The 144,179-nt window shown below is 44.7% G+C and overlaps 1 long non-coding RNA gene across 1 annotated transcript; it reads right to left on the bottom strand.

Moving 5' to 3' along the window:
* Window positions 1–36,368: 36,368 nt before the first annotated feature.
* On the bottom strand, window positions 36,369–95,468 carry LOC141110145 (uncharacterized). The gene is made up of 3 exons (XR_012236248.1): window positions 95,356–95,468; window positions 68,381–68,567; window positions 36,369–36,935 (listed from the first exon to the last, which is right to left on the bottom strand). It is a non-coding gene; the product is annotated as an uncharacterized lncRNA (long non-coding RNA).
* Between the last annotated feature and the right edge of the window lie 48,711 nt (window positions 95,469–144,179).

Raw genomic sequence — 144,179 nt, 5'->3', positions numbered from 1 at the left:
CCGACCCTACTGCCTGACCTCGGTTCTCCGTTGTCTGACCTCCGTCCCTTCAGCTCCCTTGGGAGATATTTTCCGACTGCCCCTGCTGGGGGTCAGCCCCTGGAGTCAACTGCCTGACAAGTAAGTATGGGATCATGAGCTCTGGCTTCGCATTTTTTGTCCAATCATAACCCATACTTGAATATATTTTTTACCCTGTTGTTACAGACATCAGATATATACATCAGCCCCTGATGATGCGAGGAAAGCTCGCGAAACGCGTCGGGTTAGAGATGTGACATGTATATCTGTACTTATTATACTTTGACCAATGTATTTGGCTATGTTTTTAGGACCATTATGTGATGTTGCTGTTCTTTTGAATTGCCATATATATGTATGAGCTCTATTGTATGATAATGACTTTAATAAAGTTGATATATTTTTTACTTAATTCTACTTATTTACTTGTGATCAGCATGGACACCTCATTTAAAGTCCCATGGGCTAACCTTTTTCTGTTTAGCTGTAAAGGGTGGGCCAACTCAATATTGAACCCTACGAACTAAGACTGGGGTGTCATTAAAGTTAATGTGCGTGTAAAGGCAGGTGTCTCAATACTTTTGGTAATATAGTGTATATACCAGGCACGTCCAAGGTCCAGCCCACCGGCCAATCTTGGCTCACGTTCCAGTTTCGGACGGCCCGCCTGGTAATTTTGACATGTATACCTTTTGTGGCCCACAACGAATCCCCAAGCTCCGGGGGCCACAAAAGATATATATATATATATAAGCTGGCTGCCTTGGAGGGGACGGGGAGGGGGCGGGATGAGTGCAGTACATACAGGAGAATTTCCTGTTTACATGGCGGCCTCTGTAATAGGAAGTCATGTCTCCTGCACTGCCATTGGACTACTGTTCTGTCCATCATAGAAGGTGGAACTTTCTATTGAAGAGGCCACCGAGAAGACAGGAGTTTCTCCTGTATGTCTGTTGGCGCTCGTCCCGCCCCCCTCCCTGTCCCCTCCAAGGCTGCAGATGGGCATGAATCAGGCTGCACTGATGGCAATGGTGAGTCTGCGTTTATGACAATGGCGAGTCTGCATTCATGGCAAAGGTGGGGCTGCAGATGGGCACTGATTAGGCTCCATGGATGGGCACTGACCCTTATTTTGCTTAACAGTTCTTTATTTAAAATTTAAGATTTTTTCCTGAGACTTCCTTTTTAAAGTGAAGGTGCGTGTTATACGCCGATAAATACAGTATATCCAAATAACACACCTGAGCTCATCTATTCACCACACACAGCCACAAAGGCAGGAGAATTCTTGTTGGGCAGTGTATTAGTTCTCGGATGAACACACTTAGACAGAATTTTAATGGTTTAAAGAAGCCCTTACACATGTTCACTTCATCAAATCTGGCCCTCTTTGAAAAAAGTTTGGACACCCCTGGTATATACAGTATATGTATATACAGTATCTTGAAAAAGTGAGTACACATTTTTGTAAATATTTTATTATATCTTTTCATGTGACAACACTGAAGAAATGACACTTTGCTACAATGTAAAGTAGTGAGTGTACAGCTTGTATAACAGTGTAAATTTGCTGTCCCCTCAAAATAACTCAACACACAGCCATTAATGTCTAAACAGCTGGCAACAAAAGTGAGTACACCCCTAAGTGAAAATGTCCAAATTGGGCCCAATTAGCCATTTTTCCTCCTCGGTGTCTCGTTAGTGTTAAAAGGTCTCAGGTGTGAATGGGGAGCAGGTGTGTTAAATTTGCTGTTATCGCTCTCACCCTCTCATACTGGTCACTGGAAGTTCAACATGGTACCTCATGGCAAAGAACTCTCTGAGGATCTGAAATAAAGAATTGTTGCTCTACATAAAGATGGCCTAGGCTATAAGAAGATTGCCAAGACCCTGAAACTGAGCTGCAGTACGGTGGCCAAGACCATACAGTGAATTATTTAGTGCTACGGATAGTAAAACTATGATAATGTACCGTCCTATAAGGAGGGTCTAAGGCAACTGTGGACTCTCATGGTACGGTATGGACTTACATAGACATATAAAAATATATACATTAAGAGCCCTTTCACACTGGGGCGGTTTACAGGCGCTATTGCGCTAATAATAGCGCCTGCAAACCGACCCGAAAGTGCCGCTGCTTTCATTCCAGTGTGAAAGCCCCGAGGGCTTTCACACTGGAGCGATGCACTGGCAGGACGGGAAAAAAAATCCTGCTAGCAGCATCTTCGGAGCGGTGAAGGAGCGAAGTGTATACCGCTCCTTCACCACTCCTGCCCATTGAAATCAATGGGACGGCGCGGCTATACCGCTGGCAAAGCGCCTCTGCAGAGGCGCTTTGCGGTGGTATTTAACCCTTTCTCGGCCGCTAGCGGGGAGTAAAACCGCCCACTAGCGGCCGCATACCGACGGTAAAACGCCGCTAATAATAGCGGCGTTTTACCGCCGCCGCCGCCCCAGTGTGAAAGGGCTCTTATTGAAAGAAAGACATGCTTAAAAGGTCCTAAAAAGAAGGAGTATACAATACATATAAATCCATTCTCTGAACAAGAACTGAGCTATTGGACGTGCATCCATTCAGGGAAAGGAATCGGAATGTCGTCCTAGAGCAGTTCAGACTCGACATGTTTCGCGGCGTGGCCGCTTCTTCAGGAGTATGTTTCCAGAGACATTATATGCAGTTATCTCTATAAAGGACAGACATATAAATAATCAAGTTTATAAACAGATCAATCAAAAATATATGCAATAATGATTGTAAGGATTGGAACATATATGGACACTCCTCAAATCTGCCATATAGGTGAGCACGTTCAACAAACCAAACAATACTAGGAATAATATGTCGTATACACAGTTCCAACCCATAACTGCATCCCCATAAGGAAAGGACATAGAAGCTTACCACGGCTGGACCGACTAAATCAGGGGACATCTATAGGCCCCTAAGGGCAAATTGTTTTCCTAAAGACCATACAGCAGTTTAACAGGACAGGTTCCACTCAGAACAGGCCTTGCATTTTTCTCGACCAAAGAAGTTGAGTGCACGTACTCAGCGTCATATCCAGAGGTTGTCTTTGGGAAATAGACGTATGAGTGCTGCCAGCATTGCTGCACAGTTTGAAGGGGTGGGGGGTCAGCCTGTCAGTGCTCAGATCATACACTGCACACTGCATCAAATTGGTCTGCATGGCTGTTGTCCCAGAAGGAAGCCTCTTCTAAAGATGATGCATGTGAAAGCCCGCAAACAGTTTGCTGAAGACAAGCAGACTAAGGACATGGATTAATGGAACCATGTCCTGCGGTCTGATGAGACCAAGATAAACTTATTTGGTTCAGATGGTGTCAAGCGTGTGTGGTGGCAACCAGGTTTGGAGTACAAAGACAAGTGTGTAGTCACACAAAAACAAGTACAAAGTCAAGCATGGTGGTGGGAGTGTCATGATCTGGGGCTGCATGAGTGCTGCTGGCACTGGGGAGCTACAGTTCATTGAGGGAACCATGAATGCCAACATGTACTGTGACATACTGAAGCAGAGCATGATCCCCCCCTTCGGAGACTGGGCCGGAGGGCAGTATTCCAACATGATAACGACCCCAAACACACCTCCAAGACTACCACTGCTATGCTAAAGAAGCTGAGGGTAAAGGTGATGGATCTAAACCCTTTTGAACATCTGTGGGGCATCCTCAAACGGAAGGTGGAGTAGCGCAAGGTTTCTAACATCCACCAGCTCCGTGATGTCCTCATGGAGGAGTGGGAGAGGACTTCAGTGGCAACCTGTGAAGCTCTGGTGAACTCCATGCCCAAGAGCGTTAAGGCAGTGCTGGAAAATAATGGTGGCCACACAAAATATTGACACTTTGGGCCCAATTTGGACATTTTCACTTAGGGGTGTACTCACTTTTATTGCCAGCGGTTTAGACATTAATGGCTGTGTTGAGTTATTTTGAGGGAACAGCAAATTTACACTGTTATACAAGCTGTACACTCACTACTTTACATTGTAGCAAAGTGTCATTTCTTCAGTGTTGTCACTTGAAAAGATAGAATAAAATATTTACAAAAATGTGAGGGGTGTGCTCACTTTTGTGAGATACTGTATATATATATATATATATATATATATATATATATATATATATATATTCACGCAATGCTGTGAAAAAGTATTTGCCCCCTTTCTGATTTTTTAATTTATTTTGCATATTTGTCACACTTAAATGACTCAGATCATCAAACACATTTTATTATTACACAAAGACAACCCGAGTAAATACAAAAATGCAGTTTTTAAATGATGGTTTCATTTATTAAGGCAAAAAAGCTGTCCAAACCTGCCTGGCTTTATGTGAAAAAGTAATTGCCCCCTAAACCTAATAACTGGTTGTGCCACCCTTGGCGGCAACAACTGCAATCAAGTTTTTGTGATAACTGGCAATGAGTCTTTCACAATGCTGTGGAGCAATTTTGGCCCACTCTTCTTTGCAGAATTGTTTTAATTCAGCCACATTGGAGGGTTTTCCAGCATGAATGGCCTGTGTAAGGTCATGATGCAGCATCTCAATTGTATTTGAGTCCGGGCTTTGACTAGGCCACTCCAAAACCTAAATTTTGCTTTGTTTGAACTATTTGGAGGTGGACTTGCTGTTGTGTTTCGGATTGTTGTCCTGCTGCATAACCCAAGTGCATTTGAGCTTGAGGTCACAAACTGATGGCCGGACATTCTCCTTTAGGATTTTCTGGTAGAGCTCAGAATTCATGGTACCATCAATTATGGTAAGTCGTCCAGGTCCTGAAGCTGCAAAGCAGCCCCAGACCACCACGCTACCACCACCATGTCTGACTGTTGGTATGATGTTCTTGTTATGAAATGCTGTATTAGTTTTATGCCATATGTAACGGGACACACACCTTCCAAAAAGTTAAATTTTTGTCTCATCAGTCCACAGAATAGTTGCCTAAAAGTTTTGGAGATAATCAAGATGTTAAGATAAGCCTTTGCGTTCTTTTTGGTCAGCAGTGGCTTTGGCCTTGGAACTCTCCTATGGAAGCCATTTTTGCCTCTTTCTTATTGTTGAATCATGAACACTGATCTCACCTGAGGGAAGTGAGGCCTGCAGTTCTTTAGATGTTTTTCTGGGTTCTTTTATGACCTCCTGGATGAGTCGTTGTCAGGCTCTTGGAGTCATTTTTGTAGGCCAGCCACTCCTGGGAAGTTTCACCACTATTGCCAGTTATCTCCATTTGTGGATAATGGCTCTCCCCGTGGTGCACTGGAGTTCCAAAGCCTTAGAAATGGCTTTGAAACCCTTCCTAGACCAATACATGTTTGCTTCTAATCTGTTTTTAAGTTTTTTAGATTGTGGCATGATGTGTGGCTTTTTGTGATCTGTTAGCGTGCTTCACTTTGTCAGACAGCTCCTATTCATGTGATTTCTTGATTCAACAGGCCTGGCAGTAATCAGGCCTGGGTGTGGCAAGTGAAATTCAACTCAGCTTTCCAAAAAATTGTGGTTCTGGTTGTGGTTGAGGGCGGTACAGTGGTGTAGTGGGTAGCACTCTCGCCTAGCAGTAAAAAGGGTCGCTGGTTCGAATCCCAACCACGACACTACCTGCCTGGAGTTTGCATGTTCTCCCTGTGCCTGTGTGGGTTTCCTCCGGGTGCTCCGGTTTCCTCCCACACTCCAAAGACATGCTGGTAGGTTAATTGGCTTCTGTCCAAAAATTGGCCCTAGTATATGAATAGGGACCTTGGATTGAGGGTAGGGACTGATGGGAGTGTGCGATGTACAGGGTTAGGGACAAGGGTCAGGGTTGTAGACACACACTCACTCAGGTAGAACTGGATGGACTGGTGTCTTTATTCAACCTTACTAACTATGTAATCACAGTTCATTCATGATTCAGCATGGGAGGGAGCAATTACTTTTTCACATAGGGCCAGGCAGGTTTGAACAGTTTTTTTCCCTTAATGAATTAAATAATAATTTAAAAACTGCATCTTGGATTTACTCGGGTTATCTTTGTGTAATATTAAAATTTGTTTGATGACCTAAATCATTTAAGTGTAAAATATATACAAAAAAAATAAACACTTTTTCACAGCACTTATATACAATATATATATATATATATATATATATATATATATATATATATATATATATATATATATATATATATATATATATATATATATATATAGGCCCTTCCATGGTCCCTCTGGCCATCTGTTGTGCAAAATCTCCATACACCTCACAGTGTGGATTCCCCTCCATGTTCCACATTGAACCCATTCTGCCATCACGCCGATATTTAATGCCATTGCAGCTCTATAAACACAGCGGGGCGGCAGAGAAGGATCAGTGATCGGCAGCCGTAACGTATACACAGCCGCTATCCTTTCATCTCATCACGCCCAACGCAGGAGGGAAAATTATTCCAATAACCTGGAATCAAACAAACCACCCAAAGTGCACCAGAAAGAAAGGTTCCAATGTAAATATTTGTTGGCATCAGGCTTCACATTCCATATGTGAGAAGGCATGGAATTGGGGAATATTGGATAAAGTCTCACTATGGTTTATTTGTAGATTTGACGTGACGGATATTTTCACTTCACAACATATTGTTATCGCAGAAAAAATTTACTGCGGAATTCCCCGAGCTGGAGACAAACCCGACCCGAAAAATCCCACCTGTCCAGGAGAGTCAGAGGAGGAGGAAGCATAAGAAACTCTATTAACATATCGACAATCTCTGCACCAGAAGAGCTTACACTCTAATGTCCCCCACAGTCACACACACACTAATATTAATATTATTCATTTATTTACTGTAACTCTGACATATTCCGTGATGCTGTACAGAAAACACTGAGCCAGTCACATCAGTCTCTGCACCAGAGGAGCTTACAATCAAATGTCCCACCATAGTCACACACTTTTATTGTTATTATACATTTATATAGCTCTGACACATACCATAGTGCTGTACAAAGAACACAGCCAGTCGCATCAGTCTCTGCACCGGAAGAGCTTACAATCTAATGTCCCACAACAGTCACATTAATATTATTATTATTATTATTATTATTATTATACATTTATATAGCTCTAACATATTTCATGGTGTTTTACAGAGAACACTGTAGCAGTCTCATCAGTCTCTGCACCAGAGGAGCTTACAATCCTATGTCACATCACAGTCACATTATTATTACTATTATTATTGTTATTATACATTTATATAGCTCTGACATATTCCGTGGTGCTGTACAGAGAACACTGAGCCAGTCACATCAGTCTCTGCACCAGAAGAGCTTACAATCGTATGTCCCACCACATTCACATTATTATTATTATGATATAGCTCTGACATATTCCATTGTGCTGTACAGAGAACACTGTAGCAGTCTCATCAGTCTCTGCACCAGAAGAGCTTACAATCTTATGTCCCACCACAGTAACATTATTATTATTATATATATATATATATCTCTGACATATTCCGTTGTGCTGTACAGAGAACATTGTAGCAGTCTCATCAGTCTCTTCCCATGTAATTCTCTTTCCATATGAAGAGATGTGAGATTCTGGCGGTGACATATTTCATCCTCAGAAGTTGCAGATCATCATTCATTGAGGGGCACATACATGATCAGCCTACATGGGGCTGTAGATGAGTCCAGTGTTGTTAGCTCACAATGTGGCTCGTTGTGTCGCTGTTGGCGTTTGCGTGGGATCGCAGCGCTAATTGCTGTCATTACCCAGTCACTGACTCTTTTATGATACGCTGCCACTGGTGACCCCAACTACAATTCTTCCATGTCTGCTGAGGCTGGAGGTCCAGGCAGAAGTGTGCAGCGCTGACTGTCCTCCCACCTCTGACCTTTCCTAGAGAGTGGAGGGTGCTCGCTCTACCCATTACACAATGCCTCTGCCATCCTATTCGCTCCTATTGCAGAATTTATAGACATGGGGGAATATTTATAGTCACACAGGGGGAAGGATAGACCACTATTGTGCATGGGGCACCTTTTATATCCAAGGAGCTTTGATCAACATTGCCCATCCATATCAGAGGGCAGCCAGGTGTGGAGATTTCATACAACCAATCTAAGTACTGATTGATAAAACATGGCAGCTCGTCCTGGGTTGGGGGGAGAAGAGACCCGGTAGGAAAGCTAGCAATCAAGATGGGTTTATAACCTGCCTGAATAATTGTTTCGGTTTGGTCGCAGTGCAGGTATACCCACGTTTTTTGTGCAGTTTCTCATAGACTTGCTATCAGATTGTGCATTTTTGGTATGTTTTTCTGAAAACACACCAGAAGATGCTGCATTTTTTGGTGTGCTTTCAGAAAACTCACCAAAAATTCACAATCTGATAGCAAGTCTATGGGAGATCACATGTTAACTGCACTAGAACCGTGAGTACATCTATGCTGCGGCCAGCATTGTCAAACGGGCCTTACTCTATAGAGTGGTTGGCCAACAGACATCTGACCATTGGGATGGGATGGCCCTTTATCAGCTGTTGGCAAATTAAATACTTCCTTAAAGAATAACTAAAGGCAATTTTTTTAGTTTTGAATGGTGTGGAGAGGGATTAGAACCCCTATCAAGTTTTTTTTGTTGCTGTCTGTGCCCCTAGATTCGCCCTCTCTATTTCTTATGGTGACTGTTATCACTGAGAGTGAAAGTGAAAGAAATACCTGAATTTTGCGTTGTCACCAGAACAGAATAGAGGGGGAATCCTCCAATGTTCTGGTGACAAACAGGGTTTCCCTCACTTCCTATTTTGGCTATAAGACAGGAAGTGAAGAGAAAGCTCTACAATGGAACAAAGAAGGGCAAAAAAAAAAAAAACTAAGAAGGGTTATAACTATTTCTTATCTTATCGTACACACGAGCGGACTTTTCGACTGGACTGGTCCGACGGACCGAGTCCGGAGGACAATTCGACCGTGTGTGGGCTTCATCGGATCTTCAGCTGACTTTTTCGGTTGAAAATCTGACGGACTTTAGATTTGGAACATGTTTCAAATCTTTACGTTGGAACTCTGCCGGACCCAGTTCCTATAGAGAAATCCGCTCGTCTGTATGCTAGTCCGACGGTCGAAAACCGACGCTGGGGCAGCTATTGGCTACTGGCTATCAACTTCCTCATTTTAGTCCGGTCGTACGTCATCACGTAAGAATCCTTCAGACTTTTTTGTGATCGTGTGTAGGCAAGTCTGTTTGTTCAGAAAGTCCGTCGGAAGTCCGCCGAAAGTCTGTCAGAAAGACCGTCGGACCAGTCCGGTCGAAAAGTCCGCTCGTGTGTATGCGGCATTACTCGATTCAAAATGAAAAAAAAAAAATCCTTTAGTTCTACTTTTCTCTGCAGAAGAGTTTAAAGTGGAGTTCCACCCAAAAATGGAACGTCCACTTTTTGGATTCCTCCCCCCCTCCGGTGTCACATTTGGCACCTTTCAGGGGGAGGGGGGAGCAGATACCTGTATACTCAAAGTATTTGCTCCCACTTCCAGGCATAGATCGCCGCAGTATTTCCTTTTTTTTTTAAATTTAAGTTTATTGCTATAAAAAGTGGGTTAACAAATGTGATAGCACTGGATAGGTGACAGGTAGTGTTTGTGGAGACATGGGGGGACTAATGGATATACATCAGTACCTGTAGTGTATATGAGGCTGTATGCCAGTACCAGCATATACCTGTATAGAGCCATTTATGTCAATGGACGGCTGTACGCAGCACCTGGGCTACCTGAGTTTGTCATATGTGGCCCCATGAGACCTTCAAGCCTTAAAATTCTTTAAGAAAACCAAATGGCCCCAGGCTGCCTGTATGTTGTCTTTAGTAACTGGAAAATGAATTGTGTTGGTTTTTGACCCCTCACATACATTAGATATGATAAGAGAAGAAAACAAGGAGCAGTCTAAAGATGCTGTCCTAGGTACATGCCCAAGTGGCCTGACCACTGATCCGGGCCTCACCATCTATCATGGTCGGCAGGTCCCTCTGGGGAATCCACACTGTTAATTATTTTAGGAATGCAGAAAACAAGAAATACTCATGCCAGAACTGGGTTTACATTCATTCCTTTACATCTCACATTCCCAAAACATTTATGCTGCACAAAATACATAAAACATTTGGAGGAAAATTACTGTCAGGAAGTTTGTATGTATCTGCTGAGCCCCCAATGACCCAGTCCCGACTAACAGCTGTGCAGCAGATTGTGGGATTCACACTGGAAGGACGTATGTATATCGTATGAGGCCGTGTGTTGTGTCTTCTTGTGTAGAGGCAATGCGGTATATAAAGAGGACTGGTCTTCACACAAAACCATCTATTTAGAGGCTGAACCAATACTTATAGCAATATTTTTCAACCCAGGCTCTGTTTGGGTTTCCCTTGGGGGGGCTGCTAGAACAATACCCAGTTTGCCCTGGATCAGCCTCATGAGTTGCCATGGTGCAGGTGGGCCGTTCGCCAGCACCATAACAACCATAAAAGCTGTAGGGCCAGGGTGTCATTCATTGCTATGGTGATAACTCACCTACATCATGGCAGCTCATGAATCTGATCCAAGGCACTCAGCATGCAAGAGAAAAGGGGACTATGTGATTGGGGGGGCACTGTGATGGGGGAACTCTGATGTGATGAGAGGACTAACTCTTGTATAGGTAACCTTTTACGTATAGGGGTGACTCAGATGTGATGAGGTCCGTCATGTATAGGAGGGCCTCCAATGTGATTTGGGGCTCTGATGTGATGGAGTAACAGATGTGAAGGGTGGCCTTTGATATGAAAGGGGCCTCTGAAATGAAGGGGTGACTCTGATGTGAAGGAGGGCCTCTGATATGCAGGAATAGCTCTCAAATGTCCCTGATTTGGAGGGACTGTCCCTCATTCAGAACAAATTCCCTCTGTCCCACTTTCCTCCTCATTTGTCCCTCATTTTGGTCTGATATATATAGTTGTAAATAAAATGCACTACTTATCTATCAAAAAGTGTTTCCCAGTGCTAAACCTTTCGTCCAATTTCGAAATTTTTGCATTTGTAAATTCCAAAAGCCAGTATAATGGAATAGCAGTGGTAAAAAAAAAACACTTGTGGGTTTAACCAATATCTTTTTGTACAATTCTCCATTAAGGTGTCCTATACCTACATACTTTTGCTTATAGGTGTCCCTCATTCCCATTTCAGAAAGTTGGGAGGTATGTGAAGGGGTGACTCACATTAGGGGTGACTCTGAGGTGATGGTGGGCTCTGAAATGAAGGGGTGACTCTGATGTGATGGGGAACCTGTGACATGAAGGATGACTCTGATATGATGGGAAACCTCTGACATAAAGGGGTGACTCTAATGTGATGGGGAACCTCTGACATGAAGGGGTGACTCTGATGTAATGGCGGGCTCTGACATGAAGGGGTGACTTTGAAGTTATGGGGGTCTACTGACATAATGAGGTGACTCTGATGTGGTGGGGAACCTCTGAAATGAATAGGTGACTCTGATGTGATGGGGTGCCTCTGAAATGAAGGGGCGACACTGATGTGATGGGGAGCCTCTCACATGAAGGGGTGTCTCTGAAGTGATGGGGGGCACCAATATAAAGAGGGGACTCTGAGGAGAAGGGTGGTCTCTGACATAAAGGGGTGACTCTGATGTGATGGGCAATCTCTGACATGAAGGGGTGGCTCTAATGTGATGGGGAACCTCTGAAATGAATAGGTGACTCTGAGGTGAAGGGTGGTCTCTGACATGAAGAGGTAACTCTGAAGTTATGGGGGTCTACCCACATAATGAGGTGACCCTGATGTGGTGGAGAACCTCTGAAATGAATAGGTGACTATGATGTGATGGGGTGCCTCTGAAATGAAGGGGTGAAACTGATGTGATGGGGAGCCTCTAACATGAAGGGGTGACTCTGAAGTTATGGAGGGCCACCGACCTGAAGAGGGAACTCTAAAGTGAAGGGTGGTCTCCATCATAAAGGAGTGACCCTGATGTTATGGGGAGCCTCTGACATGAAGGGGTGACTCTGATTTAATAGGGAACCTCTGAAATAAATAGGTGACTCTGATGTGAAAGGTGGTCTCTGACATGAAGAGGTGACTCTGATGTGATGAAGGAGGGAGGGGGGGGGGGCTCCTGACCTAAAGGGGTGACTCTGATGTGATGGGGAACCGCTGACATGAAGGGGTGACTCTTATGTGATGGGGCCCCTGACATGAAGGGGTTACTCTGATGTGAGGGGGGCCTCTGGAATAAAGGGATTACTCTTATGTGAGGGGGGCCCCTGACATGAACGGGTGACTTGGATGTGATGGGAGTCTTTGACATGAAGGGATGACTCTGATGTGATGGGGAGCCTTCGACATGAAGGGTTGACTTTGATGTGATGGGGTCCTCTGAGATGATGTGGGTGAGTCTGATATGAAGGGGGTCCTCTAATGTGAAGAAGGGGCTTTCTAATGGGGGATTCCTACCTGAAGGGATGCTCTGCCATGAAATGAGGACCCTGACATGAAGGGGGCTCCTGATGTGAAGTTGTATTAATCTAGGTGGTGCGTTCTCCCAGGCACAGGTTTTCCATTGATGAGTAACATTTAGGCTGGGGTGCTTCAAGGTTTTGCATACTATAAAGGGTTGAGAAACACCACTTTATTGGCATATTTCCAGTTGGTGCACATAATACTGGCGACATCACTTTAATTCGGAATGAGTCTGTAGAGTAGACTGAGGGATGATTTATAATGGAGCAAAATTGTAATTTTGTTGCTTTTCTCTCATCCATGGATCCAGGAAAACCTGTAGACAAACTGTCAAAAAAAAACAAAAAACTTTCTGCCATTTTCTTGTTGAGAATTTTGCCCCCTGATATCACAGCGGGGCAGAGATGTGTGATCTTGGGGGAGCAAGGCCACTACTTTCAGCTGGGAGTCAGACAAGGTGATCCTACATAGCAAATCTGTACAGCAGGCTCATCACATACTCTGTGATATGGCTTTGTTTATAAACAAAGGGTTTACATAGTTACATACTTGGGTTGAAAAAAAAAAACACAAGTCCATCAAGTTCAACCAATAGAAAAAAAATAAGCAAAGTTTAGATTACCGATTTTTGTCCTAAATGGTAAATTTTGCCAAGTTTCCCAATGTTTGCCTAAATTTCAGCAAAACAAAGTCTCTCGCTTTCACTCATCTCTACCCACAAGATTCTCTCATTAGGGACTTGTTATGAACAGCCGAGCAGTGATCTTTTATCATTACTACTGGCACTTCCACCACTCCCAGACAGACCAGAGGCATCAAGTGCAGTGCACATAATGGAGATCCCCTTTAAGTAGAGCGGACTTCTATCTGCGTTGTGCTGGAAGCTGTTATAGAATTTAAATGCTGACATCATCTGCTGTGAGATGGAGGAGAGACACAGTTATCTCTCCTATGATCCCTCATAGGGAAAGAACGAGACCCTCACAATCCCAGGGCTGAATAATCTCTGGTATTATGGAATTAGTGAAATGTTATTTCAGCTTTACAGAATAATATGAATTCCTCCTCCCGGGACACAACTACACCGAGAGAAAATGAGAAACATTTCTTTATCTGAATTGTGAGAGGCTACACGGCATACGGCACTCATTGTATTATTGTAATGTAGTAATGTGTACATTCCTCATTATACTTTACACCAGTCTTGGTACCAGAAGAGCTTACACTTTAATGTCCCCCTATAGTCCCACGCTATTATTATACATTTATATAGTTCTGACTTACTCTGCAGTGCTGTAAAGATAATGCTGTGAGCTATTCACATCAGTCTCTGTACCAAAGGAGCTTACACTCTATGTCCCCACCCCAGTCACACACTATTATTAATATTATACATTTATAAAGCTCTAACAGTGCAGTACAGAGAACACTGAGCCAGTCTCTGCACCAGGGAAGCTTACACTCTAATGCCCTACCCCAGTCACACACTATTATTAATATTATACATTATTATACAATATTATACATTATACATGCTCAAGCTGCAATGGATCCTGGGCTTGTTTCTATGCAAGGGGAGTCCTTACCAGTTTTTTAGGATAGAGTGGTGAACAGACTTCACCGTATTTTTAAGGAGGAACAGAAACTTGCTGTCATGAAAGAAGATTTCAGGAAAAAGAAATCCCTGCACAATAAGGGCTCTTTCTCACGGGGCGGATCAGTGATGATCCGCCCCGTGAATATCCGCTTGCTCAGCGGGGATCACTCCGCCGATCCCCGCTGAGCAGGAAGATGACAGGTGCATCGCTGCACGCTGTGCAGCGACGGACCTGTCAGAGCGCCGCTCTCCCCTATGGGGGGATCGGATGATGACGGACCGTAGTGTCCGTCGTCACCCGATCCGATCCGAAAACAGATGGAAAAGTAGGTTTTTCCTCTGTTACACTTTTCGGATCGGAGCGGGTCGGATGTCAGCGGACATGTCACCGCTGACATCCGACGCTCCATAGAGATTCATGTATGTCCGTTTTTCATCCGAAAACGGAAGGATGAAAAACGGACATTTGGATCGTTAGTGTGAAAGATTCCTAAGTCTGGAAGCTGTAAGAGGGAAGTTTCCAAGCTGAAATCTCTGGAGGAGGAATTGAAAAAGCAGGAGAAGTTGGTCACTTTTCTGAAGCAAAGCAGTGGTGTGTTCAAGGAGAAGTATGAGAATGAGGAGAGATTCCAACAGATGGAGAGTGCCTGTGCCAGTACCAGCCAGAGGGTGGATACCACAGCAACGGTGACAGTATGGATGGGGGGTAAGGAAGTGGCTTCACATGGTGGCCCCAGTACTACCCCTGTCTCAGGATCTGTTGCACCTGAGTCAATATCTGCCCCCCTCCCTCCCCAGCAGCCTGGGTCATCTCAGGAGGTTGTTGAGGAAAATGGTGGATTGCTGCAGGCCATAACAGAAATGCAATCTCCCTTGAGTGGCACCGACTCATCAGATGAAGATCTTGGTAAAGGTGGGCTTGCTAAAAAATATCTCTCAGTGTGTGGAGGACTTTCCTGAGATTGCTGCTACAAAGAAAGAGATTGCACCTGCCAACAGATCCTTGCAATCGCAGGGAATGCAGGAGGAGATCCAGACAGAGAAGTTTCTGCTGTCTGTGAGAAGGAGCCCACATGGACACTAAGACTGCAAAGCAGGAATGTCGCATGAACATTGAAACTGCAGAGCAGGAGGGCCGTATGAACGCTGAAACAGCTGGTGTTTTTTCTAAACGGAAGACTTTACTTGATGATGGGACTGCTGGTAACTGGTGATTTTGGTGAGCGGGACTGTTGTGCTGAAGGGGAGGAGGGAGGAGGGAGGATCAAGTGGTGGGAAATTTACCAAACCAGATTTCAGAGGTTCCTATGCAGCCAGTTAATATTCCTATTCAGCCAGTTAATGTGTCATCTGTCCCAGTTAGGAACTAACTGTGCTAAGGCTGTGTCGGGACAAAGTAATGCTGCTGGTGGTACAGCTCAGGTGGGAAGGAGGAGGTATTCCACCTATCAGGAGGGTGGTTGTGGATAGGATCCTAGCCATGGTATTTAAGGCGGAGGATATTTATGCTCTTATCAGTCCGGCTGGTTCCTATGAATGTGATTTGTCATTTGTGCATCCAGAGTCACTGGATCTGTTTTGGGAGCATTTTAAGCGTGAATATAGGGGCCAGCCGGACTGGAAGGGGCTTGTCCCCAAAGTTGTCTCACGACAGGCCTTGATAAAGAATGTGACTAACTTAACAAGGATTGAGTCTATATCCCCTGAGGATTAATGGGTCTGGTTGAGGAGTTTTGGTGAAACTTTGTGCCCCTAAAAAAGATTATGGATGATAGAGGAATCTGGACGGGTGGGTGGTCAGTGTCAATGAGGCTGAATGTGTGTGAGAATGTGGTCAAGCATTTGCCCTCCTCTGCCTTTATTGGTAGAGATAGAATCACCGTCTTCTACCCTGGTCAACCTAAGCTGTGCCATAAATGTGGAGTCAAGGGACAGTTCTCCTCTTCCTGTCCAGAACAGAAGTGCTCTTTGTCTCAGGAACTGGGGTATCTGGCGAGGGACTGTAACATCATTAAATGTAACTTATGATAAGGTTGGTCATCCTTAGAGCCAGTGCCCTGAGGCTTTGCACAATAAGCCTGAGTTAGTGGAGGAATTCTTCCGTCTGGATAGAGAAGTGTCTGGGTTGTCTGAGGTTGTACCAGTGGATCCTAGTGTCTCTGTCCCGTCACAACCTGTCTCTGTTAGGCCGGCTGTGGTGTCAGTGTCCCCCCAGTCTGTGGTTCCCCAGTCAGTGTCAAAAAGTGTGGTTGTCAAATCTAGTGGAGGGTGCTGGACCAGCGTGTATGGTGATGCCAATACCTCCTCCTCAGCATAGCAGAAGTTCGGCTGGAGGTCAGCGGACACTGAGGGGTGGAGTGAGTGATGGATTGGATGATGGTGGGGGGAGGTGGGAAGATAATGAGTGGCTGGTGCAGAATACAAGGTGAATGATGTGAAAGTCGGGGTGAATGATGTGGAAGTTGGGGTGAATGATGTGGGGGGAGGGGTTAATGGGTGGGCTTTGGAATCGGTGAGGGTAGAGGTATCAAATACATTTGAGGTGTTTTCTGAGGTGCAGGGTGAGGGTTCATCTGCTGAGAAGTCGGTGACTTCTATGGAGGAAGAATAGCAGAGAATATTAAAACGTGTAGGGTCTCCGAGTAGGGTGGTGGGTGAGCAATCTAAGAAGCATTTATCTTAGGCTTCATTCCCACGAGTCCGCCTCTGTCCGCCAGCTCAGCGGAAGATCAGTCCGTTGATCTCCGCTGAGCCGGCGGATGACAGGTCCCTCTCTGCTCACTGAGATGGGAGGGGCTTGTCGAGCGCCGCTGGTTGCTATGGAGAGGTTGGACGAAAACAGACAGCATATCCGTTTTCATCAGATCTCACCCGATTGGAACCCCCAGGGACGGATGCGAACATAGGGCCATCTGTCTGATTTTAGCAGATCGGACCGGGTCGAATGTCAGCGGACATGTCACCGCTGACATCCGTCGCTCCATAGACTAACATGGAGCACCCATTCAGGTCCGACAAAACTGACAGGCGGACCTGAACGGTCCGACAGTGTGAAAGGGGCCTAAAGCATCCTGATGGCATTTAAATCTTAAAATATTTCTTAGCCTGGATTGTGTTTGAGTTGAAGTTCGGGGTTTGTAGTCTCTTTTTTGTTGTCATTAAAATATGTTTCTTTCTATGTTATTTTGGCAGAAATCTGCTGTAGTAAGCACGCTTGTTTTTGTTTAGTTGTTATTTATTTTTATGTAAATATGTTTTTATTAACCACTTGCTTACTGGGCACTTAAACAACCCTCATGCCCAGACCAATTTTCAGCTTTCAGCGCTGATGCACTTTGAATGACAATTGCGCGGTCATACAACACTGTACCCAAATGAAATTTTTATAATTTTTTTCCCACAAATAGAGCTTTCTTTTGGTGGTAATTTATCACAGCTGGGGTTTTTATTTTTTGCTAAACAAACAAAAAAAGATGGACATTTTTGAAAAAAAAAATCATGTTTAATAGATTGTTATAAAATTTTGCAAACAGGTAATTTTTCTCCTTCATTAATATGCGCTGATGAGGCGGCACTGGTGGGCACTGATAGGCTGCACTGATGGGCACTGATAGGCACAGTTAAGGCGGCACTGATAGGCACAGTTAAGGCAGCACTGATGGGGACAGATAAGGTGGTACTGATGGGCACAGATAAGGCGGCACTGATGGCCACTGATGGGCGCTGATGGGTGGCACGGATGGGTGGCACGGATGGGTGGCACGGATAGTTGGCACTGATGGGCACTGATAGGTACCACTGATGGGGGGCACTGATGGGCGGCACTGATGGGGGGCGCTGATGGGTGGCATTGATGGGCAGTGATGGGCGGCACTGATGGGCACTGGTAGGTGACACTGATGGGCACTGATAGGTGGCACTGATGTGCAGCACTGTTGTTGCACTGATGTGGGCGCTGATGGGTGGCACTGTTGGGTGGCACTGTGGGCACTGATGGGTGGCACTGTGGGCACTGATGGGTGGCACTGATTGATGGCACTCTGGGCACTGATGGGTGACGATGGTGGGCACTGGTAGGCAGCACTGCTGCCTATTGCTGTGTCACAGAAGATCGCCGTGATCGGGACTGATGTCCCGATCACGGCCGCCGGTGATCAGGTTTTTTTTTCCTCCTCACGCTGTCAGCGCGAGGAGGAAAAATAACCGATTACCGGCTCTGTTTACATCACATGATCAGCTGTCATTGGCTGACAGCTGATCATGTGGTAAGGGGTCGGGACCGACCCCTTACTCTGATCTGTGATCAGGCGAGTCTCATAGACTCGCTGATCACCGAGCGCGCCCTGCAGGGGGCGTGCAGGCCGCTCGTGCACGGGACGACGTCAATAGACGTAGTCCCGGCAATGTAGATCCGCGCTGTTACCGTCATTTGGCAATGGCCCGGATCTGAAGTGGTTAATAAGCTGTATGTTTGTATGACTTTTTTTTTAATAAACAAAATTTACACTAATGCTCTACCACAGTCACACACTATTAGCTCTGACATATTCCGCAGTGCTGTACAGAGATTACAGAGCCAATGACATTTATATAGCTCTGACATATTCCATATTGTTGTACAGAGATCACTGAGCCAGTTGCTGCACCAGAGGAGCTTACACCAGGGGCGGCCCTCCCCTATCCATGCCGCCGCCACCCCCTATCCATGCGTGCGGCCCCTTTCAGGATGCCAGGTGCATGTATTACAATGGCGGGGGTGTTTTTTTGAAGCACCGATTAGAGCCAGAGGCCCTAATACTCTTCAAAATATGGTGGACTCCGGGTGCAGAGCATTGCGCTCGGAGCCCACCCAGGTGTGTCAGAATAGCGAATATATATTCACTGTTCGACCACTGAATTGCCTCTCCACCAATCAGAAATCGCGGGTCTGAAACACGTTTCCCGATAAGGAGAAGTGTTCTGATTGGCCGCCGAGCAGGGAAAGGAGAAGCTGCTCGTGATGCCCCCGGAGGAGAGCTGCCGTGATTGCCCACCATGGATGAGGTAAGTGCACCGACCGACCCGACCAAAAAAATTACCACCAGCCACAACTGGCTTACACTCTAATGTCTCCTGACAGTCACTAATTATTATTATACATTTATATAGCTCTGAGATATTTTGCTTTGGTGTACAGAGAACTCTTAGCCAGTCACATCGGTCTCTGCATTACAGTTGTTCACTATTATTATGATCATTTTTAAGCCCTATAAATAGCAAACATCACAACACTACACAAAAATAAATAAAAATCCTTTGCTTTGAAAGGACAGTTTGTTTTGCAGCTATATGTAAAAAAAGATAAAACACAGATCTTGCCCCCTAAATTGTTCTTTCCCTATGCTGATGCCTTCCCATGGACTGTCAGTACAGAAGGGGAGCACAGCGCGGTACATCTGGTCTGAAGCTCACAGAAGGTTTTCGTGTCTTTGGCGGCAATCTGTGAAGAATCAGCCACTTTCTCCTGATTTGTATTGATGTCTCTTATTTCTTTTAGCCTAAATGTTCCCCTTTCTCACCCAGCCTTACTTCTTCATCAGAGGGAATTGATGGGTCAGAGCTGAATTATCTGTGTGATTACTCTGGATTATATCTATGGATAATATATCACACATTCCTGTATGGGGCTCAGAATGGATGAGGAGCTCAGTCCCGCCAGCTTGGATTTTGTGATATTTTCTGCGTATTTTCACCACACACACGTTCACGTCACATTTTTTACATTGGATGTTTTCTACATTCTATATGATGTGTTATAACCTCTTAAAGACTGTAATTTATTATGTAGAGGACGCATGCTTTAAAAATTTGTACCTCCCCGCACTGCAGGCAAAGATAGATTAACATTTAAAAACTTCACTTGAAAAATATCCAAAGTGCCACTCGATGCAATTCCCAACTTTCTTTTCTTCCTTGAGACTAGTGATGGGCTGAACAAACATACATAGGTTTATAAAATCAAGCATAGCCAATTTATTGGCTATTAAAGGATAAGGAATAAATGAATAAAAAAATCTATCTTGCTGGACTAGAATTCCACTTCCAAAGAAACATTTATAGTGCATGAAAAGTGATCTAGGAAGCCGCCACCGATAACACTGAGGCTTACCAGAATGAGCGGAGTCAATAAGGCATATGCCCCATGAGTCGTTCAGACTTTGCGGTGATCGTACACCAATGATTGGAAGATATCAGCCAATACAGACGTTGGAACACAAAGATGTATTGTAAGTACACTGTTCTCCAGGGGACCCAGGTCAGAAAGAAAGAGGCTCCAGAGGTATAAACCGTGGTATGGATTCACACATAAATGATCGAAGGAAATAAAAACTCACATAGCGTGAATCCGCTTAACAGGAAATTTCATGTAAAAATGAATGGTTACACTCACATTTGGGTAGAACAACAAGCGCTTTAAAAATCCAGAATGGTAACGCAATGAGGACAGTAGGCACAACCCAACGCGTTTCATCTACAAAGCTATCATCTGGGATATCGTCCCCAGGCGATCTCTTTGTAGATGAAATGCGTTGGGTCGTGCCTACTGTCCTCATTGCATTACCATTCTGGATTTTTAAAGCGCTTGTTGTTCTACCCAAATCTGAGTGTAACCATTCATTTTTACATTAAATTTCCTGTTAAGCGGATTCACGCTATGTGAATTTTTATTTCCTTTGATCATTTATGTGTGAATCCATACCACTGTTTTTACCTCTGGAGCCTCTTTCTTTCTGACCTGGGTCCCCTGGAGGACAGTGTACTTACAATACGTCTTTATGTTCCAAAGTCTATATTGGCTGATATCTTCCAATCATTGGTGTATGATCATCGCAAAGTCTGAACGACTCATGGGGCATATGCCTTATTGACTCCACTCATTCTGGTAAGCCTCAGTGTTATCGGTGGCGGCTTCCTATATCACTTTTCATGCACTATAAATGTTTGTTTGGAAGTGGAATTCTAGTCCAGCAAAATAGATTTATTTATTCATCTATCAACACTTTTTTCACAGATTGGACTTTAAGGCTCTGTTTCCACTAGTGCGACTTTTCATGCGACTTGGGACTGAAAAGTCGCATGACAAATTGTTTCCCATGATTTCCAATGAGTACCGTTCATATCTGTGCGACTTCAAGTCGCAGCGACTTCAAAGTAGTCCCTGCACTACTTTGGTCCCACTTTGATGCGACTTGAGGTCCATAGATACAGGCATTGCTTCAAGTCGCGGTAAAAAGTCGCGGTAAAATCGCGGTAAAAAATCGCGTCAAAATCGCGCGACTTTGGGGACGCAATAGTGGAAACCTAGCCTTAGAGTTTCATTGTATTGCTACTAATTTTTTCACATTCTGTTATTTATGTGTTAATTTTTGCACTTTATATCTGATGTATTTGCTATATATGTCAATTATTGCACTTTATATTTGATGGTTCACCCATAATGTTTATTTATATGGTGTTAATGTTTAAACGCTAAGCATCCCCATTTGCTTTTGTTTCTATTGTTCATTAGCGCTGCACCTTTATTCCTAATCCACATTACTTGCAATTGTCACTTGCGGTGCTGGCAGCTGTTTTGACAGCGCGGTATTCACCACACTTTTACTTTATTAAAGGATAAGTTCACCTTTTATGAAAAATAAATAAATGCACGTCTTTTTACAGGTAAAAAAATGTGCATTTATTATTTGTTTCATTGGAGTTTGTAAAGCATTGCATCAGCGATCAGCAGTACCTCTGATACATTCAGGTAGTTACTAAATTGCCGGAAGAATCAATGAGCTATGAGAATGCTCACCAGCATACCTCCCAACTGTCCCTGATTTCGAGGGACTGTCCCTCATTCAGAACAAGGTCCCTCTGTCCCTCATTTTGGTCTGATCTATATAATTGTATTTAAAAATGGACTACTTTTCTATCAAAAAGTGTTTCCCAGTGCTAAACCTTTTATCCAATTTCTAAATTGCTGCATTTCTAAATTTCAAAAGCCTTCTGTTTTCCAGAAGACATGATGATTAATTCATCAATTTCCAGCAAGAAGAAAATTAAATGATGAACAAGCAGCAACTATGAGCGATCCAGATCCAGGAGATGATTAGAAGATAGGGCCCTCGGTATTCTCCGCTGGGAGATCATCTTTATACAAATGTGGACTTTTGTAGTATTACGTGTATTAGAGTCCTGGTAATTTCGTATATCTGTCCAGGATGTATATACTGTTGTCATGTGTTCTAGCTGCTTGCCCTTGGTGTGAGTTGCTATCCATGACACCCCATAGGCTGGCTCCAGGGTTGAACAGGAAGTCGGCTGTGTACAGTAAAATGTTGTTGGACCCCCCAGGAGTGGAGCTTTATCTTAATTAGCTTAACTTCTGATGAGCTCCTGGAACTTCTTCCTATTTATCTTATGGGGGCAGTTGAGGTCCACCTTATGATGTGCCAAGGTGCACCCATGTGGGTTATTCCACTCACACAGGAGAATCTCTGCCCTCTGATTGGACATCTGGTTTGGCCCTATTGGAGTTATTACACCATAGGCCCTGTACAGTCTAGTCCAGTACACAGTGTGTAGTTGGGTGCTGGTAGGTTCAGAATGACGACCCTTCAAGCTGCAGGCTAATTCAGCAAGTGTTATGCTGCAGATGACTATGTTCCCCTGAGAGGTGTCAGACCTCCCGCAATGCCATCAGAGTGGTATTTGACTGTCACCTGTACAGAACAGTATTATTTATTTAATGCAGATAATTATAGAGCGCCAACAATTTACATATCACCTTTTATATATGTGTTATATACATTCACATCAGTCCCTGCCCTCAAGGAGCTTACAATCTAAGGTCCCTAATTCACATTCCTACATACACATACTAGGGCCAATTTTAGACAGGAGCAGTGTTGCCAACCTATCAGATTGAAATTTACTGACACAACACCCAAAATTTACTGGCACAGCCACATTTTTACTGGCATTTCCAAAAGTTTAAAAATTACTGTTTTAAATGCAAATTTAAGTATTTAGGCTACAAACAAGTACAATATGCAATTCCAAGGACAGGAGGGCAAGAAATTAGAATGGGTCAGGCGCACACATGAAGTTTTACTCTCAAAGTGACACTGACAGCGGTGTGCAGCAGCACATTGATGACACATCACTGACACAACACTTTCCCTCCTGAGTCACAGTGACAGTCTCTCTCCAAGCCTGGTGGTCCCTTCAGTCCACCCCAATCTAAACAGGCCTGCCTTGCTCCCGTCCCGCTGACACGAGGCTCTGGCTGCTCTGCTTGGCTCCCTTGCACTATGACATCACACGACATGCTCATGCACCGCCTCCGCCAGAGCCACCTGAACACACTGTAGCAGGCACTCGGATGGTCTCGGCTGGCTCTGGACCGAGCCGAGTGTCACAGTTATATTTTTTACTGGCAACTTTTTCCTTTTACTGGCAGGAGAAATTTGCCTCTTTTTTACTGGCTGTCATTAAATATACTGATGGTTGGCAACACTGGACAGGAGCCAATAGACCTACCAGCATGTCTTTGGAGTGTGGGAGGAAACTGGAGTACCCGGAGGAAACCCATGCTAGAACATGCAAACTCCAGGCAGGTAGTGTCATGTTTGACATTCAAACCGATGACCCTAGTGCTGCCAGGTAGAAGTGCTAACCACTTAGCCACTGTGCTGCCCTATTATAGGTCCTCTCATCTCTGAGGTGTACAGAGCAGTGTATGGACTATCATCGCTGAGAAGATGTACAGAGTAGTGTATGGACTATCATCTCTGAGAAGGTGTACAGACCAGTGTATGGACTACAATCTCTGAGAAGGTGTACAGACCAGTGTATGGACTAACATCTCTGAGAAGGTGTACAGATCAGTGTATGGACTATCATCTCTGAGAAGGTGTACAGAACTGTGTATCGACTATCATCTCTGAGAAGGTGTACAGATCAGTGTATGGACTATCATCTCTGAGAAGGTGTACAGAGCAGTGTATGGACTATCATCTCTGAGAAGGTGTACAGATCAGTGTATGGACTATCATCTCTGAGAAGGTGTACAGAACTGTGTATGGACTATCATCTCTGAGAAGGTGTACAGAACTGTGTAAGGACTATCATCTCTGAGAAGGTGTACAGAGCAGTGTATAGACTACCATCTCTGAGAAGGTGTACAGAGCAGTGTAGGGACTATCATCTCTGAGAAGGTGTACACAGCAGTGTAGGGACTATCATCTCTGAGAAGGTGTACAGAGCAGTGTATGGACTACAATCTCTGAGAAGGTGTACAGAGCAGTGTATGGACTATCATCTCTGAGAAGGTGTACAGATCAGTGTATGGACTATTATCTCTGAGAAGGTGTACAGAGCAGTGTAGGGACTATCATCTTTGAGAAGGTGTACAGAGCAGTGTAGGGACTATCATCTCTGAGAAGGTGTACAGAGCAGTGTATGGACTACAATCTATGAGAAGGTGTACAGAGCAGTGTATGGACTATCATCTCTGAGAAGGTGTACAGAGCAGTGTAGGGACTATCATCTCTGAGAAGGTGTACAGAGCAGTGTAGGGACTATCATCTCTGAGAAGGTGTACAGAGCAGTGTATGGACTACAATCTCTGAGAAGGTGTACAGAGCAGTGTAGGGACTATCATCTCTGAGAAGATGTACAGAGCAGTGTATGGACTATCATCTCCGAGAAGGTGTACAGAACTGTGTATGAACTATCATCTCTGAGAAGGTGTACAGAGCAGTGTGGGGACTATCATCTCTGAGAAGGTGTACAGATCAGCGTATGGACTATCATCTCTGAGAAGGTGTACATAACGGTGTATGAACTATCATCCCCAAATTCTAACTGAAATGGACGATGATGTGAGAGTGATCCTTCAAGAGCCAAAGACCTGACAGATGAAGGACAAATGGATACATCTCTGGGACCAGACTTCAGCCAGCACAGTGTCTGATATTCTCATTGAAGTGTGAGGGATGATGACAATTTTTATGTCACCAACATGTATTCTGGTCTTTAATCAGACAGGTTCTCTTTAGCTGTCCCTATAATGTACATTTACAGAAGTGAAGTTTGATAGTCTCACGCTTGGAACAAGCCAATAGTTTTCTGTCCAAGTTGTATCTACATCCATTCCACTGATGGAAACGTCATATGTTGCCTTTCATCGGTGTGGTGAACATGCAGCTCTGTATGTTATTTCTGCACGGATCTACAAGCGTCCAATAAGTGAGTCGTGTTTGGGAGTCATCAGACTGGAACTGTGTCCTACAAGAATCACATTCCCGCTTCTGACCGGCCTTCATTACATCATAAATGTAACTGCCAATTCACAGGTCATCATCAGAGCGACGGCCCAATTACTGTGCAGCCAAGCGAGACGCGGTTCTGGAACTGACAGTTTATGATTCTTTTCATCGCTGCTATTAGAATGACTATCAGCAGATCATCCGTGTAACCGCTATTCCAAATACTTCATTCATAGCTCTACCAATCAGATTCTTCTAAAAGGAAGTGTAATGACACCAAACTAGTCAAGATTCCTTTTTTTTTTCCTCTATAGTTATGTAATAAAGTTATCTCTTCCGAGGAACAACACTACAAATATACACTGATCAGTCGTATAACATTATGACCAAAGACAGGTAAAGTGAATAACATTGATTATCTCGTGACAATGGCATCTAAAAGCAAGTGGGATATATTGGGCAGCAAGTGAACATGTTGTCCCTGAAGTTGAAGTGTAGAAGCAGAAAAAATGGGAAGGCGTAAGGATTTGAACGACTTTGACAAGGGACAAATTGTATTGGCTAGACGACTGGGTCAGAGTATCTCCAAAACTGCAGCTCTTGTGAGATGTTCCTGGCCCGCAGTGGTCAAGATCAACCAAAAGTGGACCAAGGAAAAAAAAAAAAGGTGAACCAACAACAGGGACATGGGAGGCCAAGGCTCATTAATGCACATGGGGATTAGAACTTGACCATGGAGCAATGGAAGAAGGTGGCCTGCTCTGATGAGTTCAAGAATGGAACACGACAATGCAGTGCCAGGAGAAGGCTAGAGCCCAGGATGAACATGCCAAATTGTGCCCCCCCCCCCCCACCAAGATGTATGAGCATTATGTGCCAGCAAAAATCCCCTCCCCGCAAAATTTAGCACTGATCTGCATGCTTACCCCCTAAGCATAAATTCCCCCTCATCCCAGTACAAATCCACCCTCCTGCTGAAATCCCAGCTCAAATCCTCTCATTCCTTAATTCCTTATATGCTCCCAGCACAATCCCCCCCCAAAAAAAATTTCCACTTCCTAGCACAAATCCTCTACCCCTCAACTTTCCCCTCAGAGCGCAAATCCACCCCCCCCCCCACTCCAACCCCCTTCCTGCACAAACGCCCCTCCCTAGTTCTCCATCCTAGCATAAATCCCCCCCCCCCTCAAATCTTCCCTCCTAGCACAAATAATGCCCCCCCCCCCCCCAAACATCCCTATTAGCACAAATCCCCCTCTCCATAAAAATGGCCCCTCCTAGCACAAATCCCCCCCCCCACTTCCCCTACCATATTTCTAGCACAAACTCCCAAATCCCACCTTCTAGCATAAATCCTCTTCACCCCCCCCTCTCCCCACAAATCAGCACTAATACCACACCTCCCCAAATATCCCCTCCTAGATCAATTCCTACCTCCTGCCGCCCCCTCAAATTCCCCCTCTTAACACAAATCCCCTCCCCTCAATCACCTTATTGTGCCCCCGTACCTCACATGATACCACAGTGCCCAGGGCAGCCGCCGCTCCTTCCCACCCTTGTCCCAGCCCTGCCACAATTAGTTTGAGGTGTTGACTGGGCCTTCAAATTCTCCAGTTCTCAATCCAACTGACCATCTGTGGGATGTGCCCAGAAAAAACAAGTCCAGTCCATGGAGGCCCAATCTTGCAGCTTATGGTACAGGATCTGCTACTAACAGCTTGGTGCCAGATATCACAGCCTATCTTCAGAGGTCTAGAGGAATCCATGGCTCGACGGGTTATGGTGGGTGATCATACTGGTATGGCTGATCGGAGTAAATCCATTACGGCCCACTCTGCAAGTGCGAGTGGATACTCTGAACTGCTGGTTGGATCACTTTGGCCATAGCGGCCGCCATTTTCTTGCTTCGGCGCATTCACGATTGGCGGGTAAAAAACAAATCTGCTGAGCATTAGATTTCAATGTGATTCTCAACTATGTTGTTGATTAGAAAACAGACACCAAACTCAAAAACAATTTATTACATCATCTCCGCTGCTGGATATCAAACTGACCGCAACAGATTTCATCATACAGTTCTGGGAAATAAACAGAAAAAATTAAAACCTCAAAAATAAGGAGAGAATAAAATTACTAACAGGTGAAAAGGATAGAAACTGAAAAAAAAAGCAAAAAGAAAATTGTGTCCTTTTTAGAACAAGACACCTCCTGAAATCTCATGTGAAATCCTGACAACAGCAATCATTATAACAGTGGGGGGCTGGCTGATGATTAGTACTTTCATTATTCGTTCACACTCGTGCACTTTGTCATGTGATTTGACAGTTCAAAATTGCATGACGAGTCGCACCCTATTGTCATGGAACCGTTTAAATCGCTGCGACTCAAGTTGCAGTGACTAAAAAACGTTCCTGCACTACTTTTTAGGATTTCATCACGACTTGCATAGGCTTCTGTTAAATAAAGTCGTAAACCGCAATGAAATTGAAGGTGCAAATTGCACTGCTCTGCAGCTTTGAAATCGCTCTGAAGTAGCACAATTTCAAAGCCGCACTGTGTGAACCAGGGCTTAGGGTGGTTCTGAAGGCAGAAGGTTTTTTTTTATCTTAATGCATTGTATGCATTAAGATAAAAAAACCTTCTCTGTGCAGCATCCCCCTAATACCTACCTGAGCCCCATCTCGATCCAGTGATGATGCTGTTGGACTCTCCCTCCTCATTGGCTGAGACATACAGTGGGTGCCATTGGCTCCCGCTGCTGTCAATCAAAGTCAGTGAGCTAATGAGGAGAGAGAGGGGGCGGGGCCAAACCACAGCTCCGTGTCTAAATGGACACAGGGAGCTGCAACTCGGCTCGGGTGCCCCCATAGCAAGCTGCTTGCTGGAGGGCACTCAACAGGAGGGAGGGGCCAGGAGAGCCGAAGAGGGACCTGAGAAGAGGAGGATCTGGGCTGCTCTGTGAAAAACCAACTGTGTGAAAAACCAACTGCACAGAGCAGGTAAGTATAATATGTTTGTTATTTTGAAATAAAAAAAAAAGGACAATCACTTTAAGGTCTGCTTTATTGTGTATTTATAGGCTAAAAAACCCCATATATATTTATAAATATATATGCCCTAAATCTACATTATGATTGGCTGTCACAGTGGTCACATGATTGGAAGCCAGTGGAACGGATTATTACTAGAAATTACTACTATGCTGGGAGTGTGCAGTGAGTGCGCTTTCAGCACAGGAACCTTGGCCCCATATGGGCACATACTGCATGTACAGTGTGTGGGCATTAAAGCCCATCCTTATTACTGTCACACATATACATTACCTGAGTGGCAAAAGGTTAACCACTTCCCACCCGGCCTATAACAGGATGACGGCCAGGCGGTGGTTCTGTTATCCTGACTGGGCATCATATGACGTCCAGCAGGATAACATGCCGGCGCGCGCCCGTGGGGGGCGTGCAACGCGGCGATCGGTGGTGCTGTGTGTCACTCTGACACACTGCATCTCAAATCGTGGTAAGGAGTCTCTGACGAAAGCTCCTTACCACGTGATCAGCTGTGACCAATCACAGCTGATCATAGTGTGAACCAGGAAGTGACGGTAAACAGTCTGAGCCCCATCAGTAACGCCTATCAGTGCCCTTGAATATGACAATCAGTGCCCCATCAGTAATGCCTGTCAGTGCCCTTCAGATGCCAATCAGTAATGCCTGTCAGTAGCTCCTCATCAGTGCTGCCTATCCAGTGCCATCTATCAGTACCCATCAGTGCCACCTATCAGTGCCCGTCAGTGCCGCCTATCAGTGCTCATCAGTGCACATTAGTGCTGCCTTTCAGTGCCGCATATCAGTGTAGCCTATCGGTGCCCATCAGTGCTGCATATCAGTGCCACCTATAAGTGCTCATCAGTGCACATTAGTGCTGCCTTTCAGTGCCGCATATCAGTGTAGCCTATCGGTGCCCATCAGTGCTGCATATCAGTGCCGCCTATCAGTGCCCATCAATTCTATATATCAGTGCCCATCAGTGCCGCCTCATCAGTGCCCCTTAGTGCAGCCTCATCAGTGGCCGTCAGTGAAGGAGAAAACAAAATTTTACAACAAAGAAAAACTTTTTTTTTTTTCAAAAATTTCTGTCTTTTTTAGTTTGTTAGGCAAAAAAAAACAAAAACGCAGAGGTGATCAAATACCAGCAAAAGAAAGCTCTATCTGTGGGAAGAAAATGGTAAAAAAAGTAGTTTGGGTACAGTGATGGATGACTGCGCAATTGTCATTCAAAGCCCGACAGCGCTGAAAGCTGAAAATTGTCCTGGACAGGAAGGCGGGAAAGTGGCCAGTATTGAAGTAGTTAAAAAATGCTGCTGCTCCGAAATCCCAAGCAGTGTTGTTGACCTTGCCCAGTACTCCCCTGCTGGACTACAGAACATGCCCCCCTCTCCATAACCCCGCCCACTCTTCTCATCTCTATAAGCCTTCCCCCTTTTCTTTTCTCCATAACCCCTCTCCATCTTCATGACATAAGGGGAGATGTTCTGTAGTCCACAGAGGAGAAATGGGTAGAACAGACACCATAGCTAGGGATTGTAGTGCAGCAGAGGCAGCGTTGTCAGCTCACTACAGCACAGAAAGATGGCAGCTCTCTGGATTTCTGGCAGAGCAACAGATATCTTTACTTAAAGTGTTTTTAATGGGATAAATCTTGGGAAATGTTTATGTGTTGCAGAGAATTGACATACTGTAAGATGAGGGCTGTAGAACCAGGGGGCGCTGTCATTTTTTGCAGCGGACAGCAGTCAGCTCTTGCCATGGCGGAGTCGCTGCCCTGGGCACAGACCTGGCGGGCAGAGCTAGGAGTTCCGCCATAGAAATGTTCTTATGTAGAATGATACGGGGGAAGGCGGAGGCCGTATTTGGTAATGTTCTCTAACCTGGTCTGCTGCCCGAATTCCTCACTAGAATGTTCACGATGGAGACGCAGACCAATTATATGGTGGAGCCCGCTCTGTAAGATGTCACCCCGCACAGCTAACAAGCGAGGAAATTGGATAGACAGAAACAAATCAAGGGAAAAAATGTGCAGCAAATCGGGAAGAAGGACGGTAATTGGAACCTGGGCGACCAGCGCATTGTTTTCTGCTGATATCAACACAGGACTTGGCATCAACAAACCGTTACATGAAATGAATTCCGCAACGCCATTACTACATCCAGAGCGACACAACGAAAGAACTCAGTGTGATAAACCATTCATCAAAGTTCATCAAAAGAGCTGTCTGTAATGCCCCACAACTGCCAATCAGAGACCTGTACTGAAACACTAATAAAGCAGAGAGATCTCTATAGGAAATCCCAGCTACACCCCACTGTGTCCACCATTATTACATCAATACATGGTGTCACCCTCCCTCAGTGCAATGCAGAATAAACAAATATTTGTGGAATCCGCTTTTGAACCCCTCAATATGGCATTGTGGGAGGGGCAGAGACACATGAAATCCCACCCACCATTGTGGGAGGGGCAGAGACACAAAACACTGCAGGGAAATCTCACCATTGTGGGAGGGGCAGAGACACAAAACACTGCAGGGAAATCTCACCATTGTGGGAGGGGCAGAGACACAAACTACTGCAGGGAAATCTCACCACTGTGGGAGGGGCAGAGACACAAAACACTGCAGGGAATCTCATCGTTGTGGGAGGGGCAGAGACACAAACTACTGCAGGGAAATCTCACCATTGTGGGAGGGGCAGAGACACAAACTACTGCAGGGAGATCTCACCATTGTGGGAGGGGCAGAGACATAAACTACTGTGTGGAAATCTCATCATTGTGGGAGGAGCAGAGATGCAAACTAATGGGAAGGCTGGCCGCAGGTTAGCCTGAATTTGTAGGAGGAGTCGGGCTTTACTTAAACCCGCCCTCCTCCTTTCCCTTGTCAGCCTTCCTGCTCGTATCCCACCCACCCGGTCCCCTTTATTCTCATCTTTTTATTTCATTTCATTTCATATTTGAGTATGCCCCCTTTAGGCGTACTGACCACGTGACTTTTGGTACACTCAAGGTCACTTCTCATGTTCTCCTTTATCATGTATCACTCGATCTTTCATAAAGACTCCAAGTACAAATGAGGGAAATTTTACTATTGTGGGAGGGGCAAAGACACAAACTACTGCAGGAAAATCTCCCTATTGTGGGAGGGGCAGAGACACAAACTACTGCAGGAAAATCTCCCTATTGTGGGAGGGGCAGAGACACAAACTACTGCAGGGAAATCTCCCTATTGTGGGAGGGGCAGAGACACAAACTACTGCAGGGAAATCTCCCTATTGTGGGAGGGGCAGAGACACAAACTACTGCAGGGAAATCTCCCTATTGTGGGAGGGGCAGAGACACAAACTACTGCGAGGAAATCTCACCATTGTGGGAGAGGCGGAGGTAAACTAAACTGAAATATCATCTGGCCTTTAATGGCAGTAAGACCACACAAGAGCTGTTCTCTTCTGTATTATTATTTACGGACAATCATAGCATGTAAATTCCTGACATTTCTGCATCATGTCAGTGTGGAGGTGGATGGCGAGCAGAGATAATATTCTCCTGAGTCTCCCGACATTGTTCTGATTTGGGGGATTTATCATGATCTTGTACATGTATTTGTATTTCCCCGACAGGTTTCACTGAAATAATAATCGTGTTCTGCACCTTCCCATCATCAGACCTCATTCTTAGTATCCAGCTCAGTAAATAGCCGTTTACAATCCTCCGGCAGGTTCTACACTCCAAATTTCCTTGCGCAATTCCCAGAATCAATTTCTGTGGAGTTTTCCGACACTTTAAATGATCCGTGATAGCCGTCAGCTATTCCATTCTCTGACCGGCCCCATCCAGAGACATGTGGGTGTTCTGCAGAAACATGAAACACGTGTACACGGTGGATGAGCTCATCCCTCCGCGGTGACACCATGGACTGTCACCGGCCGACACTTCACCATCACTTCTAGTTTTTCTTTTTAAACTGTGAGCTGAACAAGCGCCTGCACTGACATTTACAAATCAGCAGCCAGCTGAAGGTGCGAGTGCTAATTCGTTTTTTTTTAATTTTTTAGCACAATTTTCTGCAGAGAAAACACCAATTATCTATACATCACAGGATAGTCTACATACCCAAACCCACTTTTTGTTTTTTCACGTGGAAGAAAAAATAACGGTCTGCAATCTGTTGGGTGTGGAGCAGAGAATGAAATCATTCTTTAGGAGGAATAAGCAAAATTAGATGTTTTTTTTTAGCAAAAATCTGGACATTTTGGCAAACTACTGGCCAGATGACAACGCAGAGATTTCAGGCCCCTTTCACACCTCAGCGCTTTGTAGCTTGAAGCTCCAAAATGCTGGAGGAGAAAAAATCATTTATGGAGTTTGTTCACATCTCCAATACAAGTCAAGCCAAACACCTTATGCTGCGTACACACGAGCGGAATGTCCGACAGAAAAAGTCAGACGGAAACTTTTCATCGTATATTCCAATCGTGTGTATGCTTCATCTGACTTTTTTTTTCAAATTCTGATGGACCTATAAAGAGAACATGTTCTAAATATTTCCGACGGAACCAATTCCTATCAGGAAAACCGCTCGTCTGTTTGCTGTTCTGACTGACCAAAAACGACGCATGCTCTGAAGCAAGTACAGGAAGGAAGCTATTGGCTACTGGCTATTGAACTTCCTTTTTCTAGTCCCGTCATACGTGTTGTACGTCACCGCGTTCTGGACGGTCGGACTTTGGTCAGACTTTGGTTTGACCGTGTGTAGGCAAGGCCGCTTGAATGGGATTCTGTCGGAGTTCCATCGGAGAAATCTTCCAATGGAGTTTATTCCAATGGCAAAACCGGTCGTGTGTACAGGGCATATAGCTCAAAAAAAAGTTCTACAGATTTTTTTGTAGCTCGAATCGGGCAGATTGATGCATTTTTTAAGTTGTTCCATAGACATGCAAGGAAATGCTTGATTTGGGCGTTTTAGCGCGTTTTTTGAGCGATTTTCTGCTCAAATGCAATAATTAAATAAAGATAAGTAAATAAATACATAAAATACATAAATACATAATAAATTGTACGGAATATCTTCTGTATGATGTTAAACATGTGTACCAATGCTTTTCATATATTATGTACAATCTTGCAAATAAAAAGTTTGTTATAACGTAAAAAAAAATACATAATAAATTAAATAAAATAAAAATTTATAATAAATAAATTTAAAAAACCCTAACACTATAATTAACTCCAAACCCTAATATTGGCCCCTAACCCTAATATTAACCCCTAACCTTAATATTAACCCCTAACCCTAATATTAACCTCTAATCATAACCCCTAATATTGACCCCTAACCCTAATCCTAGCACCTAAACTCTAATAAATGCATAAAATTAAGTAAATAAATAATAGATATAAATAAATTAACCCCTAACCATGACCTTTAACCCTTAAAGAAAAGAAAAGAAAAAGGAAATACATAATAATAAATAAAAGTGAATGAAAAAGCTGAAAAACAGCAACAAATGATGATATAATGATTATATTTTTCTCTATTGGCTAGTAAAAAAAGAGCAAAGCTAGATAGATCAGATTGCAGGTGGCTGGAGTGACCTCTAGTTCTGGCAGTACCATAAGGTGAAAGTGTACCAAGGGGCCCCCAGGTGTCCCTAGCACAGACGCTCAGCGTCACCATTCCCAGATCACAAAATAACTTACAGGAAGCCGCCATCTGCTAGACTCATCTTCTCCGGGCATTGCCACACCGTGCCAGAGTCATTCCCATCATCCCAGCACCTGGAGGGAAATAAAGTTCATTCAACTGGCGCATTTCTGGGACTACTCTTCAGTGTTATGTGTTGTTAAAGGGCCGGCTATGACCCAAGAAGAAGGTCATATATAATGCTGTGTCTACATTGTGGCATTTTTATATAATAAATGTGTTAAACTGTAGCAAAGTGGATCCACCAATACACTGACCTGATAGTAAGCCCCACCCCCCTCCCTCCCCGAGGAACTCCCACTGTGCACAGTTACTCATAGTCACTGATGGACACAATCCAACCACCTTCTCAAGATCTTCTGCCTACTGCATAGTGCTCCATAGATCTGTACATTGCTGTGAGGGGAAGGGACAGGTTAATGGGTGGAAATATTAAGTGCTATGAGGAGGGTTGCATGGAGATGTACAATGCTATGAGGGCTGGATGGAGAAGGACAAAGCTATGAGAGGGTTGGGTGGAGATGTTCAATGCCAAAAGAGCATGGGTGGATAAGGCTATTGCTGTGCGACCGTTAGGTGGAGATGATTATTACTATAGGGGGATTGGTTGGAGAAGGGCAGAGCAATGAGAGGGTTAGGTGGAGATGTTCATTGCTATAAGAGAATGGGTGGATAAGGGTAATACTATGGGAGGGTTATGTGGAGATGTTCAGTGCTATGGAGGGATGGGTAGATGGGTAGTGCTATGGAAGGGTTAGGTAGAGATGTACTAATAAGAATAAGAATAAGTGGAGAAGGACAGTGCTATGATTGGTTGGAGATGTTTAATGCTATGGAAGGATGGAGAAGGACAGTGCTGCGTGATGGTTAGGTGGAGATGTTCAGTGGTATGGGAGGATGGGTGGAGAAGGACAATGCTATTTGAGGGTTAGGTAGGGATGTTCAGTGCTATAGGAGGATGGGTGAAGAAGGACAGTGATATGTGAGGGTTAAGTAGAGATGTTCAGTGCTATAGGACAGGGTTGTCAAAGTCCATTTCATTGCGCGCCGCATCAGCATTATGGTTGCCCTCAAAGGGCCGTTTGTATCTGTAAGAAGAGATGTCCAGAGCACCCAACCCCTGTACATCGAATGTCAAGAGCCCCCCACCATCACAAGAGTTCCCCACCCTCCCTTATATCACAGTGCACACCCTTTACCTTGTGCTGCTGCTGGGATGGAGCTGGGGGCGGAGCTGGGAAACAGAAAGTGCAGGGTCTGGAGGAAGACAGGAGGAATTCTGTTCTCTCTGCTGCCGACTACTGAGATAAAGTGTGGGCGCAGACGAGGTGGGTGCTGCAGCTGCAGGAGAGGTGCGAGGGCCACATGAAATGCCCTGGCGGGCTGGAATTGGCCTGCAGGCTTTGTGTTTGACACGTGCTCTAGGGGGATGGGTGGAGAAGGACAGTGCTATGGAAGGGTCAGGTGGAGATGTTTATTACAAGTGGTACTATGGGAGGGTTAGGTGGAGACGTTCTAAGCTAAATAGGGAAGTGGTGATATGGGGGTTGGGTGGAGATGTTCAGTGCTGTGGGGAGAAGTACGATGCTATAGGAGGATGGGTGAAGATGTTTGGTGCTATGGGGGCAACCAGTGCAGATGATGTAGGTAGCACTTTTCGCTACAACCCAACTTACTTTTAATAAATGAAACTTTGCAGGGAGCTCGTACTTTCTTTGTTTCTTAAAAATAAACTTGGTTAATGTAGCACCAGGAGGTTGAATCATTCAAATAAAGGAAAAGGAAGAATGTGAAGATTTTTCCTCTTATTAGGAAAATGTCTATGCTCCCTTTGGCAGTCAATTACGTGACAGCTTCCAAGGCATTAGTTAATGATCTCTGATACATTGAGGGCATGCATTATTCAGACAGAGCCTCAAACTGGCCTGCTGTACTCAAATATCCATTTGCCATTGGCTTTTGCCACAGACTACATGACCATTGCTTTAGCGGGAATCACGTGATTGGCCAACAGAGACATCCCTGAGCTTCATTGGCCTTACACAGTGTAAGTATTTCACATTCTCCATTTACTTTCCTTTTATGTTTTATCTGGTTAAAGTCAATCAGATTGGCAAATATTGTCTCTAGCAATCCATTAAGTAGTAACTGTCTGTTGAGATAATTTTGTATCTTCATAATATAATAGCTCATCCAAAACACTGATACTTAATGGCTGTTAATTTTTTTCACATATGATGATTAACAACCTATGCCAAAATAACATATTCTTAAATAAAAAGATAAAATGTACGTGGTGATTTCAGATAACATTTATCAAGTTTTATAACTGGGATGAGAACTTCTACAATAATCTTTGACCTGAGCCCCTGATGTTTAATATTGGCCTTGGATGTAGGAACTTTCACACACATATCTGTGAATGCCATAACTCTCTTTTTCACATAGAGTTTTTGTGTTTTCAGGGTTACTGTCTCTTTATCAGAGCCGGCATCCGGTGGAGGACAGTGACCGAATCTTCAGGATGGCTCTTCTCTTTCAATGAGCTCCAATCAGATTAGTAGATAGTGGAGCCGCGATGAGGATTTCCTGCTTCTACGTGACATAAAACACAGGCCATGTTGTTGGAGAGATGGAACGTTCTGTACGGCTGGACAGTGTCCGCATTAACCCCATCGGAGTGTTCATTCTGCTCAATGAAGTCTCATCTGCCTGTATTCTTCTCATCAGTACAATAATCCATTTGTAGGAGCCCTAGACCTAGAGATGAACACAAAAGACAATAACAAGAATAAATACTGCCCATCACGTTTTTATCTGATCAATCATTTGACCTGATCATTTCATTGTGATAAATACAACAAAGTGCTGCGCTCCCCTTATATACATAAATGCTGTGCTCTTGTAATCAAAGTAAAATGTGAAAAAACACATGTGATAAATAATCAACTCATTTAACGTAGTAAATATCCAGTGAAAAACCATAAAGCGAATGCAAAGTCCATCCAGCGTGTCCTTTATACTTAGATGAATTGTATAACTACAAATAATTGCCTCAAAACAATCCAGTGCTTCTTCATCCAAGTCTAAATATGTGCTCCAGCAAACCATGCGTGGTGGACTTCCAAACACCTCCTTCCCAGAAGCCCGAGTTCCTTTAGTGCTCACACTCAAATAAATTGTGCACTCACCAGACCTCCCTGACCCTCTTAAATTATTAAGTAGGTCCACAGTAGACAGGCGCAGAACAGAAAAAAATTGTTTAGTTCCCAATAGATTCGTTATCTTACTAATTTAGTTTCGTTATGGAGTTTGTTTAGTTTGGTTTCGGAATTCATTTAGTTTTCGTTAAATTTTGTTTTGTTTTCATTAAGATTTGTTTCATTTATACATTTTCTAACGAATTCTAACTTTTTCAGAACGATTAGAATTTGGATCGGTCGAAAAACGATGGACTGATTTGAATTCTGTGTGAAGAATAGCTGGTTGTTAGGCAGCATGCCGGGAAGCCTGCCACCCACGTCCATGACTCATCATCTGTCAGCAGGCTTCTCCACTGACAGATGAATGTAAAGAAAAGCAATTGCCCAGCAATAGAACAATGAGGCCCCCCACCCCCCAAAATCCATACCAGACCCTTATCTGGGCCCGGCAGGTCAGGAAAGGGGGAGACGAGAGAGAGCCCCCCCTCCTGTACATACCAGGCCACATACCCTCAACATGGGGGGGTGGGTGCTTTGGGGTGGGGGGGCTCTGCCCCCCCCCGCCCCAAACAAAATTGTCCCCATGTTGATAGGCACAAGGGCCTCTTTCAGACAACTGTGGCCGGTGGTTGTGAAGGTCTGCAGGCTGGGGGCTTAACAGAACCTTGAAGCCCCCTTTAACAAGTGGGCCCCCAGATCCCACCCCCCTATGAAAATGGGGTACATAGTACCCCTACCCATTCATCAAAAAAGTGTCAAAAAGTAATAAAAACAGAGACAGTTTTTGACAAATGCTTTATTAAAAAGATAAAAAAGGGGCTTCCAAATTCTGATAAGCCACCAGCCCGCAGACCCCACAACCACCGGCCAAGGTTGTGGGGATGAGGCCCTTGTCCCCATCAACATGGGGACAAGGTGCTTTGTGGTGGGGGGGGCACAGCCCCCCCACTCCAAAGCACCCACTCCCCCATGCTGAGGGCATGTGGGCTGGTATGGTTCAGGTGGGGGGCGCTTGTTCGTCTGCACCTTTGCCGGCATTCTTTTCTTTACATTAATCTGTCAGTGGGGAAGCCAGCTGACAGATGCTGAGTCATGGTTGTTAAGGAGCCGGGTGGCCGGCTTCCCGGCCCGCTGCTTAACAACCTGCTATTCTTCACACAGAATTCAAATCAGTTGATTGTTTTTCGACCGATTCAAATTAGACTCGTTCTGAAAACTTGGCATTCATTGGAAAATGAATAAACAAAAACAAACTTTAACGGATTTCAATGATATTTATTACTATTTCATAACAAAAAATGTATTTGGACCGAAACGAATTGCATATGTCTAGTCCACAGTAGCTTAGATTTCCGCTATCCTTCCAGGCAGCCTTCCATGTCACCTCCTTCCAGTTTTTGATCTTTACACCTTTTAATTCTTCAAATGCATTTTGGCCGTCATGAATAAACAATAGCATAAAATGCCATAGTGCAGTAATTTTCATTGCAATAGTAAAAATAAAAACACTTCCATGTGCGCACTCACATTAAAAATACAAATTTTCTTTGGGAAGATAATAGTGGTGTTTTTATTTGGTCGCATGTGCTCGCTGGTGTAAATGTAGTGTAAATGCATTTTTACAAAAAAGTTTAAAAAAAAATTCTACATTTTTAAGAAAGTTTACATATTTGTGTTGGGCCACATTCACAGCCGTCTTGGGCCACATGTGGCCTATGGGCCGCAGGTTGGACACCCCTATTTTAATGGGGGAAAAAAAGCAATACAATTTCCTCTGAAAGCTGAAACTCAACCATTCATTAAAATTTGACTTTTACAGTCCATCAAATTGTTTTACTCCAACCTGTGGAAAGACAATATCGACATTCTCTAGTTCAGGGGTATGCAAATTTTTCAAACAAAGGGCCAGTTTATTGTCCTTTAGACTTTAGGAGGGGCGGATTGTGGGCAGCGTAGGCAGTAAATGCCCCGGGCCCAGCATCAGTGAGAATAAATATGGCCTCAGGGTTTCGATGTCAGTAGAAGGAGGAGGAGGAGTGCCCCTATTAGTATGAGGAATAGTATCCCATCATTGGTATCAGTGGAAGAAATAGTGCCTCCTTCTTGGTGGAAGTGGGAGGAATAGTGCCCCAAGGGCCGGATAAAGGCTAGCAAAGGGCCACATCTGGCCCTTGGTCCACAGTTTGGAGACCTCGGCTCTAGTTGGATGATAACCTGGGACAATTAGTGTCACAGGACAGATATAAAGTCCTTATGCCAAGGTGGGACTGTTCAGATGTCCATTTGTGGAATGCTGAATTGTCATCAGGGAACTTTTCTGGTTTAGGGTTTAGTGACCATTTAACGTGCACAAGCAAAGAATGAGAAGAATAACCAGAGCCTTGTGTTTTTGTAGGGATGGAAAAAGATTTTTACACCTGTTCCAGGCAATGTATAAAGTGCAGTGACCCTGAGCAGGTGGATGTCATCACCAATGGATGAATACAGTGATCGGCTGATGTACTGCATTCCAGCTGTTCCACTTTAAGCCCACTTCACCGTCACATTGATAAGTATAATTATTCAGATAATACACATGTAAAAGCTCAGTCCAAATACGGCTGCTCCATATTCCACCCGCCATACATGTAGACGCATGAAACCACAGCCAGTAACCCACCGTCAGCCAGGCCTAGGGCACCACCTGTTTTCAATCTCTGGGATCCAACAAGGAGAAGAGCGGAGAGGTCACAATCCGGGGCCGGTAATACAATGCCTCAGACAATCACTGGAAGTTGGGGAATTTGGAGCTCATTAGGGAAATTAACCCCTCATCCTGATTGTGTGACAAAACTCCTTAAGCTCGCAGTTGAACCATGAACAAGCGGATTGAAGGGTACAGGCCACGGGGGACCTGGGGGGCAGCCATGTACAGCCGGCTTCTACAAATCACCATCCATCCATCCTCCTCTTAGGATTACTGTCAGCGGTAGACATCATTAACGGCAGAACCAATCAATGAGACGCTGCCACTTAGATGGCCGAGACACAGGAGGATTAACCTGATACTCAGCTTAACTCCACTGTTTCCTACCATGGGAACCACCAGAGCTCACACGGAGAATGGGACACTAAGCCAAAATCACTGAAGAGGTTTTATGACATTCACAGATAAGTATGAAGCATTTTCAGCAGATTATCGTTTATTGTAAACATAACATATCCTAAGATATTTAACATGAATGCAGTAAAAGTTCTCTTATACTGTCCTGACCCCATGTTCCTGTTTGTTAGCTCTCTATGTGAGCCACATCTGGCTAAAGAGTGCTTGCAGAAGCTGAGGTCCAACTCATGGTTTTCTCTGGAGCATAATAAAAAACCCTTTGTCCCAGCTTTAAAAGGTCTAGAAATCCCTACTGCAGAATTACTCCTCCAGCTCCAGAGTACTTCCAGCAGCTGAATTGCAGCTCATGGCTTCTCTGGAGCAAAAGAAAATCCTTAGTTTTAGCTCCAATAGGCCCAGAAACCCCAACTTTAGAACTGTTCAGCCACCTCCAGCTTGAGGCTTTCTCCAGAGCATAGGGAAATCTGTGGCACCAGCTCTCATAGGTCTCCCAAAGGTCAGCAGCTAAGCTCCAGCTCATTATTTCTCTGGAGCATAAGGAAATCCTTAGCTCTAGCTCCACTGTGTGTAGAAACCCCAACTCCAGACATATTCCTCTAGCTCCAGAGTGGTTCAGACAGCTGCTCTCCAGCTCAAGGCTTTATCTGGAAGATAAGGAAACCCTTAGTACTAGCTCTAATATGTCTAGAAACCCTGACTCCAGAATTATTCCTCCAGATCCAGAGTGCTTCCAGCAGCTGAGTTCCAGTTCTTGGTTTTCTCTAGACCATAAGGAAATCCTTAGCTCTAGTTCCAGTAGGTCCAGAAACCCTTTAGAAAAAATCTGTGAGCTCCAGAGTGCATCCAGCAGCTGAGTTCCAGCTTCAAGCTTTCTCCAGAGCATAAGGAAATCTGTAGCACCAGCTCCCATAGGTCTCCAATAGGTCAGCAGCAGAGCACCAGCTTGTGCGTTCTATGGAACACAAGGCCATCCCTAGCTCCAGCTTCAATAGGTGTATATACCCCAACTCCAAGATCATTCCTCTAGCTCCAGAGTGGTTCCAGCAGCTGCTCTCCAGCTCAAGGCTTCTTCTGAAAGATAAGGAAATCCTTAGTTCTAGCTCTAACATGTCTAAAAACCCTGACTCCAGGATCGTTACTCCAGGTCTAGAGTGCCTCCAGCAGCTGACCTCCAGTATGAGGCTTACTCTGGGACAGAAGAAAATCTTTCACTCCAATAAAAACACCAACTCCAGAATCATTCTTCCGGCTCCAGAGTAGTTTCAGCAGCTGAGTACCAGTTCAAGGCTTTTTCTGGGACACAAGGAATTCCTTAGCTCCAGATCCAAAAAACACCAACACCAGAATCATTCTTTTGGCTCCAGAGTGCCTCCAGCAGCTGAGCTCCAGTTTGAGGCATTCTCTGGGACATAAGGAAATCCTTAGCTCCAGCTCCAAAAAACACCAACACCAGAATCATTCTTCCGGCTTGGGACATAAGGAAATCCTTAGCTCCAGCTCCAAAAAACACCAATTCCAGAATAATTTATCTGGCTCCAGAGTGGTTTCAGCAACTAGGCTCTAGCTAAAGTGTTTCTCTGGAAGATGAGGAAATTCTGAGCTCCAGCGCCCATAGGTCTAAAAACCCTGACTCCAGAATTATTCTACATATAACTTCAGCAGCTGAATTCTGAGCTTTCTCCAGAGCATAAGGAAATACTTAGCCCGAGGTCCAATTGGTCTTGAAGCCTTACTCCAGAATCATTTCTCCAGCTCTAGAGTTGTTCCAGCAGCTAAGCTCCAGCAATAGGGCTTCTCTAGAGAGATATAAACCCTAACTGGATAACATTTAGCTTGCTCTGTGCACTGTGTATCATTAACAATTGCCATTTTTAATATCAAAACCCGTCTTCACCTTTTTTTTCCATCTTGTGCTGCATTCAGTGCTACTGATCTCCTACAACCTTTTTGCAGCTACTTCTTGTATGCAGGCATCCCAATGATGGCTGCATGGCATTTCTCAGGATGGGTATCCTAAAGGTAACAACGGTGGACCATACCTGTGTAATATGTGTTGAAACGGCCACTTGTAGTCTCCATTTGAAGAGCGACAACACAGGAGCACAATTGGGAGACAGAGCATTGCCACCCGATAACAGGAAGTGCCTGTCCAAGGTCCTTCATGGCAGGATTATCAGGGATAAATATATTTCAATGAAAGTTGAAGATTAATTATTAAATATTTTAATGATTGGCTTTACATATACTTTAACCTTCACACTGACAGCCTCGGTGACCAATCTAATCAGTGAACTGCTGCATGTCGGAGTGCCAGGTTCCCTATTGTAAGGATTAAGAATTGCAGCAAACCATGTAAGGAAATGATAATGATCTATTTCTGTAATAAAGGCCTCTGCGGGATTTGTTTGAGGGGTGGTTGGGAGGGGGGTGCATGTCGGTGACATCCATTATGCCACCACAGGCCGCGGCGCTATGCTATGTACAAGGGGGGATGCGGCTGTTTCGTGCCTCCCGCAGACTCAGCCAGTGAAATGCCTTTATATAGCTTTACGCAGCCACTTAATTCTAGAAAAAGAGAAGAAAAACATATTTTCATGCTGATATCACCCGTCATAAATCTCATTTTGTCAGCTCTATTTATTACCTATTAAACTAATAGCTGCAATACTTCTGCACAGAGTTAAAGACAATATAATTATGTAACATCCCCCGGGAGAAAGAACATTCCAATACTTCCAGCATGAAAACCAAAATCTCTGATTGAGCATCTGCGAGTTTATAGAATTACAGAAAATATTACAACATTAAAAGATGTCGTTAAAGATTATTATATTTTGTCTTCTCTGGTTCCCCTTTCCACTTTCATCAACGTGCTAAAAAAAAATAAAAAAATAAAAATAAAAAATAAAGCCTCTTTTTTTCGTTACATACCTTATTTTAGACCTGGTGATGTCAGCACTGGGTCTTTGTGCTTCTCTATGTAATGCAGACAGATCAAGGCTGGTGGGAGGGGCCAGCAGGAGACTGTACTGTTTCAGTACTCCTCACCAGAGCCCTGGTGCAAGCAGTGGGCCGGCTCTTGGGAGGAGTTATGCAAATATAAAAATGGCTTGTTGGGTGAATGTCAGTCTGGAGAAGTGGGAGTTCCTAGGCAGGCTGTATTTGCATGCTGACTGCCCTAGGAATGTACACCTGTGTTGCTGAGCCTTCATGTAGGGTTGCCACCTTTTCATCAAGCCAAATCCGAACACTTTAGTGGTGCACAACAATTTATTTTTGCAATTTACACTATAAGGTTGTAAAAGACCTGGGACACCTTTGGGTGCCCCAAAAAGAGTAGCATTGCAGCACATGTAGCGTCTCGTGATGAACAGTAGGTGTGGCCAAATTGTGTTTATAATGGGAGAAGCTTAAGGAGCATAGTTAAATCAAACAAGGTCAGTCTGTGCTCCAGTACAGTCCCCCAATCAGTCTGTCCTCCAGCATAATCCCCCCAGGTCAGCCTGTCCCCCAGTATAATCCCTCCTTGGTCAGCCTGTTCCCCAGTATAATAGCTCCCCCCCCCCCACCAAAATAATTAAAAGCACTGAAAACCGACAAGAGGGGAGAGGGGGATAAGAGGACTGGTTCTGCAGGGCTGTCACTGATGTGTCTGGGTTTCAGGTGGACTGAAACCTGGACACAGGATCTAAAACCCGGACTGTCCGGTTGAATCCTGGACAGGTGGCAACCCTACCTTCATGATTGAAAGAACTTAAATCCAATGAATAAAAGGGACGGGCCTGGGACAGTCAGCTGGAAATGTCTAGATCAGGGGTATTGAAATAAAATTCATGGAGATCCGATCAGTAAAATTTTCTTCCAGCAGAGGTCCGAATCGCATGTTTGTGTGATGTCTCAGATCCTTCCCATCACAGCTCCCTTCATTTTATATCACAATGTCCTCAGTCCCTGGCACATCAGTCACCCACTTCACATTAGTGTCCACTGCCCCCTTCACATCAACACCCCCTCCCCCACAGCACTGCCAGTACCCCCCTATTTACATCACATCCCCACAGCCCCCCCTTAGGTTAACCCCCCACAGCACTGCCCCCTTCACATCAACCCCCACAGCACTGCCCCCTCTTTACATCATCCACAGCCCCTCTTTACATCACCCCCCCACAGCCCCCCTTTACATCAATTCCCCACAGCACTGCCCCCTTCACATCAACACCCCCCCCCCACAGCACTGCTCCCCCTTTACATCATCCACAGCCCCCCTTTACATAAACCCCCCACAGCACTGCCCCCTTTACATCACATACCCCCAAACCTTTTTACATCACATCTCCCCACCCTCAGCACTGACCTGCTTCAAAACAACCCCAGAGCACTCCCCCCCCCCCTTTACATCTCCCCAATCACACACACAGCACTGCCCCCCTTCACATATTCCCTCCCCACCAGCAATCCCCCCCCCCTTCACATCTCCCCCCACAGCCCTGATCTTCTTTACATCTCCCCTCTCTTGGTCCCCTTCACATTACCCTCCCCCCCACAGCACTGCTCCCCTTTCACATCACCCTCCCCCTCCACCCCAATAATGTGCTCTGCCACCCCCTTCAAACCCCCCCACACACACAGCACTGCCCACTTCATGTCACCCCCCGCATTCTCCCCTTCACAGCCATGCCCTCTTGCCTACTTTACACAGAGCAGCCAGGATGCACAGCAGTACTGGATGGAGGGTGGGAGCAGGGGGCTGCTGAGCTTAAATTTTCCTATTTAAAAGCTGGTGAATGGTTGCTAGGACCGCCTGGTGCCCTAGCAACCAATCACCTGCTAGTTAAACTGGAAAGTTAACTCGTCCAGCTTCCCAGTGCGGCTGAGCCTCCCGCTCTCCACGCTGCCTTGAGAATGACAGCAGCAGAGGCCAGAGGGAAGGAAGGCTTCTAAATGGCACGACCGCAGGTCCAGATGGGACAGTGGCTCGGTCCGGATTCAGACTGCGGTCCGCCATTTAGTGATGCCTGGGCCAATGATGTCCTCCAGACAGGAAATGAAGTTGGCTCTATTTGACTTGCTGCAGCTTTTAATGCCCACGGTGGGAAGTAGACCTAGGACCTCCAGAACATAGATCTCACTCAGCTATGGATTCCAAGAGGTCCAGAATCCACCAAACACTGAATTATCACATATAGTTGGAGCAGACCTTTCAGGTGGCATGCAATGCTGGTAATATGTAGAGTGTTATTAGAATCACATTATTTCCAGCTCTGTAAAATCTCTAGTTGTAAATTCCGCTGTCACGCAACATTGACCATATCGTCGTTTTCTTGATACTTTGTATCGATGGAAGAGATCCAAATCTCCCTTTATGATTAATTCTGGTGAGGAAAGACACATGTGAAATGTATGAGATCCCCGGATTCCTGCTCGCTCTCCGCACACTTAAAATGCCATCAAAGGGGCTCCAGACTAAACGATGAAATATTTTCCTGCTTGAGAAGCATTTCTGATACAGAAATAACAAAATCTGCTGCAGCGTCCATCTGGCATCATGCAGAGCGCGGCCGGGCCGCCATGTTACTTCGTAGGTGGCGAGATCGCACTTTGAGGTAGAATTCGTTTTGCTTTTCCCATTGAATCCAAAACATTTTACCAAAATGGAAACAATTTGCAGAAATGTAAGGGAAGCAAAAACTCCATTTTATTCATCCCAAGTAGGAGGCTTTTCCAGGCGGGAGGTCTCATTCTGAGGCAGCAGGAAAGGTCTCTGCCAAAGTTGAAAACCCCTTTAATGCCAAACTCCAGACAGATATAAATGAAAGAAAAAAAAGAAAAACCAACTCCGAAAAACTTGAAAATGATCCCTTGCAGTGGAACTGTGCCTGCGCTGCAAGCGTTGATCGCTCTTTTAGGTCTAGCTGACTTATTTACTTACCAGATCCTCCACCCTTCCGAACTGCTAGATCAATCCCTGCATTGTCTTCTCCCCCATGTTCAAGCAGTCTAAGGTCCTGACATCATCAAGACCAACACAACACCCATAGCCCTGCATTGGGTATGACGAGTCTGATGGCCCTGCATTGGGTATGATGAAGCTGATGGCCCTGCATTGGGTATGACGAGGCTGATGGCCCTGCATTGGGTATGACGAGTCTGATGGCCCTGCATTGGGTATGGTGAGGCTGATGGCCCTGCATTGGGTATGGTGAGGCTGATGGCCCTGCATTGGGTATGGTGAGGCTGATGGCCCTGCATTGGGTATGATGAAGCTGATGGCCCTGCATTGGGTATGATGAAGCTGATGGCCCTGCATTGGGTATGACGAGTCTGATGGCCCTGCATTGGGTATGACGAGTCTGATGGCCCTGCATTGGGTATGATGAAGCTGATGGCCCTGCATTGGGTATGACGAAGCTGATGGCCCTGCATTGGGTATGATGAAGCTGATGGCCCTGCATTGGGTATGACGAGGCTGATGGCCCTGCATTGGGTATGATGAGGCTGATGGCCCTGCATTGGGTATAATGAGGCTGATGGCCCTGCATTGGGTATAATGAGGCTGATGGCCTACAACTGTGTGCATCCCCGGTAGTTGTCAGGCCCCCCCCCAAGAAAAAAAACCCCAGTGGTGATCAAATACCACCAAAAGAAAGCTCTATTTGTGGGAACAAAATGATACAAATTTAGTTTGGGTACAGTGTTACATGACCACGCAATTGTCATTCAAAATGTGAGAGTGCTGAAAGCTGAAAATTGGTCTGGGCAGGAAGGGGGGAAAGTGCCCAGTATTGAAGTGGTTAATGTATAGAATGCAATAATTTGCCTTTACAATTTCTTTAATGTGCTTCTTCTTGAGCCTCTCAAATGAGTCTCGTTCAGTGGGCGGTACCAACACGACGGCGGGGTGGGGATCATTTTTGCCGCACCATGATGCAAAGCACTGTGGCTGCAGCATATGTTCACACACCCCTTGCTTTTGCAGCTTTAAGCCCCCGTTCACGTTGGCTGCTGCTTTGAAATCCTGTGACTTCATCTGAAATTGCACGATTTCAAAGTCGCATGTCAGTGCGACTTGGAAAACATCTGTGCGGCTTCATGCACAACTGTCTATCCAAGTCGCACCCGACATCGCCAAAATGAGTGCAGGAACTACTTTTTCAAACCGGTGCGGCACCGCAAAGTCGGCGTTGCACCGATTTGAACAGAGCAATTGCTGGTAATAGGCTGCAACTTGTCATGCGATTTGACCCGTCAAATCTCATTACAAGTCAATCCAATGTGAACGGGGGCTTAGGGGGAGTGGGTGGGGTGGTATAACTGTGGCTCAACCCCCCCCAATTGCTAGTATAAATGAGGCCTTCCTCTCTCTTAGAATAAATAAGCAATTAACCCTTGCAGTGCAGGAGCAGCCCCAATGGAAGGGATCCTTTTTTTTTCAAGCAAGAAGTGTTAGTAACTGAATGTGACCTGGTATGAGCCTCCAGCATTTCCTGTACAGCAGAGTTTAGTCTGGGAGAGGGACAAGTAGCACAAAAGTGATAGAGAGACAAGCTCATTAGTCTGCTCTTCTCATTTCACTGTCCAATGACAGGTTGGGGCAGGGACAAGACCTGTAAGTTATACTTCACTACAGCAGAGAAAAGACAGGTCTCTTGTGCTGTCAGACAGGGTTGTTCTTTGAAGCAGAGCAGTGTAAATCTTAGGAATGGATGGACAGAAATACAACTCTATTTGCAGGTTAAAAATTAAAGGGAAGAAGACACATGTGGCAGCATCATAAGGATGAATTGCCATAAATGACAAAATAAAGACTGTACAGTGCCTTGAAGAAGTATTCATACCCCTTGAAATTTTCCACATTTTGTCATATTGTTACAACCAAAAACGTAAATGTATTTTATTGGGATTTTATGTGATAGACCAACACAAAGTGGCACAAAATTGTGAAGTGGAAGAAAAATGATAAATGGTTTTCAATTTTTTTTACACATAAATATGTGAAAAGTGTGCAGGGTACGTTTGTATAGCGCCCCCCTGAGTCAATACTTTGTAGAACCTCCTTTCACTGCAATTACAGCTGCAAGTCTTTTTGGGGATGTCTCTACCAGCTTTGCACATCTAGAGAGTAACATTTGTGCCCATACATATTTTGCAAAATAGCTCAAACTCTGTCAGATTGGATGGAGAGCATCTGTGAACAGCAATTTTCAAGTCTTGCCACAGATTCTCAATTGGATTTAGGTCTAGACTTTTACTGGGCCATTCTAATGCCCTGTATACACGATAGGATTTTCCAACAACAAAATCCATGTTTTTTTTCCGACGGATGTTGGCTCAAATTTGTCTTGCATACACACGGTCACACAAATCTTATCAAGAACGTCAAGAACGTGGTGACATGCAATACGTACAACGAGCTGAGAAAAATGAGGTTTAATAGCCAGTGCGGCTCTTCTGCTTGATTCCGAGCATGCGTGGAACTTTGTGCGTCGGAATTGTGTACACACGGTTGGAATTTACAACAACAGATTTTGTTGTCGCAAAATTTGGGATCCAGATCTCAAATTCTATGTGTCGGAAATTCCGATGGAAAATGTCCGATGGAGTCTACACACGGTCGGAATTTCCGACAAGAAGCTCCCATCGAACATTTTCCGCCGGAAAATCCTATCGTGTGTACGGGGCATTACAGATGAATATGCTTTGTGCTAAACCAGGGGTGCCCAAACTTTTTTCAAAGAGGGACAGATTTGATGAAGTGAACATGCGTGAGGGACGACCATTTTGCCTGACATTCTTTGATCCATTACAAATTGGTCTAAGCATGTTCATCTGAGCACTAATACACTGCAAACAGGACTTCTTATGGCTTTCTTCTTGCCACTCTTCCATAAAGGTCAGATTTATGGAGTGCATGACTAAGGCTGCGTACACACGATAGGATTTTCCGACGGAAATGTTCGATGGGAGCTTGTTGTCGGAAATTCCGACCATGTGTAGACTCCATCGGACATTTTCCATCGGAATTTCAGACACACAAAATTTGAGATCTGGATCTCAAATTTTCCGACAACAAAATCCATTCAGAATCAAGCAGAAGAGCCGCACTGGCTATTGAACTTCATTTTATTTGGCTCTTAGTACGTCACCGTGTTCTTGACGTTCGGAATTTCCGACAAAATTTGTGTGACCGTGTGTATGCAAGACAAGTCTGAGCCAACATCCGTCGAAAAAAAACATGGATTTTGTTGTCGGAAAATCCTATCGTGTGTACAGGGCAATATAGTTGTCCTGTGGACAGATTCACCCACCTGAGCTGTGGATCTCTGCAGCTCCTCCAGAGTTACCATGGGCCCCTTGGCTGCTTCTCTGATTAATGCTCTCCTTGCCTGGCCTGTCAGTTTAGGTGGACGGCCATGTCTTGGTAGGTTTGCAGTTGTGCCATACTCTTTCCATTTTCAGATGATGGATTGAATAGTGCTCTGTGATATGTTCAAAGCTTGGGACATTTTTTTATAACCTAACCCTGCTTTAAACTTCTCCACAACTTTATCCCTGACCTGTCTGGTGTGTTCTTTGGCCTTCATAATGCTTTTTGTTCACTAATATTCTCTAACAAACCTCTGAGGGCTTCACAGAACAGCTGTATTTATACTGAGATTAAATTACACACAGGTGGACTCTATTTACTAATTAGGTGACTTCTGAAGGCAATTGGTTCCACTAGATTTTAGCCACTTGAGGTCCGGGCCATAGCCGAATGACGGATACAGCGCGGACCTCAATTTCTAGGAGGCCGTCATGGGACGTCCTCCCCTGTGCATGCGCACAGCACGCACCCTGCAGGGCGCGCGGTGTGCGCGCTGTGATCACCGAGTCACGGAGACTCAGATGATCACAGATCCGAGTAAGGGGCCGGTCCCGGCCCCTTACCATGTGATCAGCTGTCAGCCAATGACAGCTGACCACATGATGTAAACAAAAGATCGGTGATCAGTTTTGTTTTCTCCTCACACTGACAGCGTGAGGAGGAAAAAAAAGCCAATCACCGGCTTATGTCAAAGGGAGATCGGTCCCGAAGAGGAAGGAGGCACATATGCCTTATCTGTGCCTGAAAGTGCCATCTGTCATTGCCACCTGCCAGTGCCCACAGTGCCCAGCAGTGCCACCTATCAATGCCCACAAGTGCCACCTATCAATGCCCACCAGTGCCACCTATCAATGCCCATCAGTGGTGCCAATCAGTGCCACCTAGCAGTGCTGCCATTAATCAGTGCCCACTCAGTGCCCATCACTGCCACCCATCAGTGCCCAGCAGTGCCACCTATCAATGCCCACAAGTGCCACCTATCAATGCCCATCAGTGGTGCAAATCAGTGCCACCTAGCAGTGCTGCCATTAATCAGTGCCCAATCAGTGCCCATCACTGCCACCCATCAGTGCCCATCAGTGCCACCTCATCAGTGTACATCAACGAAGGAGAAAAATTACCTGTTTGCAAAATTTTATAACAAAATATAAAAAAATATATAATTTTTTTTTTTAAACTCTGACTTTTTCAATTTTTTTAACAAAATCTAAAAACTGCAGAGGTGATCAAATACCATCAAAATAAAGCTCTATTTGCGGGAAAAAAATGATAAAAATTTCATTTGGGTTCAGTGTAGTATGACCGTGCAATTGCCATTCAAAGTAAAAGCTGAAAGTTGGTCTGGACAGGAGGGGGGTTTAAGTGCCCTGTAAGCAAGTGGTTAGTTAGAGGTATCAGAGTAAAGGGGTCTGAATACAAATGCACACCACACTTTTCACATATTTACTTGTAAAAAAATGTTGAAAACCATTTATCATTTCCCTTCCACTTCACAATTATGTGCCACTTTGTGTTGGTCTTTCACATAAAATCCCAATAAAATACATTTATGTTTTTGGTTGTAACATGACAAAATGTGGAAAATTTCAAGGGGTATGAATACTTTTTCAAAGCACTGTAGCATGTGTGGGCAGCATCAATCCCCCGGCCAGCCCCACACTCAGTGTTGTATAATGGTGACCTGTGATTTAGGATCATTAGCTAGTTTCCAAATCGCTGGCTGGGCTCTTCCCCTGCAAAACTCAAGCTGTCAGCAGTGGTTTCTGTTCCTGGGAAAGTTCCCTGAAGACGTCACTCGGACGCCATATGCTCCCACTTATTCTCATGTTGTGTCACTGATATCCAAAATCCACTGACCTCATCTGTCTGAGGGCCCCGGGGACACCCAACCATCCCAGCAAAAGCTTTCCTTCTGTTTGTTTTTCTCCACCTTGTTATCTGGTAATATTATCGGAATTACAGCATTTCGCGTTGTCTGTGTATATTTTATTTTGCGCAAATTCATGTCCATTGGGCTCATAGGTAACAGATATGTCACGTTATCGGGTCAGGAGCTCATCTTACATCATAAGATTCCCCCAATTCCCGCACATCGCTGACTGGACCCAGCTGCTCCAACATCTGTCCACACAGCTATTACTGATCCGCCCGGCGTTCTGTATGGACACAAGACGGAGGGGAAACTCTCATTATGTGAAGGGGGGAAAGACTTAATCACACAGCCTCTTAATGATCACTGATCTTAGGCTCGGTTCTGATATATGCGTTGCGGGAAACGCAGCGCATCCTGTGCATTTCCCGCACTGCATTGAAATCTCAAGGCGTTCATGGAAACCGCAGCAGGTGTCAATGTTAAGTTAACGACACACCAAAGTGGTTTTCAAAGTGCAGTGCGATGGATAGAATCCAATCGCATAGGAGTGAACACCCATGCAATCTGATTCCAGTGTGGGGAAAAAAAAAGGGTCCTGCACCTTTTTTTGTGCAGATGCAGTGCAATTTGAGCCATACAAATTGTTAAGGAACTATGTAAGTTCTGTATATAATTGTATTCTATTTTGTATGTATTGCACACTGCCCTCACTGTGCACACGGCACTAATAATGTTTTAAGCACATGTTCGCATTCTTTCAAGTCCTGATTAGAATTAGTCTGCCTATGTTACGCCCTTTGTTACCATAAACGTACAATTCTAATATTAAAGTGGAGTTCCACCCCAAAAAAAAAAAAAAATAATGAATATGCATAAAAAAAAAAAAAAAATTAAAAAGAAAAACATTTGGAGAAAATTTTATTTTTACTCACCTATTAATGCCTGTTGCTAGGGGGTCCCTCGTAATCTGCCTCCTTCAGCGACTGGGCTCCTGACGTCACTTCCCTTGGTGCATTAAGGGAGATCAGCTCTCCCCCCCCTCCCTCTAGGAAATCATCTGGGACACGTCACAGGTCCCAGATGATTGCGCGGCCAGTCACGGCGCGCGATGCGGCTTGCACAGTGGGTGCCCGGCTGTGGAGCCACAGCCGGGCGCCCACAGTTACAATGCCGGCGCCGCAGAGCGGAGGGGGAGACGAGAGGGGCTTCGATCCCCCGCATCGCTGGACCGTGGGACAGGTAAGTATCCGATTATTAAAAGTCAGCAGCTGCAGTATTTGTAGCTGCTGACTTTTAATTCTTTTTTTTTTTTTTAGGCGGAACTCCGCTTCAATGTGATACTTACATAATCATGTGTATAAAAGCCTTCAATTGCGTCATAATACCTTTTTGGTACAACCATATGGTTGTTTCAGCGAGAAGACTTGGGTAAGGAGGAAGGAGTGTCCAGAAAAATGCAACTCTTAATGTAGGGTGCACAAATCGTTTATTGGAAATTCAAACATGCACATCGGGCCAACGTGTTTCGGGGGGAATGAACTCCCCCTTCTTCAGTGTCTGCCTCGGCATCATCACTTGCTGGAGATCTGTCAGTTTGAAATTTAGAAATCGCTCTAGGAACCACCTTCCTTCATAAGTCCTGAAGAAGGGGAAGTCCATTGCACTTTCAATAAATGTTTTGTGAACCCTATAACAGCAGTAGCATTTTTCTGGACACTAGGTGCTCCTTACAGGTCACCCAAGTCTTTTTGCTGAACTGACCACTTGGTTGTACCAGAGAAGTAGCAGCCCAAGACCCCAAGTGGATCCACCACCACCATACGCCATTGGGCTCAACCCACAGCAAGTGATTCCTTCCTCACTGCCTATGGAGCCACTACCTACATCTAGTGACCGATCCAGTCTGTCCAACGTGGTCTCCAGCCCAAAGTAGATCATTTAAAAGTTGGGAAAATTTTTTAGAAAAAAAAAAACACCATTTCCAAAAGTTTCACCAATTTATAAAGCTGATCTCGGGAATTTCGTCTATCTGTTAATTTTGAATAAATTGACAACATCACTTCTGGGAGTCAGCAACCTGTTCCACATTAGGTTCCCTTGCACACAGGGCCATCTAGATGCAGTGCGCCCAGACTGTCCATATTAGTGCACCCAGGGGGGGACAGGTGCAGTGTCCAGCCCGGCTGCAGGTAACATGTCAAAGTCTATGGCAGGCAGTGGCTGGATGGGGCTTAAAGCTGCACTAACTAGTACCAGTGTTCAGGGCCCTGTGTGTTCAGGAATGAAGGCCCAGAATGCAGGTCTTTGACGCTGGCCCTGCACTAGAAACATAATAAATATTCCATATAAATAATGACTTGTAGAAGTTTTAGGATCTGCATGCAGTTGTGTATTTACCAAGAAAGAGTTTGTTAGGGGAGGGGGGAGGAAGGAGGTTTGGTTTAAAGGGTAACTTCACTTTCATAGGGAAAAAAAAACAAATAATACAACAACAAAAAAAGATTGTATACAATTGCGACACAAGTCATATTGTAGGTTGAGGAGTGTGTCTATGGGAATGTTTGACCATTCTTCCAGAAGCCCATTTGTGAGGTCAGGCACTGATGCTGGACGAGAAAGCCTGGCTCACAGTCTTCACTCTAATTCATTCCCAGAGGTGTTCTATTCAGGCCTCTCTTCAGGCCAGTCAAGTTCCTCCACCCCAAACTCGCTCATCCATGTCTTTATGGACCTTGCTTTGTGCACTGGTGTGCAGTCATGTTTGAAGTGGAAGGGGCCATCCCCAAACTGTTCCCACAAAGTTGGGAGCATGAAATTGTCCAAAATGTCTTGGTATGCTGACACCTTTAGAGTTCCCTTCAATGGAACTAAGGAGCCAAGTCCAAGCCCTGAAAAACAACCCCAAACCATAATCCCCCCTCCACCAAATGATTTGGACCGGTGCACAAAGCAAGGTCCATAAAGACATGGATGAGTGAGGCCTTCTGGTCCAAAATCGAATGCTCTTCTGGAAGAATGGTCAAACATTCCCACAGACACACTCCTAAACCTTGTGGAAAGCCTTCCCAGAAGAGTTGAAGCTGTTATAACTGCAAAGGGTGGGCCAACTCAATATTGAACCCTACAAACTATGACTGGGATGCCATTAAAGTGCATGTAAAGGCAGGCATCCCAATACTTTTGGTAATATGGTATATGTCTGCCAAAGACCCACATAAGGGGTCAACCAGATGACACGTTTGGCACTGAAGTTCCAGGACGTGTGATAAGCCAGAACTTGGGTGGCTCTGCCCACATCCAAAAGCAATCTTTGCGTCTGTGGGGCACATCGCAGCATGGAGCGGACAGAGATGAATGGCACCGATGATATACGGGCGTTTCTGTGGGCACAGGATGGTGTTTTGGCAGCTGCGCAGCCATTTATTATGGGCCTGTCAGATGGATGACGATATATCATATTCTGGGGAGAGGCTCACTGGGGCCCTAGACCGGTCTACATTCCATGTCCCGCTGTCAGGCTGGAAGGGCCTAAAGCAAACACATGTTGTAATGCGGAGCGGAGCCCCTCGTCATCCTCTGCACATGGTGCTAATTTGTGCCGAGAAAGAGTTAAGCTTCTCCTTATTATTTATAACACAATCTGTGGCCGGGGGAGCCCCACCCATGAATGATGTTTGGCTTACTTACTTTGAATAATAAATAATGTATTTTTCTCATTCCTCGTCATTGCGGATAATGTAAATGTTGATTTATTCCCAGAAGTACCAGAAACACATGGAAGGAGAGTCTGAGCCTCCAGAGCTGGACGGCTAACAACTGACTTCTGCCCACGTGTTTCCATACATCAGAGTCATGGCAGAGGAGAGGAGGAGAGCGGATCGTTCCTGGGATCGGGAGCCCCCTTTATTACACCAACATATATATTACAATCCCCGAAGGTTGTAGGTACAGATGAGTGGAGTGATTATACTGAACTATTGCCTTGAAATTACCATATTTCACCATTTGCTAAATTTTAGAGACCCTTCAAGTGGCTCATCAAGCTGCTTAGACGATATTTACTTAAAAAAAATATTCTTAAAAAGTTAAAGTGATATTAACCGGTTCAATACCGGGCATTTTTCACCCCCTTCCTTCCCAGACCAATTTTTAGTTTTCAGTGCTGTCGCAATTTAAACGACAATTGCGCGGTCGTGCGACGTTGTACCCAAACAAAATTGACGTCCTTTTTTCCCCACAAATAGAGCTTTCTTTTGGTGGTATTTGATCGCCTCTGCGGTTTTAATTTTTTGCGCTATAAACAAAAGAAGAGCGACAATTTTGAAAAAAAACACAATATTTTTTACTTTTTGCTATAATAAATATCCCAATTTAAAAAAAAAAAAAAAATTTTTTCCTCAGTTTAGGCCGATACGTATTCTTCTACATATTTTTGGTAAAAAAAAAAAAAATCGCAATAAGCGTATATTGATTGGTTTTAGCGTCTACAAAATACGGGATAGATTTATGGCATTTTTAAAAAAATGTTATTTATTTATTTTTTTTTACTAGTAATAGCGGCGATCTGCGATTTTTTTTCCATGACTGCGACATTATGGCGGACACATCGGACACTTTTGACACATTTTTGGGACCATTCACATTTATACAGCGATCAATGCTATAAAATTGCATTGATAACTGTATAAATGTGACAGGCAGGGAAGGGGTTAACCACTAGGGGGAGACGAGGGGTTAAATGTGTTTCCTAGGGGAGTGATTCTAACTGTAGGGGGAGGGGACTCACAAGGGGAGGAGACCGATCAGTGTTCCTCTGTACTGGGAACACAGATCGGTCTCCTCTTACCTGACAGGACGTGGATCTGTGTGTTCACACACACAGATTCACGGTCCTGCTCGGTTAACGGGCAATCGCGGGTGCCCGGCGGACATCGCGGCCGCCGGGCACGCGCACCGGGTCCGGAGTAACGCGGCGGCCGCAATGTCTGCCGGGCACCCGTGATTGCCCGGGAAGCCCAGGACGTCATATGACGGCCACCCAGGATGGGAGATCCCATCTGTGGCTGTCATATTACTATACGCGGGTATTGAATTGGTTAAAGCTTCATATTTTTTTTTTGTAAAATAACAAACATGTTATACTTACCTGCTCTGTGTAATGGTTTTACACAGAGCAGCCCCGATCCTCTTCTTCTCGGGCCCCCCCACCGGCGCTCCTGGCTCCTCCACCTTGACCGGTGCCTCCAATAACAAGCCACTTGCTATGGGGACACTGGTGCACGTTCGATTCCGAGCCACGCTCTATGCATCCATAAGACACACAGCCGTGGATCGCCCCACATCCCCGCACTCTCCTCATTGGCTTACTGGCTGTGATTAACAACAGTGGGAGGCAATGGCAACCACTGCTGAGTCTCAGCCAATGAGGAGAGAGAGACCCAGGACAGCCGAGGTCGACAGCCATGTACTAGTGTAAGTACGAATGTGAGTTAGGGCCCTTAGATTGTAAGCTCCTTGAGGGCAGGGACTGATGTGAATGTGCAATATATATGTCAAATCTGTTTAAATTGATGGTGCTATATGAGTACCTGTAATAAATAAATAGATGATCATAAGGAGTCTTCAGCATTTGACACTTCCAGAAGTGTCAGATGCCTATGTCCACCCTTCCCTCGATTTTCAATATGTGATGTGATTCTGACCACTAGTGTTGGGCGAACGGTTCGGCGAACACACAAATTTGCGGGGCGCTTGGCGGAATGTTCTCCGCCGAGCGCCCCAAAATGCACTGTGCGCTTCACAGTGTATTCTAGGGCCCTTATTTGATCGCTGGTCAGGTGCAAGGCTTTGCCAATTAGGGCACGGAGCAATGTCAGAGCCCTGATTGGACAAAGTGATGATTACTTTGATTCAAGAGCACCTCTAGAAGGTTACGGGGTGAAGGCACCACCAACACCCAAAGACCAGTTTTTCTGCACCTGTTACTTCTATCCGAAGTCTGCGAAAGAGACACCAGACTTTATCTAATGCAAATGTTAATCTTGGGCTGTGTACTATCATTTGGCTTCTTCACATAAGACTCACTGTAGTGCAAAACTTTGTTATTTCCCTCCAAAGTCTGCCAAAGAGAGACCAGAATTTATAAAAAAAATCTCTAATCTTGTTGATTGGTTGATCCTGAGTGCACTTAAATGTGGCCTCATCATACAGACAGGCTCCCCAAGCTGTTGTTATATGCTACAGATGGGCCACTTTACATGCAGACTAAGGGGACCCCCCAGGCATATTTAAAGGAAACTTTCATTTTTATTGTTTCACTTTAACCATCATTAGAACCACTCCTCCTTTAAAAACGATCTTTTTTCTAAGTTTTTTTGCATTGGTACATGTTCCCCAGGGCAGTAGCTGGGCCCTCATACCTTTTTTATGGCCAACAACTTGCATATAAGCCTTCAATATGGGCACTTTTTATTTTTCAAGTTTGGGTCCCATAGACTTCAATGGGGTTTGCGGTTCGGGTCCAAACTTTTGTGATGTTTTGGTGCGGGGGTGGGGGGTGGCCCATCTGACCATCTACATTGTTATAGGACACACCAGTGGTCTAGGGGGGAACAGAACTTTGCAGTAGGGGACATGGGGACTGACCCTCCAAGAAGTGTCAAAAGACTTTGATAGAGGCTGCTGTGCTGGAACGGAGGTGCGGTAAGAGACATGGTTTGCTGGGGAGGTAAATATACCACCTCTTCTACTGCAGGGTGCTGTATTAGGATTTTTGGGTGGTAAAGACAGAGTTGTTAATCATTTTTTTTTCAACTAAGTCAGCTGAGAGAATACAGCATAAATTCGAATGCATTTCCCTCACTTGCGGAAACCCAGGCTGTGGAGTGGCAACATTTTGGTCCATTTATGGCCAGCTTAGGGCTTTCTGTACATGCAAGATAAATTCTCAGGTGCCATGTACAGCCATCCATATATATACCCCGGGGAAAATAATTATTTGATCCCTGCAGATTGTGTAAGTTTGCCCACTTACAAAGAAATGAAGGGTCTATAATTTTTATCACAGGTGTATTTTATATGATAGAAACAGAATATCAACCAAAAATCCGTATAAAACACATGATACAAATGTTATAAATGGAGTTGTAGTTCAGTGAGTAAAATAAGTATTTGATCCCCAAGCAAAACATGACTTAATACTTGGTGGAGAAACCCTTGTTGGCAAGCACAGAGGTAAGACATTTCTTGTAGTTGGTGACCAGCTTTGCACACATCTCAGGAGGGATTTTGGTCTACTCTTTACAGATCTTCTCTAAATCCTTAAGGTTTCTTGGCTGTAGAAGTCGATCTAACCACTGATTTCTGGGCTTGTTAGAACATTTTTCTCCATCAGTGCTGATCGGTGTATTCTGACAATGGAGAGACCCCCGCTGTCAAAATACACTGTCTCAAGGGGAGGATTTCTCTATCAACCTTGATTGTGTGGATGGAGGAATACATTAAGGCCTCTTTCACACGGGGGATCCGTATGTCCGTTTTTCATCCTTCCGTTTTCGGATGAAAAACGGACATACATTCATCCCTATGGAGCGTCGGATGTCAGCGGTGACATGTCCGCTGACATCCGACCCCGCTCCGATCCGAAAAGTGTAACGGAGGAAAAACCTACTTTTCCCTCCGTTTTCGGATCGGATCGGATGACGACGGACACTACGGACCGTCATCATCCGATCCCCCCATAGGGGAGAGCGGCGCTCTGACAGGTCCGTCGCTGCACAGCGTGCAGCGATGCACCTGTCATCTTCCTGCTCAGCGGGGATCGGCGGAGCGATCCCCGCTGAGCAAGCGGATGTTCACGGGGCGGATCATGACTGATCTGCCCCGTGTGAAAGAGGCCTAATTTTTTTTTTTTTTTTGTTCAGCATGCTGGCCAAATGAAAAATTATGAGCCATCTATGGCCAGCCTAGCTCTACACACAACAGATGCAGCAAAATGTGCAGTAAAAAACACGTAGACTGGAATGTGTAAAATGCTCCATGAGCTACCTTTGTTGCGCATAGTGCAGCCCATTGTAATCAATCGATGCATGTTGCACAAAAATCACGCAAAAAAATGCACTCATTCTGGGAAGGCACAGATGTGATTAAGGCCTAAGAAAAAAAGACAGTATATTACCAAAAGTATTGGGACGCTTGCCTTCACATGAACTTGAATGTCATCCCAGGCTTAGTCCGTAGGGTTCAATATTGAGTTGGCCCACCCTTTGCAGCTATAACAGCTTCAACTCTTCTGGAAAGGCTGTCCACAAGGGTTAGGAGTGTGTCTATGGGAATGTTTGACCATTCTTCCAGAAGCACATTTGTGAAGTCAAGCACTGATGTTGGATGAGAAGGCCTGGCTCACAGTCTCTGCTCTAATTCATCCCAAAGGCTTTCTATCGGGTTGTGGTCAGGACTTGTGTGTAGGCCAGTCAAGTTCCTCCACCCCAAACTCACTCAACCATGTCTTCCAATGGACCTTGCTTTGTGCACTGGTCCAAATCAATTGGTGGAGGGGGGGATTATGGTGTGGGGTTGTTTTTCAAGGCGTCAGCATACCAAGACATTTTGGACAATTTCATGCTCCCAACTTTGTGGGAACAGTTTGGGGATGGCCCCTTCCCGTTCCATCATGACTGGGCACCAGTGTACAAATCTAGGTCCATAAAGAGATGGATGAGAGAGTTTGGGGTGGAGGAACTTGACTGGCCTGAACAGAGTCCTGATCTCAACCCGATAGAACACCTTTGGAATGAATTAGAGCAGCGATTGCAAGCCAGGCCTACGAGGAATTTCAGCTCTTGAGCGCCACCCTTTGGGCCCCTTCTGCTAATTTCTTGTTTGGTGAGCATTGATTCCGAGCATGATTGTTTGTACTTTCGACTTTTGTGTGACGGACTTGTGTACTGACCATACGAAAATCTGACAACAGACCGTTGTCCGCCGAAAATTTACTAGCCTGCCATCCATTTGTTGGCCGATAGTTAGACAACAATTGTCAGAAGGAGCGTACTAACGGTCAGATTTTAGGACAACAGTCTGTCAACAGACAATCCCCTGCCAACAATCATACCGGTGTGTACGAGGCTTAAAAATGGGATGCCACTGAAGTTCATGAGCGTGTAAAGGCGGGTGTCCCAATACTTTTGGTAACATATTGCATATACAGCGAGGTGTGATGGCAAACATTCTAAATAGCAGATTTTGGGTTTACTTATACCATACCTCCCAACTTTTAGAGATGGGAATGAGGGACACCTATCAGCAAAATTATGCAGGCATAGGACACACCCCTTGCCACGCCCCCTTAAAGGAGAATTGTACAAAAAATAAAAGATTGGTTCAACCCAGAAGTGCTTTTTTTTACCACTACTATTCCTTTATATTGGCTTTTGGAATTTACAAATGCAGCAATTTAGAAACCAGATGAAAGGTTTAGCCCTGGGAAACACATTTTGATAGATAAAAAGTGCATTTTATATACATCTATATAGATCAGACCAAAATGAGGGACAAATGAGGAGGAAAGAGGGACAGAGGGACATTGCTCCAAATCAGGGACAGTCCCTCGAAATCAGGGACAGTTGGGAGCTATGCTTATACTTTTTACGCAAAATAAAACTGCAGTTTTTTGCTTTTTATTCAATTTTGCGCTTATCCAAAAAATAAGATTTAGGAAATAAAAAAAAACAAGATTTCTAAGCCTGCTGTGGTCAGGAGGGTTCTGATAACTCCTGGACCTGGAAGGGTTAAGCCAATCACGTCTTTACATATATTTATAGGAATTTGTAATAAAAGTTGACGTTCCCTGTAAGCGATCTGGAATCAGAAACCAATTTTGCAGGTATGCGCTTTTCCTAACACAAAAATCTCATTCGGGGGCCGTCATTGTGCTTTAATTTGAAGCAGCTTGGGGCGGATTAAAATCCCGTACATATAATCAGCTCCGTTTCGCACAGCTGCATCTCAGGATATCCCACACAGGTGAACGCTGTGCCTTTAAATCCACCCCGACTTACATTGAATGTTTTCATAGCGGTGACGTCACGGGGCAATTATGTCATCATATTGTGCGGGTCGGAGGTCGGGGCCATTAATGTCATGATCAATTTAAAGAGAGCAAATAAACAGCGAGGAGAAAATCTCAGCGCTGGATATTTGATACTTTGTAACAGCTGTAATGGGACCGGCTCATTAGACTCCAGACCCTCCAGCCAATGACAGGTTGGTACATGGGTGGTGCGTTTTTTTTGTAGCGATGGCGACTGTGTAAATAATAATACAGTCTGGACTGTGATACTGTCACACTGCGTTTTAAAGGCAATTTATCCCACCAGGGCCGTTTGCAAAGTGCGCATTTGTTTCAGCGCCTGACATCAAACTGTGACGCGCTAAAGTCGGATTATTTGTGGCCCGCTAATGTCAGGCCAATACATTGCTAATGGCGCTAAACCTTTCTTCTCCTTTAAATGTTAGTAAAACAAATGATTCGTCTGCCTGGTCCTCTGATTGGAATAAATAGCGTGTTCGGACTTCTCGGGGCGATTAGGCAATATGGATGGATCACACCGGGAATAACGCCAGCGTGATGACAGAGAGGTGAGACCTCCGGGAATTGTTCCTCTGAGCTGTGTTCAGAAATTGGGAACTCCACCGATCCATCATATACAAATGTTCCCGTTCTTGTAGTAAAGACTCCCTTTCTGTCCCTACAACCCCCTATTTCATACAATAAAGTAGATGGAATCTCAATCACTAAAATCTCATAGAATATTTAACATGTTCATGTCATTTCGAAAGTCATTTGCCAGCATTTTAAATCTGCAGCTTTCATTTAAAGAATATCTGGTGATCCCAGAAGTCACTTAGTAGCTCTGCAGCTTTCATTTAAATAATATCTGGTGATCCTGCCATGGAGGTCTGTGTTCAAGCACTTCCTGTTTTAGGATGACAACACTGTGTCCATGTCTCCTAACTGGGCTCCTGCGTTGTCACCCTGTCACACGGGCTTCTGATGGAGCCTCATGCCATTTCTATGGGGGTTTTGTTCAGATACTTCCTGTTTTGGGGTGACAACGCTGTGTCTCTGTCTCCTAACTGTTCTCCTGTGTTGTCACCCTGCCACATGGGCATCTGATGGAGACTACGACCATTTCGACTGATGTTTTGCATACCTCCCAACTTTTTGAGATGGGAATGAGGGACACCTATCAGCAAAAGTATGCAGGCATAGGACACACCTCTTGCCACGCCCCCTTAAAGGAGACTTGTACAAAAAAAAACAAGTTTGGTTAAACCCACAAGTGTTTTTTTTACCACTACTATAATACCTTCATATTGGCAGAGCTACTAAGTGACTTCGGGGAGGTGGGAGCAGGGTTCTGACCTGTCAGAAAAAGTGAAAGCACACTTGAGGAGCTTTTGCTACATCATTTTGGAGTAAATTACCGCATAGTGTCTGTATCTACAGTAAGTGAAAGTGAGAGCTTTAAAAAATATATATATATTGCTTTTGCAGCAATGGTCCCGATACCTGGAGGCCTAAAGGTGACCTCCAGAATCAGGGAGAGCTGACATCCTTCTTTGTAGAGTGGGTTACTAGGCACATTTTGAATGCGAACAAAAGAGATTTATTGTGTCTTAACAAGAACTGGGGGAGAGAGGGTTAGGGCCAGGACACCCTTAGGCAGATGCAATAGCAATTGGCAGTCTCCGAGACAAAATAATAGGCAAACAGCTATACAGGTTGAGGGCCTTTAAGCTGATTGCAGCAAATGTAGAACTGCATAGAACTACATGGCTCCTAGCTGTCCCTGATTTGGAGCAATGTCCCTCTGTCCCTCTCATTTGTCCCTCATTTTGGTCTGATCTATATAGTTGTATATAAAATGCACTTTTTATCTTTCAAAAAGTGTTTCCCAGAGCTAAACCTTTCATCTGATTTCTAAATTGCTGCATTTGTACATTTTTAAAAGCCAATATAAAGGAATAGTAGTGGTAAAAAAATCCCTTGTGGATTTAATTAACCTTTTTTTGTTTTGTTAATTCTCCTTTAAGGGGGGTGTGGCAGGGGGGTGTGTCCTATGCCTACATACATTTGCTAGTAGGTGTCCCTCATTCCCATCTCAAAATGTTGGGAGGTATGGAACTGCTGTCTCTTATAGCAACACTTCACTTCAATGCTTCACTGTAGATCTGCACACATAACTCACAGTTACCTATTACAGATCTTCACTCACATCTTGCAGTATCCTACTGTAACATTTCTCACTGAGCTCCCCGTCTTCTCACCAGACCTTCAGATCCCGGCTGCCCGCTGGATCCCCTGAGCTCTTCCATAGCTAACCACTCCAAGCGTCACCCACGCTACCTTCTGGGTCCCTGGCTTGAACGCTGAAGCTCTACCAACTTGTTCACATCCCCGGTTAGTGAAAAAGGCTGCCCTGGTACTTCTTCAGACTTTTCAAACCTGGCCTCTGATAACAGGAGTAGTTGTCCCTTACTGGCAACGGTGTCTCCTTTATCTCTGACCTCTGGTTCTCACTTGCCTCTGGTAACAGGAGTGGTCGTCCCATGTGGTAACTGCTTCTCCCTCACCTCCGGCAACACTCACTTCCCCGTCTGGCTGAACCTCTGCAACGATCAGGCTCCCCTCTGGCTCATCCTCTACATACGTGGCTAGGCCCCAGGCTTCTGGCCTAACCTTCAGCTGCTGCTTCACACACAGCCCCCAGGCCTCAACCTGGGGCTAAAAGAACACTGATCACCTCATTCCCCTTAAATAGATGATCCCAGCATGCAAAGTAACTACTCTGATTGGCTGAGAAATTATGTCTATTCACAACCTGTGTGGTCTTGTCATTCTAATGCCAAAGGCAGCAGTGCCACCTATTGACAGAAGAGAGAAATGCACCAGATTCAGGCTTAGGGCAAAAAGTCAGCAGATACAACTACCAATTAGCCAGGCTAGTTACCACCTAGCATAACTAAATGTGGTAGCAACCCTTCCTAATACCAGGGTGCTACACTTCTTAAGAATATGTAAGTGTAAATGACCACAGTCAGAACAGCCGATGCGCACTCATTTACTTTCTGTTGGCTGATCGCAGATCGCCAATGCAGTACTGGTACTGAAATACCACGTGACGCATTTTTCAAAAGTAGTGCATGCACTATTTTCTGTTCATTCCTGTGTGATTTGCAGCCCATTCAAATGAATGGGCTGCAGAATTACATTGCAGGAAAAATGCACAGGAACCAAACAGGATTGCAGACCACATTCCTGTGCGAATCTGCTGTGCATCGGCCCTAAAGGTCATGGGTTTGAAATGAGGAAATCAACATTTTCATGTCTTCCATGCAAAATATCCTTTACCAGCACAGTTTTTTATTGTCATTGTCCCCTGGCCAGTTTTTTTGCATTTTTGACTCATTTCACTAAGTTATAACACATGCTGCTGGACATAAGAATCATCATTTCCAGCAATGAGCACCATTGAGGCTGATATAAGGAAACGAGAAAGTTCACAAAGCAAGATGAAGCCGTGTTGTGTGTTTTGTAAATTCCTGGCACATAACTGGGAATCCTCTACTCCTTTTAGAGCTTGTTCACATGGGCGACCAGTGGGGGGCAGTAAAAGCGGGCAGTTAAGCCACAATTTTACTATGCCCCAACTTCCCACCTAATTAAAGCAATGCAGCTGCTCAGTGCTGCACCCATGCCACTACTGTGATGCTTTGCTTCTCGCCCGCTGCAAAAGTAAAGAGCATATCACATTAAGCAGGCGGTGCCGCCGCCAAACGCGTCCCATTCAAGTAAAGGGGGCCATGCCACAAACGCCCTGCAATTGTTCGGCATTTTAATTGTTAAATCAAACAGCGAGGAGGCGCCATATCGCGTGTCAATAAAGATTTTCTTTCTTCTGTAGACTATGGATCTATGTCATTATGTGGTTTGCGTGGCACAGCATGTTTTCCGTGGTACCCAGCTTGGACATAAATAAGCCTTTTATATCTCTCGGCAGCCTGAGAAATATGTTTCCTGGATTAATAATAGGAGATGAGAATGTTTAGAATATCGCAATCATCTTTGTCCTCAGGGAATCTTTCTATTTTCAGGGAAGATAATTAGATACAAATATGAAAAATTGGGAAACATCATCCAGAAGAGGAATAGACAAAGGAACACGCGAGGATGCAGTAACAGTCAGTACACCTCCAGGGGGCTCCACCATACATCCAGCCTGCACTTCTCTATGGTTGGTAGCTTTCAGCTGCTTAGCTGCCAATAATTAAGGCGTATAAACAGGGATTTTTTTTTATATAATGCAAAGATAGTTATTAAAGCAGTTATCTCTTTCTTAGAAATAAATACATGTATTTTTGAATACAACTAGTGTAAGTGCTTGCATTTGACTTGTTCATTTTCAGATTCTTCTACAGCAGAGCTTATACTGGGGGAGGGAAGGGCAGCACTAAGGGCCAATCAGGTACTAAATGCACATGTGCTGACAAGAACCATGTAGGAGAGAGCAGAGTACGGAAAAACTTCTGTTTCTCCTTTACTATCCAATCACAGGCCAGGGGCAGAGAGGTGACCAAGCTGTGTTGCTTATCTGCAGCAAAGAAAAGACAGGTCACCAGACTGGCTGTGCTTTGTGGTTGGGTTGTGTAAGTTTCAGGGCTGGGCGGATGCTATGGAGTAGGGATGAGTGGAGTGATGTCAGCCAAATTAGTTTCACAGCAAATAAAAAAAAAAAAATCTCATAGCTCCCAACTGTCCCTGATTTCGAGGGACTGTCCTTAATCTGGAATAAAGTCCCTCTATCCTCCTCATTTTGGTCTGATCTATATAGATGTATATAAAATGCACTTTTTATTATTCAGAATGTGTTTCCCAGTGCTAAACCTTTCATCCAATTTCTAAATTGTTGCATTTGTAAATTTCAAAATAGAATATAAATGATTAGTAGAGTCACTGTTTATTTTGCCATTTAACGGGAGCACGCTATTTTGAAGCCCGACTCATTTGGTATTTATTTACTCGAATACACTACCTTATCTTTTATTTTGTACAAAAATTGGGGAATTAAGCCCAGGTTCACATTGGAGCGATTTGACATGTCACCCCTGATGAAGGTATCAAAATACTGGAAACGCGTCGGGTATTAGGGTCCACCACCCTTCGGAGAGTACATATGTTAATTTGTATTTCATTCTTTGTATTGGTGTTCTGTTTTGTTTGTTTGATGCATTATTGTAATGTGTAGACATTATACGTCTTTTTTTATCCTAGACCATATTCAATTAAAAGAAACTTTTTTATACTTCAGAGTTGGTGGCCTTTCAAAGTCCCATTCAGGGGGTATTTCTTTTTGTTCTGTTGCACCAGGGATGGGACCACCATACTCCACATCTGACATGGTGGAGGTCTCTTCTTTTTTTTTGATAAACTCAAATAGTGCAAATATTGTGCAATAAAAACAATTGCAACTACCATCATTGTTATTCTACAAGGCCTCTGCTTTCAGAAAATATACACTATATTACCAAAAGTATTGGGACACCTGCTTTTACATGCACAAGAACTTTAATGGCATCCCAGTCTTAGTCCGTAGGGTTCAATATTGAGTTGGCCCACCCTTTGCAGCTATAACAGCTTCTACTCTTCTGGGAAGGCTGTCCACAAGGTTTAGGAGTGTGTCTATGGGAATGTTTGACCATTCTTCCAGAAGCGCATTTGTGAGGTCAGGCACTGATGTTGGAAGAGAAGTCCTGGCTCGCAGTCTCTGCTCTAATTCATCCCAAAGGTGTTCTATTGGGTTGAGGTCAGGACTCTGTGCAGGCCAATCAAGATCCTCCACCCCAAACTCATTAATCCATGTCTTTATGGACCTTGTTTTATGCACTTGTCCAAATCATTTGATGGGGGGGGGGGATTATGGTGTGGGGTTGTTTTTCAGGGGTTGGGCTTGGCCCCTTAGTTCCAGTGACCAAGACATTTTGGACAATTTTATGCTCCCAACTTTGTGGGAACAGTTTGGGGATGGCCCCTTCCTGTCCCAACATGACTGAGCACCAGTGCACAAAGCAAGGTCCATAAAGATATCAATGAGCGAGATTGGGGTGGAGGAACTTGACTGTCCTGACCTCAACCCGATAGAACACCTTTGGAATGAATTAGAGTGGAGACTGCGAGCCAGACCTTCAACATCCGTGCCTGACCTCACAAATGCACTTCTGGAAGAATGGTCAAACATTCCCATAGACACACTCCTAAACCTTGTGGACAGCTTTCAATGAAGAGTTGAAGCTGTTATAGCTGCACAGGGTGGGCCAACTCAATATTGAACTCTACAGACTAATACTGGGATGGCATTAGAGTTCATGTGCGTGTAAAGGCAGGTGTCCCAATACTTTTGGTAATATAGTGTATATTTTGTATATTGCTCTGGGAGGGTTAAGAAATTTTGTAGCCAGTAATGCAGATTTCAATGTGTCCAAAAAATGTAAACATGGGGAAGTGGTTCATTTCACCTTCCCCACGACTCCAACATATTGGCCAAAATGTCAATATTTTACTAAAGTGTTCTTATTTGTGCCAAAATTCTCAGTTTTACTCACCCCTGTTATGGAGGATGCAGTGGTAGATTCATCCAAGAAAAGAAGGGGACTTCCCCAATTCTAGTGGGGACCATTCATGATAATCAGTGATTTGGGGCAGCTGTTGGAGTAGACAGTGGAGGAACGCGGTACACACCTGGACAATATTCCACATATTTTTGGCACTCCTTTTCGGTAACAGCCACACCTGCAATCAGGGGAAAGAAGTCCTATTACAATACACACAAATTATAGGCGCCGTCAGACATTCCTAAAATCCCTAAACTTTTAAACAAATCTGTTATATTTTTTATTGTTGCTATAATAACATTCGTCCAATTTTGGAAAAATAATATAAAATGTTCTTCTGTGGAAATTAAATAAACTCATGAAAAATGAACTGGCATGTTCTAAGATCTGGTAGAAACAATGAGTAAAATGAGGAGCCCCAGAGAAGTTCATGATTGCGAGGATTCGCCATACATTCTACTGCTAAACCAATAATTTGATTTCTATTATACATTATCTGATATTTATTCACTAACACATTTTTCATCATAGATTCCCTGCCATCTGGAATTGTTTTGATGCTGAATGTTAGATGCCGATTTCCGCAACCTTGGCTGAAGATGTTCACCCTGCACACTCGCCACTCTCAACTGGCAAATCACATTACTGCCTGTAGATACCTAAACTTCAAAGGCCCCAATCACATACAGTCGTATGCAAAAGTTTAGGAACCCTTGACAATTTCCATTATTGTCATTTATAAATATTTGGGTGTATGGATCAGCAATTTCATTTTGATCTATCAAATAACTGAAGGACACAGAATTATTTCAGTAGTGAAATGAGGTTTATTGGATTAACAGAAAATGCGCAATATGCATCAAAACGAAATTAGACAGGTGCATAAATTTGGGCACCCCAACCGAAAAATCACATCAATATTTAGTAGAGCCTCCTTTAGCAGAAATAACAGCCTCTAGATGCTTCCTATAGCCTGTAATGAGTGTCTGGATTCTGGATGAATGTATTTTGGACCATTCCTCCTTACAAAACATCTCCAGTTCAGTTAGGTTTGATGGTTGCCGAGCATGGACAGCCCGCTTCAAATCACTCCACAAATGTTCAATAATATTCAGGTCTGTAGACTGGGATGCCCATTCCAGAACATTGTACTTGTTCCTCTGCATAAATGCCCGAGTAGATTTTGAGTAGTGTTTTGGGTCGTTGTCTTGTTGATATATCCAGCCCCGGCGTAAATTCAACTTTGTGATTCTGATTCCTCAACATTATTCTCAAGAATCTGCTGATATTGAGTGGAATCCATGCGACCCTCAACTTTAAGTAGATTCCCAGTACCGGCATTGGCCACACAGCCCCACAGCATGATGGAACCTCCACCAAATTTTACTGTGGGTAGCAAGTGTTTTTCTTGGAATGCTGTGTTCTTTTGCCTCCATGCATAACGCCCCTTGTTATGACCAAATAACTCAATCTTTGTTTCAACAGTCCATAGCACTTTATTCCAAAAATTACTCAAGCGACTCCGTTTGTGACGTGTGTGCAGAAAAGGCTTCTTTCCCATCACTTTCCCATACAGCTTCTCCCTGTGCAAAGTGCGCTGAATTGTTGAAGGATACACAGTGACACCATCTGCAGCAAGTTGATGTTGTAGGTCTTTGGAGATGGTCTGTGGGCTGTTTTTGACTTCGCCTTTGCCTCTCCAATATTTTCTGTGGTCTGCCACTTCTGGCCTTAACAAGAACTGTGCCTGTGGTCTTCCATTTCCTCACTATGTTCCTCACAGTGGACACTGACAGCTTATATCTCTGCGATAACTTTTTGTAGCCTTACCCTAAACCATAATGTAGAACAATCTTTGTTTTCAGGTCATTTGAGAGTTGTTTTGAGGCCCCCATGTTGCCACTCTTCAGAGGAGAGTCAAAGAGAACAACAACTTGCAATTGGCCACCTTCAATACCTTTTCTCATGATTGGATGCACCTGTCTATGAAGTTCAAGGCTCAATGAGCTCACCAAACCAATTGTGTGTTCCAATTAATCAGTGCTAAGTAGTTACAGGTATTCAAATCAACAAAATGATAAGGGTGCCCAAATTTATGCACCTGTCTAATTTTGTTTTGATGCATATTGCGCATTTTCTGTTAATCCAATAAACCTCATTTCACTACTGAAATATTACTGTGTCCTTCAGTTATTTGATAGATCAAAATGAAATTGCTGATCCAAACACCCAAATATTTATAAATGACAATCATGGAAATTGTCAGGGGTTCCTAAACTTTTGCATACGACTGTATCACTTAGCGGGAACTAGCATTCCCATGACATTTGTAGGACTTAAGCCCAGTCTCCTGGTAACACTCCCTTTTACCCCAAAATGTTACCCCCTCCAAACCTTCATAAATGACTCAACCCAGTTTTGGAGTAAATGGCCTTTACGGCCTTATTTATTAACAACTTATAAAGTCACATAAATAACATCATAAATAACCATAAAATTTTAATAATAAACTTTTAGGGGTAATGTAAGAAAAACAACCATACCACAGGTCACTGCCAACAACTTCTTTGAACTTTAGGCCTCCAGTCGGAAACCCCTGGCTCAGAGGCCGTACCCCAACCTTCGCAGTGACCTAACCTTTTTACCCCTTCCAGGTTAACCCCTCGTAACCTAGAAGTACCCGAAATCAACCCCCATCCCTCCATGGATGGGTACCAGAACAACCCCCATCTCATGGATGGGTACCAGAACAACCCCCATTCCATGGGTGGGTACCAGAAAACAACCCCCATCCCCTGGATGGGTACCACATGTTCCATACATGTAACCTATAACTTCTCCTATTCCAGTGACCCAACACTGCCAAGTCAGCCTGACCCCTCCGTTACCCCACATGACGAACCTAGGGCGGGTGGGTGGGAATCTCTTCCTCCTCTGTTCTCCGACTGACGTCACTTCCCCTTCTCCCTTCCTCTCTGTTGCTATGGACCCTGACCTCACACAGCCCCTCCCCTTTTCTAAAAGGGGAAACCGTTCCTTAAAATGACAACTGTGCTGTCCAGCACTGTCATGCCATCCCTGCGCCCATTGCTTTTGTCATTAGCTCCGGGACTTCTTTACGTGATTTTCAAATTTGCATGTTGCACAGGACCAGCCTTGGCCGACCCACCAGAATTGTAACAATACATCTGGACAGGGCTGTACCCTTGGTACAATGCTTTGCTTCGTAGCTGTGGGATTTTTATGTTGGGGTGTACCACCCGTTAAACTCGCCCATTGAGTTTAAAGGGGCTACACTGCAACTGCGAAGCGAACACTCGGCTCATTTCTGGAGGTGGCAGTAGAGCCTCCTGAACGTCTGTCAGATGCTGCGGCACCCACTCTGAAACACGATCCACTGCAGATTGCTTTTCAGATGGCAATAAGCAGTACTGCTAATATAAAAGAAGTCCTAGGCACTGCTGAAATCGTTGTCTCAATCTAAAGGAATATAATAATTGAACATCTATGACACTGTATATAATGTGGTATCATGTAATATCATGTGAAGCATAAATTGTCTGATCTGATTACAGCTCATTACAAGCCTCATAAAACATTGTAGGTTGGCGCTGGGATTGGCTCGGCTCTGTTCCTGCACATGCTGTCATTTAATCATCACATCGCTCGCCAGACTCTGTCTCACTTTCAGACATTATTGCGGTAGATGGATGATATTATGAGCTATAACATCACAATTGGTTATTGCTATATTTTGTATAATCTTTTATAGTACTTTATTCTTTTATGTCTTTTATATTGCACTTTTTTAACCTATACACTACTTTTATATCTAATATATATATACAATATATTTATATTATTATTATTATTAAACAGAATTTGTATAGCGCCAACAGTTTACACAGCGCTTTACAACATGAGGGCAGACAGTACACTTACGATACAAATCAATACAGGAGGGATCAGAGGGCCCTGCTCGTTTATATAAGTAATATCTATATTTTACATTGGACGATCTTTACAGAAAACACCAAACCTGTTTTCTCTGTGAAGTCAATTCAGGCAAACGTGAATTACCTGTATATTATAGAGATCAGTGTGGAAGCCTACACAGATATGGGGACAGCAAACTAAGCAATGCACAAAGTGTGGTGGGACATGAGCCCAGATCCCCTGTATTGCAAACCTATGGCACTGTCTAATAAAACCATCTTTGCTTAACCAATTGCCAACCGTGCCTTTTCTGACACCTTTTTTGCTAGAAAATTACTTAGAACCCCAAAACATTATATATGTGTTTTAGCAGAGACCCTGGAGAATAAAATGGCGATTGTTGCAAATTTTTATGTCACACGGTATTTGCACAGCGTTTTTTCAAATGCAATTTTTTGGGAAAAATTTCACTTTAACGAATAAAAAATAAAGAAAACACAATATGTTACCCAATTGTTTTGTAAAATATGAAAGATGATGTTACGCCGAGGAATTAGATACCCAAAATGTTGAGCTTTAAAATTGTGCACGCTTGCGGAATTGCGGCAAACTACGGTACAAAAAATTTTGTAGTATTTTTTGTAATAAAGACTTATTTTTTAGAAATGTTTTGGTCTCATGTTGTGCCCACAAAATCCACTGTTTTTTTTAGTTGAGGTGTTTCAATTAATCTCTTTTCCTGAATAATAGTTGGCAGAGTGGAGGTCCTCCCTTTTCTATATGGTACTTAAAAATCTTCATAGGTGACACTTTTAAAATTTCTACAGGTTACAGGTTTGGAGTTACAGAGGAGGTCTAGTACTAGAATTATTGCTCTCGCTCTGACGTTCATGGCGATACCTCACATGTGTGATTTGAACACCGTTTACATACGTGGACGTGACCTACATAATATGCGTTCATCTCTGCGTGCGAGCACAGGGGGACACGGACGCATTACATTTTTTTTATTTTATTTTTCTTATTACATTTTTTTATTCTAACACTTTCCCTTTAAAAAAATGTTTTGATCACTTTTATTTCTATCACAAGGAATGTAAACATCCCTTGTAATAGAAATAAGCAGTGACAGGTTCTCTTTATGGAGAGATGTGGGGTCAATAAGACCCCACATCTCTCCTCTACAATGTAAAGCATTAGATAAAAAATAAAAAAAAACATTGATCTAGTGCTTTAAACAAAAAAAGGGCCGGCTATGTTCTCTCCGCTCATCTCTGTTACCAGCCACCGCAGCCACTCGATCGGTTCCTGGGCACACCGTTCGTCCAGGTGACCCCTCCCACCGCTTCTAAAAGTGATCCAGCGGCAAATCTGACTTTTATCGGTTAGAGAATCGCCAGCTGAAAAAGACAATACTTGGCTTTTGCCATATTGCTGAATTTATAACCCCGGTATTCCACTGCTAACCGAGGATGTCTTTTGTCTATGGCCTGATTGGCAAGTGGTCGACCTGTCAGTAACATAAAACGAAAAGTCTGCCTCACACTGGGCCATAGTGACATACCTCCCAACTGGTGATTAGGAGGGACTGTCCCTGATTTGGAGCAATGTCCCTCTGTCCCTCTTTCCTCCTCATTTGTCCCTCATTTTGGTCTGATCTATATAGTTGTATATAAAATGCACTTTTTATCTTTCAAAAAGTGTTCCCCAGTGCTAAACCTTTCATTTGATTTCTAAATTGCTGCATTTGTACATTTCAAAAGCCAATATAAAGGAATAATAGTGGTAAAAAAAGCCCTTGTACATTTAATTAACCTTTTTTTGGGGGGTTAATTCTCCTTTAAGGGGGTGTGGCAGGGGGCGTGTCCTATGCCTACATACATTTGATAGTAGGTGTCCCTCATTCCCATCTCAAAATGTTGGGAGGTATGATAGTGACCACATGTCACAGGAATTGAGGGAAGTAAACGTGTGGGTAAGTTTATAGACTTCAGGATCATTCAAAATAATAGAAGTAAGCTAGAAATCATTGACATACAATGTGGAAATGAATGTATTATTTTACATTTTGATCATAGATAGGCTTTAATGTGGGTTTTGGTAAACCAGCTCATTCATTCTTCAGTTCTTTTTTAGACACCACTAAAATCTACCTTAAAGCGGACCTTCACCCTCATCTATTACTTTCAGGATTTTCTTCCTCCCTCCACACAATTACACACTTGGATATTAACTTGGTAAAATAACTTTTTTTAGCGGATCCCAGGCCAGTACTTTTGGCATTCCCGTCTAGGCAAGTATGACACCTCCCTTTCCTGCCTGAAGCCTCCTGGGATACTGACGTCATGCATCTCAGGAGGCTTCAGAGCAGTCTTCAATGGGGTATGTAGTGGATGTTGAAATCCATTGCCCTGTGCATGCGCTATGGCATGTCATCAGGGAGCTGGCATCAAGAACCAGGGAGAGAAAGCTGGCCTTTTGATGACGTCTGAAGAGAAGATGACTAGGTCCCGGAGCTTCAGCTTACACTAGGCAATGTTGGATTTCCTAGGCTGGTGAATACACTATATTACCAAAAGTATTGGGACGCCTGCCTTTACAGGCAGTCCCTGAGTTACGAACACAATAGGGACTGTAGGTTTGTTCGTAAGTCGCAACACTGCATTTGTAAGTGTAACTTCCGGTCGGAACACTGCATTCATAAGTGTAATGTCCACCTGTGCATCGATGTGGGATGTTCCGGGCGCTTGTTATGTTATCTGGGGCATAGTACGGCAGTGTGGGATGTGTTCGGAAGTGCTCGAAAGGTATCCAGGACCCGCGTGGAGCACAAGTGGACAGCATTTGAGGCCGTTCGTAAGTAGGAGTCGTTCGTAACTCGGGGACTGCCTGTACATGCATATGAACTTTAATGCCATCCCAGTCTTAGTCCGTAGGGTTCAATATTGAGTTGGCCCACCCTTTGCAGCTATAACAGCTTCAACTCTTCTGGGAAGGCTGCCCACAGGGTTTAGGAGTGTGTCTATGGGAATGTTTGACCATTCTTCCAGAAGGGCATTTGTGAGGTCAGGCACTGATGTTGGACGAGAAGACCTGGTTCCCAGTCTCCACTCTAATTAATCTCAAAGGTGTTCTATTGGGTTGAGGTCAGAACTCTTAAGGCGTCAGCATACCAAGACATTTTGGACAATTTCATTTTGGACAACTTTGTGGGAACAGTTTGGGGATAGTCACTTCCTGTTCCAACATGACTGCGCACCAGTGCACAAAGCAAGGTCCACAAAGACATGGATGAGCGAGTTTGGGGTGGAAGAGCTTGACTGGCCTGCACAGAGTCCTGACCTCAATTGTCCAAAATGTCTTGGTATGCTGAGGCCTGAAGAGTTCCCTTTACTGGAACTAAGGGGCAAAGCCCAACCCCTGAAAAACAACCCCACACCATAAACCCCCCTCAACCAAATGATTTGGACCAGTGCACAAAGCAAGGTCCATGAAGATATGGATGAGCAAGTTTGGGGTGGAGGAACTTGACTGGTCTGACTCAACCCGATAGAACATCTTTGGGATGAATTAGAGAGGAGACTGCGAGCCAGGCCTTCTCGTCCAACATCAGTGCCTGACCTCACAAATGCCCTTCTGGAAGAATGGTCAAACATTCCCATAGACACACTCTTAAACCTTGTGGACAGCCTTCCCAGAAGAGTTGAAGCTGTTATAGCTGCAAAGGGTGGGCCAACTAAATACTGAACCCTACGGACTAAGACTGGGGTGACATTAAAGTTCATGTGCGTGTAAAGGCAGGCGTCCCAATACTTTTGGCAATATAGTGTATGTTTTTATGGACTACCTAGCTGTCAAGAGGGGGCAAAAAACAAGAGGGGCAGTGAAGTTCCTCTTTCATTTTGCCTTCCCCAGTTGATTCCAATGCATTTCACCAAAACGGCGATATTTTGCCAACATTTCCTAACTTCCCCCTTTACTTCAGGGAAAAAAAATAATTTTGCTCATCCCTAGTGATCAGACCGCAGTAAACTGAAATGTGATTGGCTGCTATGACGTACAGCGCATTACCCATTGGTTTCTGTTGTTGCAGAGCATCATTGAAGTCTGTAGACGTGTCTTTTGCTCTTCATTTTGGATATTATAAAAATGAATTATGATACTGATTAAAAAAATAAAAGAATTATGGTCGGGCCATCCCCTTTTCTCTAAAGTGCTGAAAGACGCCTCCATTGCAGGGGGTGCGCTGGATGTCAACAGACGGGGTTCAGTACATAAGGAACCGCATGACATCAGAATGAAGTTATCTCAATAAAGAAAGCTTTATCTGCCGAGCTCAGCCCTTGTCCTTTCACCTTGTGCCAGGCTGCCAGCTGTGCCAACTCCACGCTTCCATTACACACTGTTTACCTAATCAGCCCAGGTGCACTTTAAAGTGGATTTCTTTATTTTTATTTTTTTACAAGGTCACCGAAGACTTACTAGGCTGGAGCGCGTCCACTGCAAACTAATTAGAGGCCCCCAAGCTGGCACTTCTGTTTGGCTGCATTGTCCCCGCCATGCCATCCGTTACAGGCTGCCGAATAACAGAGATTTATAGTCAGATAATTGGTGAAAGAAAAGCCGCATGTGAGGGCGAGGAGCGCAGTGATGTCATGGCAGCGAGGTCACTCCTTGTCCCAGGATGCACCTTTATAAGTTAGTAAATACACTGATCTCATCACACCTGGCACACAAAAGCGAACGTTGTGCGTAATCCGCCCATTCTGGAGCCAATAGCCAAGTTCAGATATATGATATATAATAAGCCTGACATGTCGGAGCAACAGCCTGACATAAATATATGGGAGCTGTTTGTCAATGGATTTCCCTTTTAAGTCCGTCCAGAACCGAGATTTACACAGAGCGTTATCCTCCTAAAAACACAACAATCCTACGCCAAATAAAAGCAAGCCCTTTCCATAAGCTGTCACCGAATATACCTAAGTGTATCATCCCTTAATTGAAAGTGGGCAGCTATCTCTTTCCAGCTGTTATCCTTAAAGCTGAGCTCTGGGCATGACAACTTTAATTTAAATATATTACTTAATAGGCACAGGGGATATAAATCCACTTTGTGTACAGCCAATTCCTTTACAAACCCAGCTATTACCTTCTAAAAGTAGCAGTGACATCATCACCATTTTGTGCATAGTCTGTCAGAGAGAAGAACCATAGGAGGGGCCCATCAGTCTCCACCTACTACAGCAGGGGTGCCCAACCACTGGCCACATGTGGCCCACGGCGCCCTCCGTTGTGGCCCGTTCTGCGATGGTGGGTCGGCAAGCCCAGATCGAAGAACGGAGCCACCGCTAGAGGAAGCAGAGCCGATGCTTCCTGTATAGCGCCGACTCCTTCACAGGCGGAGTGATACCAAATGTACTCCGCCTGTAACAGGAAGCATCGGCTCTGCTCTCTACTGCAGCTGCATGCTTCTGTCACAATTATGCTCGGGATGGCGGGTCAGGACACAGGAACCCGCGATCTGGGACAGCAGCCAGCAGTACCAGCCACCAGTATCAGTACCAGCTGCCAGTATCAGTACCAGCCGCCAGTATCAGTACCAGCCGCCAGTATCAGTACCAGTACCAGCCAGCAGTACCAGTACCAACCAACAGTACCAGTACCATGCAGCAGTATCAGTACCAGTCAGCAGTACCAGTACCAACCAGCAGTACCAGTACCAGCCAGTAGTACCAGTCATCAGTACCAGTACCCGCCAGAAGTACCCACCAGCAGTACTAGTACCCACCATCCGTACCAGTCATTAGTACCAGCCAGCAGTACCAGTACCAGCCAGAAGTACCCGCCTGCAGTACCAGTACCCACCATCCGTACCAGTCATCAGTACCAGCCAGCAGTATAAACCAGCAGTACCAGCCAGAAGTACCCGCCAGCAGTACCAGTACCCACCATCCGTACCAGTCATTAGTACCAGCCAGCAATATAAACCAGCCGTACCAGTACCCGTCACCAGTATCAGTACCAGCCAGCAGTACTAGTACCAGCCAGCAGTACCAGTACCCACCAGCAGTACTAGCCAGCAGTACCAGTCAGCAGCACCCACCAGCAGTACCAGTCAGCAGCACCCACCAGCAGTACCAGTACCAGCCAGCAGTACCAGTACCCACCAGCAGTAATAGCCAGCAGTACCAGTACCAGCTAAGAGTACCCGCCAGCAGTACCAGCCAGCAGTACCAGCACCTGTCAGCAGTACACACCGGCAGTACCAGCCAGCAGTACCAGTCAGCTGCAGGAATCCTGAGGAAGAAGTGAAGATTGAGGTCAGTTGAGGAGCAGGTAAACCGCTGTGCATCAGTGTGAAAGCAGCCTTAGGCCCCTTTCACATGATCGGTCCGATCGGGTCCGCCTGTCTGTTTTTCAGGTGGACTCAAACAAACTCTCCATTCACCTCTATAGAGCGGCAGATGTAAACAGACTCATGTCTGTTTATACCCGCCTATCTGCAATCCGATCTCCTTAAAAAAAAAAGAAGGGGATTTGTCCCCTTCTGTCTGGGCAGATCGGAGGGCCCTTAGGGTAGAGCGGGTTGCATCCGTGTCTGCTCTACATATGCAGAGTGGACACAGACTTGCCATCCCCACTTTACGCTCATTGTGGCCCACGATCGGTTACCAAGTCAATAAAGTGTCCCTCGCTCTTCAAAAGGTTGGGCACCCCTGTACTACAGGCTGCCTGCAGAAAACTGGAGGAAGGGGCGGAGACAAGACCAGTCATCCTGCACAAGGAGAGAGAGCAGCAGTGACGGGTCTTTATCACAGGAAGCTCCTGCACTGGATTACTGTACAGATCTAAAAGAAATACACAAAATACACCAAGATTCAAGGAATAATACACAAACATTTTATAAAGGGAAGCTGGGTACTACTATAAAGGGGGGCAATAAATATGTCCCCCCCCCAGGTACATACTATTAGGGGGCTGTAAATGTGTCCCCTCCAGGTACATTTTATAAAGGCAGTAAGTGTGTCCTTTCAATGGGGTGCCATTTATAAAGGCAGGCAGTAAATGTGTCCTCTCTCTGGGGACCCTTTATAAATGTAGCGCACCCCCTAAGGAGCCGCAAGTAGAAAGGGATACCCCACCCTGCACAGCCAGGCACACTTTTCGCAGTACATTTGAGGCAAGGAACAGTACAGTGCTTTGTTTTTTTGTATTTTTTTAACTAGGGAGAAGGGTAATATGGGATGCCCACTTTAGCAGAAGTTTCAGGGACAAAACTCCTTCTGTACAGCTATTTACACTCCTCAGCTTCCTCCAGCACAACACTTGCTTGAAGCCTTACAACTCCCAGGACCAGCTGGCACTGTAAGGTTGGTAGCAAATGCCCTTTACAGGCAGGGACTGCAGGCCCCTTGTTTGTGTAGCAAAGTCCTGCTGCCCAGCTGTCCCTCTGTGGCTACTGATCCCAGCACCACCTCTTCAGGCACTGCCAGTCGACCTGGCTGCAGCTGCTCCTTTCTCCAGCCCTTCCGGCTGAACTTCCACAGTCCTCCCAGACTGACTCTGCATCCATCTGAGACTGCTCTCACCCATCCTCTCAGACTGCCTCTCAGTCCTCCCAACTGTACACTCACCAGCCCACCTGGCTGTCTTCTTCCCTGGAGATTTGCCCGGCAGTGTTCTCCTGCTGTCCTTCTCCTGCTCCCGTGCCTCTGGTTAGGACACTCCTGTGTGTCACAAAGAGGGTCCCTGCTGCAACCGAGCTTCCAGACCCAAGGTCACCCCCCCCCCCAGACTAGGGGGAACCCTCAAGGGTCTCCGACAGCCTCCTAACACTCCATCTCCAGCTTCCACCGGCACTCCACTGCCCCAGCTGGGCTAGCCCTGAGTATTTGAGGGGGTCTGCCCCCTACCAACCCATCTGCTGGGGATTTGTCAGGGCCCTAAGAATACTCCAGACAGCTCCTCCTCACCTCCACTCCCATTCTTCTGGAAGTTTCCTGCAAGTTCCAAAAGTAGGGGGAGGTCTCAGACGTGCTGCCTGTGAGTCGTTTAGCCCTCCCTGAGTCACTCACCCTGACCCGAAAAAACACATAGGCTTGGCTGTCAGCCAAGCCTAAACAATTTTCCTACACTTAGGCTACTTTCACACTGGGGCGTTGGGGGCTTCGGCAGTAAAGCGCTGCTATTTTTAGCGGCGCTTTACCGTCGTTTTTCTGGCACTTTTTGGCCGAGCTTTTAACCCCCACTAACGGCCGAAAAAGGGTTAAATGCACCTGCAAAGTGCCGATGCAGCCATTTTTCTGGTACTTTTCGGCCGAGGTTTTAACCCCCGCTAACGACCGAAAAAAGGGTTAAATGCACCCGCAAAGAGCTGCTGCGGCGGTGCTTTGCCGGCTCTTCGGCGGCGCTGCCCATTGACGTCCTGCTAGCGCACCGCTCCAGTGTGAAAGCACTCGGGCTTTCACACTGGAGTGAGAGGAGAGGCTCTTTACAGGCGCTATGCAGGCGCTATTTTTCTATTCTAGCACACTAGAGGGTGCTACATCAAGGAAGGCAGTAAATGCGTACTCCCCCTGGGGGCCTTTTATAAATGAGGGAAGTAAATGCGTACTCCCCCTGGGCATTAAATGGGTATTAAATATGATCTCCCCCATGTACATTTTTATAGAGGGGGCAGTAAATGTGCCCCCCCCTCTAGCTACATTATATAAAAGGGGCAATACATTTGACCTCTTCAGATACATTTTATAAAAGGGGGCAGTAAATGTGTCTTCCTTTTGGGTACCTTTTACAATCCCAAAAATATTGGGCGCGGTGTACATTCTACAAAAAAACAAAATACAATGATTTGCAAATCTCACAAACCCATATTTTATTCACAATAGAAAATAGAAAACATATGAAATGTTTAAACTGAGAAAATGTACCATTCTAAGAAAAAAAAAGGTAGATTTGAAATTGATGGCAGTAACATGTCTCAAAAAAAGTTGGGACAGGGCCTTGTTTACCACAGTGTAGAATCCCCTCTTCTTTTAACAACACTCTGTAAATGTCTGGGAAGTGAGCTGACCAGTTGGAGTTTTGGGAGTGGAATGTTGTCCCATTCTTGCCTGATTCTAACTGCTCCACAGTCCTGGATCCTCTTTGTTGTATTTTTCATTTCAAGATGTGCCAAATATTTTCAATTGGTGAAAGGTGTGGACTGCAGGTGGGCAGGTTAAGCATCTGGATACTTCTACTACGAAGCCATGCTGTTGCCATAGATGCAGTATGCTATACTTTATAAAGGGGTCAATAAATGTGTTCTCACCCTGGGGCACTTTTATAAAGGGGGTAGTAAATATGACCTCCCCTGGATACATTTTATAAAGGAGATAGAAAATGTGTCCTCCCCCTGGGAATATGTTTTAAATGGGGTAGTAAATTTGACCTCACCCTGTGTACCTTTTATAAAGGGGGGCAGTATATGTGTCATCTCCCTAAGCACATTATATTATGGAAGCAGGTAATGTGCTTCCATAACATAATGTAAAAATGGACATTTTTAAAACACCTTCAGAAATATCGCAGGCCAGGCAAGTTCTAGTACTGATGCACAAGGGATAGCAGCAGCAACATTCTCCAGGATCCTACACTTAAGTCTGTACACACAATATCCCTGAAAACTTGGATACCTCCTTCCAATATCACAGACATTTCCTCATTGAACTCTCCAGGCCAAATCCCCTTATCAATTCCAGAGACTTTCAGCAAATAGGCCCCACGGCTTTAGCATAGCTGGGACCTCAATGAGCACATGTAGAACTTCAAGCTGGGAATTTCTCCTCTTGGGCAAGAAAAGAGCAATCCCAAGCCCCTGCTTATTTATGCACTCCCCCAGTCACCTTCTGGGCACCCTTCCCCAGGGATTGGCTGAGACAACATAAATATTCAGGTTGCTGATCTGTCTTTCCAGCCCACTACATACTGGAATCCTCCAGAATGGCAAGGAGAAACAATCAAACCTGCAACCAGTGGAGCTCGCAACAGCCCAAAGCAATCACTGATTACAGAGGAGCCCAAAATTTAATTTACCTAACCATCCTGACAATCTGTCTGAGAAGGTGTTGCATTATTATATTATATATTATATATTATTATTATTATTATATTAAGGGGGCAGTAAATGTGTCCTCCCCTTTTGACCTTACTTATAAAGACCTGGGGGGTCCTGATACAAATAAGGACCAGTCATGAACAAGGATTGGTGTGATCCGAGACTCCCCTCCTGAACGGCGGCACCAGCTATGGAGCAGAGAACGGATGGGCAAGAACTGAAAACTCTATTTTTTAAATAGCGAGAATAAATTGATGCAAGTAAAATGACTGCATAATGAGGTAAATTGCCGTGTTTGTCTTGGCCACGCTACGATGAAAAAGGAAAACAAAGTGGAGGGTCTGCACTGCAAAGAACGCGGATTATGTCTGGTGATAAGCCAGGAATGTAGCCGGTCCCCCTGAGAGGACAACATTCCGAACCTCCACAACACAGAAGATGAGGATATCATGACATCCCTGCTGGGACTGTGCTTACATCAGCGGAAATCACAGAACAATCCCGCACCAGCGCTGAGGCCGCCAGAAGAACGCTGAATTTCTAAGGAGCCACCAATTGGGAAAGATACACCAATAGGGGAATGATGTCCAAGATAGACCTCAGATGTGCAAAAGTGGATTCTAGAGAACTCTGCATGATAATACGTTATCAGAATATGGTGTCTGAAAATAAACAGTGCTGATTTGGTCCCACACACACCGGCGGCACCATAGATTGGGGCCTGAGTGAGGTACCTTGTATTATGAAGAAATACTTGCACACAGTTTATAGCGTACTGATGTATTTTATATAAATCTTGCACAGCTTGGTTGCAGCAACAGATACACAGATCTTCAGCAGCGATATAAGAAATCCACATAATATACAATCTCAGTGTTTATAGTATATGTTCCTGGAGAACGGCTTTCATTACCAGAAGTGGTGTCCTTTCTTTGAAAAGGCAGAAGATACAGTGCCTTGAAAAAGTATTCATACCCCTTGAAATTTTCCACATTTTGGCATGTTACAACCAAAAACGTAAAGTTCCGCTATAGGTCGCTGATCGCCACCATTACTAGTATAAAAAAAAAAAAATTCCAGTATATATCCCATAGTTTGTAGATTCTATGAAATGTGCAAAAACCAATCAATATACGCTTTAACAAAATGTAGCAGAATACATATTGGCCTAAATTGATGAAGAAATTTGATTTTTTAAAATGTTTTTATTTGATAAAAAGTAAAAAAAAATATATATATATATATATATATATATATATATATATTTTTTTTTTTTGTTTTGTTTTCAAAATTGTCAGCCTTTTTTTTTGTAGATTCTATGAGTTTTGCAAAAACCAATCAATATACGCTTTAACAAAAACATGTAGCAGAATACATATTGGCCTAAATTGATGAAGAAATTCGATTTTTTTTAAATGTTTTTATTGGATAAAAAGTAAAAAAAAAATATATATATATATTTTTTTTTGTTGTGTTTTCAAAATTGTCAGCCTTTTTTTTGTTTATGGCGCAAAAAAAAATAGAAATGCAGAGGTGATCAAATACCCCCAAAAGTAAGATCTATTTGTGAGAAAAAATGATATCATCTTTTTTAGGTACGGCGTTGCATGACTGCGCAATTGTCAGTGCCGTATCGCAAAAAAAGGCCTGGTCATGAAGGGGGCTAAATCTTGGAAGTCAAGTAGTTAATCATGTAATAAAAACTGGCAGTTGTGGCAGTATATGGTCAAGAGATGGGCAGTTGTAGCAATTCATGGGCAGAATACAGGGACAGTAACGTGTCCCCTCTACCGATATGCATACTAAGACCTCGTTGTAAGGGTTAATTTACACCAGCAACAGTCCTTGCTGCCCCCTCCATGCTGGTTTGCTTTTCAGAGGGCAGCTGGCAGCTGTTTTAACCCTTAAAAGCCTGCTCTTAAAAAGCTTGCACCACCACACCACCACCAAACCAGTTTGGTGGTGGTACTGTGACGGGGTATAATTTTTGCCATGACCACAAAGCAAATCATTGCCTGTGCATAACCCCGCCCAGGTGACTATGAAAGCATCGACACCAATGAATGTCAGACAAGTAGCATTTTTAGGAGTAGCTCCCAATGATGGCCTCCATATTTGTTTCTTTTAATGTCTTAATGTAATCATTAATTACAAAAATGTTGAATAATTCCCGTTAATATCCAGACAACCTCTGTGCAGCTGATTAGTTGTCCTCTGAAGGTTTAACTTCATTGTTCAAACAGCGGGGATTTTCCACTGCTGAACTGCAGCATTACCGTACCACTTCATACGTACTTTTTTGAGCTCAGACCTTCTGCATTTTTCCCTAATGGAAAACCACACATGCAGATATTGTTCTAGGGACAATTCCTTCTCTTATCTCGGTAGTTGGCCTCCAGGCTTTGTGCCACAAACATTTCATCAGCACAGCGCGGTGATTGCCAGGACTTGGTACGGCTTCAGCAAGTTCTAAGAAGGTGGCCACTCCTTCCAAGGCATTCAGGGTCTGCGTTTTGTCTGCCACGTCCCGAACGCCACAACTGTCATCCAAGAGTCACTATTAACCCCTGTCAGATTTTTTTTTTTTTTTTTTCACCATTTGTGTCCCAATGCAGGGAGACTTCCCTTCACTTCCTGTCCCATAGCCAAAAAAGGAAGTGAGAGGAAATACCAGAAAATGAGGGGAATCCCTTGGGGACCCCCAGGTCATCAGAACTCATGCCCCACTGGAAGATTTCCCCCTCTATTACTTTTCAGGGGACAATCCAAAAATGTGGGATCTCCTTTTTTTTTTCCTTTTCAATGATAATGGTAAACAGGACAAACAGAGGGAGACTCTCCATAATGGGGGCAGAGACAGCAATCAAAATTGACAGGTGTTCTAATCTCTCTGCCCTCTATCTAAAAAAAAAAAACAAAAAACAAAAGTTTTGCCTTTAGTTATACTTTAACCACTTGAGGTCCGTGCTGTAGCCGAATGATGGTCCCAGCGTGGACCTGAATTTCCTGGAGGCCATCATAGGACGTCCTCCCCTTTGCGCGCTCCCAGCGCTCCCCCTGCAGGGCACGCGCGGCGTGATTAACCGAGACTCGGGTGATCACCGATCCGAGTAAGGGGCCGATCGCGGCCCCTTACCACGTAATCAGCTGTCAGCCAATGACATCTGATCACGTGTGTAAACAAAAGCTCGGTAATTGTTTTTTTTTCTCCTCACGCTGACAGTGTGAGGAGAAAAAAAAGCTGATCACCGGCTTATGTTCAAGGGACATCGGTCCCGAAGAGGAAGGAGGCACATCTGCCTCCTCCTCTGTGCTTGCCAGTGCCACCTGCCAGTGCCACCTGTCAATTCCCACAAGTGCCACCTATCAATGCCCACCAGTGGTGCCAATCAGTGCCACCTAGCAGTGCTGCCTTTCAGTGTAACCTATCAGTGCCCATCACTGCCAGTTATCAGTGCCACCTATCAGTGCCACTTCTCAGTGCCCACCAATGCCACCTATCAATGCCCTTCAGTGCCACCTCTCAGTGTCACCTCTCAGTGCCCACCAGTGCCGCCCTATCGGTGCCCATCAGTGCAGCCCATTGGTGCCTATCAGTGCAGCCTATTGGTGACCATCAGTGCAGCCTCATCAGCGTACATCAATGAAGGAGAAAAATTACCTGTTTGCAACATTTTATAACAAAATATAAAAAAAATATATATATTTTTTTAAATTCAGTCTTTTTAAATTTTTTTAACAAAAAATAAAAACCGCAGAGGTGATCGAATGCCACCAAAAGAAACCTCTATTTGTGGGAAAAAATGATAAAAATTTAATTTGGGTACAGTGTTGTATGACCGCGCAATGGTCATTCAAAGTGCGACAGCGCTGAAAGCTGAAAATTGGTCTGGAGGGGGGTTTAAGTGCCCAGTAAACAAGTGGTTAACCACTTCAGCCCTGGAAGATTTGGCTGCTGAATGACCAGGCCATTTTTTGCGATTCGGCACTGCGTCACTTTAATTGACAATTGCGCGGTCGTGCGACGTTGCACCCAAACAAAATTGACGTCCTTTTTTCCCCACAAATAGAGCTTTCTTTTGGTGGTATTTGATCACCTCTGCGGTTTTTATTTTTTGCGCTATAAACAAAAAAAGAGCGACAATTTTGAAAAAAAAACAATATTTTGTACTTTTTGCTGTAATAAATATCCCCATTTTTGGGGATGAGACCAAAATAAACTTACTTGGTTCAGATGGTGTCAAGCCTGTGTGGCGGTACCAGGTGAGGAGTACAAAGACAAGTGTTTTTTGCCTACAGTCAAGCATGGTGGTGGGAGTGTCATGGTCTGGAGCTGCATGAGTGCTGCCAGCACTGGGGAGCTACAGTTCATTGAGGGAACCATGAATGCCAAAATGTACTGTGACATACTGAAGCAGAGCATGATCCCCTCCCTTCAGAGACTGAGCCGCAGGGCAGTATTCCAACATGATAACGACCCCAAACACACCTCCATGACGACCACTGCCTTGCTAAAGAAGCTGAGGGTAAAGGTGATGGACTGGCCAAGCATGTCTCCAGACCTAAACCCTATTGAGCATCTGTGGGGCATCCTCAAACGGAAGGTGGAGGAGTGCAAGGTCTCCAACATCCACCAGCTCTGTGATGTCGTCATGGAGGAGTGGAAGAGGACTTCAGTGGCAACCTGTGAAGCTCTGGTGATCTCCATGCCCAAGAGGGTTAAGGCAGTGCTGGAAAATAATGGTGGCCACACAAAATATTGACACTTTGGGACCAATTTGGACATTTTCACTTTTTCACAATTTTCAGGGGTGTACTCACTTTTGTTGCCAGCGGTTTAGACATTAATGGCTGTGTGTTGAGTTATTTTGAGGGGACAGCAAATTTACACTGTTATACAAGCTGTACACTCACTACTTTACATTGTAGCAATGTGTCATTTCTTCAGTGTTGTCACATGAAAAGATAATAAAATATTTACAAAATGTGAGGGGTGTACTCGCTTATTTTTTATGAATGGCATCAATTCATGTGTCATTATGTATTATTGCAATAGCTGTGATTGGCTATCACATGGTACAGGTGTGCTGTGATTAGCCCTGTCTGTACCATGTGATCACAGGGACCAATCACAGAGATCACAACAGTACACAATGATTGGCTATGACTATAAGCCATTGTGTACATTTGACATGTGATCACTGTGCAGTGCTGCCAACCTACCAGATTGAAATTTACTGACACAACATCCAAAATTTACTGGCACAGCCAAGTTTTTACTGGAATTTTCCAAAAGTAGATATTAACTTAAAAAAAATATATTTCTATCTTATTTTTGATATAGTAAGTAGCTCACGGGGCAAGAAATAAGAATGGGGAGGCACGCACACACATGAAACTGACTCTCACAATGACATTGACAGCAGTGTGCAGCAGCACAGATGATGAGGACACCTCAACGACACGACGCGTCTCCTCCTGAATCACAGTCTCTCTCCACACCAGGTGGTCCCTTCAGTCCAAACAGCACTGACAGCCCCACTCCTGTCCCACAGACCTGCACACGAGGCTCCGGCCGCTCTGCTCAGCTCCCTTGCACCATCACACGACATGCTCAGGCACACCTGTGGTAGACCCGCCCCTGCCGGTGCTGCCCGAACACACTGTAGCAGGCACTTCAATAGTCTCGGCCGGCTCCAGACCAGAATTGTACATGTGCAGTATCAAGCCAACCGTCAGACTTTTTTTACTGGCAACTTCTTCCTGTCACTGGCATTTACTGGCAGTAGAAAAGTGCCTGTTTTTTACTGGCTGCCAGTATAAATACTGATGGTTGGCAACAATGTCATTTCCTATTCCTAGTCATTTCCTATTCCTGATATGTGCCTGCTGTACCATGTACTTGTATGAGAAAGTCTCCTGTTCTCTTTGTTTTGCTTCCTTTATGTGAAATCCCTGGTGTGTCTGTCAGTCCCTCTGCTTTCCTAATAAAAACTGACCACACTAAGCAGGAGAGCACAGCGTGGTCAGTTCTCTAGCTATGATGGGAACTCAGCCTGCTCTCCTCCAATGATCAGACTTGTCCTGACACCCCCCCCCCACTGCACAGCTTTTCACTGAGAAGATCAGTGTGCTGCTGCTTCTCCTCCCCAAGCTCTTATGCAGCTGAGAACAGAGGGAATGTGATCACTTATAAAAAAGGCAACAAAGATATTTATAATTTTTTTATTTTTTATATCTATACACAAATGTTTTGCTTACCATTTCTATTTTAATCGCTTGCTGACCAGCGCACGCTGATGTACATCAGCAGAATGGCACTGGGGGCAAAAGGGCAAACAGGTATGTCCCCTTTAAGAAGCGGTGTTGCGGGCGCGCGAGTGCCACGTCCTCCGTGACAGCGGGTCCCGTGGACTCGATGTCGGTCGGATGCCCGCAATCGTGTCACGGAGAGGTAGAACGGGGAGATACTTTTGTAAACAAAGCATTTCCCCGTTCTGCCTAGTGACATGACAGAGATCACTGCTCCCTGTCATCGAGAGCAGTGATCACTGTCCTGTGTGTTGAAGCCCATCCCCCCCTAACAGTTAGAATCACTCCCTAGGACACACTTAACCCCTTCACTGCCCCCTAGTGGTTAACCCCTTCCCTGCCAGGGTCATTTACACAGTAATCAGTGCATTTTTAAAGCACTGATCGCTGTATAAATGACAATGGTCCCAAAATAGTGTCAAAATTGTCCGCCATAATGTCGCAGTCACGGTAAAAATCGCAGATCGCCATTGCTAATTAAAAAAAAATAATTAATAAAAGTGCCATAAAACTGTCCCGTTTTGTAGACGCTATAAATTTTGCACAAACCAATCGCTTATTGCGATTTTTTTTAACTAAAATTACGTAGAAGAATTCATATTGGTCTAAACTGAGGAAAAAAAAGGGTTTTTTTTATATTTTGGGGGATATTTATTATAGCAAAAAGTAAAAAAATATTGCTTTTTTTTTCTCAAAATTATCGCTCTATTTTTATGTTTATAGCGCAAAAAATAAAAACCACAGAGGTGATCAAATACCACCAAAAGAAAGCTCTATTTGTGGGGGGAAAAAAAGGACGTCAATTTTGTTTGGGTACAACGTCACACGACCGCGCAATTGTCAGTTAAAGAGACGCAGTGCCGAATCGTAAAAAGTGCTCTGGTCAGGAAGGGGGTAAAATCTTCCGAGGGCTGAATCGGTTAAAAACCCCTTTTATACTACACCAGGTCTCTTCCTTGTTAGGAATGGTTCCTGGGCCCCAGGGCCCCTGTGAATGGGGCCCCGCTTTCTTAATAATGAGTAAATCTAAAAATAAATAACGGTGTATAAAAATAAAAATGGGTGTGCGATGACATTAATAATAAATAAATATAAGTAAAAGATTGTGAATGGAAAAAAATAGGTTAAAAATATAAACAAATAAAAGTAATATAAAATAAAAAAATAAGAGAGTATAAATATACATAAAAAAATAAAGATAATGAATAAAAATGTATATAAAAAAATAAAAAAGGATACATTTATGAATAAATTTAAAGAATAAAGATAAAAAAAAAGGGTGTATAAAATAAATAATAATGATAAATATAATAGTTAATAAATATAAAAATAACTCTAAATAAGGGTGTATAAAAATAAAGAAAAATAATGAGGATAATAATTAATAAATATAAAAATAACTATGAATCAGGGTGTATAAAAATAATAAATGCATATGAAAAATAAAAAATGGTGTAGAAAAAGAAAAAAAAAATATAATAATGGGTAAATCTAAAAATAAATAATGGTGTATAAAAATGGGTGCTTGATGAAATGAATAATGAATAAATATAAAGGGGTATAAAAATAATAAATGAAAATCATAAATACCATAAATAAAATGAATAATTAAAAAAATGTAGGAAAAAAATGTGTGTGTTGCACAACCCTATCCACATAGCCCTGGGTAGACTAGAACTCGTGGACGTGCAAGAACAGTTTGACAGACACCTCCCTGGCTTGGCTTGGCCTGGCCTGGCCTGGCTTGGATTAAGGACGCACGCCACAGCGTCCGGCGAGGTTATAGCAGTGCTCTCTTTATCTTGAAGCTGGATTCTCAGTGACGTCATCGGCTCAGCACTGCCATCTATAGGCAGCAGGGCCGGTACAAGGGGTGGGCGGGAGGATCGGCTGCCCTGGGCAGGGTGTGGGAGGAGTGTGGGAGGGGGCTCTAGGTCGCCGACAGCAGCATGAGCATGCAGAGAATATTTAGGTTATGGCTCCACTCAATTGTACAGTCTGCCCAAAAAGTGGGCTGAGGATGCACCCATACATATTGCTTGCCTCCTCTCTACAGCGGCAACCACATTCTGGCACAGAGGGAGAAGAATTCATTCTACTGGCCTTGATTTCTCATCAGTCTGGCTGGCTGGATCGGGCTGTGACACTGAGAGCTCCTCTACAGGTGGGCGGAGCAAGATGATACAACAGTGCAGTTCCGATCATTGCTTTCCGCCCCCTGCATACATCATACAGCTCTCCCAACATGAAGATCTCACAGGATGGATGTTAGTTTTCTTCCATGTGAGTCCCCACTGCTCTGCCTTCCAAACTGTACCTGGCTGTGCTGTAAACTCGCCCTGTACTTTGCAGAGCAGGTTTACAAAAAGTGAAGAACAATTCTTATATATGCATAGCTGCCAACTGTCCCGAATTTCCCGGGACATTCCCGGGACGTGGACTTCATTCCCGGATTTGTGGTGTCCCGGGAAATGTCCCGAAAAATTCGGTTCCGGTTTTTGAAACCGCCGCCGCCGCCGCCGCCGCTAGAGGTCGGCGGCCGGCGGAGACATTGTCTCCGCCGGCCGCCATTTTGTTGAAGTTCAGGAAGACGGCTGGGGGGAGGCTAGACGAAGCTTCTGCGTCGCCGCCCACCCCCTGCCCCGCTCCGCCTCGGCCCGCCCCGCTCCGCCTCGCCCCGCTCCGCCTCGGCCCGCCTACCCCCCGCCCCGCTGCCAGTCTGATATGGAAAGGGGCGGGGGTTCTAGGTGGGGGGTGAGCGCGCGCACCGCTGTGGGACACGATGTGAGTGTGGGGGGGCACTGGGGACACCTGATGTGAGTGTGGGGGGGCACTGGGGACACCTGATGTGAGTGGGGGGGCACTGGGGACACCTGATGTGAGTGTGGGGGGGCACTGGGGACACCTGATGTGAGGGGGGGCACTGGGGACACCTGATGTGAGTGGGGGGGGGCACTGGGGACACCTGATGTGAGTGGGGGGGGCACTGGGGACACCTGATGTGAGTGGGGGGGGCACTGGGGACACCTGATGTGAGTGGGGGGGCACTGGGGACACCTGATGTGAGTGGGGGGGCACTGGGGACACCTGATGTGAGTGGGGGGGCACTGGGGACACCTGATGTGAGGGGGGGCTCCGCCGGGGACTCCTGGTGTGAGGGGGGCTCCCTTGGGGACTCCTGATGTGAGGGGGGCTCCGCCGGGGACACCTCATGTGAGGGGGAGCTCCGCCAGGGACACCTGATGTGAGGGGGAGCTCCGCCGGGGACTCCTGGTGTGAGGGGGGCTCCCTTGGGGACTCCTGGTGTGAGGGGGGGCTCCGCCGGGGACACCTGATGTAAGGGGGGGCTCCGCCGGGGACTCCTGGTGTGAGGGGGGCTCCCTTGGGGACTCCTGATGTGAGGGGGAGCTCCGCCAGGGACACCTGATGTGAGGGGGAGCTCCGCCGGGGACTCCTGGTGTGAGGGGGGGCTCCGCCGGGGACACCTGATGTGAGGGGGGGCTCTGCCGGGGACTCCTGGTGTGAGGGGGGGCTCCGCCGGGGACACCTGATGTGAGGGGGGGCTCCGCCGGGGACTCCTGATGTGAGGGGGGCTCCGCTGGGGGCACCTGATGCAAGGACGGACTCTGCTCGGACATCTGAAGCAAGGACGGACGGCTGGTGGCAGGCGACGTGGCTGGTGACACGCTCAGGGATCCCACTGATTCTGCATTATGGTGAGTTGAATGATTTCATTTTATATTACAATATAATAATAGAAATAATGCGCTTCAATCATCCTGACACCATAACAACCATGGTGCCGGGATGATTGAAGCATTAACACCAGGTGTTTGGAGTATCTTTATCTGCTGATTGTTAAACTTTCTAGAATACACATATTTCTATTGTGTAGGATCTGGGGCTGCTGTCCCGTCATTTCCCTCTCTCTCCCCCTCTCTCCCCCTCTCCATCCCTCTCTCCCCCTCTCCATCCCTCATTCATTTCAGACTCTAACCACACCCTCTAGAGCCACGCCCATTTAAGCCACGCCCACAATTTCACGTAAACCACGCCCATTCTTCGGCGCGGCGCGCTTAGCGCGCCGCACTTGTCTGTTTTTCCCAGGCCACGCCTGCTGACGAATGCCCCGCCCCCTAATTATTGGACAGCTCCGCCTACAGCCACAAAAGTGTCCCACATTTTTTTTTTACAATGTTGGCAACAATGGTGGCCAGGACATTGACCTGCTGTGTAGGACGCTTTGCCAGAGGCACAGAAGAGCGAAGTCTGATGAAGAGTAGAGCATTGCCTTCTTATACCGGGCCGTATATACGACTCATTACTTATCCAGAAACCTTGTAGTGGATTTGTCATGTAAAGTGAACCTGTCATGGAATATTATAGGGCGAAGATGAACATACATTTATACTGCTGAAGTCATCAGCTGCTTTCTGCAGAAGCCCCAGAACAAGCTGTATGTAGAGAGGACTCAGCTACAAGTCAGAGCTCTGAAACCCCCCCCCAACCTCTGAAATCCACCATGTACCCTGCTCTGGAGGGTGCAGAGCTGCTCACTTTACATGGTGGGCTGTGAGCTTAAAGTAGATGTAAAGCTGAGCTTGATGGCATTAATTTGCTCTGTGAAGTAAAAACAATTGTCTTTTTTAACTTGTTCCCGAACACCCCACATACAGGGTAGCCACTCTGCGCAGGATCACATACCTGCATGGGATCCTGCACTTCCGGGGTCTAGGGCACCCACGCGCGTGCTCTGCGCCCCAAGGTCACCCTTTTTTAAAGCCAATTAGAGCCTCGGGCTCTAATCATGTGCTTCTAAAAAAATTTTTTTTTAAATAACGCCCATTGGCGCCCTCCATGTAGATTAGGGACCGGACGCATGGATTAGGGGGGTGTTGCCCCATATGGACGGGCCACCACTGCCTCTTACCCACCTCTGAGCACAGCCTCATTTAGTGAATACAGGGCCAAGTATCATTATGTGGTGCTAAGTAATATGGAATTTGGTAGTGATAACAAGAAAAGCAGTAAAATACATCCCCTGCAGCCAGCACCAATACCCCCCCCCCCCCCCGTAACAATAGGCAACCCAGGAACATAGGATTCCTGCAACAAAATATCACCCCAGCAACAAAAGACCCCCAGCAGTAAGAACAGGTCTCCCAGCACCCAGCAACAAAAGACTCTCCAGCAGACAGGAACAATAGATCCCTTCCTCAACAGTAGATCACTTCCAGCAACAATTGACCCCCAGCAACATAAGCTAACCCCAACAACAATAGGTCCCTCACCAGCAACAATAGACCTCTCCAGCAACAATAGGCCACCACACAAAAACAATCCCCTCCAGCAACAATAGATCCCCCAGCAGCCAGCATCAGTAGACCCTCCAGCACACCCCAGCACCCCATGGCATTACATACATTCAGTGCTGTAGCTGCCGGAACTGTGTTCCCCAACGTTCCCACAAAAAAAATGCCCTGGTTGTCACCCTGTAACAGGAATTGTGCTGCCATGGCTGCCATGTGTCCCCAATGCAGCCATGTGTCCCCAATGCAGCTATGTGTCCCCATTGCAGCCATGTGTCCCCAATGCAGCTATGTGTCCCCATTGCAGCCATGTGTCCCCAATGCAGCTATGTGTCCCCATTGCAGCCATGTGTCCCCAATGCAGCCTGTGTCCCCAATGCAGCTATGTGTCCCCATTGCAGCCATGTGTCCCCAATGCAGCCTGTGTCCCCAATGCAGCTATGTGTCCCCATTGCAGCTATGTGTCCCCAATGCAGCCTGTGTCCCCAATGCAGCTATGTGTCCCCATTGCAGCTATGTATCCCCAATGCAGCTATGTGTCCCCATTGCAGCCATGTGTCCCCAATGCAGCCATGTGTCCCCATTGCAGCCATGTGTCCCCAATGCAGCCTGTGTCCCCAATGCAGCTATGTATCCCCATTGCAGCCATGTGTCCCCAATGCAGCTATGTGTCCCCATTGCAGCCATGTGTCCCCAATGCAGCTATGTGTCCCCATTGCAGCCATGTGTCCCCAATGCAGCTATGTGTCCCCATTGCAGCCATGTGTCCCCAATGCAGCCTGTGTCCCCAATGCAGCTATGTGTCCCCATTGCAGCCATGTGTCCCCAATGCAGCCTGTGTCCCCAATGCAGCTATGTGTCCCCATTGCAGCTATGTGTCCCCAATGCAGCCTGTGTCCCCAATGCAGCTACGTGTCCCCATTGCAGCTATGTATCCCCAATGCAGCTATGTGTCCCCATTGCAGCCATGTGTCCCCAATGCAGCCATGTGTCCCCATTGCAGCCATGTGTCCCCAATGCAGCCTGTGTCCCCAATGCAGCTATGTGTCCCCATTGCAGCTATGTGTCCCCAATGCAGCCTGTGTCCCCAATGCAGCTATGTGTCCCCATTGCAGCTATGTATCCCCAATGCAGCTATGTGTCCCCAATGCAGCCATGTGTCCCCATTGCAGCCATGTGTCCCCAATGCAGCCATGTGTCCCCAATGCAGCCATGTGTCCCCATTGCAGCCAGTGTCCCCATTGCAGCCTGTGTCCCCATTGCAGCCAGTGTTCCCATTGCAGCTATGTGTCCCCACTGCAGCCTACCTGTGTAGGGGAAGAGAGAGGAGAGCCGCCGCCTCCTGGTTGATCAGAGCGCGGGGAACATAACAGCTTACATTTCAATAGCTGTGGTTTCCCCGCTGCGCACCGTCATATACAGCCCCTCCCCCTTTTCCGGGCACTTTGGTAGACAGATCACCCGTCCAATCCTTGGACGGGTGATCTGTCTATCAAAGTTCCCCAGACAAGAGGGAGGGGCTGTATATGACGGAACACACAGCTTTTGAAATGAAAGTTGTTATGTTTCCCGCGCTTTGATCAACCAGGCGGCGGCAGCGGCTCTCCGCTCTCTTCCCCTACAATCGCTCCCATACAACCCAGGCTGCCAGCGGTGCTTGCCCCCCCCAGTCTCAGGCAGCCCACACTCGCCAGCCCTCAAAATCCATTCGCAAAATGCGAGCAGGCGAGTGGAATTTTTGAGGTCTGCTATATATATATATATATATATATATATATATATATATATATATATATATACAGTGGGGTCGGAAAGTATTCAGACGCCCTTACATTTTTCACTCTTTGTTATATTGCAGCCATTTGCTAAAATCATTTAAGTTAATTTTTTTCCTCATTAACCGCTTCAGCCCCAGAAAATTTTACCCCCTTCCTGACCAGAGCGTTTTTTGCGATTCGGCACTGCGTCGCTTTAACTGACAATTGCGCGGTCGTGCGACGTGGCTCCCAAACAAAATTGACGTCCTTTTTTCCCCACAAACAGAGCTTTCTTTTGGTGGTATTTGATCGCCTCTGCAATTTTTATTTTTTGCGCTATAAACAAAATAAGAGCGACAATTTTGAAAAAAATGCATTATTTTTTACTTTTTGCTATAATAAATATCCCCCAAAAATATATAAAAAAACAATTTTTTTCTTCAGTTTAGGCCGATCGTATTGTTCTACATATTTTTGGTAAAAAAAATAGCAATAAGCGTTTATTAATTGGTTTGCGCAAACGTTATAGCGTTTACTAAATAGGGGATAGTTTTATGACATTTTTATTAATAATTTTTTTTTTACTAGTAATGGCGGCGATCAGCGATTTTTATTGTGACTGCGACGTTATGGCAGATAAGTCAGACATTTTTGACACATTTTTGGGACCATTGTCATTTATACAGCGATCAGTGCAATTAAAAATGCACTGATTCCTGTGTAAATGACACTGGCAGTGAAGGGGTTAACCACTAGGGGGCGGGGAGGGGTTAAGTGTGTCCTAGGGGAGTGATTTCTAACTGTAGGGGGATGGGCTGTGTGTGTGACGTCACTGATCTCTGCTCCGATGACAGGGAGCAGAGATCCGTGACACTTGTGACTAGGCAGAACGGGGAGATGCTGTTTACATCAGCATCTCCCCATTCGTCCTCTCCGTGAGGCGATCGCGGGTATCCCCGTGGCGATCGAGTCCGTGGGACCTGCGACCCGACTCACGAAGCTCCCGGCCGGCGCGCGCACGCGTGGCCGGCGGTGCGCACACAATGACACGGTGGGGAATTCAAATGGACGTACAGGTACGCCCATTTGCCCAGCTGTGCCATTCTGCCGATGTACATCGGCGTGCGCCGGTCGGGAACCGGTTAATGTACACACAGCACCCCATATTGACAGAAAAACACAGAATTGTTGACATTTTTGCAGATTAAAAAAGAAAAACTGAAATATCACATGGTCCTATTTATTCAGACCCTTTGCTCAGTATTTAGTAGAAGCACCCTTTTGATCAAATACAGCCATGAGTCTTTTTGGGAAAGATGCAACAAGTTTTTCACACTTCTTTTCCAATGCTTTAATAAGGAGTAACTGAAGGAAGTAGCAAGAAAGAGGTAGAAGAAGAGTTTCAGGGAAGTTCAAATACCTTTTCTCGATGTAATATTAGGAATTAGAATCTTGTAGATGAATGTACTCTCCTTTTAGAGTTAAATCTCTGCCCGCCCGGATAGGTTTCTCTCACTAACCTAGCAACCGATACGCAGCACGAACAAAAGTCTCTGCCACAGACCTGAATGGAATAGAAACCCGTACGATCCTCTGCCACAGGATGTAATGGTTTACGATGGACAGCAAACACATCACTAGAACCTTTAAGCCGACCCGGCAGTACTATGCGGTAGGTTAACTTTAGGATGCGTCCTCCAACTGAGTCACCAGGCCCCTCTCCAGACCAGCACTCTGCATGATCCTTCCATGATGGGTCCTCCCCTGGGATCTTCTCAGTTGTCCAGCTTCTTCCCGCAGGACAGACAGCACAGGACCATTCCCTCGCCGCTGTGGTAGGCCCCAGACAGGCTTCTGTTATAGGTCACCTTCAGGTGATGGACACTGGCACGCCCTAAGACAAAAAGTGCACTCCCTATATAACCCCTCCCACTACTGGGAGTACCTCAGTTTTGTAGCAAAGCAATACACATGTTTACCAAAGAAGGGGGGGACCTCTGTGTCCTGTGATGTACTCCAGAGAAAAGGATTTTACAGATAAGCTGTTTTAAAAATCCTATTTTCTTATCGTACATCACGGGACACAGAGCCATAGTAGTTACTATGTGGGATGTCCCATAGCAATGCCAACTGAAGGGAGGGAGACACAAGAAAAGTAGGGCACTAAGAGACTAGAGAACTTATACTGCAGCCTGCAGTACACTGCGCCCAAAGGCGATATCCTCATGACCATTTACATCTACTTGATAGAATCTGGTAAATGTATGGACTGAAGACCAAGTTGCGGCCTTGCAGATCTGAGCCATGGAGGCTTGGTGATGCACTGCCCAAGAAGCACTAACAGCCCTGGTGGAGTGCGCTTTAATATGAAAAGGTGGAGTTTTCCTTTTTAAACCATAAGCTTGAACAATCACTTGACAAATCCATTTAGAAATAGTAGATTTCGACGCTGCCTGTCCTCTTTTAGGACCGTCTGGCAACTCAAACAAAACATCTGTTTTACTCATCTGAGCGGTCACCTTCAAAAAGACCTTGACCGCTCTCACCACATCAAGAGAATGTAGTGACCTTTCTTCCACAGAACGAGGTTCTGGAAAAAATGAAGGTAGAACAATATCCTGGTTTAAATGAAAACCTGACACTACCTTTGGTAGGAAATTAAGATGAGGCCGCAATACAACCTTATCCTTATGAATAATCAAATATGGCTCTTTACAAGAAAGAGCAGCCAACTCTGATACTCTTCTTGCAGAAGATATGGCAACCAAGAAAATTATTTTCCTTGTCAGGAGGACCAAGGGAATATCTCGTATTGGCTCAAAAGGCTGTTTCTGTAATGCCGATAGGACTAAATTCAAGTCTGAAGGGTTCAGGAGTGACCTAACTGGAGGATTAATCTGAGTTACCCCTGAATATAGTTACGATCCAAAGAGCGTGAAGCAAGTGGTCGTTGAAAAAAACATTGATAAGGCCGACATCTGGCCTTTGATAGGCCAGCTTCATTTCCAATCCCATCTGCAGAAATTCAAGGATCCTACCTATGACATATTTCCTGGGGTGCCAATCCCTGGATTCACACCAGGAGACATATGCCTTCCAGATTCTATAGTATATGACTCTGTAGGCCGGCTTCCTAGCATTAACCAAAGTAGAAACTACTGAAGCTGACAGCCCACGGTCTTTCAGAGTGTGGGTCTCAATAGCCAGATCGTTAAATTTAGCGTTTGTAAGGTAGGATGGAATACCGGACCTTGCGAGAGAAAGTCTGGCCATAGTGGTGGAATGCATGGGTCACCTACCGCCATCTTTACGATCTCTGCAAACCAAGATCTCCTGGGCCACAAGAATCACCTCCTTCCCTTCCTGCTTGATCCTGCAGGAGGGGATGCATAGATCAGTGAAAACTAATCCCACGGAAAAACCAAGGCATCTGGTCCGCATGCCATCGGATCCCTTGTCCTTCACACAAAGTTGTCGATCTTGTTGTTGAACCTGGACGCAAACAGATCCACGTCTGGAATTCCCCATCTTTGACATATTGACAAAAAGATGTCGGGGTGAAGAGACCATTCTCCTGGGAAAAACTGTTGGTGACTCAAGTAGTCCGCCTGCCAATTCTCTATCCCTGGAATGAAGATTGCTGACAGACAAGGCATGTTGTCTTCTGCCCAGGATAGGATATGATTCACCTCTCTTTGGGCCGCACGACTTCTCGTGCCCCCTTGGTAATTGATATAGGCCTCTGCTGTGGCATTGTCGGATTGGATTCTGACAGGACAATTCCATAGCCTGAGCGTCCAGGCCTTCAGGGCCAGGTGTACTGCCCGAATCTCTAGAATATTGATGAGCAAGATAATTTCTCATTTGGACCATTTTCCCTTGGACAGACGCTTCTTTCAGGACTGCTCCCCAGCCCAGAAGGCTGGCATCTGTTGTTATCACCTTCCAGGTAACTGGTAGAAAGGATTTTCCTTTTTGAAGATTCTTGGATATCAACCACCAATTGAGGCTCTGACGCACTTTGTTGGAAAAACGCATTGGGAAGTCCAGAGCTTGGACCTTCTTCTTCCATGTTGACAGGATACTGTTTTGCAGCGGTCTTGAATGAAACTGCGCATAAGAAACGGCCTCGAAAGAAGCCACCATCTTTCCCAACAATTTCATGCAAAATTGAATAGGAGGATTCTTTTTTGTTTTGACCAACTGAATCATTTCCCTTATGGAACTGATCCTTTCCTGGGGCAAAAACACCCTCTTCTGAACTGTATCTATGATCAGCCCCAAGTACTGCAATCTCCCCAAGTACTGCAATCTCCTTGATGGTTTTAAGGAGGATTTCTCTAGGTTGTGAAATCAACCTAGGTATTCCAGGTAGCTGACTGCGGTGACCAAACTTTGGTTTAAGCGGGCTACCGACTGATCTATCAAGAGTAGATCATCCAAGTAGGCTAGTATCGTTATACCTTGAGCCCTTAATCTGGCTAAAGGGGGAGCCAGGACCTTTGTAAACACTCAAGGTGCAGTAGCTAGACCGAAGGGCAACTGAAAATGAAGATTTTCTACCTCGAAGCGTAAATATTTCTGGTGAGCGGGGAAAATCGGCACATTGAGATAAGCATCCTTGATGTCGCCAGAAGTTCTCCACCTTGTAGGATGGAGACTACTGATCAGATTGACTCCATGTGAAAAGAACGGATATTCAAAAACTGGTTTAGATCTTTAAGATCTAAAATGGGTCTGACATCCTCGTTTGGTTTTGGTACCGTGAAAAGGTTTGAATAAAACCCTAATCCTCGCTCTACCAAGGCGACCACAGATATCACTCTTTGAGACAAGAGATGATCCAAAGCTAGAAAGAGGGACTTCTTTTTTACTGGATCTCTGGGAACATTTGATCTGAGAAAACGAGGAGACGGGAATTCTCGGAACTCTAGTTTGTAACCTAGAGATATTGAGGAAGCCACCCATCTGTATTGACATTATTCCTGCTAGACCCTTTAAAACTGCAGAAGTCTTCCTCCCACTCGAGCGAGCGGGGGCACCCCTTCATAAGGAGGTTTTAGTATTTTATTTTGTGGGTTTCCTCCCACAGGACCTCTTTTGACCCTGGGACTGACCCTGAGGTTTACCTCTTGAACCTGACGGTGGAGGGCGTCGTGACTGCCTGGAGGCTGATTCTCCTGTCTAAAAGAAAAGCGCTTAATCTTCTTCTAAACTGGTAAAAGGGAACTTTTTCCATTAGAAATTCTTTGGATGTATTTATCCAGATCGTCTCCAAATAACCGTTCACTGTGAAATGGGAAACTGGCCAAGAGCTTTTTGCATGGCGCTTCGGCTGACCAATTTTTCAACCATAAGATTCTATGCACATGTACCATCCCTAGCATAAGCCGTGAGGCCTGGAGAATAGAATCTTTCATAGCGTCTACTGTAAAACACAACACCTCTGATATCCCGGCCAAATCTTGGGCCTGCTGATCAGGAATAACCTTGAGTACCTCTATAAACTGGTCCTTTAAGGACTCAGATACCCCGATCGCTGCCAGCGCAGGCTGAACCACTGAACCTGCGAGCGAAATATAGTTTTTAAAAAGGAATTCCAACTTCTTATCTGTAGGCTCCTTCAGCATTTGAGCATTGTCTACTGGACAAGTCAGGTTTTTGTTCACAGAGGATATAGCAGTGTCAGTTGCTGGAATTCCCCATTTCTTATTAAACTCTTCCTCCGTAGGATAAAGTGTTGAAAACTTTTTTGGAGGAAAAAAATGTTTATCTGGGTGCTCCCACTCAGAATACATTAGCTTTTTTTAGCCATGAATGGATAGGAAAAGCATGAACAGTTTAGGGAGGCTTTAGTGAACCCAAACCAGTGGACTCATCGACTGACTCCACTACTGGCAGCAAAAATGTGGAGCGGACCAATTCAGTGAGAGACTGTACCAACAATCTTTCTTGCAAACCTGATCCTTCCGTGTTAGGTTCTTCGGAAGAGCAGTCACCAGCCTCTTCCTGGTCCCCTGAGAGAAATTTGTCATCTCTCGCCCCTTGTTCCTCAGCATGAGTGTCCTGAGCAATGGACGGGGACCTGTTACACTTAGTCCCACTCTGGGATGTGATTAAAGCGTCAATTTTTTGCTCCAAGCCTAAAATGGTTGAAGAAAAAACCTCTTTAGTAATATATACAGGCAGGGCTGGTGCAAGGGTTTTCTGACACCCTAGGCGAAACCTCATTTTGCCGCCCCCCCTTGGCTCTACCCCTGACTCCACCCCCTTTTCCCTGCCCATGTAAACCCCACCTTTTTAATGAAGTGCCCATCAAATGCAGCCTCACCAGCAGCCATCAATGCAGCCCACCAGCGCCCATCAAATGCAGCCTACCAGTGCCCATCAATGAATGTTTGCTTACTTCCATTAATTTGGGAGTCGGGACACAGACACAGTCCTCCGCCACTGCTGCGCCTCTGACACTATATGCGAACGGTGTGCGGCTGCCTACTGATGCTGAGACTTAGTTGCTTGCTGTAGAGAGAAAAGAGTAGGAAAACCAGTGCCTGGGCACCCTAGGCAGCAGGGCGCCCTAGGCGGCTGCCTAGTTTGCCTAGTGGTAGCACCGGCCCTGTATACAGGGGCTGCAGTGTTAAGAGCAGCTGCAACACTCCTGATGGCTCACTCTGACCAGTCATATTACTCTCAGGGGAGGATGCCATCTTTATTGAGATGGTTCTAGGCTTCTGTGTGACTGTAGAAGTCTTTTTACCCCCCCCTTCCGACCATAGCCCGATGCACAAAGCAGAGGAACTACCAGAAGGAACGCATCCACTGCTTGAGCAATAGTCCAGCCTTGTTGCTGCTATCAATGCTCAGCCTGATGCAGTAGTAAATGTGTCAAAAGGAATGCCTGTGTCACCAAAACTCTTTCATGCCACCTTTGCTCTTTTGTCATTGACATTGTAATTGATGGATTAGGCCCTAGCACCATCACATTTGGACCATACCTGCTCTGTTAACAGCGCACAGAGGCAACATGGGAGTTTGACTCGATCTATATAAAGAAAATATGTATAAATCCCCGGGAGGCATGCCGGCTCATCCGCAGACATAGTCACTTTCCTGAACGAGCATAGTGACAGTCTCGTTAAAATCTGGAAAACCATGAACAAGGTTAGGAAATTAACAGAGCAGCAGCTAACAAAGGTTCAGATGGTAGGTAAGTGAAATATAACCCTTTCATGGGTAAGCCTACAGAGTACCATCACACTTGGACCATACCTGCTCTGTTAACAGCACACAGGGGCAACATGGGAGCTTGGCTTGATCTATATAAAAAAATATGTATAAATCCCCGGGAGGCATGCCGGCTCATCCGCAGACACAGTCACTTTCCTGAACGAGCATAGTGACAGTCTCGTTAAAATCTGGAAAACCATGAACGAGGTTAGGAAGTTAACAGAGCAGCAGCTAACAAAGATTCAGATGGTAGGTAAGTGAAATATAACCCTTTCATGGGTAAGCCTACAGAGTTATTAAAGACTGAATATTCAGGTTCTCAAAACAAGTCCTAGAAATGTCTATTTTCCGCATGGAACTGAGTTTATTTGAACAAGCTGAAGTTAGAAGCCGACTGGCTACCATGCAGAGCTGCACCAAATTTTGCACTCTCCAGTTTTGGTAAATCATCCCAGGGTTCTGAGCCTCAGTGATGCCACTAGTTTTGAGGGAAAAAAATTGTCTGAAACCTTGTGACTATTACCCACGCCAAAAAAAAGCCTGTTTTATGTATATCGGTAGACATGCACATTAAAACAGTCAAACATTCTCTGATGCAGAAACAGGGTTGCTGTGGACATAATGATGCAGATTGCATGTGAAAACCACAATTACAGAGTGTCTTATAACCTCAAAAACCTATATAAAAAAGAGAAGCATTCATAAAACAAAATTCAAGCAACAAAACCATCAAGATGTTCTCCATCCAAGCAGTATGATCAAAACACTTAGAGTAATTTCATATTTGATGCTAATGAGGACATTGGGGTTAAAGTAAAACTATAGGCAAAACTTTTTTTTTTTTTTCAATTTGGATAGAGCAAGGGAGGGTTTCAACCTGTAGCTTGCAGCAGTAACAATGGTGCCTTTTAAACACACTTTCCCGCGCTGGACATTGGAGGACGCCACCGCTGTACTAAGCCCCGCCCCCCTCCGTCGCCTACGGCCCCTCTCCTTTCCTTCTGAAAAGGACCCTTTCCCGCGCGGGCGTGGGCTTCCGATCCTATGGGATCAGCAGTGAGGGGAAAAAAGAAAATGGTGAAGGGGGGCCTGAAAGCCGCCAAATAGGACGGCATGCCGTTCGCGCTTTTTTTTTTGGCGCTTCTTCCCCGTAAAGAGGGGGAGAAAAAACAGCACAGGGGTTCGTCTGGTGGGGAGGAAAACCCCCCTCAGACTTACCAGAGGTCCGCTGCTGGCTGGAAGAAAGGAAACTGCTGTTCCTGGACACACTGTGGCCTCTTAGAGCAGCAAGAGGCGGTAAGTGCTGTAAACAGCCCCCAGTGGTGACACATAGGCATGACAACATTTACTAAATTTAAAGGAGACATTCATAAGAAAATTTCAAAAAATTTCTTAGAAAACTCCACTTACCTTTCCTGCCGCAGGGTTTTCTGTGGTAAAACCAACAGACCCAATCTTCATCCTTCACGGTGGGTTCCGTTAAACCTTCAGGAGCTGGGGATCCTCGGGGAAACCCACAATCCTGGACCTGTGACAGCACCACCGCCACTAAAACTTTATGGCCTTACTACTAAAAGTACGGGATCCTGTGGTCCAGCTCTCTAAAAGAGAAGCGTTTACAGGCAAGACCTCGTTTCTTCGGACATGAGGCCCGGGTACCATTCAATTCGGCCAAAAAGACACTTTGAATGGATCCGGCTGCATGGCTAGCCCCAGCAAGGATTGCTCCAGTGGAGCTCAGCACAGCACATCTTTACTCGTGACCAACACCTTAGACACTGGCAAAAAAACTGAGGTACTCCCAGTAGTGGGAGGGGTTATATAGGGAGTGCACTTTTTGTCTGAGGGCGTGCCAGTGTCCATCACCTGAAGGTGGCCTATAACCCACATAGTAACTACTATGGCTCTGTGTCCCATGATGTACGATAAGAAAGCCATTGTTGAAATAAAGTCATAAGTTGTCCTGATTGCAGTTTGCGAGAAGCCATGTGGGGGACACAGCAAACATGTGGAAGAAGGTGCTCTGGTCAGTTGAGACCAAAATTGAACTTTTTGGCCTAAAAGCAAAACACCATGTGTGACGGAAAACTAACACTGCACATCACCCTGAACACACCATCCCCACCATGAAACATAGTGGTGACAGCATCATGTTGTGAGGATGCTTTTCTTCAGCAGGGACAGGGAAGCTGGTCAGAGTTGATGGGAAGAGCCAAATACAGAACAATCTTAGAAGAAAACATGTTAGAGCCTGCAAAAGACCTGAAGACTGAGGCGGAAGGTTCACCTTCCAGCAGGACAATGACCCTAAACATCAAGCCAGAGCTACAATGGAAAGGTTTAGATCAAAGCGTATTCAATTCTTGTGCTAGAATGGCCCAGTCAAAGTCCAGACCTAAATCCAATTGAGAACCTGTGGCAAGACTTGAAAATTGCTGTTCACAGATGCTCCCCATCCAATCTGACAGAGCTTGAGCTATTTTGCAATGAAGAATGGGCAAAAATGTCACTCTCTAGATGTGCAAAGCTGGTAGAGACATCCCCAAAAAGACCTGCAGCTGTAATTGCAGCGAAAGGTGGTTCTATAAATTATTGACTATGGGGGGCTGAATACAAATTCACGCCACACTTTTTACATATTTTTTTGAAAAAACGTTTGAAAACCATTTATAATTTTCCTTCCACTTCACAATTATGTGCCATTTTGTGTTGGGGTCTATCACATAAAATCCCCCCCAAAAAATTTACGTTTTTGGTTGAAACATGACAAATCAAATTGTGGAAAATTGCAAGGGGTACGAATACATATATATATATATATATATATATATATATATATATATATATATATATATATATATATATATATACACATATGTATATATATATGGTATAGCTTTTATCATTTTATCACAGGGACCTATTTAAATGACTAGATACATTTATAAATGTAAAACAACCATTGAAATGCTCCTATAAAATATTTACAAGCCTCATATATATATATATATTTATACAAACTATCAGTTGGATTGTGGCAGATTTATATGAATTTTCCACGTATCTTTTTACTGCAGGTGTCAGTCACATCGTGGCGCGTTTCGACTCTGCCAAACACGTGCAGACTGGAGACAGGAGACTCCCGCTGTGAGATATCGCTGCTGATTGGAAGATGTGGAATTGAAATGGGGAATCCATCTCTGACACATGTGCTGTGTCCATCTTTCTGCCGCTAACAATTCTCTGCTCACACATCTGTTGTGGATTCCATCCAAACGTACATTTTTTGTCTTGTTACAGTCCTGGTGAGAGCTGAGAGATCTGAGGACAACAAAAGACATTGCTTTCCTTCTACACAATGAAAACACTAAGTGCTCATTCATACGTGCAGGGTGTTCCTTCATATAAATTCATATATATATCAACTATATTTTGTTCAAAGTTCTTTCCATTTATGTACAGATTATGCCAATATGTAATTTCTATAGGCCAGCAGGCCGCAGATTTTCTGTTTTTTATCTTGAATGGTTTTATGTATACTGATTAAATAAATGTTAATGTGTTAAACATTCTTCTTATGTGGTTGCCTAAAAGGTCCCATGGGGGATATTTTTCCTAGATGTGTATATATATATATATATATATATATATATATAGTTGAGGAATGTTGGCAAACCACATTAATACAATGAATATCTCCTCCGCCGTTTAAATTCATTCATACTTGCATGAGCCTTTGCCTCCCCTCCGAACAGCAATCTATGGTGGCGTGCACTTGTACGATGTACAATAGCAATAGCGATATTTCCAAAAAAAAATAAAAATGCTGCTAATTGACACTTTCTGGTCAGCTTTGTTTGTAAAAACATTTCATAGGGACCACCCCCAAAATCTATACCAAACTCTTATCAAGGTTATGGGTCTGGTATGGATTTAGCACTACAAATTCTGGATGGACCCTCTGCACACTGCTACACCCTTCCCAGCAAGCTATGGAATGGAAAACAGTGATATTTAGTCCACATATATTGCATGTTTAAGCCGACCAACTGCGTCAAAGTAATCCTCTTCTGGCCAGTTCTACACTGCCTTGCCACTGCAAATGCTAAGGTGGACACCATGCCAACATGGGGGATAAAGACCCACGGCGGGGGAGAGGGACTAGGTTCAGGTCTGGTCACTGACCTGCGTTACAACAGAAAAAAGATATACAGTGCCTTGAAAAAGTATTCATAACCCTTGAAATTTTCCACATTTTGTCATGTTACAACCAAAAATTGTCTTTATTCAACTTTACCTACTATGTAACTATGGAGCAACTCTGCATAAAAACCTTTTAGCTTCCAGGTTTTATTGTCAAAGCCTAATTGAATAAGCTGAAGTTAGAAGCTGATTGGCTACCATGCACAGCTGCACCAGATTTCGCACTCTCTAGTTTTAGTAAATCAACCCCACTTGGTTTAAGGAGGTACAGTGCCTTGAAAAAGTATTCATCCCCCTTGCAATTTTCCACATTTTGTCATGTTACAACCAAAAACATAAATGTATTTTATTGGGATTTTATGTGATAGACCAACACAAAATGCAACATAATTGTGAAGTGGAAGGAAAATGATAAATGTTTTTCAACATTTTTTTACAAATAAATATGTGACGTGTGGCGTGTATTTGTATTCAGCCCCCCTGAGTCAATACTTTGTAGAACCACCTTTCACTGAAATTACAGCTACAAGTCTTTTTGGGTAGAGCTCTACCAGCTTTGCACATCTAGAGAGTGTATAAAAGAGAGGATATTTGCGCTAACCTAAGAAAAATAAAAAGTGACGTGACTGTATGCAGCAGCTCTGATAGCTTAAATACTAAAAGCTCAGGATAAATGGAAAAAGAAAAAAAGAGCACGCAAACAAAAAAACACATATATGAAAATTTATAAATGATTCTGTGCATACAAAATAATACAAACTTCGTAGTGCCAAAGCTTATCAAAAAAGAATCCTTCAATGTGAAAATTGAAAAATATATGAAAAATGTATTAGACCATAAAAAGTCTATAAGTAAATTGTTTAAACCATAAACCATAAAAAAGTCCATATGTTAATCTCTGAGTTTCCAAAGAAGCATCTGTTCTTCAATTGATAGAGTGTTCCAACATTCTGATATAAGATGTAAAATCACAAACTGCTGACCAGATTTGTAGGATCTCATATGGTAGAGATCAAAAGCGCTTGTGCATCAGCCTGCCGGCAAACTCACGATCCACCTGTGATGTTCTTACAAGAAGGAATAATCCACCTGCAGATGGACCATCAGAAGGGAAAACTCACTCCAGAGATCGCTTTCAGATTTAGAGGAATCTAAAAAGTCTTTGTCAGTGGCGATTTTTTTACATCTAGAGAGTGAAATTGTTGCCCATTCTCCATCGCAAAATAGCTCAAACTCTGTCAGATTGGGTAGAGAGCGTTTGTGAACAGCAATTTTTAAGTCTTACCACAGATTCGCAATTGGATTTAGGTCTGGTCTTTGACTGGGCCATTGACTAGGTCATTGACTGGGCCAATCTAACACATGAATATGCTTTGATCTAAACCATTCCATTGTAGCTCTGGCTGTATGTTTAGGGTCGTTGTCCTGCTGGAAGGTGAACCCCCAGTCTCAAGTCTTTTGCAGACTATAACAGGTTTCCTTCTAAGATTGCCCTGTATTTGGCTCCATCCATCTTCTCATCAACTCTGACCAGCTTCCCTGTCCCTCCTGAAGAAAAGCATCCCCACAACATGATGCTGCCACTACCATGTTTCACGGTGGGGATGATGTGTATAGGGTGATGTGCAGTGTTAGTTTTCCGCCACACATAGTGTTTTGCTTTTAGGTCTAAAAGTTCAATTTTGGTCTCATCTGACCAGAGCACCTTCCTCACATATTTGCTGTGTCCCCCACATGGCTTTTTGCAAACTGCAAACGGGACTTCTTATGGCTTTCTTCTTGACACTCTTCCATAAAGGCCAGATTTGTGGAGTGCATGACTAATAGTTGTCCTGTGGACAGATTGTCCCACCTGAGCTGTGGATCTCTGCAGCTCCTCCAGAGTTACCATGGGCTTCTTGGCTGCTTCTCTGATGAATGCTCTTCTTGTCCGGCCTGTCAGTTTAGGTGGACGGCCATGTCTTGGTAGGTTTGCAGTTGTGTCATACTCTTTCTATTTTCGGATGATGGATTGAACAGTGCTCCGTGAGATGTTTAAAGCTTGGGATATTTTTTTATAACCTAACCCTGCTTTAAACTTCTCCACAACTTTATCTCTGACCTGTCTTGTGTGTTCCTTGGCCTTCATGATGCTGTTTGTTCACTAAGGTTCTCTAACACACCTCTGAGGGCTTCACGGAACATATAGAACAGAAAAACAAATCCACGCCACACTTTTCAGATATTTATTTGTAAAAAAATTTGAAAACCATTTATCATTTTCCTTCCACTTCACAATTATGTGCCACTTTGTGTTGGTCTATCACATAAAATCCCAATAAAATACATTTATGTTTTTGGTTATAACATGACAAAATGTGGAAAATTGCAAGGGGTATGAATACTTTTTCAAGGCACTGTACCGCCTTAATCCAAGTAGGGTTGATTTACTAAAACTGGAGAGTGCGAAATCTAGTGAAGCTGTGCATGGTAGCCAATCAGCTTCTAACTTCAGCTTACTCAATTAGGCTTTGACAATAAAACCTGGAAGCTAAAAGGTTTTTATGCAGAGTTGCTCCATAGTTACATAGTAGGTAAAGTTGAATAAAGACAATAGTCCATCCAGTTCAACCTGTGTAGGTGTACGTGTGTCAGTGTCGATAATAATTTCCCATATCCCTGTATGTTGTGTTCACTAAGATGCACCTCCAAGAGTCTTTTAAAAATATCAATACTCCCCACTGACACCACCAATTTTGGAGGAGTGTTCCACATCCTTATCGCCCTGACAGTGAAAAAACCCCCTATGCAGCTTAAGGTTAAACGGCTTCTCTTCCAAGTCCCATTGTGTGGCCCCACGTCCTCTTACACTCCCTGGGACTGAATAGTTTCCTACCTACACAGATATACCATTGAGATATTTGTATATCGCTATCATATCTCCTCTCAAGCGTCTCATCTCCAGGGAGAAATAATGTAGCGCTTGTAGCAGTGGCGGCTGGTGCTATATTTTTAGGGGGGGGGGGTGGCAGAGAAAATCTAAAAGCTAACCTCCCACCCCCACGTCGGCCGGATGGATCTCCTGCACCCCTCAGGCACTTTCCCCATCTAGGTCGTGGGCAACACTTCCTCCCGGCGGGGCGCGGCGTATTCTCCACCTCGGCTTCACGGCGGCTTCCCCTGTATCTTCTCCTCCTCTACCCCTTCTCCTCCAATACAAGAGCTTCTCCTCTCAACCAATCGCGTCTCAGGACACGCTCCCTGATTTTCCTGATTGGCCTGGAGGAGAATCAGGAAGACAATATTGAATATTCTTTCACTATTGTCACACAAGTGGGTGGGCTCAGGGCGCACTGCTCTGCGCTCCGAGCACACCCTTTTTTATGCCAATTAGGGCCTCAGGCTCTAATCATGTGCTTCTAAAAAAAAAAAACTCCATTGGAATCTATGCATCCGGTGTTCTATCAAGAAGTGCCCACCTTTGGAGAAGTGCCCGGGACGAACTGCGCTGCACAGAACAGCACAACAGCTGATTTTACGATCAGCTGTTGAGACGGCGCCTGCGCAGAATAGCTGACAGAAGAAATTTTTGTGTCAGATTGTGCCTCGAGCTGCTGAAGCGTGTTCACGTCGGTGAGGGGCGGCTTTGTACATGATAGGGGCGGATTTTTAAATGATGGCCAGCGCTGCAAAACAAAATTTCTTTTTCTGCTTAAAAATCCGCCCCGTCATCTACAAATCCGCCCCTCACTGACATGAACATGCCTGGGCAGCGTGAGGCACAATGTGACACAAAAATTTCTTTCGTCTCGCCGTCACAACAGCTGATCGTAAAATCAGCTGTTGTGCTGTTCCGTACGGTGCATGCGTCATTCCTCCTGAGCACTTCTCGACAGCGGGAACTATATGATAGAACACCGGCTCCCTGCATGCAGATTAGGGGCCGGGCACATGGATTAGGGGGACGGTGGTGCACCCCGTATGGGTGGGCCGCCACTGGCTTCTAGACGCTCCTCATAATTGAAGTCCTCCAGTCCACTTATTAATTTTGTTGCCCTTCTCTGGACTCTCTCCAGCTCCAGCACATCCTTCCTGAGGACTGGTGCCCAGAACTGGATGGAAGATGTGGCCTAACCAGGGATTTATAAAGTGGCAGGATTATAGTTTTATCTCTGGAGTTAATTCCCTTTTTTATGGATGCTAATATTCTGTTGGCTTTGCTAGCTGCAGCTTGGCATTGCATGCTAATACTCAGTCTGTCATCTACTAGGACCCCCAGATCTTTCTCCATCTTTGATTCCCCCAGAGGTTCTCTCCCTAGTAAGTAGTTTGCATTTATGTTTTTTACCCCCCAAGTGCATTACTTTAGATTTCTCAACATTAAACCTCATTTGCCATGCATTTGCCCACCCCGTTATTTTATCCAGATCTTCCTGTGAAATCTCTGTATCCTGATGTGAAGTTATTGCCCTGCTTATTTTTGTGTCATCCACAAAAACTGAGAATAAGCTATTTTTTACCAACCTCTCTATCATTTATGAATAAATTAAACCTAATTGGTCCCAAGACAGAGCCCTGGGGTACAGTCTGAGTACTCACTATTTATCACCACCCTTTGAAAAACACCCCTGTAAAAAGTTTTTTTTATCCAAGAAAAAACCCTATGATCCATGCCTACAGACCTCTGTTTGTAGATTAATCGTTTATTGGGAACTGTATCGAATGCTTTTGCAAAATCCAGATCCACAAGATCCACAGGCCTTCCCCTATCTAGGTGGCAGCTCCCTTCCTAGTAGAATGTCTATGTTAACAGATTGGTCTGGCGGGAACAACTTGCGTAAACCCATGCTGATTACTACTAATGATACTGTTTTCATCAGCAAATGCTCCTTAAGTCCTTAAATGCACTGTGTTCGGGCGCCAGACACAGTGCACTATGGGAAGTGCCACTTCTACGCAATCATGTGATTGCAGACAATGCGCTTCATTTGCGGGGTTTGGAGCTGCTTTGTGGCGCAGTCCATCGCGCCGAACAGCTTCTACCCGGCGCCCGCAGTGTATCACTACGCCGGGTGCTTTGTTCTCAGTGTGAGAACAACGTCACTTCCGGCGGGCTACAAAAAGTTGGCCGCCACTGTGAGGACTAATCCCCTTGTGTTCAGTGGAGAGGAGAGGCCCCTCCCCTCTCCACTGAATACACGGAGAAAGACGGAAACTAGCTGCCACTGAAGGGGACAGAGACAGACGCGGCATGAAGGAAGGCTGTGCTGTCAGGGACACATGTGAGGAGGACTCTGCTGCTGATGGGGACACGTGTGAGGAGGACTCTTCTGCTGATGGGGACACATGTGAGGAGGACTCTGCTGCTGATGGGGACACATGGGAGGAGGACTCTGCTGATGATGGGGACACAGATGTAAGGAGGGGCTCCGCTGATGGGGACACAGATGTAAGGAGGGACTCCGCTGATGGGGACACAGATGTAAGGAGGGACTCCACTGATGGGGACATAGATGTAAGGAGGGACTCCGCTGATGGGGACACATATGTAAGGAGGGACTCCGCTGATGGGGACACAGATGTAAGGAGGGACTCCGCTGAGGGGGACACAGATGTAAGGAGGGACTCCACTGATGGGGACATAGATGTAAGGAGGGACTCCGCTGATGGGGACACAGATGTAAGGAGGGACTCCGCTGATGGGGACACAGATGTAAGGAGGGACTCCGCTGATGGGGACACAGTTGTAAGGAGGGACTCCGCTGATGGGGACACAGATGTAAGGAGGGACTCCGCTGATGGGGACACAGATGTAAGGAGGGACTCCGCTGATGGGGACACAGATGTAAGGAGGGACTCTGCTGATGGGGATACATATGTAAGGAGGGACTCCACTGATAGGGACACAGGTGTGAGGAGGACTCCGCTGCTGGGGACACAGATGTGAGGAGGGCTCCGCTGCTGGGGGCATCTTATGTAAGGAGGGACACCGCTGGGGACACTGATGTAAGGAGGGACTCTGCTGGGGGAACCTGATGTAAGGAGGGACTCTGCTGGGGGCACCTAATGCAAGGAGGGAGTCCGCTGGGGGCACCTGATGTAAGGATGGACTCCGCTGGGGCACCTGATGGCATCTGGTGGCAGGCGACGTGACAGGTGACAAACTCAGGGCTCCCACTGGTTCTGCATTATGGTGAGCTGAATGATTTCATTTTATATTACAATGTAATAATAGAAATAATGTGCTTCAATCATCCTGACACCATAACAACCATAGTGTCGGGATGATTGAAGCGCCAACATCAGGTGTTTGCAGTATCTTTATCTGCTGATTGTTAAACTTTCCGGAATACACATATTTCTATTGTTGTGTAAGATCTGGGCCTGCTGTCCCTCCCTCTCTCCCTCTCCCTCCATCCCTCGTTCATCTCAGACGCTAATCACATCCCCTTAGAGCCACACCCCTTAAAGTCACCCCTACTATTTTGCTGAAAACACGCCCATTTTCGCCAAGTGGGAGGGGTCACAAAGGAAGGGCGGGGTCTGGTGAATTCAAAAAGGGTTACACATTCGGGCGCAGCACCGAAAGTGTCAGTGTTTGCACCCAATACATTAGGCTCTGCCAACCCAGTGACCATATTTGGGTAATAACATCAGCTGTACCCCCAGCCCTTTAGTTTACATTTAGTATTCAGCCAGGGAGTTTCCCAGAAGATGGCTAAATGGGGCCACAAATACAGTACTGTGCAGGAAGCTGTTACATACCTGACAGCTTCCCAGCACAGCCCGCTCTGAGTACTGACATACCTCTGCACGCCAGATCAGAGTTATGGCCCGTACACACAATCCGAATATCATACGACAGATCGTACGACTTTTTTCGCTTAATAGTCGCAAGTAGAAATTGAATATGTTACTAAAGTCACGAAAATTCTCGTATGACAGAAAAAAAAAATCAGAAGTGATGTCATGTGTTGTAATGTATTTATATTGTATTATCGGACGACAACTGTACTGACTAAATTAAAATCGTACGATCTGGTATCGTACTAGGAAAATTTTCATGCTTGTCTGATCGGATAATATCGGATGAATTGTTGTGATCAGCTCTCAAAAGCTAACTAACAATCCGATTATCGTATGATCGTGTGGAAAGCAGTGTTTTTTGTCCGATTTTCAGATCGTGTGTACGGGCCATAAGTCTTAATCACTGATGATTACTTAATTACCTAATTAATTTCTAAATGGAGAACTGGCAGTAATTCCTTAAGAATTTATTGCGGCCATAGCCAAAGAATTTTATATTGGTGGTACTAAGAACTACCTAAATATGCCGCATGTGTCAGTAATGTTACCAACACTGGTGAAAATGCTTGCCTGGCACATACAGTATAAAAACTCTATTTTATATATTGCGGGCAACCCAAAGGCTAAACAATGCCATGGTATGTACATGTGGGGCCCTCTTCCACCTTGTTGCTGTCTCTACGTGTTTCACAGGGAAAACAACCTGCTTCTTCAGGAGACCCTCAAGGTGTCATAATCTAAAATAATGAACATTATTTTAGATTATGACGCCTTGAAGTCCTCCTGAGAAAGCAGGTTGTATTCCCCGTGAAACGCCTAGAGGCAGCAACAAGGTGGAAGAGGACCCCACATGACCAATCATTGCATTATTTAGTCTTTGGGAAGTCCCCAATATAAAATAGAGTTTTTATATAATTTAGGCTGGGTTCACACTTATGCGATGCCAGATTCACACGGCATTACTGTGCACATCACATGCGATGTCTGTGTAATGCGAATTCAACCATACAGTTTGTGTGGCTGAAATTGCATCGCATTCGCACCAAAATGGTGCAGGACTCTTTTTTTTGGTCCGCACTGTAATCGGATCAAATGGGTGTTCAGACCCACGTGATACAATTCCACAGTTCGCAGTGTGTTCTGGGAACTGATTTGTCATTGTCACTAACTTTCTATTGACACCTGCAGCGGTTCACAGATGTCAGTATGAACTGCCTGTGAGTCAGATGTGATGCGGAAACCCGCACAGGAATCGCACTGGTACTGCATCGCACCAGTGTGAACCAAGACTTAATCTTTATGTATCTATGTATTTTGTCAATAAAATAATTTTGTCGTCCCCATGCACCAAAGGAGGTCCACAGTGTCCACCATTTTTCTGCCCTTCCTACCTTCTGTTTTAGGGGTGAGGATTTCTCTGTTTAGATGAAGGCTTTGTCAGGGGAAATACTGTGATCTCTGTGAGAGGTAATAAATACCCAGAAGGGTTACACTGACACATAATGAGTATGCTGCACATAGTATTGTAACATTTATTGGATGACAGGTCCACTTTAATGTACATTGTTTTGTATCTATATGACTATTGAATCATGAAATTGTCCTCTCTTATCATCCTGTATAAATCACATATTATTTTCACCTACATTGTGCAGAGTCTTGGAGGATTCTAAACTGACGTGGCTGTTTTCAGTTTCTCAGCGCAGGATCCCAGTTGGGATAAATAAACTCAAACCATTTATTCCTTCATCTGCGTTCAAAGACGCCTAGGGAATTGGGTGATTTTATGATGTAGCTACAGAGCTAATTAAATTGTTTTTCATTTTTATTTTTGTGTCCCTGAGGGCTGCTTCTCGCTCTTTACTGGCAAATGTTATCATCATCTATGTGAATTTTTTATTGATTTCTATTACTAAACTGTGCTAGGAGCCTCAGAGGAGCGTGTGGTGTATTTCAGGATATGCAGCGTGTGACAGAGCGCAGGGTCTGCAGTGTGTGACGGAGCGCAGGGTCTGTAGTGTGTGACGGAGCGCAGAAGGGTCTGCAGTGTGTGAAGGAGCGCAGGGTATGCAGTGTGTGAGAGAGCGCAGGGTATGCAGTGTGTGAGAGAGCGCAGGGTATGCAGTGTGTGACGGAGCGCAGGGTATGCAGTGTGTGAGAGAGCGCAGGGTCTGCAGTGTGTGAAGGAGCGCAGGGTATGCAGTGTGTGAGAGAGCGCAGGGTATGCAGTGTGTGAGAGAGCGCAGGGTATGCAGTGTGTGAGAGAGCGCAGGGTATGCAGTGTGTGACGGAGCGCAGGGTATGCAGTGTGTGACAGAGCGCAGGGTATGCAGTGTGTGACGGAGCGCAGGGTATTCAGTGTGTGAAGGAGCGCAGGGTATGCAGTGTGTGATGGAGCGCAGGGTATGCAGTATGTGACGGAGTGCAGGGTCTGCAGTATGTGATGGAGCGTAGGGTCTGTAGTGTGTGTGACAGAGCGCAGGGTATGCAGTGTGTGACGGAGCGCAGGGTATGCAGTATGTGACGAAGCACAGGGTCTGCAGTATGTGATGGAGCACAGGGTCTGCAGTATGTGATGGAGCACAGGGTCTGCAGTATATGATGGAGTGCAGGGTCTGCAGTATGTGACAGAGCGCAGGGTCTTCAGTATGTGATGGAGCACAGGGTCTGCAGTATATGATGGAGTGCAGGGTCTGCAGTATATGATGGAGTGCAGGGTCTGCAGTATGTGACAGAGCGCAGGGTCTTCAGTATGTATCATGGCTGCCTGAATATAGTACACGGTGGAGATTCCTCCATCCACACTATTAACACATGGATGGAGGAATCCGTTGCTTTTCTCTCATTTAGCCAGCAGGTTGAATGAGAGAAATCTATCCATGTATGGATAGCTTTACAGATGTGGTAGTGACGTTCTTATAGAATCACCTACAATGTATCATCAAAGCCACATAGACAGTTAAACCTTCAGTCTCAGCAAACAAATTTCTTTAATTTATTTTCTTCAAATGTGTGAACGTATTTTTTAGGAGTCTGTAATATTATTAATTGTATGAATATGCATTTATATTCTACTTTGAAATGATTAGAGAAAGAAATTGAATTAAAGATGACAGGCCGAATGTAACCTCCGAGGCAGATTCCCTGGCAGTAAATTTCTTTTTCCAGGATTCCAGGAGTTATAAATAGAGATATAGTGAGAATAACATGTTTTATATTTGGTTTGTATGAAGTTCTCATGGGGAGTTTGCATGCCGAGACCCATAATAGTTGTGAGCATCAACAAATCCGTCCAATGGGCAGCCAATAGGACAGCATGGTGGACAGAATACAATATATGTGTAGAAGCAGTATGGATAGTGTACATTATCTATGTAAGAGAGCAGCAGGCACATGGTGAGGCTGTCCAATGGGCCACCAGCGTGAACAGCATACAATTTGTATGTAGGAAAGCTCCAGACATGTGGTGAGGATGTCCAGCAGTGTGGTAATAAGTATGTAGGAGAACTCCAGGCCTCTAGTGAGGACACCCAATGGGCCAACAGTATGGGCAGAATACAAAATGTATGTAGAAAAGAGCTCTGGTTATGTGATGAGGACATTCAAAGGGCCAGCAGTGTGAGCGGCCTCAAATATATATGTAGGAGAATTCCAGACATGTGGTGTAGACATCAAATGGACCATCAGTAAGTATACAATATGTATGTAGGGGAGCTCTGCTGATGTGGTGAAGACATCAAATGGGCCAGTAGTTTAGGCAGTGTATAATATGTACAGTATAGAGGAGAACTTCAAGCATGTGGTGAGGATATCCAACAGGCCTGCAGTATGGGCTGCGTACAATATGTATGTTGGAGAGTTCTGGGTATGCTGTATAGATATCCAATAGACCAGCAGTGTGGACAGTGTAGAATATGTATGTAGGAGAATTCCAGACATGTGGTGAGGACATCCAATTGGCCAGTAGTACTGATAATATATGTATGTAGGAGAACTCTAGGCGTGTGGAAAAGAAATCAAATGGGCCAGCATAAAATATGTACAGTATCTCACAAAAGTGAGTACACCCCTCACATTTTTCTAAATATGTTATTATATCTTTTCCTGTGACAACACTGAAGAAATGACACTTTGCTACAATGTAAAGTAGTGAGTGTACAACAGTGTAAGTTTCCCCTCAAAATAACTCAACACACAGCCATTAATGTCTAAACCGCTGGCCCAATTAGCCATTTTCCCTCCCCGATGTCATGTGACTCGTTAGTGTTACAAGGTCTCAGGTGTGAATGGGGAGCAGGTTGGTGTTAAATTTGGTTAAATTTGGTGTTATCGCTCCCACTCTCTCATACTGGTCACTGGAAGTTTAACATGGCACCTCATGACAAAGAACTCTCCAAGGATCTAAAAAAAAAGAATTGCTGCTCTACATAAAGATGGCCTAGGCTATAAGAAAATTGCCAAGACCCTGAAACTGAGCTGCAGCACGGTGGCCAAGACCATACAGCGGTTTAACAGGACAGGTTCCACTCAGAGCAGGCCTCACCATAGTCGACCAAAGAAGTTGAGTGCACGTGCTCAGCGTCATATCCAGTGGTTGTCTTTGGGAATTAGACATATGAGTGCTGCCAGCATTACTGCAGAGGTTGAAGTGGTGGGGGGGTCAGCATGTCAGTGCTCAGACCATATGCCGCACATTGCATCAAATTGGTCTGCATGGCTGTCTTCCCAGAAGGAAGCCTCTTCTAAAGATGATGCACAAGAAAGCCTGCAAACAGTTTGCTGAAGATTAGCAGACATGGATTACTGGAACCATGTCCTGGGGTCTGATGAGACCAAGATAAACTTATTTTGTTCAGATGGAGTCAGATGGTCTCAAGCATGTGTGGTGGCAACCAGGTGAGGAGTACAAAGACAAGTGTGTCTTGCCTACAGTCAAGCATGGTGGTGGGAGTGTCATGGTCTGGAACTGCATGAGTGCTGCCGGCACTGGGGAGCTACAGTTCATTGAGAGAACCATGAATGCCAACATGTACTGTGATATACTGAAGCAGAGCATGACCCCCTCCCTTCGGAGACTGGGCCGCAGGGCAGTATTCCAACATGATAACAACCCCAAACACACCTCCAAGGCGACCACTGCCTTGCTAAAGAACTGATGGTGAAGGTGATGGACTGGTCTAGCATGTCTCCAGACCTAAACTCTATTGAGCATCTGTGGGGCATCTTCAAACGGAAGGTGGAGGAGCGCAAGGTCTCTAACATCCACCAGCTCCGTGATGTTGCCATGGAGGAGTGGAAGAGGACTCCAGTGGCAACCTGTGAAGCTCTGGTGAACTCCATGCCCAAGAGGGTTAAGGCAGTGCTGGAAAATAATGGTGGGCACACAAAATACTGACACTTTGGGCCCAATGTGGACATTTTCACTTAGGGGTGTACTCACTTTTGTTGCCAGCTGTTTAGACATTAATGGCTGTGTGTTGAGTTATTGTGAGGGGACAGCAAATTTACACTGTTATACAAGCTGTACATGCACTACTTTACATTGTAGCAAAGTGTCATTTGTTCAGTGTTGGCACATATAAAATATTTACAAAAATGTGAGGGGTTTACTCACTTTTGTGATATACTCTATGTAGGAGAGCTCTAGTCATGTGATGAAGACATCCAATGGGTCAGCGGTATGGACAGCATAGAATATGCATGTAGGAGAACTCCAGATATGTGGTGAGGACATCAATTGGGCCAGCAGTATGAGCTGTGTACAAAATGTACACTATATTGCCAAAAGTATTGGGACTTCTGCCTTTACACACACATGAACTTTCATGGCATACCAGTCTTGGTCTGTAGGGTTCAATATTGAGTTAGCCCACCCCTTGCAGCTATAACAGCTTCAACTCTTTTGAGAAGGCCGTCCACAAGGTTTAGGAGTGTGTCTATGGGAATGTTTGACCATTCTTCCAGAAGCGCATTTGTGAGGTCAGGCACTAATGTTGGACGAGAAGCCCTGGCTCGCAGTCTCTGCTCTAATTCATCCAAGAAGGTGTTCTATTGGGTTGAGGTCAGGACTCTGTGTAGGCCAGTCAAGTTCCTCCTCCCCAAACTCACTCATCCATGTCTTTATGGACCTTGCTTTGTGCACTGGTGCCCAGTCATGGTGGAATAGGAAGTGGCTATCCCCAAACTGTTTCCACAAAGTTGGGCGCAGGAAATTGTCCAAAATGTCTTGGTATGCTGACATCTTAAGAGTTCCCTTCACTGGAACTAAGGGGTCAAGCCCAACCCCTGAAAACAAACCCCACACCATAATCCCCCCCCCACCAAACTTTACACTTGGCACAATGCAGTCACGCCAGTACTGTTCTCCTGGCAACTGCCAAACCCAGACAAGTCCATCGGATTGCCAGACAAAGAAGCATGATTTGTTACTCTAGAGAACACGTCTCCACTGCTCTAGCATCCAGTGAGGACATCCAATGGGCCAGCAGTATGGACAGTGTACTATACAAATCCAAAACTAGTATAGAGACACTCACAGGTCTTACAGAGGAGGTAGCTCAAATTTGTTTTTAATAATTTCAATGTTTTGATGAAGCTCAGTCTATCTTTCTCAAACAGTGTACTATATGTATGTAGGAAAACTTCAGGCACGTGGTGAGGACATCAAATGGGCCAAGGACATGGGCAGCAAAAAATATGCTGGCTCTGGCCGTGTGGTGAAGACATCAAATGGGAGAGTGGTGTGGACGCTGCAGAATATGTATTTAGAACAGGCATGTGGTGAGGGTATCCAAAGTGCCAGTATTAAGAGCGGCATACAATATGTATGTAGGAGAGCTCTAGGTATATGGCAAGGATGTCCAATGGGCCAGCAGTGCAAACAGCATACAATATGTATGCAGGAGAATTTCAGGCATGTGTTGAGGGCATCCAATGGGCTAGTAGTATTGACAGCCTATAACAGATATGTAGGAGAGCCTGGAGCATGTGGCGGAGATGTCCAATAGGCCAGCAGTATGGACATTGTATATTATGTTTGTAGGAGAGCACCGGGCATGTGGTGATGATGTCCAATGGGCCAAAAGTGTGAACAGCATAGAATATGTATGTAGGAGAGCTCCGGGCATGTGATGAAGATGTCCAATGGACCAGCAGTGTTGACATTGTAGAATATGTCTGTAGGAGAGCTCCAGGCATCTGGTGAGGACATCCAATGGGTCAGCAGGGTGGACAGGACAGAATATTTATGTAGAAGAACTCCGGGCATGCAGTGATGATATCTAACGGGTCAGCAGTATGGACAGCATACAATAAGTATGTAGAAGCGCTCCGAGCATGTGATGAGGATGTGCAGTTGGCCAGCAGTGTGGACTGAGTACAATATGTATGTAGGAGTGCTAGAAATCAGTGCCTACCAGTGCTGCCAATCAGTGCTGACCAGTGCCTCCTCATCAGTGTCACCTACCAGTGCCCATCAGTGCCCATCAGTGTCACCTATAAGTGCCCATCAGTGCCGCCTATTAGTGCAGCCTCATCAGTGCCTCCTCATCAGTGCCCACCAGTGCCGCTGCATCAGTGTCCATCAGTGCACATCAGTGAAAGAGAAAAATTACCTGTCTGCAAAATTTTATAACAAACTTTGAAAACATTTTGTGGGGGGTTTTTTCAAAATTTTTGGCATTTTTTCGTTTATTTAGCAAAAAATAAAAACCCCAGTAGTGATTAAATACCACCAAAAGAAAACTCTATGTGTGTGAAAAATATTGTTTCCACATAGTGTTGCATTACTGTGCAATTGCCATTCAAAGTGTGACAGCGCTGAAAGCTGAAAATTGGCCTGGGCAGGAAGGGAGTGAAAGTGTCCAGTAGGCAAGTGGTTAATTTATTTAAAACTCCTCATAACTTTCACTATTTTACTTTCACTATTCATTGTAAGCTACTATTTCTTTCCACCCAATCTGTTTTCACCCCCATCCCAGGGGACTGTCCGGACTGAGGGTCACACGATCACTCTATGTACTGTATATGGTAAGCAATGCACACAAGCAAAGTCCTCTAGCGGCTATCAGCACCATTGCATTTCTTACTCTTCAGCTTAGTGGAACATTGTGCACACTTCTCACAGATGTCAGTCCTAATTCCAGATCCGTTCTGCTGAGCACAGCCAACAATTCAGCGTGTGAGAACAGGACAGCTGGACGGAGGAGGCCGAGAGCCTTAACTTGGGGATAATTATGTCCTTTATTTACCAAGGAACAGGTGCTACGCGGCTTGCGCCCAGCGTCACAGCGTCCGGCAGAGAGCTTGGTTATGTGAGATTTATTTTTTTCATGCTATGCTTTGAAAATATGCAAGATGACAGAAGTTTACTGTATATTATTGGACTGAGAGGCTTTGTAAAATGTACAAGGTGGAGGTAAAGTAGGCACAGCTGTAAAGAGAATAGGGCTTTTAATGTGTCTGTTCTATGTCATCACTCATTTAAGGCTAAAAGAGGCCGATGAGTGATGGTTGGCAGTAATGTGGATTTATTAGACAGGAAGTCGGCTGTGTAAAAGGTAATTGTTGCCCCTTCTACAACACCATCATTGTTCATACCGACAGTCCTGAAAGCCTCCATATTCTTTCTCATATTCCTCTATAAACGTTAATAAGATTTTTAATTACTTTATTTTAAAGTGACCAGATTTTGAAAATGAAACTTGGGGACACCCAAATGACTACACTTATATTCCTCAGGGGTGGGGCAGGAGCAGAGCAGGGGTGGGGATAATAGGGACATGCAAAACGTGCCACACTAAATGTTGGGTGTGGCCAAACTGTGCTAACAGTGGGAGGGACTTAAAGAGGTTCTTTTATTAAAGTGAAACCTCACTCTCAATCAACATTGACTATTTTTAATCCTTATGCTTCTAGCATTAGTAAATAGATAGTAATGTGTATTATATTTACTTGTTTAAAACCTTTTTTATCCATTTCTTTAGTTACTTCTGGGTTTCTATGCCTAGTCAAATGTCATACATCCTAGAAGTCTTCAGGAGGCAGGAGGGGCTTTCTCAGCTAAGAATACCCTCCTGCCTGCATGCCTGAGCTAAGAGCAGATGGATTCCAGGGAGTAAATGCTACATGAATCATTTGCCCTTACTCAAGATGGCCACATCCAGAAATGTTGGGAAGTGTTCTTCAAAGTGATTTCTCAGCAAAATAAAGCATTGAGACATGGATGGATGAGAGAGTTTGCTTTGAATACTAAAAATGGATTTGCATTTCTGTTTTGTTATGCTCAGATACAGTGTAGATCACATATGTCAAACACAAGGCCCGCGGGACGACTCTTGCCCCTCAGGCCTTGTCATGTGGCCCTGTTTTGCAGCCAGAAGCCAGTGGAACTCCATTCCTTCACCTCTGGCTCTCTCCCTTCACTCCCGCACCCCACTGTCACTTGTAAACACAGAAGCCTTTTGTGTTTACAAGGGACAGCTTTGCGCTCAGTGGCTCCCGAAACTAACAGATCCCTGCATGTACTCACGTTAGGAACAGATCTCCAGAATCTTAGAGAGAGAATGATCTCCCCACAAGGCAAGATAGAGGCGTCTACATTGTTAGGTACTAGAGCTGCCTACACAATGAGGTACTGTACTAGAGGCAGGCCAGGTAGAAGAGAGTAGGGATGTAAGAAAGATTTTGGGGGGGAAGGGGGGTTGGGGTTGCACAGTGCACCTCTAAACCCTGCACTCTGTACACAGTAAACCCCTGTACACTGCACTCTGTACACAGCCCCCCTGCACACTGCACTCTGTACTTAGTGTACTTCTGAACACTGCACCATGTATGTAGCACACTCCTGAACCCTGCACTCTGTATGTTTTGAACCCCAAACCCTGCACTTTGTACATAGCACACCCCAGAACTCTGCACTCTGTGCATATGGCATCCCTGGAGCTGCACTCTGTACATAGCGCACCCCTGAACCCTGCAAGGGACCGCTTTGCTCCTAGCTGCTCCCGATCTAACAGATTCCTGCACACACTCAAGGCAGAAACAGATTTCCAGAATCTGAGAGGAAGAATGATCTGCTTGCAAGGCAAGATAGAGCTGCCTACACAGGGAGGTACTGTACTAGAGCCAGGCCAGATAGGAGACAGTAGAGAGGTGAGGAAGCTTTGGGGGGGGTTGGGGGTGCATAGTTCAGCACACCCCTGAACAATGCACTCTGTACATAGTGTGCTTCTGAACACTGTACCGTTTTGCACCCCCAAACCCGACACTCTGTGCATACACGTACTCCTTAAAGGGGTTGTAACCACATCAGGGTGCCAGCCAGCAAGCCCACCCACAGCAGGGTGCCAGCCAACAAGCCCACTCACAGCAGGGTGCCAGCCAGAAAGCCCACCCACAGCAGGGTGCCATCCAGCAAGCCACCCACATCAGGGTGCCAGCCAGCCAGCAAGCCCACCCACAGCAGGGTGCCAGCCAGCAAACCCAACCACAGCAGGGTGCCAGCCAGAAAGCCCAACCACAGCAGGGTGCCAGCCAGCAAGCCCAACCACAGCAGAGTGCCAGCCAGAAAGCCCACCCACAGCAGAATGCCAGCCAGCAAGCCCACTCACAGCAGGGACAGAACAGACGGGAACATAGCCACAGGTCCTAATTTGTGTGCATTCAGGGCCAATCACCCACTCCTGTACACCTGTCAAATTAGGGCTGTGTTTGTCCAGCCCCTGCGTCCCCTTAAAGTGGTGGATGGACATGTTGATGAAGATTTCTCATATTTGGACAATACTTTTTGATGTGACATAATACCTGGATTGGACCTATATACCGATATATTCACGAGAAATTTGGAGAGGACAGTTCATCTGTAAAGACATAGGTATCATTTTAGAAGATCCAGATGAAAAAAAAACTGCACTGTACAGAGGAGCCTTGACGAGGCAGTGCAGCTTCCAAATACATTTGCAAATGTGTGCAATGTGACTGCCTGCACGTGGATGCACGGAGCGCCTGTACCCCCCGCCCCCCACAGGCGCTCACAAGGCGTATGTATTCATATGCCTTGTGTGAACGAGGCCTTAGGAACGCACTTTAAAGAACAGCCTTGGCAAAGAAGTGCGGCTTCCCCATTTTCAAATGTGTGCAACTCAGACCTCTGTTTTTAATGTCAATTGTTAGATTGCGCCTTTTTGATTTATTTGCAGGCTAGCTGGTAAGTGTGCTGGGAAATCCTTTGTTTTTGTGCTGTGCAAAGCCCTTTCATGTGCACCTTACTTCAAAAGATAGTTATAAACTGCTGTAGCTGTCCTGCTTTGTACACTGTTTTTAGATACAACTTTAATTAAAAACTACATTTATAAAACAAAAAACTGGGGTAGTTGTCTGGTTTTGTATACTGTTTTTGAATAAAGCTTTAATAAAAACTACAAATTATACTGTTGCTATTATTATACTGTTTTTACACAAAATGAATAAAAACATAAAAACTGCAATTAAAAAAAAAAAGGGGGGGGGGTAGTTTTCTTGTATTGTATACTGTTTTTGGATGAAACTTTATTACAAACTACAATTATATAAAAAAAACAAAAAAAACTGGGGTAGTTGTCTTTCTTGTGAAGACTGTCTTAATGCATTGTATCGATATTATACATATACAATTTTTGTGACCCCGCCCTCCGTTATGTAAGAAATGTCAGAAGAACCAAAGTGTCACACGGCGGAAGACTCCCACTGAGGTGAATCGTGCAGACGGAGCGGAGAAGATGCCTGGAGGAAGATGCGGGACGAGAAGAGCAGAGGAAGAAGAAGATGGAGAAGAAGATAAAGAAGAAGATGGAGGAAGAAGAAGAAGAACACCGAAGGAAGACCAGAAGAAGGTGAAAGAAGAAGACATTAATAAAGGACTTGTCAAAAACCGTCTCGTGTTTTTTAACCTTTTTGACACTTTTTTTGTGAAATGGTAGGGGTACATTTGTACCCCATTACCAATTCACATAAGGGGGGGGCCTGGATCTGGGGGTCCCCTTGTTAAAGTGCAGGCTACCGAATGTACAGAAAAAGTCAAACAACGGGGTTTCCATCTTTAATAACAATATTTTCAGCACCCAATTACTGGCTGCCGAACTTCATGGATGTGTTCACATGCTCATTGCCATTTGTTGGTGAAAAAGTGACTGAGATGCTGGTGAATGTTCTGAACATTTGCTCAGACGATGAATTAATGACAGAAGGAGAAGACCAGTTTGACAGTACAGCTGCTGCTCGTAAAGAAATCATCAGGAACAAAATTCGGGCGATAGGCAAGACCGGCCAAGAGTTGTGGGGATGAGGCCCTTCTCCCCATCAACATGGGGACAAGGTGCTTTGGGGGGCTACCTCAAATCACCCTCCCAATGTTGAGGGCATGTGGCCTGGTATAGTTCAGGAGGGGGGGGCGCTCTCTCGTCCCCCCCCCTCTTCTCCTGTGGCCTGCCAGGTTGCGTGCTCGAATAAGGGCCTGGTATGGAATTTAGGGGGACCCCCACACATTTTTTTTTTTTATTTGGTTTTAAATTTTAAATTACTTTTTTTCCTTTGAAATGTAATTTTGCTGTCAGACTGTTCTAAACATGGGAAACATGCGCCCCTTTACAGACATACTATAGACACCCCCCAGGTACGAAATTTAAAGGAATATTACACTTTTATTGTTTCAATTTAAGCATTATTAGCATTATTAAAATCTCCAGAAAAAAAGGGCCGTTTTTAAAACTTCTTTTTGCATTGATACATGTCCCCTGGGGCAGGACCCAGGTCCCCAAAACACTTTTAATGACCATACTATGCATATAAGCCTTTAAAATTAGCACTTTTGATTTCTCCTATAGACTTTTAAAGGTGTTCTGCGGCTTTCGAATTTGCCACGAACACCCCAAATTGTTCGCTGTTCGGCGAATTGGCGAACAGCCAATGTTAGAGTCGAAACTCATGTTCGACCCGAATTTAAAGTCCATCCCTAATGGGCACTGATAGGCTGCACTGATGGGCACTGATAAAGTGGCACTTATGGGCACTGATTAGGTGGCACTGATGAGGAGACACGAATATGGCGCACTTATGGGCACGGATAGGTGACACTGATATGTGGCACTGATGAGCACTGATAGGCGGCACTGATGGGTGGCACTGGTGAGCACTGATAGGTGGCACTGTTGAGCACTGATAGGAACTGATAGGCGGCACGGATTAGCAGCACTGATGGGCACTGATGGGCGGCACTGATGGGCATTGATGGGTGGCACTGATGGGCATTGATGGGCAGCAGTGATGGGCATTGATGGGCAGGATTGATAGCCAGCATCACTAATGGGCACTGATTGGTGGCACCCATTTCTGGCACTGGTGGGGACTCAATTCTGGCACTGTGGGGGCTTTATTGTAATCAGGGCACTGATGATCAGTGCCCTGATTACATATCTAGATGTCCCCTGCGAGGAGATGCTGCTGATCGGCTCTCCTCGCCACACACTCTTTTACAGCACCGATTACCAACATCTCCATGTTTACATGTGACCGGCTGTGATTGGACAGAGCTGATCACATGGTTAAAGAGCCGCGGCTCTTTACAGAGATCGGGTTCGCGCCCTGTCCTAGCATGGGTTCGCTATGTGTTCTGTGATGCCGTCATATGACGGCGTCCCAGAATGAGAGCCGCACTGCCCCGCTGTCATTTGATGGGGGGGGGGGGGGGCAAGTGGTTAAAGTGTAATCTTATTATGTTTATGTCTAAGTTAAGGGAGATCTGGAGGTGCACCATACCCCATACTGCTTACATCCTAATTTAAATATTTGGGAGTCCAGGGACTTTTGTCATTTGAATATCTCCCCCCCTTCTCCAGCTTTTTTTTGGACCGTATTAAAACATGGAAATACTTCTGCATATCAGTGGCAGGAAGGGTGAATCTAATCAAAATGATTCTTATGCCACAGCACCTCTATTTCCTGCATAATACCACCAATGGTGATCCCATTAAAAATCTTTAGAATAGTTAATACACTTTTCCGCACTTTAATTTGGAGGGAGGGCTCTCTCAGAATTAAGCTAGAACACTTACAAAGGCCTATAGATGATGGTGGGTTGGCCTTGCCCAGCCCATGGTTGTATTATTTAGCAGCTCAGTGACAACACCTCATAGGAACCATGGACATCGAGAATGGGTTAGATGGCACAGAGGGCAGTTCATCCATGGCGGTGATGTCTCTCACCACACATAAGGGATCCATAGTACTGGCCCTTGAAGCGCAAGCTTTTGGATTGCCACGCAAGAGATACTGACGTATAATCTCATGCAGAAGGTCTGGAACAAGACCAAATACCTTCAGAAAGTAACAGGCTACACAGAATTTAGCCCCATATTGTGTAATGACACTTACAGTATCTCACAAAAGTGAGTACACCCCTCACATTTTTGTAAATATTTTATTATATCTTTTCAGGTGACAACACTGAAGAAATGACACTTTGCTACAATGTAAAGTAGTGAGTGTACAGCTTGTATAACAGTGTAAATTTGCTGTCCTCTCAAAATAACACAACACACAGCCATTAATGTCTAAACCGCTGGCAACAAAAGTGAGTACACCCCTAAGTGAAAATGTACTTGCACAAGGTGTAAGAGGGACCATGGTGACCTAATACACATTTTGTGGCCGTGTCCGAAACTTCATTCCTACTGGGCAGGGGTGATACATAAGATCAATTGTGTGTTTTAGGTGGTCCTTCCCATTGACCCAAAGGCCTGCTTATTGGGTATATTGGAAGAGTACAACTGGGAAGTGTATACAACGGAGACTATCCTTAAGCCACGTACACACGATGTGTGATGACAGGCTGTTGGGGGAAAATCCAACCATTTGTACACTCCATCAGACAATTGTTGTTGAACAAGTCCATCGGACAAAAGTCTAAAGTACAAACACGCATGCTCGGAAGCAAGGACGAGCCAGAAGCGGTCGGTCTTGTAAATTAGCGTTCGTAATGGAGAATTAACATTTGTGACGTGGCAAATTATGAAATCTCCAAATGCAGCGCACAATTCTCTTCTTCTTTAATGGGATAATAATGAAGCTGCTTTGCTGGTGATACTGATGGAGTTATTGCAAACTAATTTTCAAAGGCTTTTTTTTTCTAGTGATATCAAGAATAATATTATTATGCTTTTTTTTTTTTTTGTGGGGGGGGGGGCAAGTTACCACAACACCCTTATCCCGTAGTTTTTAAGATCAAAGATACAACTATGTTGGTGTCCCTTGTCAATTTTACATTGTATTTTTTTAAATGTTATGCCTCGTACACACGATCAGACTTTCCGACAACAAAACCGTGGAAATTTGTTCGAAGGGTGTTGGCTCAAACTTGTCTTGCATACACACAGTCACACAAATATTGGCCAACAATTACGAAGCTAGTGACGTACTACGTGGTTTTTCAGCTCTTTAGCGCCACACTTTGGGCTCCTTCTGCTAATTTCGTGTTAGTAGAAGTTTGGTGAGTGTTGATTCGTGCTTTTCAGTTCGTTTCTGAACAGGCCGTTTGTCAACTAGACATGTTGCGGAATCAGAGGAGATAATGTGTTATTTATTATTGGCCTTGGAGTTATTGCTTTGACATTATTTTTTTGGTTGAATAATGATTTGATTTGGTATATTTTCTATATTTTTGGATGCATTAAATGTCATTTGAAGTAAACTGTCATTTGAAGTAAAACACATAGCCAAGTATTATTATCCACAATTATTTTTATTTTGCATTAAAAAAAGAAAACAAATAAAATTAGACATGCTATCTGCCAATAGAACTTAACCAAAAAGTGCATTTTATGCATCCAAAAATATAGAAAATATAACAAATCAAATCATTATTATTCAACCAAAAATTTAAATAAAAGCCTCATGCATGTGTTCTGCTTCTTAATATAGGGGGTCAACAATGGCAAGAGTTGGTGAAAGCAGGGGTACGTCATATAATTCCGAAAATCATCTGGATTATTCTCCTGGAGCTCTCGCAGCAAAGGCAAATGACATAATTGGTCACGATTAATAAAGCAACCAATTTTTGGTCCAAGAACTCCTCCTCCTCTTGTTCCTGGACTGGACTTGGGTCAAAGCAATAACTTCAAGGCCAATATTAAATAACACGTTATCTCCTCCATATCCGCAACATGTCTGGTTGACGAACGGCCGTTCAGAAACTAACTAAAAAGTGCGAAATGAAAAGCAAAAACTGAAAAGCGCTAAATGAAAAGCGCAAACTGAAAAGCGCTAAATGAAAAGCGCGAATCAACACTCACCAAACTTCTACTAACACGAAATTAGCAGAAGGAGCCCAAAGGGTGGCGCTAAAGAGCTGAAAAACCACATAGTACGTCACTACGTTCGTGTTTGTTGGCCGACAATTCCTTGCCGTTTGTATGGAAGACAAAATCCAGGCACACACCTTCGGACAAAAGTCAGAGGTTTTGTCTGCGGAAAATCCGATCGTGTGTACGAGGCTTTAGAGCTTTGTTCCAGGCACATAAACTGATCATGGTACACTGGAAATCAGAGGCTCCCCCTACTGTGAGGGAGTGGGTCAAGAATATTGGTCAGCTGTTAAGAATGGAAAAGCTTATATACCAACATAGGGGAAATGATCATAAATTTGAAAGGTTATGGGCAATGTGGTTGGATGTCTTGGGGCTTGCTCCGGTGGATTTGACCATGGATAAGCTACTTCGGCTCAGTGCTGGATAGTTAGGTGAATTTCTGCAGGGTATATTGTTGTGTTGTGATTGTTGTGATTTATGCACAAGGTTATACAAAGAGGTGTGCCCCTGTATCACTTCTATGGTGACAGTCACATGACCTCTTAGCTGCCACTAATGCCGCGTGCACACGAGCGGACTTTACGGCAGACTTGGTCCGGCAGACCGGAGTCCGTCGGATAATTCGATCGTGTGTGGGCTCCAGCGGACTTTTTTTTCCCAAAAGTTCAACGGACCTAGAAATGAAACATGTTTCAAATCTTTCCAACGGACTCGAGTCCGGTCAAGAAGTCCGCTCGTCTGTATGCTAGTCTGACGGACAAAAACTGACGCTAGGGCAGCTATTGGCTACTGGCTATGAACTTCTTTGTTTTAGTCCGGTCGTACGTCATCACGTACGAATCTGTCGGACTTTGGTTGATCGTGTGTAGGCAAGTCCGTTCATTTGGAAAGTCCGTCGGAAAGTCCGCCAGACCTAGTCCATCGAAAAGTCCGCCCGTGTACGCGGAATAAGTGGCAGTTAATTGTAGGAGTACACACTGAGGATTGGGCTTTGCACGGAATTAATGTACAGGAGTACCTTGGATTACGAGCATAATTCGCTCCAGAAGCATGCTTGTAATCCAAAGCACTCATATATCAAAGCGAGTTTCCCCATAGGAATCAATGGAAACTCATATAATGCGCTCCAGTGCCACTGCTGGTGTATGCAGTACCGCATGTGGCCAGAGGTGCGGGGGCACCGGAGACGTTCGGAGACACTCGGGAACGTAGTGTCTCCATAGGAGTGCGCACAGGGTGTGCCAGGTGTGCCTGGGCACACCCTAATCACCCCGTGTGGTGCATATTTCCAATGTTTAGTCCCCTGATATTTCACCAAATAAAAAAAAATCTATTTTTTTTCCCCTAAAAAAATTGTAAAAAAAATTATTAAAATAATATTGTAACTGCCCTACTGACACCACCAATATCTGCCCTTATGACACCATTCACTGTTCTACTGACACCTTCCGCATATATACACATGCACACACATATATGTTTGAGCTTTGGGGTGCACACCCTAATGCAATAGGCTGCGCACACCTATGAGTGTCTCCAAGTGTCACCGACGCCCCCGCACCTCTAGCCACATGCGGTACTGCACACCCCAAAGGCTTGAATCCTGCTCGTATTGTGAGACAACGCTCGCAAACCGAGTCAGGTTTAAAAAAAAAAAATAGCTCGTATTGCGAAACGCTCATAAACCGCGTTACTTATAATCTGAGATAATTTTGTAAATTCTATCCAGTTTAGAAACTTTGCTAAACAATGAGAACTCCATTGGTTAGAAAAAATAAATAGATAACAGAGAGATTGGATTGTATGTGTGCAGACCTAGAACCTAGATGCAATACAGGAGACACTCGAATGTCTGATCGGAAGTCTTGACGATTAGGAAAATCACGTAGAACATTATCTAAGCTGTGGCCTGGCAATCATATTAGGCGTACAGTGCAGGCTCGCTCTGAGATTTCATGGCTCCCTTGGGTAGGGCTCAGCTTGCAATGAAAACCAGAACTTCACAACAAGCGTTAGCGGAGAAATCAGCTGGAGGCTACAATGTAACAGGGACAGGATCCGTACATTCCATATACTACAGGAAAGAGCCCAGCACAGTGTGTGCTATGAATTTCATACCACTCACCTTTTGGATGCTTTCACACCTATGTAATGCGGTAAAACAAATATTTCATTGTGCATTACCACAACGCACGTTAACACATGGCACCCCAACATGCAAATGAAGCACAAATGAAGAAAAAACTAGCTCCTTCCTATACAAACAAGCGCTCATGGGACAGGTGAAAAATGTAATTCCCTTAACGGGTAAAAGACCAATTAAGTCTGAAGCAGCTACCATACACCCTACCAATGGCAGGTATTAGACATCAAATAAAACAAACATAAAAGCAGCGCTACACAACAAAAACACACTACAATAATCCAAGTGTGCTATCTTAACTACTTCAGCCCTGGAAGGATGTACCCCTTCCTGAACAAGCGTTTTTTTTTGCGATACAGCACTGCGTCGCTTTAACTGACAATTGCGCAGTCGTGCGACGTTGTACCCAAACAAAATTGTCTTCCTTTTTTCCCCACAAATAGAGCTTTCTTTTGGTGGTATTTTGTCACCTCTGTGGTTTTTATTTTTTGCGCTATAAACAAAATAAGAGAGACAATTTTGTAAAAAAAGCAATATTTTTTACTTTTTGCTATATTAAATATCCCCAAAAAATATATAAAAAAAACAAATGTCTTCCTCAGTTTAGGCCAATATGTATTCTTCTACATATATCTGGTAAAAAAAAACCGCAATAAGCGTATATTGATTGGTTTGGGCAAAAGTTATCGCATCTACAAAATAGATTATGGCATTTTTATGATACATTTTTTTTTAATTAGTAATGGCGGCGATCTGCGATTTTTATCTCGAGTGCGACATTGCGGCAGACAGAGCGGACACTTTTGACACTATTTTGGGACCGTTGACATTCATACAGCAATCAGTGCTAAAAATAGCCACTGATTACTGTGTAAATGTCACTGGCAGGGAAGGGGTTAAACACTAGGGGGGGGGGTTAAGGGGTTAACTGCATGTTCTAACTGTAGGGGGGATGGGCTCTACTAGCAGTAGATCCCTGTCATGTTGCTAGGCAGAAAAGGAAAGTGCCTTGTTTACATAGGCACCTCCCCGTTCTGCCTCTCTGTGCCACGATCGCGGGCCACCGGCAGACATCGAGTCCGCGGGACCCGCGGGCGCGCTCCTGCAGAGCGTGGCGGGCACGCGTACGCGCTAGCCGCCGATGACAGAGTGTCGTACGGGTACGTGGTTTTGCGCACCTGTGCCACTTTGCCGACGTATATCGGCATGAGCCGGTCGGCAAGTGGTTAAAGTGCATATATATAAGGACAGTCCAAAACAAGCTACAAATAAGGGCTATGTTAGCTCCACAATATCTATAGTGAGAGAGTCCAAATGATGTTTAGATTCCGCACTTGAGATGATAAGCTGTCACCAACAACTCCCACATGTGAAAAGAGCAGGGGGGTAAAGAGTCCCCCTTTAGATAAAACTCTTACCAGAATGTACTGGGTAATGCGCATAAACACCAGAACCTTGCTTGGACAATCTCTCTGGATGGTTCCTTTCAAATCCTATTAGAGCCAAGAGGGTGGATCACACGCTAATGGGCTCACTCAAAAACAAAAGAAGGAAACTCCATAGCGTAATCCTGTTAAAATAATTTATTATAATCACAATAAGACCCCCTTTTAGGACTTGCACTTACAAAAACAAAAATATACCACACTGAGCTCAGCTTTCCAGCGATAGTAACAGATGTGTCCCCGAACGACGTGCTGACGTTCCTACTGGTCGTCGTTTTGTCCACCCTGACGCGTTTCGTCCTAAAAGGGGGTGCTATTGTGATTATAATAAATTATTGAACAGGATTAACCTATTGAGTTTCCTTCTTTTGTTTTTGAATGAGCCCATCAGCGTGTGATCCACCCTCTTGCGCTCCAATAGGCTTTGAAAGGAACCATCCAGAGAGATTGTCCAAGCAAGGTTCTGGTGTTTATGCGCATTACCCAGTACATTCTGGTAAGAGTTTTATCTAAAGGGGGACTCTTTACCTTTTCACGTGTGGGAGGTGTTGGTGACAGCTTGTCATATCAAGTGCGGAATCTAAACATCATTTGGACTCTCTCACTATACATATCGTGGAGCTAACATAGCACTCACTTGTTTTGGACTGTCCTTATATGTATGCACTTTAACTGGGTATTCCCGAGTGTGGCTCGGGGTGAATTTTCATTATCAAAAGTGGTAACCCCAAGCCACACTCGGGATTGCATCGCAGGATCCAGACAAAGTTATTTACCTTGTCCCCAGGATCCTGCGATGTCTCCCCGCTGTGTGTGCGGGCCGTGTCCTCCGCCGGATCTATCACAGTGCCGGGCTCTGTTCCCTGCGAGCTTTGTGACGCACGGGGACGGAGCCCGGCGCCAAATTCAAAAAGTGAAAAATACATTACACATACAGTACACTATAATCTTACAGATTACATTACTGTATGAATATATTTGTATTTGTTCAGTGCCCTGCATGTAGTTTTATATTATAAATACTGTTCTTTCTGCCTGGAAACTTGAGATTGTCCATAGCAACCAAAAAGTGTCCCTTTATGTCAAAAGCGGTTTTAGACCAGCTAGAAAACAGCGATAATAAATTAGAATCACTCGCAGAATTGAGTGATAGTGATTTGTGGGGAAATCCGTCATCAAACGCTGAAAGTAATGACAGCGACAATTCCGCAACTGAGCAAATTTCTGTGTTTTTGATTTGATTACATTATTGAATCATTTTATTATTATTATATTATTATGTGTTATAATTATTTATAGTTATTTATTATATTATAATGTATGATTTCGGGTTTCAAACTTTATCATACCCAGGATGTCTACTAGACTCTTGTTTGGACAGATTTAAGTGAGTTATTCCTAAGAATTACAGGCCTACAATATAGAACGCCAAATTTCCATGCAAAACAATTCATTCAGCATCAAAAATCTGACATAATCATACCGCCAGGGAGATTAAGATAGCACACTTGGATTATTGTAGTGTGCTTTTGTTGGGTAGCGCTACTTTTATGTTTGTTTTATTTGATGTAAGCAAAGCAGCTGGCAATGCACTTGCACTGCAGCACCCCATGATGCACATGCTATGCGTTTTGGCGTGTTGGCAGCCAATACAAAGTGAATGGGTTGCCATAACACGGGCCTTATTAACACACAAAACACTGCATGCCAACTCGTGCGCGGTAATGTACTGAAACACGAAAAGTGTGACAAGGTCTCTAATTATACCAGTACACTGTTGATGTTGTTTTGTTCTTGCCTCATACTGTATGTGCATGGAAAATATTTCCCAGACCTCAAACAGACCCCAAATCATTGGAGAAAAATCATGTTTTTATACTAGGCATACCACTTATCCAGTCAGAGCATACACCGTACACTCCATAGCAAACCACACTTCATTCATACATTGACACCTGTACATACACTGTTGCTTGTGTGCGTGTGTCTGCATACATGTCAGGCACATATAGTAGTAAACACCATTTGCAAACATATTTGGGTATCCATACATCTATGTGCATACATTTCAATAAACTAGACACATATTGCTTATTTCTCAGGTCCCCTATAGTCATACCTCCCAACATTTAGAGATGGGAATGAGGGACACCTACTAGAAAATGTATGTAGGCATAGGACACAGTCACACCCCCTGCCACACCCCCTTAAAGGCGAAATAACCAAAAAAAAAGGTTAATTAAATCCACAAGTGCTTTTTCTTACCTCTATTATTCCTTTATAAAATTGAAAAATGCAGCAATTTAGAATTTGGATGAAAGGTTTAGCACTGGGAAATACTTTTTGAAAGATAAATAGTGCATTTTATATACAACTATATGGATCAGACCAAAATGAGAGACAAATGAGGAGGAAAGAGGGACAGAGGGACATTGCTCCAAATCAGGGACAGTCCCTCCAAATCAGGGACAGTTGGGAGCTATGCCTATAGTTGTTTACTGAATAGCATTAGCAGCATGGCATCAGTCACCTCGTTGCTACATGTGTATGGTGACATCAAATTTCTTAAAGTGTCACTAAACCCAGGACCCTGCATTCACTGTATCTGGTCTCCCACAGTACACAGAACATGGAAATGCAATTATTTTAGTAAATATAAACTGCTAAATACCTTTTCTCATCAGTAGTATATAGCAGTCCTGTGACTTCTATCAGTGTCTGGTTAAAGTGGTTGTAAAGGCAGAAGGTTAAAAAGTCTTCTGTGTGCAGCAGCCCCCTAATACTTACCTGAGCCCCATCTCTCTCCAGCGATGTTGCAGGAGAGACTCAGCTACCATTCCCCCATATTGGCTGAGACAGCAGTGGAGCGCCATTGGCTCCCGCTGCTGTCAGTCAAGGTCAGTGAGGAGAGAGAGGGGCGTGACCTAGTCGCGGCTCCGTGTCTGAATAGACACACGATGCTGTGGCTTGGCTCAGGTGCCCCCATAACAAGGTTCTTGCTGAGGGGGCACTCAACAGGAGGGAGGGGCCAGGATCGCTGGAAAGGGACCTGGGAAGAGGAGGATCTGGGTGGTGGTTTTGCACAGAGCAGGTAAGTAAAAAACAAAAAACGAGACTTTAGTATCACTTTAAAACTTGTAGGAGTCTTCATTCTCCCCTGATTGTCCAATGAGGCTGCAGGACCTCTGACCCTCTGTCTGGATGGTGCTGATTGGTCCTGAGCTGATCACATGCACTTTCCCCCCCAAAAAAACACTCTAGCAATACACACCAAACTGAGCATGTGCAGAGTGCCCCCAAGGCTCTGTACTATCAAGGGATGGATTGGGGACTGTGGAAGAAGGGGAGGATCAGAGAAGACAGGACCAAACAGCCTTTTTACACATTAACCCCTTCCATAGTGGTTCCATAGTGAGCATAACAAGCATGCATTATTGCATATACACGTTGATTTTACTGTTGTGGGCTTAATAACACTTTAATTTCTTACTAGTCATGATTCTTATTTGCAAGACTAAACGGGCATGTCAAGGCAAAGTAAAAAACATCAGTAGTTCAGTACATCTCTGCAATACATGCACAAATCCCTGTGTTTACCCTGCAAGTACAGAAAAATCCCCCTTGATCTGCCATAAATGCACTCAAATCACTGACAACTAACAGCATTTTTTGTGGAGTGAGCGGTATCAGCCCTGTCCAGCTGTCTTTTGGTAAACTACTCAACCCCCTATCTTATTTTTCATGACATAGAGACAGGGGCGTAGATAAAGGGGTCACAATTGTAACCCGGCCCCCTTGCGGCCCCTTGTACACCTGGATAGGAGGGGGCAGTGGGGGCGGCATGTAGAGAAACCAACGCCCTCCATCTTCCTCCTGCAGCCTTTCAGTGGCTGCAGGAGGGAAACAGAGAGGATCAGTTTCTCTACATGCCGCCCACCGCCCCTCCTATCCACCTCCTGCTGTGATTGGGCTGCCATGCCCCCACCACCCCTCATCCCCCCCAGCGTGGTCTTGTTCTCCCTCCCCTCTCCTGCTGGCTGCTGTGGGGGATCCTTTCAGTATAGAGAGCAGGGAAGGGGCCAGTAAATGTGTCATTTACCAGCAAATCCCTTGTCTTAAAGCGGACCTCCACCCAAAAGGGTAAGCTCTGCTTATTTGCTCCCTCCGCTGTCACATTTTGCACCTTTCGGGGGGGGGGGGGGGGGGGTGGATACCTGGATTTGACAGGTACCCGCTCCCACTTCCAGCTGACTTTGTTGCGGCAAACTTATAAGGAGGTTCGGCCCCTTCCTCCTCCCCCCCGCCGCCGGGCCATTCACAAAGCACAGCGTGCCTAACGCATGTGCAGTAGGGAACCGGTTGTGATGTTGCAAGGCTTAACTGCCTGTTTCCCTTACCCAAGATGGCGGCAGCAGCACCTGAGAGCCGATGGAAAAATCAGCTCGGGTGAAGACACCGCTGGATTTGTGGACAGGTAAGTGTCAGTTAAAAGCCAGTTGCCACAGTATTTGTAGCTGCTGACTACTATTTTTTTCTGAAGGAGCCTGGAAGTTGAACTATAGGCAAAACTTTTTTTTTTTTCATTTTGGATAGAGTACAGGAGGGTTATAACCCCTGTCAGTTTTTTTTTTTTACCATCTGTGTCACATTGGGGTGATTTGCCTTCACTTCCTATCCCATAGCCAAAACAGGAAATCAGAGGAAATCCCTGCAAATTGAGGGAATTCCTTGGGGACCCCAGGTCACCAGAACTAATGTCCCCATTGGAAGATTCCCCGTCTAGTACTTTTCTGGGGACAACCCAAAGTTTGGGATTTTCTTTAACTTTCATTTTCAACGATAATGGTAAACAGGAAGAATAGAGAGGATGAATCTCCGTAATGGGAGCACAGACAGCAAAAAAAACTGACAGGGGTTCTAATCACTCTCCACGCTATCCAAAACTGTGGCAAGGTAGCTCGACTGAGCAAATCGCCGTAGGTGTACGTTGGCTCGTGAACTCGCTTTTGTGGGCGCGTGCGCGCCACCGGACGCGCGCTCCCATTGGCCAGCGGGGGGAGCCAATCAGCGGGTCCGGCAGACTCGATGTCCGCCAGCCACCCGTGATCATTCCCCGTACTGACAGAACGGGGATCTGCCTGTGTAAACAGGGAAAATCTCCATTCTGACAGGGAGATCACACAAATTATGTCTTTCTGCTATGCTGGAAGATGGATCTGTGTGTTGTACCAGTGAACCCTTCCCCCATACAGTTAGAACACACAGTGAGGGAACACAGTTAACCCCTTTATCGCCCCTGATGTTAACCCCTTCCCTGCCAGTGTCATTAGTACAATAACAGTGCATATTTTAATTACTGTAATAATGTCACTGGTTTTCAAAAAAGTGTCAAAAATGTCAGTTAGGCATCCAATGTCGCAGTCCTGCTAAAAATCACTGATCGCCGCCATTACTAGTCTATCTATCCCCTATTTTGTAGACGCGATAACTTTTGCGCTAACCAATCAATATATGCTTATTGTGATATTTTTTTTTTTTACCAAAAATATGTAGCAGAATACATATCAGCATAAACTGATGAGGAGATTTGTTTTTTTTCATTTGTTTTTTGGAAATGTTTTATAGCAGAAAGTAAAAAATCTAGTTTTTTTTTTCAAACTTGTTGCTCTTTTTTTGTTTATAGTGCAAAAAATAAAAACCGCAGAGGCGATCAAATACCACCAAAAGAATTCTCTATTTGTGGGAAAAACATCAATTTTCTTTGTGTACAGCGTCGCACGACCGCGCAATTGTCAGGTAAAGGGACGCAGGGTCGTATTGCAAAAAATGGCCTGGTCAGGAAGTGGGTAAATCCTTCTGGGGCTGAAGTGGTTAATGAATAAAATAAAATCTGTGCCGATCACTGACTCTGTTCATTCATTAGTGAGGCATAGTAAACTGTGTCTACTATGCTTCTATTAGTGATTGAACAGGAAGCTCTGTACAGAGTTATTCCTGTCCATTCATTCTGTGCAGCTGAGGCTGCAGAGAAGGAGACTGAGGGCCGTGTCCTCAATCTCCTTCAATCTCTGTCTCAAAGGTTAAACATCCGAGGCCTGTTTAGACCCCTGATATTTCAGCAAAGCCCCCCAACAGGGCTCCTATAAAATTGTAAAAATTAACAAAAAATAAAATTGGAAAAAATAAATGAACAAATACATTAAATAAAATGGTAAAAATAATACAAAATAATGCAAAAATAAACAAAAATAATGACACCAGTAGCGGAACTGCCAGGGTTGAAGTGGAACGAAAAGAAAACTGCCCTTTTCCCCCATCAACACAGCGAGGAATCCCTCCTGCAGTGGTATTGTGTTCTGCTAGTGGGGAGCCTTCCTGGCCGGCAGAACACATTGATTACTGCTAGCAGCTTTGGTCCCCGGAAGTAATCGCATGTAAAAAATCCAACATGTTTGTTGTACCCAAGTCAATGGATGGATCAACTTGGGTACATTCAGCCTACCTATAGATGGATTGAATCTTGATTGAACCAGCCGAGATTCAATCTATATATGCATTGTCATGAAGTTCCTGCTATATCCTTTGTCTGTCAGAAAAGCCTCTCCTGTGCACCTTTGATGTTTGTCTTGAACGGGATGTTAAAGGAATTTGGAATCCTTTATTAAGTTTTTATGGTGAGTACAGATTTACTTATGAAGCAAATGTCCTTTACTAATAAAACTTGCATCAGGATACATGATATACCATCACCAGCCTGGGAACAAGTTGTGACGACACCTCAGTGACACCGCAGTGACAGTGATGCGGTCACATCATAAAAAGGTTATCCATGTAAATGTGACCCGCCCTCCACAAATACCATAAACCTCACAAGAGTTTCTTAACCTCTATTCCGGGAGCGCTGGGATTGTGGTTTCATGATTCACCATGAAAGAACGGAACCAATTACAGGACAGCGGAGAGCTGAATCTCGAGAGAACGTGTGAATGTGGACACACCACTTCTTCTGGGAACCATCAAAGGCTTTCAGACGTCTCTAACTATACACTATATGTTCTCAGGTCAATTTAATAAGACTGTGCAAAGAAAAAAGCTGAAGAATAATGTGCAGTGACCCACAGCAACCAGATTTCACTTGACTAAAGTCACTTGTCTTATGATGAACGCTGATTGATTCCTGGAAGTTACTGCATTTTGCTCTTTATCATACTGAATAATAAATGGCAAAATAGAGCAACTAGTGAGCTAATAATATTATCTAGCAAACACTGCAAATGTGTCAAAATCAGAATCTCCATTCAATGTAGCCTGTCTGGTACATCTGGTGTGTGTGTGTGTGTGTGTGTGTGTGTGTGTGTGTGTGTGTGTGTGTGTGTGTGGGGGGGCTCTGTAATGTAACCAGTTCTTCCTCACAACCCCGACAGTGTTCCTGCTGGTACAAAAAGCGGTCCACTTCCAGTTTGATGTTTTATATCTGTTTAACTATTTATATAAAAACACAACAGAAGCTGTTTGCCTTCAGCCTGTCACTCTTCTTTTAGAATTTCTGATAGTTGGTTAAACACAGCAGGCAGAGAGGGGAAAGGAGGGCCCACATATCCGATTTTAATTTGCTAATTTCAGCTTGCCATATTGAAGTCTGTAACAACAGCTTTTTTTCAGCATAGCAGTTAAGGGCAAATAGACAAACGTGAAAAGGAGACAAGCGTTCCACCTGCTGGATTGAAATGAGAATGTGTATACTCATTAGTTCATATTTATCTGACTGAATTAAATTAACATTTTTTTTATAAGGACCACAATAAATACACAGCTAGACCTTATGGATGTTGAGTCTTAAAAGGTGATTGAATAAGATGTTCTGCTAAACCTCCTGGGTTAAAGGCAATGCCAGCACCAGACTCTGAAGGGGTGTGACAGAACTGCCTGGCACACAGCCTGGGTGCTTCCACCAAGGTATAGCTTCCTCCAGTCTGGAACCAGGAACCAGGTATTATAGCTGAATATTGCACCAAAGAACTAGACAGCACTAGCTTAGGTGCAAACTGGAACTAAATTTATTGTAAATTCACACAGAATATATACCACACAATATCAGATAAGAGCTTGATCACATTAAAATAAACAGAAATCGTATGCTAACCAAGTCATTTAAACAGGCCTAGGTGCTCAGACTGTTTGGCACCAGCCCCCCAGTAAGACCAAATAAGTAAGACTTAGGGCTGTCTAAATCTCCAAAAGGATTAGCAGACAGACAGAAACAATAGGTGACTCAATTGACAATGAGAATTCACACCTACAGTAGGAGGCACACAATGGGAGAAACACGCTTAACAATAAACACATAACACCTTAATAAACAGATTATAGCAGGAGACCACAGCATCAGGTTGTTTTGAGCTGATTATATTTACATCTGCTCTGTGTCTTGGAGGGGGTTAGAGCAGTCATAGAGGCCCTAAATCTGTATCTGGGTCCTTCAGTGTTGAGAGTCTGTGTGTTTCGGGGAGACACAGACTTGAATCCAAAGTGAAACTACTTCAGAGGTCCCCCAGGCACACACCTTCCAAAAAACAGAGCCCCCTCAAAAGCCAGGGCCCATAGTCAGTAGGCAAAAGGCCACCCTACAGTCCCCTTCAAAAGCTCCCTCTCCAATGAAACCACACACGTTATGATAAAACACAGAATGTATCTTTACTGCAGTATTTCTGTGGAAAAGGGTAACAGACAATAGCAGTATATATTCAAGTAATGCAACTGGAGAGCAATAACTGAGGTCAAGAGCAATATAGCTCAATACTATATTCAAGCTGCTTTCAGGGGATTCCAAACCTGAGAATGTCCCCAAGAGCAGAGGCACACTTTAATAGCAAATAAATCACAATATGACAGTTTATATCGGATTTATTACCTCTACTCAAATTTGGCTCTATGAGTCCAGGCAGGAGGAGAGCAGAAGTCTGACCCTCTTTATGTTAGACCTCTCCCTTCTGTCCCCTGACACCACAGGCCCAACTACAAACACCGTACTCAATTCTACAGTAAGTGGCTTAACTCCAAAGTTAGACTATCCCGCACATACACTACAAATACAGAGCCCTGAGAATGTGTGTGTGTGTGCCTGTATGGCACCAGTAACTTCAGTCCCTTGGAAGAAAGATGAGGCCTTGGATCTTCAGCTAGCCACTTTAGTTGGTGCACTTAAACTCCTGAATAGCAGGGCCAAACAACACAACTGGCCTGGATTATCAAGTAAAGAATGCAGGATCTTCCTCAGCAAGGTGAAAGGACAATGGTGTCTGTATACAGTGTCTCTGTATCTGAATGGCCTTGTGTCCTGTGGCACTACAGTTGTCAGCAAGGTGACTAAGAGTAATGATGTCTGTATACAGTGTTCATAAAGCCGGATGGGCAAAGTAAAACAACTCTGTCTGTGTGCAGTGTCCTTGTTTCCTACAAATGGGCAAGTGCCCCCTCACCAAATCCTGCGGTCAGGCCCAAAAGGACATCATGGAATCGGCCAGGCTCTTCTGGTGACCGGACTGGTCACCTCATACTGGACTGCTTGACCACCGTTGATGCAGGTGCACCTGGGTTCCCCCTCTCTCAGGCTGGATGTCTCCCGACTGGCTGTGGAGCTTGTAAACGAACTATGCACTGACCCGGGAGGCAACACCTCTCCCCTAAGTCCAATGTTTTCTCCTGCCTCGTGGTAACTGAATTCCCTTAGGCAAACAAGATGGAGTCTTTGGTTCCTTTTCTCCAGAGCATGCTGGCTCTTGTAGTTCCATACAGTTCAATCTGAATGTGAAACTTGAGTCCTGGGACTACAATTCCCTGTATGCTTTGCTCCCTGGTGGTAATCACTCTGCTGACAGGATGTGATGATGCAGAGTCTTAGCTGGCACTAGAGGGAAACGATCTCACTACTACAATATTGCAGAGTGTCTTCTGATACTGCAGGTAAGATAGCCAGCTCCCTGCTACATCGGCGAATGTCTGTGTACCCCTTACTATCAGATATATATCACTATAAGATCTTGTTGGACAGCCCATTCGAAAACCATGGGCATTAATATGGAGTTGTGCCCCATCCTCCTTTCCATAGGATTTTGGAGTTTTGGAAGATTTTTATGCCCATTTAAGTTAAGTACTGGTGTTGGATGAGAAGATCAGAAGATCTGGCTCACAATCGCCATTCAAATTCATCCCAAAGGTGTTCAGTAGGGTTTA

Source organism: Aquarana catesbeiana, linkage group LG10 (assembly GCF_042186555.1).
Source record: "Aquarana catesbeiana isolate 2022-GZ linkage group LG10, ASM4218655v1, whole genome shotgun sequence".
Taxonomy (NCBI): Eukaryota; Metazoa; Chordata; class Amphibia; order Anura; family Ranidae; genus Aquarana; species Aquarana catesbeiana.
The sequence above is the reverse complement of the archived record's forward strand: the minus strand, read 5'-3'. Positions and strand labels throughout refer to the sequence as shown.